The 144,179-nt window shown below is 39.5% G+C and overlaps 3 protein-coding genes, 1 non-coding gene and 1 pseudogene across 17 annotated transcripts; 2 read left to right on the top strand and 3 right to left on the bottom strand.

Annotated features, from left to right (window-relative positions):
- Positions 1 to 23,886: 23,886 nt before the first annotated feature.
- LOC141414938 (heterogeneous nuclear ribonucleoproteins C1/C2 pseudogene) lies at positions 23,887 to 45,385 on the bottom strand (annotated as a pseudogene).
- A 668-nt stretch (positions 45,386 to 46,053) lies between these two features.
- Positions 46,054 to 68,081, bottom strand: Dram2 (DNA damage regulated autophagy modulator 2). Of its 8 annotated transcripts, none has more exons than XM_074050778.1 (10): positions 67,935 to 68,081; positions 66,781 to 66,904; positions 65,624 to 65,686; positions 58,816 to 58,960; positions 54,368 to 54,435; positions 53,020 to 53,159; positions 48,880 to 49,057; positions 48,288 to 48,370; positions 47,347 to 47,439; positions 46,054 to 46,630 (listed from the first exon to the last, which is right to left on the bottom strand). In XM_074050778.1, the coding sequence occupies exons 4-10, from the start codon at positions 58,944 to 58,946 to the stop codon at positions 46,523 to 46,525; spliced, it is 801 nt and encodes a 266-aa protein (XP_073906879.1). In that variant the 5' UTR covers positions 58,947 to 58,960; positions 65,624 to 65,686; positions 66,781 to 66,904; positions 67,935 to 68,081; the 3' UTR covers positions 46,054 to 46,522. The 8 variants fall into 8 exon arrangements, with proteins under 8 accessions (XP_073906879.1, XP_073906885.1, XP_073906880.1 ...); XM_074050784.1 differs by having other exon boundaries at positions 58,816 to 58,957; XM_074050779.1 differs by having other exon boundaries at positions 67,930 to 68,076.
- On the top strand, positions 68,029 to 107,596 carry Cept1 (choline/ethanolamine phosphotransferase 1). Of its 3 annotated transcripts, none has more exons than XM_020184375.2 (9): positions 68,029 to 68,170; positions 74,859 to 75,266; positions 80,248 to 80,395; positions 82,295 to 82,436; positions 96,736 to 96,820; positions 104,691 to 104,822; positions 105,484 to 105,642; positions 106,121 to 106,246; positions 106,709 to 107,596. In XM_020184375.2, exons 2-9 carry the CDS (start codon positions 74,928 to 74,930, stop codon positions 106,826 to 106,828), a joined length of 1,251 nt encoding a protein of 416 aa, XP_020039964.1. In that variant the 5' UTR covers positions 68,029 to 68,170; positions 74,859 to 74,927; the 3' UTR covers positions 106,829 to 107,596. The 3 variants fall into 3 exon arrangements, with proteins under 3 accessions (XP_020039964.1, XP_020039965.1, XP_073906878.1); XM_020184376.2 differs by lacking the exon at positions 96,736 to 96,820 and adding an exon at positions 89,316 to 89,400; XM_074050777.1 differs by having other exon boundaries at positions 68,089 to 68,150.
- Dennd2d (DENN domain containing 2D) lies at positions 104,690 to 127,117 on the bottom strand. Of its 5 annotated transcripts, none has more exons than XM_074050776.1 (12): positions 126,872 to 127,117; positions 122,650 to 122,825; positions 121,710 to 121,822; positions 120,983 to 121,052; positions 120,040 to 120,117; positions 118,832 to 118,972; positions 117,320 to 117,468; positions 114,984 to 115,161; positions 112,099 to 112,140; positions 111,246 to 111,330; positions 110,735 to 110,974; positions 104,690 to 110,306 (listed from the first exon to the last, which is right to left on the bottom strand). In XM_074050776.1, exons 1-12 carry the CDS (start codon positions 126,891 to 126,893, stop codon positions 110,230 to 110,232), a joined length of 1,371 nt encoding a protein of 456 aa, XP_073906877.1. In that variant the 5' UTR covers positions 126,894 to 127,117; the 3' UTR covers positions 104,690 to 110,229. The 5 variants fall into 5 exon arrangements, with proteins under 5 accessions (XP_073906877.1, XP_020039960.1, XP_020039959.1 ...); XM_020184371.2 differs by having other exon boundaries at positions 126,888 to 127,117; XM_020184370.2 differs by lacking the exon at positions 126,872 to 127,117 and adding an exon at positions 123,341 to 126,687.
- LOC141415337 (small nucleolar RNA U13) lies at positions 120,457 to 120,558 on the top strand. The gene has a single exon (XR_012440311.1). It is a non-coding gene; the product is annotated as a small nucleolar RNA U13 (small nucleolar RNA).
- Positions 127,118 to 144,179: the final 17,062 nt, after the last annotated feature.

The raw sequence follows: 144,179 nt of genomic DNA, 5'->3' as shown, positions 1-144,179 counted from the left end.
ATAGATGGAGCAATAAAAGTCTTCCATGATAAGCAGAAACTAAAACAATATATGACCACAAAGCCACCATTACAAAAGATTCTGCAAGGGATCCTGCACACAGAAAGTGACACCCAACTTAACCATGAAAAGGCAGGCAGCACCAAACCACAGGATAAGAAAAAGCAAGACAGTAGAGAGTAACATAAAGTTAGGTACACACAATCAAACCTTCAAACAACTAAGACAACTAAATGGCAGGAATCACCACATACCTATCAGTACTAACACTTAATGTTAATGGACTCAATTCACCCATCTAAAGACACCGTTTGACAAAATGGATTAAAAAAGAAGATCCAACAATTTGTTGCTTACAGGAGACTCATCTCACTGACAGAAATAAGCATATGCTTAGGATGAAAGGCTGGAAGAAGATTTACCAAGCCAATGGCCCCCGAAAACAAGCAGGAGTAGCAATACTTATCTCTGACAAAGTAGACTTCAAACCTACATTGATCAAACGAGATAAAGAAGGACATTCCATACTAATAAAAGGGGAAATAGACCAAAAGGAAATAATAATCATCAATCTGTATGCACCCAATGTCAACACACCCAATTTCATCAAACATACCCTGAAAGACCTAAAAGCATATATAAATGCCAACACAATGGTTGTGGGAGACTTTAACACTCCATTATCATCAATAGATAGGTCATCCAAACAAAAACTCAATAAAGAAATCCAAGATCTAAAATATGCAATAGATCAAGTGGACCTAGTAGATGTCTACAGAACATTTCATCCAACCTCTACACAATATACATTCTTCTCAGCAGCCCATGGAACCTTCTCCAAAATAGATCATATACTAGGGCACAAAGCAAGCCTCAGCAAATATAAGAAAATAGAAATAATACTGTGCATCATATCTGATCACAATGCAGAAAAAATAGAACTCAACAACAAAAGTAAAGACAAAAAACATGCAAACAGCTGGAAACTAAATAACTCATTACTGAATGAAGAGTGGATCATCGATGCAATAAAAGAGGAAATTAAAAAGTTCCTGGAAGTCAATGAAAATGAAAATACAACCTACCGGAACCTATGGGACACAGCTAAGGCAGTCTTGAGAGGAAAGTTTATAGTCATGAGTGCATATATTAAAAAGATTGAAAGATCCCAAATCAATGACCTAATGATACATCTCAAACTCCTAGAAAAACAAGAACAAGCAAATCTCAAAACAAGTAGAAGGAGAGAAATAATAAAAATAAGAGCTGAAATCAATGAAATAGAAACCAAAAAAACCATACAAAGAATTAATGAAACAAAAAGTTGATTCTTTGAAAAAATAAACAAGATCGATAGACCCCTGGCAAACCTAACTAAAATGAGGAGAGAAAAAACCCAAATTAGTAGAATTAGGAATGCAAAAGGGGAGATAATAACAAACACCATGGAAGTCCAGGAAATCATCAGAGACTACTTTGAGAACCTATATTCAAATAAATTTGAAAATCTAAAAGAAATGGACAGATTTCTAGATACATATGATCATCCAAAACTGAACCAAGAGGAAATTAATCACCTGAATAGATCTATAACACAAAATGAAATTGAAGCAGCAATCAAGAGTCTCCCCAAAAAGAAAAGTCCAGGACCTGATGGATTCTCTGCTGAATTCTATCAGACCTTTAAAGAAGAACTGATACCAACCCTCCTTAAACTGTTCCATGAAATAGAAAGGGAAGGAAAACTGCCAAACACATTTTATGAAGCCAGTATTACACTTATCCCAAAACCAGGCAAAGACACCTCCAAAAAGGAGAACTATAGGCTAATATCCTTAATGAACTTTGATGCAAAAATCCTCAACAAAATAATGGCAAACCGAATTCAGCAACACATCAAAAAGATTATTCACCACGACCAAGTAGGCTTCATCCAAGGGATGCAGGGGTGGTTCAACATACGAAAATCAATAAACGTAATAAACCACATTAACAGAAGCAAAGACAAAAACCACTTGATCATCTCAATAGATGCAGAAAAAGCCTTTGATAAGATCCAACATCATTTCATGATAAAAGCTCTAAGAAAACTAGGAATAGAAGGAAAGTACCTCAACATTATAAAAGCTATATATGACAAACCTACAGCCAGCATTATACTTAACGGAGAAATACTAAAACCATTCCCTCTAAAATCAGGAACCAGACAAGGATGCCCACTATCTCCACTCCTATTCAACATAGTACTGGAATTCCTAGACAGAGCAATTAGGCAAGAAGAAGGAATAAAAGGAATAAAAATAGGTAAAGAAACTGTCAAAATATCCCTATTTGCAGACGACATGATCCTATACCCTAAAGACCCAAAAAACTCTACTCAGAAGCTTCTAGACATCATCAATAGCTATAGCAAGGTAGCAGGATATAAAATCAACATAGAAAAATCATTAGCATTTCTATACACTAACAATGAGCAAATGGAAAAAGAATGTATGAAAACAATTCCATTTACAATAGCCTCAAACAAAATCAAATACCTACGTGTAAACCTAACAAAAGATGTGAAAGACCTCTACGAGGAAAACTATACACTTCTGAAGAAAGAGATTGAGGAAGACTATAGAAAGTGGAGAGATCTCCCATGCTCATGGATTGGTAGAATCAACATAGTAAAAATGTCGATACTCCCAAAAGTAATCTACATGTTTAATGCAATTCCCATCAAAATTCCAATGACATTCATTAAAGAGATTGAAAAATCTACTGCTAAATTTATATGGAAACACAAGAGGCCACGAATAGCCAAGGCAATACTCAGTCAAAAGAACAATGCAGGAGGTATCACAATACCTGACTTCAAACTATATTACAAAACAATAACAATAAAAACAGCATGGTACTGGCACAAAAACAGACATGAAGACCAGTGGAACAGAATAGAGGATCCAGATATGAAGCCACACAACTATGAGCAACTTATCTTTGACAAAGGAGCTAAAAATATACGATGGAGAAATAGCAGCCTCTTCAACAAAAACTGCTGGGAAAACTGGTTAGCAGTCTGCAAAAAACTGAAACTAGATCCATGTATATCACCCTATACCAAGATTAACTCAAAATGGATCAAGGATCTTAATATCAGACCCCAAACTCTTAAGTTGATACAAGAAAGAGTAGGAAATACTCTGGAGTTAGTAGGTATAGGTACGAACTTTCTCAATGAAACCCCAGCAGCACAGCAACTAAGAGATAGCATAGATAAATGGGACCTCATAAAACTAAAAAGCTTCTGTTCATCAAAAGAAATGGTCTCTAAACTGAAGAGAACACCCACAGAGTGGGAGAAAATATTTGCCAACTATACATCAGACAAAGGACTGATAACCAGAATATACAGGGAACTTAAAAAACTAAATTCTCCCAAAACTAATGAACCAATAAAGAAATGGGCACGTGAACTAAACAGAACTTTCTCAAAAGAAGAAATTCAAATGGCCAGAAAACACATGAAAAAATGCTCACCATCTCTAGCAATAAAGGAAATGCAAATTAAAACCACACTAAGATTCCACCTCACCCCTGTTAGAATAGCCATCATCAGCAACACCACAAACAACAGGTGTTGGCGAGGATGCGGGGAAAAAGGAACCCTCTTACACTGTTGGTGGGAATGTACACTAGTACAACCACTCTGGAAAAAAATTTGGAGGCTACTTAAAAAGCTGGACATTGATCTACCATTTGATCCAGCAATACCACTCTTGGGGATATACCCAAAAGACTGTTACTCCAGAGGCACCTGCACATCCATGTTTATTGAGGCACTATTCACAATAGCCAAGTTATGGAAACAGCCAAGATGCCCCAGCACTGACGAATGGATCAAGAAAATGTGGTATCTATACACAATGGAATTTTATGCAACCATGAAGAAGAACGAAATGTTGTCATTTGCTGGTAAATGGATGGGATTGGAGAACATCATTCTGAGTGAGGTTAGCCTGGCTCAAAAAACCAAAAATTGTATGTTCTCCCTCATATGTGGACATTAGATCAAGGGCAAACACAACAAGGGGATTGGACTTTGATCACATGATAAAAGCGAGAGCACACAAGGGAGGGGTGAGGATAGGTAAGACACCTAAAAAACTAGCTAGCATTTGTTGCCCTTAACTCAGAGAAACTAAAACAGATACCTTAAAGCAACTGAGGCCAATAGGAAAAGGGGACCAGGAAGTAGAGAAAAGGTTAGATCAAAAAGAATTAACCTAGAGGGTAACACCCACGCACAGGAAATCAATGTGAGCCAACTCCCTGTATAGCTATCCTTATCTCAACCAGCAAAACCCCTTGTTCCTTCCTATTATTGCTTATACTCTCTCTCCAACAAAATTAGAGATAAGGGCAAAATAGTTTCTGCTGGGTATTGAGGGCGGGGAGAGGGAGGGGACGGAGTGGGTGGTAAGGGAGGGGGTGGGGGCAGGGGGGAGAAATGAACCAAGCCTTGTATGCACATATGTATAATAAAAGAAAAATGAAAAAAAAAGATATAAATTACTCATATTAGGAATAAGACATGAGATGTCACTACAGATCTAATCAACATTTAAAATATAAAAAAGGAACAGACTAAGCAACACACACCCACAAATTTCATAGCCTAGAAGAAACAGACCACTGCCTTGAAATATACTATGACAATGAATGCAAACAAAAGACAGGAAATCAGGTCTGTGTCTAATAATGAAATTAAACCAATAATTAAAGACCACTAAAAACAGAAAGTACAATACCAAGTCGGATTCCCTGGTGAATTCTCCCTAACATTAAAAAAAATCATATCCTCTCTCCATAATATTTTCAAGATGGTAAAAGCAAAGGGAATACTTCCTAGTTCATTCTATATGGCTAGCATTAGCTTAATACCACAGGCAGACAGACTTTGCAAGAAAACTACACATCAACAATCCTCATGGACATGGATGTAAAACTCAGCAAAATGTTAGCAAACCTAATCCAACTATATAAAAAAGAATTACAATCCACAGTCCAGTAGAATGTATCCAAACTACACAAAGTGACTTTAACTTTTGAAAATCAGTTACTGTGATCCATCACATAAACAGGCAAGCAAAAAGTCACATGATGCAAAAAAAGTATTTGACAAAATCCAATATCCAATACACATTGATGATATTTTTAGGTTTCTGAAAACTAAGAGGAAAAGGTAATTTTCTCAACTTGATAATGAATGTCTACAAAAAAAAACACAGTTAGCATGCTACTTAACACTGAGAAAACAGAGACATTCCCCTGAGACGAGGGGCAATGCGTGCATCACTCCTTCCACCAGTTCTTTCCAACATCACACTAAAAGTCCAATTTAACGCAGTAAGAAAAGAAATGGTATACAAATTGGTAAGAAATAAGATATTTTCACAGATGGCATGATTGTCTCTGTAGAAAATCTGAAAGACTGATAATTGATCAACTAGACCACAATAAAATAAAATACTTACGCTTGATGAAAGACCACGAAAATGAAAAGACAAGCCAGAAACTGGGAGAAAATATTTATGTTATTTACTGTTACTAGAAGCCTCCAAAGAATGCCTACAACACAAGACTTAACAGCAACATGGTTTAAAAATGGAGAAAAATATGTGGACAGGCAGTATGCCAAAAAAGACATGGCCACAGCACATAACTACGGGGAAAGATGCTCAACACCATATGACGTTAGGGAATTGCAAATTAAAATGACGATAACAGCCCATGGTGCAACTATTAAAATGGCCAAAATCCAAAAACAGTGACATCACTAAATACAAGTAAGGACATGAAACGGGGAGCTCTCATTTGTAGCTAATAAGGATGGAAAATGGCACAGCCAATTTGGAAGAGTTCGGGATTTTCTTACAAAAGTAAACACATTTTTACCATGTGAATCCGCAATTACACTCCTTTGCATTTACCCAAAGCTGTTGAAAATTTATGTCACACAAAAACTACATAGCCACTTTAGAGCGGCTTTCTTTATAATTGCCAAAACGTGGAAGCTGTCAAGATGAACTTCAGTAAGTGGAAAGGTAAATTACCTGTGGTATATTCAGACAATGGAATGTTATTTATTTCTAAAAGAAGTAAGCTATGAAGCCAAGGGAAAAAAATGGGCTAGCCTCAAGTGAGAGAAGCAAATCTGAAAAGGGAACGCATGACGTTCTGGAAAAAGGCAAAATTATGAAGACAGAAGATCAGTGGCTGCAGGGGAGAGAGGGGAGGGAAGGACGAATAGGCAGCATAGGGAGGATTTTGGGGGCAGGACAACTTATCTATTGTATGTAATTGTGATATATGTTATGAATTTGTAAAAAAATGTAGCATTCATAACATCAAATATGAATTTTGATGTAAACTAAGGACTTTGCGTAATGATGATTTGTCAACGAAGTCTCATTAATTGTGATATCCATGACATCTGTGTTAGTCTGGGAAGCTATGGAGGTTCAGAGATAGGGAGCATGACTTAGTCTGTTATCTGTTGCTCTAAATCTAGAATGGGTAAGTTATAAATACTAAGTTTATTTGGCTCACGTTCTGAAAAGTAAAGTGATCCACCTGCCCAGGAAAACAGTCAGGCATTTCACCAAATGATTCACAGAGTTTCAAGAAAACAGACAAACATATATCCACACAGAAAGTTGTACATGAGTGTTTATTGTGATATTATTCATAATATCCAAAAGGCAGAAATAATCCAAATGTCCATGAATGGATTCACGGACTTTTAAAAAATGATATTATATATACCATTTTATGGCTGGAATATTACTCAGCCATAAAAAGAAATTAAAGACTTGATGTATGCTGCAACGAACATGAAATTTGAGGCATTGCACTAAGTGAAAGAACCCTGTCTCAAAAGACTGCACAGTGTTATGATTTACCTCAAATAAAAGCCAGAATATGAAAATCTATAAAGACAGAAGGTAAATTTAGATTTGCTGAAGACTGGGGTAAAGGTAAATGGAAGTGAGAAGTAACCGTTAAAAGATAGTCCCTGCTATTTCAGGAATGGGGGAGGAGGGATAAAGAAGAATGATGGAGGGGGTAAATTCAACTATGATATATTGTAATTACTTTTGTAAATGTCACCGTGTACCCACAATATCACAATAATATATGAAAAAAAAGGGAGAAAAGTTTCTGATTGAGGTGATCAAATGTCCTAAACTGTGTTGTTGGTGGTCATATACATCAGTACACTAAAAACCACTGAACTGTGTAACTGGGTGACTTTTAGAGTATAAAAGTCAACAAGACTATTTAAAGCTGGACATAATGGAGTGACGTCGCGAGGGTGGCAGCGGTGGCCGCGGAGTGGGTGGCCTGTGTCTGTGTCAGGTGTGGCGATTTGGCCCCTCAGGATCCTGGTGGCACCCGAGCCTTTCCCGGCCGGGACCTGTCCTGCGTCCCAGCGTGTGTGAGGAGGACGGCGCTGCTCGTCTCGGGCTTTGCACAGGTTGAGGTCCCCTCACCTCGCCGCGTGCGGATGAGTGCGGTGCCCCATGGACCCCCGAGCCCGTCGTTTTGGCACCATCAGAGCCAAAACCGCCCGGGAACTGGGAATCCCTGGTGTGCGGGTGCAGCGAGGCCCGAGCAGCCGCTTAAATGGGGCAAACACGTTTTCAGGTACACAGCTTAAAAAAAAAAAAAAAAAGCAGGGAGCCGGGCAGGGGTGGTTCATGCCTGTAATCCGAGCTCCTTGAAAGGCTGAGGTCGGAGGATCGCGGTTGGAGGCCAACTTGGGCAAATAGTTCACGTGATCCTAGCTCCAAAATAACCAGAGCAAATTGGACTGAAGGTGTGGCTCAAGTGGTAGAGTGCCTGCTTTGCAAGTGCAAAGCCCTGAGTTCAAACCCCAGTACCAAAATAAATAAGAAAATAAATAAGAAAATGCAGAGCCTGAGAGAAATGCTTGGTGAAAACTTAAAAATGTTCCTGCTGCTGACGCCCCCTCGCCCCCAGTACTCTTCTGGGGAGGATAAATCAGTGTCTTCTGTGCCATCAAAGAAAGGCCATGCAACATCTACTGGTGATTCTGCAAAAGGCCGCTCACTTTGCTGGAGGCTCTTTTACAAAAGCGTGCAGTGTTCTGCGTTTTGGACAAAGAGATTGGACTCATTTCATATTAATGGCTGCACAGGATTTTAACACTGTAACGCATTTGTCTTTCTACATTGTAGATACAAATGTAGGCTCTTTGCAGTCTTTCAAAAGCAGCAGCAATGCTAGGCTGACTGTTGGTTTTCCTTTTTCTTACTTCTATTTGTATATTTTTGTGGTGCTGGGGTGGAATCCAGGGCCTCCAGCATGCCCAGCACATGCTGTACCACTGAGCCCAAGGCGACTTATTCTTGTTGGTTTATCCTAGTAGGAATATTTCTTTAAGTGAAATTCCTTGGTGCAGAATTGTTCAGATCTCCATATCAACTCATTGCCTCCAACATAGGTGAGGGCTAGTGGCCACCATTGCCAAAACTTGACTTCGCAGATAGAGTTAGTAGGAATAAAAGTGGTATTTCACTGTAGCTGTATTTGAGTTTCCTGTAAATACAGTCAACTTTTTATTTATTTTATTTTATTTAGTGACACTGGGCTTTGAACTCAAGGCCTCAAGCTTGCTAGGCAGGTTCTCTTAACCACTTGAACCACTCTGCCAGCCCCTGTAGTCAACTTCTAAATGCTTCTATCAGATTTCATTTGTGTTAATCATTTTCACCACTAATAACAAATTATTTAAAATTGGAAAGTTCATACTGTAAATATATATTTAAAAGCCATTATTTTTCATATTCTTTCTCTATTTTTCTGTTTATTGTTGGTTCTTATAGTTTAGTGTGAGCACTTTACATTTTAAGAGAATTAGTCTTTTGTCAGTTAAATGTGTCATTCCCCCCACTCTTTCATTTGTCTTTGACTTTGAGGTCTTTTTTTAAGCCAGGCATTTAAAGTCATTATTAGTCCTTTTAAAAAAAAGAAATTACAGCAAAAACCCTTGTTCCTTCCTGTTATTGCTTATATTCTCTCTACAACAAAATTAGAAATAAGGGCAAAATAGTTTCTGCTGGGTATTGAGGGGGTGGGGGGGAGCGGGAGGGGGTGGAGTGGGTGGTAAGGGAGGGGGTGGGGGCAGGGGGAGAAATGAACCAAGCCTTGTATGCACATATGATTAATAAAAGAAAAATAAAAAAATAAAAATAAAAAAAGACATTATATAAGCTTTATTTTTATGATTCTTTATACCATCTCCAATATAAACATTAGCATTCCAAGATATATTAAGAAGAAAGAAAATGTGACTGATAAGAGAAAGATAGACAATATAAATAGATGTATAGGACCATATGCTGGAAATAACAAGGACTATGAAATAAAAGTTATAAATATTAAACTTACTGAAATAATACAATCCAACTAGAAAATAGGGAAAAGATGTGAACAATTATCACCAGGGAAGGGACACAGGTAGAAAACGACCACTTGAGAAGATGTTCAAGGGTTGGGGGCATGGCTCCAATGGTAAAGCGCCTGCCTAGCAAGCACAAAGCCCTGAGTTCAAACACCACCACCAAAACAAACAAACAAACAAATAAAAAAAATCTTCAACATCATTAGCCATCAGGAAAATGCCAGCTTAAGCCAAAATGAATTATACAAGTATTTAGAATATCTAGAATTAAAAGTAGCAATGTCACTAAAGGCTTTTGAGGATGTAGAGAAACTTGGTATCTTGCATACTGCTTGTGGGAATATAAAAAAGTATGGCCACATTTCTCTGGAAGATTCTTTGGAAAATTCTAATAAATGTTGTGCTTATATGACTCAGTAATCACAACCTTGTGCATTTGTCCCAGGAAAATGAAAATTTACATTCACGTGAAAACCTGTACCAAGGTTAACAATAGCTTTATTTGTAACAGCAACAAATTGAAAACAACCCAAATATCCTTCCATGGATGACTGCTTAAATAAAGTAAATATTTGATACATGAACAATTGGATGGATTAAAAGGCTTTATGTGTTTTTTAAAAGTCAATGTCAAAAGATTATACAATGTATGATTCTATTTATATTACATTCCTGAAATGACAAAATTATGGGGATGGAGAAAAGATTAGCATTTTCCAAGGGAGAGGGATGAGACCTTATGAACAAACATGAAGGGTTAGTATGAGGGATTTCCTTTGCGACTATGTAACAGTTTTGTGTCTTAATCATGGCAGTCATTCAATTGTATACAAGATAAAATGACACAGAATTATAAACACACACAAATCAAGGCATGTGAAATGCTAAGAAAGAAAAGAGTAATGTGTAGCCTGGATAACAGTATTGTACCATTGACAATTTCCAAATTCCAATATTTTACCATTGTGAAAAACAGAACGAAGGGTAAATGGGATTTTGTACTATTTTGGCAACTTCCTGTCATATATTATTATCTGAAAACAGAATGTTAAAAAGTAAAAGGTGAGAGAACAAAATGAAAGCCAGTATCACCTTTTAATTACAGGAATCCCGCCCCCCATCATTGGGGGATATAGTCTAAGATCTCCAGAAATTACTGAGCCCTTTAAATATTATGTTTTAGCCTGTGCACACATACATAAATTCAAAACCTTTTCTGTCTTTAGCACATTTGTCACTCAGATTGGCTCTAACTTTTACCTTTTCACTTACAGGAAACACTTGATGGCAATTCTCTGGCATATCTAAATTTCCAGTGTCTCTGCTCTTGTTCTTTGGAACCTTACATTACAATTCCTCGGTAATGTAAGGGTTAGATAAACATGCACTGCAGTACTGCAGTCATCAGTCTGATAAAGAAAGAGCTGTTAAGTGACTATTGGGAGGGTGGCATATGTGCATCGTGACAACTGGACAAAGGAATGATTCACGTGGCAGATGAAACACGCAAGATATCATCATGCTACTCAAAACAGTACACACTTTAAAACCTTCAAGTTGTTTATTTCTGAAAATTTTCATTTAACAAAAATTTTCAGACCACATTGCCGTGGATTACTGAAATTGTGGAAAGCAAAATGGCAGATATAGGATGCTACTGCATTTATTCTATAGTGTTTATTTTATTTCACATATCCTCAGCCCTTTTCTAAGGTGACAAGATAAATAAAGGTAACTTGGAATCTTAGATTAGACTTTTATTATTGTTTTTTTTTTGGTTGTACATGAGTTTGAACTCAGGGCCTCATGCTTGCTAGGCAAGCACTATACCACTTGAGCCAAGTCTTCAGTCCCTCAGATTAGATTTTAAAACAAAAAAAGGACATTAGTCTATGGCCATATCACCCTGAATATGCCTGATCTCAGAAGCTAAGCAGGGTTGGGCCTGGTTAGTACTTGGATGGGAGAAAAAGGACATTAGTGAAAAAATTAGTGAAATCTGAGTGTATTTTGTACTGAAACATTATTATTCCAAGGTTAATTTCTTAAATTTGATCACTTTCTTTTAATTATGTAAAATGTTAATTGTAAGTTTTTGATATCCACAGAAAATGATCTATAGATAAATATCAATGATGTCAGAAATGCTAAGCAGCTGAAGCATTCATACATTGCTGGTGAGAGGTTAAAATGATGTGATCACTTTGGAAGCTGGTCTCCTAGTTTACCAGAAAGTCATCACTTAGCAGCCATACAATTCAGCAATTGTCTAAGATAGTTTCCCAAGATAAAGGAAAACACGTTAGCACAGAATGTTTAGTGTAAGAATTTCTATAGCATCTTTGTTCATATAGATCAATATGCAAAGAACCCAAATTTATGGTGAATCCATAAATAAATTATAAGACACAAAATGTGAAAAACACTCAAAAAGAGACAACTGACACATGCAACAGCGTGATTAAATCTCTATAACATTATACTGAGAATCAAGCCTGACAGGCAATCAGACATATCATGATTGTATTTCTCTGAATCTCCAAAACAAGCAAAATTAATCAGTGGTCAAGTCAATTGCCCATGGGGAAAGAACAGGAACTAGAAAACAACATAAAGAACGTTCCTGGAATAATGGAAATGGTCTTTCATGGGATTGTATTTCATGAATATATATATTTTACAAAACCCATCAAATTATAGGTGTAAGATCTGTACATTTCAATGTAAGCTAGTTTTAAAAGACAGTTATGCCAGTATTTGACTTTCATTCATTCCACTGAAATCAGCTGAAAAATTTTTATGTTATTCCTTTAAAAAAATGTGCCTTTTATCCATCTGCTTTTAAATTTTCTCTCTTATTACTTGGTTTTCGGCAAGTAGACTACATTGTTCATACATAGAGATCTTATCTCTTGGAGCCACAAATTCTTACATTTATCTTGTTTGATTTTGTCATTGTTTGAAAATCTTTGATCTTGTGAAATGCTGCTTCCATCTACCTCACTACCTTCTCCTTCTGGGATACCAATTATGCACATATTAGACCGCTTGACTATTGTTCACATCGCGCTCTGTCCATTTTCTCTGTGTGTTTTAGTTTGCATATTTTCTGCTGCCTTGTCTTAACACTCTTTGGTCATTTATTATGCTGCAAAACCCATATAATGAGTTAATTGTACATGTTATATTGCCAGTTCTGTTTAACAGGCCCTACACTTATCTCGCTCAGTCTGGTCTTGCAGATTCAGAATTCACGCAGTCTTAGGAGAAAATCATGAAGTTTGCTTTTTTGACTCAACATAATCTCTATTGATAAGTTTTCCATATGCACATGAAATGAATTTATTCAAGTTATTGGTACAAGTTCTATATATGTTAATTATATTGTTTTTAGGAAATACGTTCTTCAGACTGGTCATGTGATGCATGCCTGTGATCCCAACACTCAGAAGTCTGAGTCAGGATGATTTCAAGTTCAAGGTCAGTCTGGGTGACATCAATCAATAATTTTGGTCTTCTTGTCATACCAGCAATTGTTACAAAATGTATGTAGATGCCTCCGTTTTGCAACCTGTTATGTGAAAAGCCAGCTTGTGCCCCATTTTCTCATTACAATCTCTTTGTGGGAGACAAGTCCCATTGTCCATGACTAGAATCAGTGAGCAAAGTAGCATGGCAATGGCACGATCATCCTGCCTCTGGAATTCCACTTGTTCTGATACATTGTTTTCACAGTCTCTCCATTAGCCTTAAAATATAATTTGTGAAAAGTTGTCAAGGTGGAATCATTGGGCTTCCAAGACCTGACATTCTACCCAGAAGCATAAGTCTATGACGATGACATTTCAAAGAGACCTCCCAGGTATTCTGTTTAATATTCCACATTGAGACTATCTCAGTGTTACTATATTATTTCATTTAACTTTTTTTGCCATCTTCAATAATTCTGATAAAATGAAGTTTGGTCTAATGAGTTCATTTCATGCAAGTAAAATTACATTTGATAAGAATGTTCCATAGGTGATGCTGTGCCTCCCTTTAGGAGGAACACATTGTCTGGTTAGCCCAATATTAGTGAGATTCAGTTTTGTCTCTTGGTACAATATTTGGAATATGGTGCTGGAAATTTGGCTCACCAATGTGCCAGTGTGGGGGCAGTGGGACCTTTAAGAGGTGGAGCTTAGTGGAAATGGGCTAGGTCATTGAAGGCACAGCCCTTGGGAGGGACTTATGTAGTTGTTGTGCAGATGGTTATAAAACAAAGCCACTTCATCATACAGCCAGTTTCTCTTCTGTTTCTCTACCATGTTCTAATGTACACAAGGGCCAGAAACTGAACAGAGAGCCACCTAACCCTGGTCTCCAAATTTGTGAGTTAAATAAACCTCTTCTTTCTAAAATACTCAGCATTAAATATCTTGTTGTAGCAACAATGACAAATAAAACCCCAGACTCATAGACTTGACTGATGTGATGACTACAGATTAACTGGAAACCAATCTTCCAGAACATGAACCTCTTTGGGACCACCAATCTTCAACCAATAAAAAGGCACGCTTTCCATTTGAGATACACAGTCTCTCTTTTATTAGCATAAATTAATTGTACAAAGGGATTTCATCATGATGTTTACAAACATGCATAGAATGTACTTTGATCAAATTTACCCCACCACTCTCAACTGGTTCCCCTCAAATGGTATCTGTTTTTCAATCACATTATATTGGGGTTTTTTTTAGGATTAGATTTCACATGAGTGAAAACATACAATACTCGTCTTTCTGAGTTTGAATTATCTTGTTCAACCTGATTTCCAGTTTCATTCATTTTCTTTCAAATGACATCATTTCATTCTTCTGTAATGCCAACTAATCCTCCATTGTATATATGTACTACATTTTCTGGACTACACTTTAAACAGTGAACATAACATTTAAAGTTACTCACTAACTTACCCATCCTTTTATTTGTTCTTTAATTTCAAATTTTGCTTCTGAAATCCTTTTTCCACTGCCTGAAGAACTTCCTTTTGAGCAGGGCTGGGTGGTGCACACTTATGATCCCAGAACTTGGAAGGCTGAGGCAGGAGTTGAGTTTCCAACCAGACTGGGCTACACAGCATGAGATCCTATCACACATACACACGCACCACAGAAAACAAAAACCCTACCATTCCAGAACCTCCCTTAATGTCTTCTTTTTGAGGGTCTAATGGCAAAAAATTCAATTCTTGGCCCTTATAGTCTAAAACTGTCAGTTTTATTCATTTTAGTGGATATTTTTTCTTGATGTATGTATAGGTTGGATTTTTCTCTTTGAACATACTCCATTGTCTTCTAATTTCCATGTTTCTGTTAGGAAGTCATTTGTAAGCCTTGTAATCCTCCTTTAAAGATGATGTGTGTCTTCTTTATCTACTTTAATTGATTTTTAGCAATTTTATTACAATGAACCTAGGAATGGTGACTTGCCTTAATTTTCCTTGAGGTTTATAACACTTTTTAAAAAAATTCTGGGAACTGGTGTTTCTTTGGTCGCCTATCATTCTTTAGTCAGTACCTCACTCTTCAGCCCCATTCTCTCTCTACCATTCTTCTTCACTCCAATGACACATTAATCAATTTCTCTATACTTAACACATCTCTTATGGTCCTTCCTCTAATATTGAATTATTTGCCTCTATGTGACTCCACTTAAATGTTTTCCCCTAACCAATCTCCCAGTTTGCTAATTCTGTTATTAAGTGGACCCACTAATTTCTTAATTCTTGTTATTACACATTTTAATCCTAGAATATATATTTTACTTCTTTTCATAGTTTCCAGTTCTCTGCCCAATGTTCCCATCTTGTTGTATAATTTTAGTTATCTTCAAGTCCATCTGTTAATTCCATTATTTGGGTTCCCTTATGGCTAAAATGTTTTTCTTAATATTTGGCCAATTCTTGTTTTCCCAGATACTTTCATGGTATTGCTACATGTTTTAATGTGAAAATTATAGAAATAATTTGCAACTCTAGATGTTAGTATCTTCCCCCATAAAAAAATTTAGTCATGCTTCTGTTAGACAGAGAGGCTGGGGGAACTAAAAGTTCCAGAGAACATTGATCTGTTCAAGAGACAATAAGATCTGAATCTGGGATCCACACACTCCAACTTGCTATCTATATATACTTCAGCCTCTCACCTGTCAAGAATCCCAACTAAAAGCTGGCTTGTTTCCTTCCTAATTATGCTCAAATTTATAATTAAAATAATTTTAATATGCTGAAAGTGATGCTTGATTTTGTATCATCTCAGCATATACTTTTAAAATTGGTGGGTCGTCACTTCAGATGCTGAGAGAAGCCTTGAAGCTCAGCATATGCATGCTGTGACCTGTTGTAACTTCAGGAGCCATTGGAGGACACCAGGATGCACAAAAAGTTGGAAATGGAGTCAGTGACTTTGAGGATGTGACTCTAAACTTCACCGTAGAAGAGTGGGTTCTGCTGGATCCTTCCCAAAAGAAGTGCTACAAAGATACCATACAGGAAACCTGCAGGAACCTGGCTGCTGTAGGAAAAAATTGGAAGAACCTAACATTGAAGGGAACTGCAAAAGTTCCAGGAGAGGCTTAAAACGTGAAGTCATTGGGAGACTCTGTGAACAAGAAGGTATTCAATGTGGAGAAATCATCAAGAGTTTCCAGGTACTATTGTGAGCAAGAAAACTCCTTCTGGAGTAAAATCAAAAGTTGTGTGTGTAGAGAGGTCCTCACAGGTCATGCATCCCTCAGTGTGCCCATTGGTGTTCAGACTGGAACCAAAACTTAATATTATCTAGAATATGGAGATAATCAGTATAAATGTAGGCAATATGGAAAAGCCTTCATTAATCCAAAATGCTTTGTGAAGCATGAACAGTCACACTCAAGAGAAACCCAACATACATAAGCAGTGTGGAAAAGCCTTCACCTTCCCTAGTGAGTTTCTGTGTCATGAAAAGACTCACACTGGAGAAAAGCCCTGTTTATGTGAGCAATGTGGAAAAGACTTTTCCTGTTTGAGTAAGCTTCAAATACATGAACGAACTCCCAATGGAGAGAAAACCTGTGCTTATAAACAATGTGGGAAAGCTTTCATTTGATCCAGTCAGCTTCACTAACATGATATAATTCACACAGTAGAGAACCCTGTGTATTTAAGAAATGTGGGAAAGCTTTCTCCTCTTTCCCTTCCCTTCACTATCATGAAATGGTACACACTGAAGAAACACTGTGTATGTAAGAAATGTGGGAAAGCCTTGTCCTCTCGTACTTCACTTGCATTTCATGAAAGGATACACAGTGGAAAGAAACCCTATGTATGTCAGCACTGTGGCACAGCTTTCATTCATTCTAGTTGGCATCACCAGCATGAAAGAATTACACTGGGGAGAAACCCTATACATGTAAGAAATGTGGGAAAGCCTTCACCTCTCTCCCTTCCCTTCACTGTCATGAAATGGTCCACCCTGAAGAAATCCTGTGTGTGTAAGAAATGTGGGAAAGCCTTCACCTCTCTCCCTTCCCTTCACTGTCATGAAATGGTTCACACTGAAGAAATCCTGTGTGTGTAAGAAATGTGGGAAAGGCTTCTTTTATTTCACTTGCATTTCATGAAAGGTTACACAGTGAAGAGAAACCCTGTGTGTGAAAACACTGTGGGAGAGCCTGCATTGGATCCAGTCAACCTCATGAACATGAAAGAATTCACACTGGGGAGAAACCCTATGTAGGTAAGAAATGTGGGGAAGTCTCTTTCCCTTCCTTTTGCTATCACAAAAGGATTTGCAGTGGACAGAAATCCCTGTGTATATAAGCTGTGTGATAAGGCCTTCCCTAACAAGAGTTCTCTTAGGAGTCATGAAGTGGTTCACACTGGGGAGAAATGCTATGTATGTAAAGTATGTGGGAAAGCCTTTTATTATTCTAGTATTCTTGAAAATTATGAAAGAACTCATTAGAGAGAATCTCTATGTATGTGAGCAATGTGGGAAAGGATTCACTTGTTCTAGGTACCTTCGATTACATGACCAAACTCACACTTGAAAGAAAACCTATGTTTATAAGCAATGGGGAAAAGCCTGTAATAGTTGTAATCATCTTCAACAAATGAAGTCTCTAACACTGGGGAGAAACCCTATATATGAAGCTATGCAATAAAACCTTCAGTGATCACAGATTCCCTTGATGTCACGAAAAGATTCACAGTGGAAAGAAGGCATCTGTGTAAGTGTTGTGGGAAAGCCTTCACTCATTCCAGTCACCTTCAAAGACATGAAAGAACTGACCCTGGAGAGAAACCTTAAATAGTTTCTGCCGGGTAGCGAGGGGTAAGGGGAGGCAAGGGAGGGAGTGGGGGGAAAGGGGGAGAAATGACCCAAACATTGTATGCACATATGAATAAAATAAAAATTAAAAAAAAGACCCTATCTCAAAAACACCCTTCACAAAAAAGGGCTGGAAGAGTGGCTCAAGGTGTAGGCCCTGAGTTCAAGGTCCAGTACTGCAACAAATAAATAAATAAATAAAATTAAGTTTCTTTCAAAAAAAAAAATAAGATGTGAGCAATGTGGAAAACCTTTTCTTCTGTAAGATTTGTAGACACGAATAAATTCAAACTGGAGATAAGCAGTATATTTGTTAGCAATGTGGGAAAGCCTTCATTTGTCTTCAAAAATATGAAAGAGCTCACTTTGAGAATTCCTAAATATAGAATGTGGGAAGTCCTCATTATCACATGACCTTTCAAGGGAACATGACAATAAAAAGTGAGAATAATATCGATGTAAAATTTGTGGGAACTCCTGCAATTTTATTGGTTGACTCTTTGATAACTCCTAAATAGATTTTTACATTTTAATATAAACCTTGTTGAGATGTAACTTACACAATAAATGCATCCATTACAAATGTAGAATTAGGTAAATATTCATAAATTCATAAATATGTACAGCACTAGCAGAATCAAGAAGTTAAAGTATGCCATAATTCCCTAAATTCCTTTTTCAGTCAATTTTCCCATTCCTGGGCCCAAAGACTGATTTGTCTAGTAAAATTAAAATTACAGATATTTTTTCATTTTGTAAAATTTCACATGAATGGAATTTTATCTTGTATGTCTAACTGCATTTACTAAGTTTGTTTTTAAATTTCTCATCTATGTTTATCAGCAAGCATCAGTAATGAGGATGCTTTATTGATTAGCAGTTGATTCTGTGGATGTAGCTTATCATGCTTATCCATTTACCTATTGATGGACATTTTTGTTTATACATTGGAGTTATTATGAATAAAGCTGCTATGAGATTTCAGGTAAAACTACATGCAGATGTATGTTTTCATTTCTCTTGGGTAAATACCCACCTGTGGAATTGTTGATTCATTCGGTAATGTAAATTTATGTTTATAAAAACAGTCAATTTTTCCAGGTGGTTGTATGATTTTACCCTAACTAGCAGGAAAACTCCAAGTCATTTTAGAAAAAGAAAACCAACTGAATATGTATTTTTCATCTATTTCAGGTTCTATTATTCCATTGATCTATGTGTGCATCCTCTATTAACATTGTATTGTATTGCTTAATATAACATATCCAACTTTTGATATTTTTGATACTGACTTTCCAGGTTTTAGAACCAGCTTGCTAACTTCTTAAAAATTTACTGCTGGAGTTACTAAATTAATAAACCATCCAGTGGAGATTGAGCTTGTGAACAATATTGTCTTCCAATTCAAGTATGTGATAGAACTTTCCATTTATTTGGGTACTTTACATTTCTTCTCAGCATTGTAAAGTAGCTTTCAGTATAAAAGTCTTGCATAAATGTCATTAGAATTATTCTTAGGTATGTGATTATTTTATGTTACTGCGGATAGTATTTTATGTTTCATTTACCAATTACTAATATAGAAATGGGGTTTGCTATCAAAAGTTTGTGAAGTTATTTTCTTGTATTTGTTGATTAATCCAATAGTTTTTCTTATTTACTAATATGGTGAGTTATATTGCTAGGCTAAACTCCACTTAGTCATATCATTCTTTTTTACATTGCTGAAAATTATTTCCTTTTAGTATAAGTGTTTTACATAAATATTCATAAGGGATACTAATTTTTAATTTTCTTTCACTGTAATTGTTTTGTTGCCAGATTTATAATGGTCTTATAAAACAAGTTGAAAGTTGTTGTCACATTTACCTTTTTTAAAAAAATAAAAAGAAATAAACAAATTTTTAAAAATAAAAGAATTTGTGTAGAGTTTAGCATTACTTCTACCCTAAATATTTGACAGAATTCTCCTGTTCCTGTGTAGCACTGAAGAGTTTTCATTTTGGCAAGGCTAGTGATTATCAATTGAAACATTTTTCAATAAATATGGAATGGTTTTTAGATTTTTCTATTTTTTTCTTGCATCATTTCTGACAAGTTATGCTTCAAAAGCCATTTGTCTAGTTCATCTAAGTTATTGACTCTATTGACATAAAGTTGTTCATAAAAGCCCATCTCATCTTTAATTTCAACAGGCTATATAGTTATGTCTTCTTCTTCACTCTTTTTATTTATTTCTCTTTACTATTCATCCTAGCAGTCCTGCTAGGTGCTCAAATCAATTTTTTTTCTGGTACTGGGATTATAAGCAAGCTTTCTATGACTTACCTTCAGTCCTCAAATCTTATATTCATTCTTGTATAGAAATTATATCACCCATATTCACCTTCTTTACTTCCTTTTTTATCCTCCCCCTCTGGTTAATGCCCTCCCCTTAGAGTGACCTGCTTTTCATTCTTGTCCTTCATTGTTTAGGTGCTCATTCATTGGTCAGTGGGATTTTTGTGTTGGTATTATACCTGTGCATGCATTGTGCTTAAGTCAATGTAACTCCCCTCCGTGTCACTTCCTCATCCTTTTTCTCTTATCCTGTGTTGTTGAACAACTTTCAGCATCAGGATATCTGGAGCATTCTTCTTGCTGTCTATTTGTGTCTTGACTTTTTGTACCTCTGGGGAATTCTCTCAGTCAAATTACCATGACCTTTGGAAGGTACAGTTGCTTATACTATTAAGGCCTTTGTTTTAGGTCTATTCTATATTCTTTCTTTCTTAGTAATTGAGTATACCCTTTATAAAACCAGCAGTTTGGCTGATTGAAAAGAGGAAAGATATACATCATGAGACTTACATGGTACCAAGAAGATAGTATTTACTGAGCTTTCAATTTTCAGTGAGTCTGTACCAAACACTGCAGGACAGCTAAGGAAAGTTACCTTTCTCTTCATAAATTTATTGAGTACCCACAATATATCACATCATTCCTGAAACATACAATCTTACTAACCCAGATGAATAGATACTAAGTTCTTAAATTATATTAGATCTCAAATTTTATTTCCTAAGCTTTGATAAAAAGAAGACTACTTTAGGCTCCTTTTATCTTGTGATTCTGCTATCTTTTAAAATCTCATTGTCAAGGGGGGATAAAGGAGAATGATGGAGGGGGTGAACTCAAGTATATTTGATTATATTGTAAGAACTTTTGTAAATACCACAATGTACCCCCAGCACAACAATAAAAACAATCTCATTGTCATCAATATCCAATGGGTACAAAGATGAAAAACTTGGATGGAACATTCTTGTTACTCAAAACCTGAACATAAAGATAACAAACATATCCAGTCTACTTTTTATAATTCAGTCTCATGATTGCATCTATTTGTAGAAAAGGTTAGGAAATGTACCTAAGCTGTATATGCAAGACAAAAAATTTTCATTACCAGTTCACAGTACCTGCCAGTTTTATTACCCTAAGACTTCACATTCTTTTGCCAGGTGCTGTGGCTCATGCCTGTAATACTAGCTACTTGTGAGGCTCATATCAGGAGGATCCACGTTCAAGGCCCACTCAAGCAAATAGTTCATAAGACTCCATCTCCAAAAGGACCAGACCAAAATAGACTGGAGGTGTGGCTCAAGCAGTAGAGCAAATGTGAAGCTCTGAGTTCAACCCCCAGTACCAACAACAACAGAAAAAAAGACCTCATATTCTGAGACCTAAACATTTGACACAAAAATGTTGATTGAATTAAACCATTCATTAGCTGCTTGTCTGAACTTATTTGGCAGTAGAAGCAAGATTTGTTTTGAGGGAAAGCATGGTTATTGTCCATTAACTTAGCCTTAAGGTTAGTGGTAAACCCACATTCCAAACTCCTCTTGACTTAGAATCCCTTTTATATACTTTAGCATATATTAGTTGTACAGAGGGGTTTCATTGTGACATTTCATACATGCATACACTGTGCTTTGATAAAATTCACCCTAGTAATCTTTCTCTTCCCTCTTGCCCTTCTAAAACTCACTTTAATAGATTTCATTGTTCTATTTTTATACATATGAATAAAGTACTTTGGCCATATTTAACCCCCCCTTCACCCTCTAAGACCCCCAACTCAAATTAGCTTAACCTACTCCATTTTGCAAAGGACTCCATATTGTCTGACAGGAAGGCTACTTTACTTTGTTTTGCAGAAACAGTTTTTCAGAACTCAAGCAGAACCCCACTTGCATCTTGTTAACAAAATATTCCAACCACATGATGTCTCAGAAAAAATTGTATGAGCTGATAAGCATCCACCTTGACAAAACATGAGAAACTGACCACCCCAACTGCTTCTTAGAACAGCAAGCTGATTACAAAAAATGAGATATCAAGATGTCTACACCTTAAATGCTTATAAATCCCAACCCTAAGCTCATTCTGGACTGATGCTTCTAGTATTCCAAGGGGGACCCTTGGAAAGTGAATAAAACTGTTCCTGCCTCAAATCCTGTTTTTCTGTAAAATCTTTCACTTCCTGCACATCAGGCTCACAAAACTGAAACTTAACACTCTCCTTTTGCCATCCACCTCCTGTTGGCACTCACCCCTAAACAGAACATGTTTTACTTTCCTCTCATTTATTTCTAAGGTCTAGACTCCACTTATGAAAGAGAACATATGCTGTCTTTATCAGTTTTGCTAATTTGACTTAACATAATGATCTTTAGTTCCATCCATTTCCCGGCAAATGACATAATTTCATCCTTTTTTATGACTCAATAATACTCCATAGTACACATGTTCCCCAATTTCTTCATCCATTCATTGGTTGGTGGGCACCTATACTGATTCCATATTCTGACTACTGTTTAATATACTTTGACATTTATCACTCCCTAGTACCTTCCTTTCCACTCCATGTTCCCACTGATCCCAAGAGTCCCCCTTTTCCACTCATGTCCTATAATATCATCATCATCATTATTCACATAACCATCATCTTAGGTCTAGATTAAACATATCAGTGAAAAATGTGATCTTTGGCTTTTGGAGGTTGGCTTATTTCACTCAACATGATGAACTCTATCTCCATTCATTTTCCTGCAAATGACATAATTTCATTCTTCTTTAAGGGTGAATAATACTCTATTCTTTATCCATTCGTTGGTTGTTGGGCACCTAGACCAGGTGATTCCTGGCTATTGTGAATAGTGTGGCAATAAACATGCATATGCAGGGGTCTCTCTTGCATGTTGATTTACACACCTTCAGATAGATACCAAGAGTGCAATATCAGGATAATAAGGTAAGTCTATTTTTAGTTTTACTCTTCTACATGTACATAACCAGTTTTATCTGCAGCACTGCAGAAGAGACTGTCTTTTCTCCAATGTAAGTTTTTGGGTGTAAGCTAAGTGGGTGTATTTGGATCTTCTGTTCTTGTGGTCTTTGTGTCTACTTTTGTGGAAGTAGCATGCTGCTTTTGTTACTACAGCTCTGTAATATAATTTGAAGAGAGCACCATGATATCTCCAGTGTTCGTCCTGTTTTTTTTATTCCTGGTTTAATAAGGGCTTGTTTATTTTGAGAAAAAAGGTTCCAAACATGAAACTATTCACAAAAATAACCTGCAGCATCAACTTTAGAAAACAAATATTAAGACTATAACACTACTTATTTTTCTGAAGGATGCATTTGACATGCCAACTCTCATTCACAAAAATACATTGTTACATTTGTGTTGAATGGGCCCACACAGTCCTCATGTGGGATAAAACACACATACCTCCAACTCAAAGCAGCTCTCAGGTGCTATGACTACATGAGATTGCCTTTGCATTTAGGGAAGCAACTACTGAAGTCTTGAATGGAAAGAGCTGTATTTACTCCTTGCATAACAAAAGATTATTTTGGAGACAGTTGATAAAAATCATACATCTTTTTCATTGTTAAGTCATAAACAGGTATCAAAATTAAAAGCAAAAATTACAGGGAGAGACTTAACAAACTACTAGGAGCATCAAAAGAAGTGAAAATGGAACCAGTTGCAGAGCAATATGAATGAATGACATGGGAAGGGTAGGGAAAACAGTGAGCACATGCTGAAGATACTAGGGGAGAGGATCTGGTGAAATTTTGATCTTAGACAAGCGCCTAGGTAAAGAAAAAATGGGGTAAGATTTCTAAACCCCACAATGTGCTTAAGAGTCACCCTCACCATGGACACTATCTCTGTCATTCTCTCCTTCCTCAACCTCATTTTCATCATCCTTGATCAACTCCAGCTGGTCTTCACCCTGATCTTCATTATCACCATCATCCAGTAAGTTCCCCTCCTCAGCAGAGTCATCTGCACCCCCCTCAGATTCCATTTTTACATTAGTCTCATCTTTCTTCTGGGAGCTGCTGCTGGATCAGTTCCTTCTTAATGGCTTGAAGGTCGTCTCCTTTCAACTTTCCAGACTTGGAAGACAATCCCTGCTGAGCACTCTCAGAATTGAAGCCATTTTTGCCCCTTTGTGAGGTGTTTCCTGATACACGCTGGCATTTAGAGGGCACTACAGCCCAAGCAATAGGAGGTGGAGGTGGTACAGGTGCTGGGTAACATCCTTTCATAATAATCCTGTTGAAAGTCATCAACCAAGTCAAACGAGAAGCCATACATCTCCACTGCAGATTGTTTCACATCTGCTTTTCCTTGGTTCACTTTTGTCTCTGCAACCAGATTAATATCTAAAACCTGGCCAGCAATCATTCTGCCATCTTCTCCTGCTACAGCAGCCCAGGCATTTCTCTCATTAACATTCTGGATGAAGGCAAAGCCCTTATGAACAGAGCAACCCACAATTTTGCCATATTTCAAGAAGATTGCTTCTACATCAGATTTTTTGACTACAAGAGTGTTGAGATTCCCAGTGAATACATGGGAGTTCATGGAGCGAGGGTCTGTCTTGTTGGTGACATTGTTTGCCATCGTGTTTGATGATAGGTTTCTCGCAAAGCTGAAAAGTGTAGGTGAAGATCAAAAATATCTCACAGGAGCGGGGAAGGAGCAGAGATTCAATCCTGAATCTCCAACCCCCAGGCTCTATGCAGAGAAGCTTATTGTTGCTCAAAGTCAACAACACGGACACAACCATTCAGTGATCATCTCTCCACAAAAATCCAGTGTTGCTCCTTTTGTCAGAATTAACTTTGCTGTCTTTTATGTATGCATATGAACTTTAGAATTGACTTTTTATTTCTGTGAAGAATGACATCAGAATTTTGAAGGGTATGACATTAAGTGTGTAGAGTACTTTTGGCAACAAAGACATTTTCACAACATTAATTCTGTAAATACTAACATGGGAGGACTTTCTATTTTCTGGGATCTTCAATTTCTTTCAAGTCTTTATAGATTTCATTGCACAGGTCTTTCATCTCCTTGCTTAAATTTATTACTAGATATTTATTTTATTTTTTGAGGCTATGGTGAGTGGAATTGTTTTCATGATTTCTTTCTGAGTCTGGTCATTATTTGTACATGGAAAAGCCACTGATTTTTGCATTAATTTTATAATATGCTAGATCCAAAAGTGTTTATCAGATCTAGGAGGTTTTTTTGGGGGGGGTGTGATCTTTAGGATCTTTTAATAGATAATATTTGCTCATAGGGAGAATTTAACTACTTCCATCCTTATTTGAATCTTATTTTTTCTCGTATCTAATTTCTCTGACTAGTAATTCCACTAGTAGATTGAGTGAACACCATTTTCACATTCCTCACTTTAGATAAAATGATTTCAGTTTTTCCTCACTCAGTATGATGTTGGCTGTTGGTTTCCCTTAACCTTTATTCTCACGTCCCACAAAAGCTCATCCTAGAAACCTAACTGGGGGTGACTGAAGATGCAGAAAGGACAAAAGACAGAAGACCAAACATGCACAAAGCTAGGACCAGGTGGGCTGAGTGCTCAGATGGAGACACACAACAGCCCCCTCCACCTCCAGCGAGTTTATTATATACAGTGGCAAAACAAGGTGGAGCAGCAGTTCTCAGCAGAGGGGGCTGACATTGTAATTCTTGGGAACAGGAGGAACCTGCGACTTCTCTCTGAACATAAACATCTTAGGAAAACCAGCTGTACTGCATCTTGCCCACTTCTGCAACTGGAGCTGTGCCAAACTCAGCTTGCAGATTATTTGACACAGCTGTGCTTATGTACTCCGCTCTCTACATCTCCCCCTTTCTTATTTCTTGAATGTTCCCGATAAAGCCCATTCCCCTAATCCAAAGAGTTGTCTTTGCACTGTGCAACATCCAACAGAAAAAACAAGAAAACAGGTGAACAATGCCAGAAGGAGTACTTCAGCAACTTAAATGGATTGAAACCCTTGACTTTTGCAATATTAGCTGGAGAAACATCATCATCATAAGCCTTTTGCATGTCCAATATTTGTTGCCTTAGTAGCCATAAATCTACAGTATCGTTTGTTTCATTCTCATGTGCCCATAAGATGAGCTTTACCTATAAAGTTTTAGTCACTATTGAGGCACCAAATATGCTTGAGGAAAGGCCTCCCATGTGCACTGTATCATCGGTTAAGATAGATACAGGGTGGCTCTATCAAGTGATAGGATGCACCATAGGCAAGTTGGGCATGGAAGTCCAGTATGCATCGCCCTGGACAACACCCACCTGTATTGTAACCATGAGCAATGCAGCCAGCAATGTGGCTGTGGGATTCCCAGCCATACCCAGGCTACCAGTTACCATCACCACCATGTCCATCAGTTTCTTAATTTGACCCCAGGTGGGTGGCTCACTGTCCCACGTCTGTCTCACCAGCAGCCATTTCCTTAGCCACCCTCTGTTTGGTGGAGGAGTCAGCCTCAGTGGCTCCCTGTCCTGGGGTGAGTCTTCCAGTCTCAGCCTCCTCATGTTTGGAACCAGGGGATCCATGAGGCTTGACAAACCATGATGGTATCCACACTGGGTGCTCTGCACCTTCAGGAAAAACAGAAGCATGCCCTCAACCCCACATCAGGACAGGACTAGGACTGTGCCATTTGCCAGTCAACACATTTTTCAAAGAACCCGAGGCCTGACAGTCGGCTCTTGAGGCTGCCAATGCCTTTCAGCCAGTGTTAAACTCTGTTCTGGGCAGTTAAAAAAATTAAGTGTATATAATGCAATTGGCTATCTGGGGGAAGTACTCATCTCCCTTTTTTAATTTTTTAAATTGCATTTTGACAGTGGCATGTGTGTGTTTCACTATGGCTTGCCCTTGAGGATTATAAGGAATACTGGTAGTGTGATGTATCCGATAGGCCTCACAGAAATGCTGCAAAGCAGTTGAATTATATGCAGAGCCATTGTTGGTCTTGAGCTGTTGGGGTTTACCCATGGCAGCAAAGGCAGCCAAACAATGAGTGATGACATGCTTAGTGGCCTCACCTGCATGTGTGGAGGCATAGATATAACCTGAATAAGTGCCCACTGAGACATGAACATAGCACTGCTGGCCAAAGAAGGGAATGTGAGTGACATCCATCTGCCACAAGATTCCAGGCCAAAGGCCCTGGGGGTTAACGTCCTCAGGTGCTTGTGGCAAACATGACACACTGTTGACATGATTTAATGATTTGTCGAGCCTGCTCCCTTGTAAGATGAAATTACCTATGTAAGGCTGAAGCATTTTGATGGTACACAGCATGACTTAGTCGGGCACCTTCTATGAATATGGCAATTTGTGTGGGCAAACCCAGAGACTAATTTATCTGCCTGGGCATTACTGTCAGTGAGTGGGATGAGGAGATTAGAATGTGAGCACAAATGGCTCACAAAACAAGGATAGAGGCAGGTTATCACCAGACTATGCAACTGAAAGAAAAGACTGAATATCTCTTCACTACTAGTATGGCTGACATAAGGAGTTTCAATGTGGCATAAATCACCTACCATATAGTGACTGTCATGGTATAGATTGATAGGTTGTTGTGGAAAGTCCCTGAGGACCATGACAATAGCATACAGCTCCATCCTTTGAGCTGGAGGCAAAAACAGTATGTTCAACCTTACGGCAATCTTTGGAATAATAGGCAGCAGTACCATGCCCCTAAGCATCAGTGAAAATTCTGACAGCCTCCAATAGAGAGGAGGATAGAATAATTTTTGGAAAGACAAACACATGAAAGGAGGCAAACTGTAAATTTTTGAATGCAGGAGATGATCCCTGACCTGTCCTGGAAAATTAGCCAGTGCAGACTGCCATAAGTCTTAAAATTGCCATAGCCAATGCGCTGATCTTTTGAAAATGGGACAATAATATTACTGGGCTCATGCCCCAGCAATTCACAACAATGAGTGTGTCCCTTAGCCATCAGCCTAGCTACCAGCTCATGATATGGTGTGAGAAACTTAGCAGGAGAGTGACCTAAGTGTAACCATTCCAACACCCCCTGCAACAGCCACAGTGCTCCTCTTGGCATTGATGGGGAGCATAAAATCAATAATTGAACAGGCTGCTGTGGATCCTAGTGCTGAAACTGAGCTGTAGTAATTGCTCTCACTACCTTAACCAATGCCTGCCGGGTGTCCTCCACAAGTTCTCAAAGCAAGGAAGGATTAGGGTCACCCTTGAACAGTTGAAAAAGAGGAGATAAGGTGTCAGTTGTAAGTTTTATAGAGGGTCTGAACCAATTGATATCTCCCAGCAGTTTTTGTAAATCATTTAAAGTTTTAAAATTATCCTTCCTGATCTCTACTTTTTGAGGACAGATCAAGCATTGTCAATAACTTGCCCTAAATATTGAAAATGAAGCGCTTTTTGTAACTTTCCGGGGCAATGCACAATCCCCAGGCCCTTTGTAAGATCTGCCAAGATTAGTAGAAGTGTAGACTCACTGGGATGACTTATCAAAATATCATCCATGTAATGAAGGACATAAGCTTCTGGATACTTATGGTGTATAGGTTCTATTTCTGCAGCAACAAATTCCTCACTCATAGTGGGACTGTTAGCCATGCCTTGGGGCAGCACTGTCCAATGAAATTGGCACCCAGGGCCTTGATGATTTGGTGATGATAAAATGAAAGCAAAATTTTCTGTCTTTTGGATGGAGAAGAATGGCAAAAAAAAAAAGCATCTTTAAGATCAAGAATGCAGGATGTGAGGGCAATCTGGCTGCGACATCTGTCACCCTATTGATAGCCAGGGTTGATTCAGCTGATATGGCTGGCTAGACAGGTGTCCTCTTCCTCCCTTACCACTCCATGTGCATCCCTCCTGAAGCTGTGCACTTGGTTGAAGAGGATGACCACCCCCAATAGAGGAGTACCCTTCTTTGATCAAGGGTATATAAGTAGCTGTGCTCCCCTGCTAGAGCCTCCAAACAAGCTCTCAAGATCAAGAATGGAAAGACAATAGTCTAATGGAATATCTGTGGGTGAGGGAAGGTTAGGCTGGAGCACTCCCACTGGCTGCATTACTCTATTGACAGCTCTTAAATCCTGTAAAATCCTCCATCTTCCTGACTTTTTTTTAATCACAAAAATTGGAGTATTCCAAGGGATATGGGTAGGGCCAATATGCCCTACCTTTAATGTTTCCTCCAACAGAGCTGTGGCTGCAGCCAATTTCTCCCCTGTCAAAGGCCACTGGTCCACCCAGACTGGATCTGTTAAGAGCCAAGTGATCTGGGCTGCATGTTTGAAAGAGGAGTGTTTAACTTGTTGGACTAGGGCTTCTACTGAAAATTCAGCCTGACAACCTAGCCCTGTCCTTCCTAGATTCCCTAAAGGTGGTACAAGATGTAACCTGCCTTGTTGGTATTTTCCCAGTCCCCTAAGGGGATTATAGCCTTGTTGAAACATTTGGTGAGAGACTTCAGGGTGTAGCTCCCATACCCTCTAATACATCTCTTCCCCACAGATTGACCAGAAGATTGTCCAAGACATAAGGAGCAAAAAGCCCTGAGTGTCCCTCTTCATCCCTCCAATGAATCTGCTAAGCACTCTGGAGGGGGCAATGAATAGCACCTACCCCCTGCAGATAAGCAGCAGAGGGTTGGCAAGGCCAACTTTTTGGCCAATGTCTAGCAGCAACTACAGAGACATTAGCACCAGTATCCAAAAGTCCCCCAAAACATTTTTCATTTAAGAACAGTCATTTCCAGCCTATCTTTTGTTACTTGTATCCAGCAAGCATAATTAGAGGAACCAAATCCTCCATCTCTCCATGGGGTGTGAGTTAACACCTTGCCTTTCTTCACATTTGGAAAAATAACCAGCTGAGTTATTTTTATCTCTGGGGTTACTGCTACAAAGGCAACTAGTACCTGGGTCATTATCTTAATTTCCCCCATATAGTCTTCATTAATCACACTTGGATAAACTTGTAATCCTCTTATGGTTGCACTACTTTTCCCTAATATTAAACCCACTTCGCCCTGGGGCAGAGGGCCATAGACCCCCATGGGGATAATTTGCACTTCCAAATCAGGTGTTAACACATATCAGGAAGTGGGACTGAACTGAGGTCCAATCCTGCGCTTCCTGGGGTGGTGCAAACAAGGTTTTCAATGCTGAGTATTGGTGGGGAGCCTGCATAGTAATTGCCCCCACTGTTTGATGGGTCCAGGGCTGGCCCCATTGGAAGCTTCCCTGTCCTATAAGAGGTTGCTCATCTATATCTGTTTTTGGAGTGACATTCATTTGTCCAATGTTTTCCCCTCCAACACCAGGGACATATCGCAGGGGGTTGAGCCCTGGGCCCATTGGCACAAGTTGGTGGCCTGGTGACAGGCCCTGAGATAGCTAGCTGTAGTTGGGGCTTATTCTGACACTCCCTAGCAAAGTGTCCCTCTTCCACAGGAAAAGCACGCTCCTTTTTTTTCTTCCCCCAGGGCAGAACACTTCCTTTAAGGCAGAAACTAAAGCTATACCCTAGATGTGACTTGGCCCAACATCAGCACAAATTCTAATCATTTCCTGCAGAGTAGCTCTTTTTCTATATGGCTGAAGGACTGTCTTACAAGACTTGTTAACATTTTCAAATGTCAGCTGCTTTACCAGTATGTTTCCGGATTTGGCATCCACCACTATCCTGCCTACGTTTTGCAGCAGGCATGCCACAAACTCCTGATATGGCTCATCAGGACCTTGAAGAATGCTAGTTAATGCCAAAGTCTTTTCTCCTTTTGTCGGTGGTTCTCACCATGCCCTTGTGCCTGCAATGGCAATCTGCTGATAAGCTTGACAGGGATACTGTAATAGATTATTTACACCTTCAAAAGGTCCTCTTCCCATGAGCACATCTGCAGTGATATGCAGTCCATGGGCCAAATTACGGTTTGCCTGCTTCTGACATAACTCTATAAAACCTGTCTTCCACAGCAAATAATCACCCGGAGAGAGGCATGCTTTAGCCAGCCCTGTCCAGTCATCTGGAAGCATAGCAGTATCTCCTACTACAGTCTGTAATAGCCCCAGCATAAATGGCACTGTACAGTAATACATTGTACAGGTTTGTTTTACCTCCTTTAAAATTTTAAATGGAATCTTTTCATGAAATTTCTGTTTCCTGCCAGGGTTGTTAGGGTCTAGTTTCTCAAGCACAGGGTAAAATTTAAAACCAGTTGTATCCTCTCCTTGGCTACCAGCTGCCTACAAGGCAGGCTGCAGGGGACTCTTAGCAAGAGTAGGAAGTATCTTGGCCCATGGAGGTAACCCCAAATGCATAGTTCCCAGTGCTTGATGGGCCAGAGCGTCCTCCTGACCCTCCTCATCTCACACTAAATCAGAATCCGAATCATCTTTGGACTGAATTTTAATTCTGTGTGAAAACTTATCCTCATAAGGTGGGGTTGAGGGTTCAGCAGCTCCACCACCTGCAGCATTTTGTTCTCTCAAGGGATACTGTTTCTTACACTCCTGGATGCCTAACTGAAGGGGTGAGTCCAACATCCTGGCTTGAATACCAAGGAGGAAAATCTTTCTTTGTGTGAGGGAGTAGGCCCCACACAACTTTTAATCATGGACCACAAACCAAAGTAAAAATGGGCATGCATTCCATCCCCTCAGCCATATATCATGCCCTCAGCCTGTCTCCTACCTTGTTCCATGTTTCTAAATTTACAGTGCCCTTCTCAGGGAACCATGGGCAAGTATCCTGTACAAAATCTAAAAACTGCATAAACTGTGACCTGATTCTGCTTCTGCTAATCTTTAGCATAGATTTTAAAGCCTATATATAGAGCTCTCAGTCCTTAGACTCACCATGTCCATGTTTTTACACCTGGCTATATTCAATTCACTCCCCCCCTCACCTTACCTCTTTTCTATTACATCTTATGTGTGTACTTCTCGGAGAGTGTCTCCTAATCTCAGGCTTCAAGTTCCCCATAGTTAGCTCCCTGTCCAGGCATCACCTCTCACTTGGTTCCCACACGAGCTCATCCTAGAAATCTAACTGGGGGTGACCAGAAATGCAGAAAGAACAAAAGACAGAAGACCAAACATGCACAAAGCTGGGATCAGGTGGGCTGGGCGCTCAGATGGAGACACACAACAGCCCCCTCCACCTCCAGTGAGTTTATTATATACAGTGGCAAAACAAGGTGGAGCAGCAGTTCTCAGGGGAGGGGGCTGACAATGTAATTCTCAGGAACAGGAGGATCCTGTAACCACTTCTCTCTGCACATGAACATCTTAGGAAAAACAGCTGTGCTGCATCTTGCCCACTTCTGTGGGTGGGGCTGTGCCAAACTCAGCCTGCAGTTTATTGGGCATAATTGCACTTGCTCCCTTCTGTTGATGGAGCTGTGTCAAACTCAGCCTGCAGTTTGACACAGCTGTGCTTATGTACTCTGCTCTTCACACTTTATTATGTTGAGGTAAATTCCTTCTATTCCTAGTTTCTTCAGAACATTTATCATGAAAAAATGCTAAATTTTGTCAAAGGCTTTTTCTGCATCTCTTGAGATGATTGTGGAATTTTTCTCCTTGAGTTTGTTTATGTGTTGTACTACATTTATCAATTGCTACATGTTGAACAAAACTTGCATACCTGGAATGAAAACATCATTATAATGGTTTATGATCTTTTAAATGTGCTTTTAAATTCAGCTTGAAAGCATTTTATGAAAATTTTTACATTTATGTTCTTAAAGAGAAACTAGTTTATATTTTTCTTTTTTTCTGTGTCTTCTTATATAATTTGGGTATCTGGAAAATAACAGGCTTCATAGAATGAGCTTGGTAGCATTCCTTCCCTTTCTATTTTAGTTTGAGGAGCATTGTTGTTGATTCTCTTTTAAAGGTCTGGTAGATAGGTGTAAACTTAACAAAGGCTGTGAATGACCTCTACAAGGAAAACTATAAACTTCTGAAGAAAGAGATTGAGGAAGACTATAGAAAGTGGAGAGATCTCCCATGGTCATGGATTGGTAGAGTCAACATAGTAAAAATGTCTATACTCCCAAAAGCAATCTACATGTTTAATGCAGTTCCCATCAAAATCCCAATGACATTCATCAAAAAGATTGAAAAATCTACCATTAAATTTATATGGAAACACAAGAGGCCACAAATAGCCAAGGCGATATTCAGTAAAAAGAACAATGCTGGAGGTATCACGATACCTGACTTCAAACTATATTACAAAGCAATAACAATAAAAGCAGCATGGTACTGGCACAAAAACAGACATGAAGACCAGTGGAACAGCATAGAGGACCCAGATATGAAGCCACACAACTATAACCAACTTATCTTTGATAAAGGTGCTAAAAATATACAATGGAGAAAAGATAGCCTCCAACAAAAACTGCTGGGAAAACTGGTTAGCAGTCTGCAAAAAACTGAAACTAGATCCATATTTATCACCCTATACCAATATTAACTCAAAATGAATCAAGGATCTTAATATCAGACCCCAACCTCTAAAGTTGGTACAGGAAAGAGTAGGAAATACTTTGGAACTAATAGGTATGGGCAAAGAGTTTCTCAGTGGAACCCCAGCAGCGCAGCAACTAAGAGATAGCATAGATAAATGGGACTTCATAAAATAAAAAGCTTCTGCTAAACAAAAGAAATGGTCTCTAAACTGAAGAGACTACCCACAGAGTGGTAGAAAATACTTGCCAGCTACACATCAGACAAAGGACTGATAACCAGAATATATAGGGAACTTAAAAAACTAAATTCTCCCAAAACTAATGAACCAATAAAGAAATGGGCAAATGAACTAAACAGAATTTTCTCAAAAGAAGAAATTCAAATGGCCAAAAAACACATGAAAAAATGCTCACCATCTCTAGCAATAAAGGAAATGCAAATTAAAACCACACTAAGATTCCACCTCACCCCTGTTAGAATAGCCATCATTAGCAACACCACTAACAAGAGGTGTTAGAGAGGATTCAGGGGAAAAGGAACCCTTTTACACTGCTGGTGGGAATGTAAACTAGTACAACCACTCTGGAAAAAATATTTGGAGACTTCTTAAAAATCTAAACATAGATCTGCCATGAGCCAGCAATACCACTCTTGGGGATATACCCAAAAGAATGTGACACAGGGTGCTCCAGAGGCACTTGCACACCCATGTTTATTGCAGCAGTATTCACAATAGCCAAATTATGGAAACAGCCAAGATGCCCCACTACTGACGAATGGATTAAGAAAATGTGGTATTTATATACAATGGAATTTTGTGCAGCCATGAAGAAGAATGAAATGTTATCATTCACAGGTAAATGGATGGAACTGGAGAACATAATGCTGAGTGAGGTTAGCCTGGCCCCAAAGACCAAAAATCATATGTTCTCCCTCATATGCGGACATTAGATCAAGGGCAAACAAGACAAGGGATTGGACTTCGGTCACGATAAAAGTGAGAGCACACTTGGGAGGTATGAGGATAGGTAACACACCCAAAAAACTAGATAGCATTTATTGCCCTCAATGCAGAGAAACTATGCAGAAATATTAAAGCAACAGAGGCCAATAGGAGAAGGGAACCAGGAACTAGAGAAAAGGTTAGTTCAAGAAGAATTAATTTAGAAGGTAACACACATGCACAGGAAAGCAATGCCAGTCAACTCCCTGTATAGCTATCCTTATCTCAACTAGCAAAAAGCCTCGTTCCTTCCTATTATTGCTTACACTCTCTCTTCAACAAAATTAGAGATAAGGGCAAAATAGTTTCTGCCTGGTAGTGAGGGGGTAGGGGGGAGAGAGAGGGGGCGGGAGGTAAGGGAGGGGGCTGGAGGAAGGGGGGAGAAATGACCCAAACATTGTATGCACATGTAAATAAAAGAAAAAAAAAGAAAGGTCTGGTAGAATTCAGGTCCTGAGCTCTTCTCTGTAGGTTACTTGCTATTACTACTTCAACCTCATTTTGTTATAGATCTGTTTAGATGGCATATATACTTTTAGTTCAATTTTGGTTAAGTCAAACACAGCTAGAAACTCATTACAGATTTTCAGTTTATTAGAATATAAGTTTTCAAAGTATTCCCTAATAATCCTCTGGATTCCATTAGTATTTGTTGTGATATCCACTTTTTCATCTATCAATTTATTAATTTTTGCCTTTTCCCTCTGTGATTGGTCAGTTTGGCTAACAGTTTACCAATCTTATTTATTTTCTCAAATAACGTTTTTGTTTCATTGACTTTTTGATACTTTTTTCACCACCATTTCATTAATTTTTGCTCTCATCTTTATTTCTTTTGTCCTACTGATTTTGGATTTGGCTTGTCCTTGTTTTTCTATGAGCTAGAGGCACATCAATACAGTATTATTTTTTAATTTCTTTTGTTTTGATGTGGGTGATAACAGCTATAAACTTTCCTCTTAGCACTGCCTTTTCTGTATCCCAGAGGTTCTCGCAAGTTATGTTTTCATTTTCATTAGATTTTAGGAATTTTTTATTTTCTCCTTATTTCTTTGAAGACTCATTGTTCAGCAGCGTGTTGTTCATTCTCCATGTGTTTGAATACTTTCTGTAATTTCTGTAGTTGTTGACTCCAAGTTTTGTTCCACTGTTGTCTGATAGAATACAAGGGCTATTTCAATTGTCTTGAATTTGTTAAGACTTGGCTTATGTCCTAAAATATTATCTATTTTGGAGAACGTTCCATGGGCTGCTGAGAAGAATGTGCATTGTGAAACTGCTCGTTGAAATATCCTGTAGATGTTTCTTAAGTCCATTTGGCTTATGGTGCTGTTTAATTCTGAAGTTTCTTTTATTATTGGTTAGGATCACCTCTCTATTGGTGAGAAAGGATATTGAAGTCTCCCACTTTTACTGAGTTGGGGTTTATCTGTGCTTCTAAGTTTGATGAAAATGCATTCACAATATATGTCAACAATTGTTATCTCCTCTTGATCCATTGTTCCCTTTATTAATATGAAGTGACCTTCTCTATCTATTCTGACTTATTTTGGTTTGAAGTCTGCTTAATCAGATATGAATATAGCTACCTTTCCCTGCTTTCAGGGTTCAGTTGCTTAGAAAAATATTTTTCCATCCTTTGACAGCTAGGCCAATGTTTGGCTTTGTCATTAAGATGTGCTGTTTGTAGGTGACAAATGGTCAGGTCTTATTTTATGATCCAATCCACCATTCTATGTCTTTTGATTGGAGAATTTAAATCATTAATAATCAGTGTTATTGTTGAAAGGCATGTAGTATTTCCTGCATTTTAAAAATTTTGTGATGTTTGTTTTTTTCCTAATCCTCATTTGGTAATCTGCTAATCTAATGGGATTTATTATTTGCTGTATTTTCCTGGTTGCCTTTATCTTCCTCTGTGTGTAGGATTCCTTTACGTAACTTTTTTAGTGCTTGGTTAGTGGCCATGAATCTCTTTTGCTTTTGCTTATCATGGAAGGTTTTTATTTCTCCTTCAGTTATGAAGGATAGCCTTTCTGGATATAGTGGGTTGATAATTATTTTACTTGGAAGCCTCAAATATATCATTCCATGCTCTCCTTGCTTTTAGAGTTTCTGTTGAAAATATGCTATTATTCTAATGGGTTTGCCTTTATGTGTTTTGTCACCTCTCTCCTACAGCCTTCAATGTTCCTTCTTTATTCTGTATATTTAGTGTTTTAACTACAGTATTTCTGGTGTTTCATGATTTTGCCTACCTAGTTCCCTGTATCTAGATGACTCTCTTTCTCAGCAGTGGGGAAGTTTTCTGCTACTATTTTGTTGAGTATATTTTCTATACCTTTAGCTTGTAACTCTTCTTCTTCTATACCTATGATGTAGGTTTGGTCTTTGATGGTGCCATAGAGGCCTTGTATGTTCCATTTGTATTTTCTTAGTAACTTTTCTTTGCCTTTGATCTAATTCCTCTACTTTATCTTCAGGCACTGACAGTCTATTTTCCACTTGTTCCATTTTGTTAGCAATGTTTTCACCTGAATTTTTTTATTCGGTTATTGAGCTTTTCATTTCCAGGATTTCAATTTGACTTTTTAAATTTTTATTTTTGATTAGCATACATTAATAATAAGAGGAGATTCATTTTGAGAATTCCATACATGCATACAGTGTACTCTGAACAAGTTCCCACCTTACATTAATTATATTTTCATTCCTTTCACCTCCTCCCCTTTTCAGTGGTTGGTGGGTTTCACTATGCTGTTTTCATATGGATACATAATGTGTACTTCAATCCTCTTCACCCTCAGTATTCTTTCCCCATCCTACCAATTTGATTTTTTTTCAGGATTTCTGTATCTTCCTCAAATTCTTCTTTCATATTTTGTATTTTCTTCCTTACTTCACTCAGCTGTGTATTTGAATTCTCTTGGCCTTCATTCAGCTATTTATTTTCATCCACTTTGAATTCATTCAAGTGCTTGCATATATCCTTTTTAATTTCAGTAATCATCCTTATACATTGTTTTTTTGAGTTCATTGTTTGAAATTTCACCTGCCTCAGTATGGTTCAAGACCTTTATTATAGAATTGTTGACTTTTGGAAGAAACGTGTTGCCTAGTTTTTTTCATATTATTTGTATTTCTACATTGGGATTTATGCATCTGAGGTCAAGTTGATACTTAGACATTTTAACCACCTGGAGTCTTTCAGGTGAACTAGTCTCAATGTTCAGGCAGTGCAATATGGTGACCAGGTTAAGGTGCTATTTCTCAGCACTGGGCTGGGGAGTATGGTTCAGTAGCCAAGCATTTGCCCCAGAGGTCAGGGACTGGGCTTGAGTCCCAGGACTGCTTGCATTGAGGTAGACTAGCTGGAGTTTCTTGTAAAAGCATCAGTTGTCTAGGCTGTTCTTCCTATAAAAGCTTCCTTTCTTTGTGCAGTGGGAGCTGCTGTTGGCTGCAGGTAGCTTTACACCCTGAGGGCTGGGCAAGTTTCCACTTATTCCACACACATCCACTTGTGTCCAAGTCCATAAGTAACTCCCCAAATGTATCAGTGAGGGAAGTAAACAGAGCACTAAGTTCAGTACTTGCTGGGCAAGAACTGAAGGATCTAGTCTCTGCCTGCTAGTTTTAATGCCTACAGACCTTGCCTAGCAGTTCACCTCCCTGTGGAGAGAAGGCTGTGGAAGTTTTGTGATTCAGAGGGTCTGGCCTTTGGGCCATCAATCTTGACTATAAGCAAACACATATTAGGATCCACCCAGAGGTGGATCTCAGCACTTTCTGGATCTGTCTGAAAATACACCTCCATGTGGGCCTGTGGAAGCTGTGGATATCACATGATTTGGAAGGCCTACGTGCTGGATTCTGACCCACCTAGCAGTCAGAGGCAGGAGGCAGGAAGAATATTAAGCCAGCAACAAAATCAGTGCTTTGTTCCCATTCAAGCCTCAGTGGTGAGACTTGATCCTGGCCAGGGAGGGAGAGACCTCTGACTTTGTGGCCACCAGAGTTTGTGCTGCTTGAAGTTCTCTGTGGCATCACACCAGATCCTCTCTCTCTCTTCAATTATATCTCACTGCCACCTCCCATCCAAACTCTGTGGCAGGATGCCTCAAGTCTCCCTGAGCTGAGTGCTATTTTCAGGACCCCAGATTATCTCAATGTCAAACAATAGAACCTTTCTCAAGATAGTGCCTTTCTATTGCCCTTTGAGGTAAGGGGAGGGACAGAATGTCTTTCTTCACTGGGGCTAAATTTCCACATTGAAGCAGTCAATCTCAGAAATTCCCACTGGCATTAACTTGCAGCTAGAATTGCCAATCTGTCACCAGGGCCATCTGCCCTATCTTGTGATGGTGCCTTCAGCTTTCCCTCCCACTTCTGTGAAGCCAGGGATGGGCTTGGAATTGTTTGCTGCTTTTCTCTGTTGCCTGGATTTCTCTATGTTTTTCTGCTTTCCTGATTCCCAATGCTCTTCCTCTCTTTTCCTCTTCAGAATGTAATCTCTACTGCTACCTGACTGTTTTCATTCGTGGAGTGAAAACAATGGAAACTTCTGATCTGTCATCTTACCCTGCTTCCTATTTTCAGTTTTTTAAGGAAGGTTGGTCTGATAAAATAGGTTTTTAGTCTTTTTTCGAAAAGGCTCCATACTGATTTTCATAGTGGCTGTACTAATTTATACTGTTGCCAACAGTGTGTAAGAGTCACTGCCTCCCCACCCACATCTTTTGTTTGTTGTCTTAATGATTGCCTTTTTGACTGGGGTGAGATGGAATCTCAGTAAAGTTTTGATTTGCATTTGCTTTATGGCTAAGGATGACAAACATTTCTTCACATAATTTTTTTGGCAATTTGTACTTCTGAGAACCATCTGTTGAATTTATTTGGCCATTTATTAGTTGGATTATTTATTCTCTTGATGTTTCATTATTTGAGCTCCTTATATATTCTGGACATTTATTCTTCATCCAACAAATAACTGGGAAACATCTTACCCATTCTGTAGGTTTTCTTTTGATTCTGATAGTTGTTTCCTTTGCTGTGCAGAGCATTTTAATTTGATGCAATTCCATTTTTCAATTCTGTTCTTATTTACTGATCAATTGTGCTTCTATTCAGAAAAGTGTTACTTATGCCTATTTACATCAAGGGGTTTTCCTATGATTTTCCTGATTTTCTCAAGCAGTTATAAAGTTCCTGGTCTATTTTGAATTAGTTTTTGTACAGGGTGATAAGGATCTAGTTTTCAGTCTTCTACATGTGAATATCAATTGTTCCCAACATTTGTTGAAGAGACTGTCTTCTACACCATAGGTTTTTGGTACCTTTGTCAAAAATAGATGGTTGTAGCTCTGTGACCTTATTTCTGAATCTTTTGTTTTATACTATTGATTTATTTTCACTTTTTGTACCAGTACTATACTTTTTTTGTCAATATTGCTCTGTAGTATAATTTGAAGTCAGCTATTAATATGCCTCTAGCATTGGTCTTTTTATTCAGGATTGCTTTGGGTATTTGGGGGGGTCTTTCATGCTTCCAAATGAATTTTAGTATTTACTTTTTATTTGTGTGAAGAATGTCACTAGATTTGGATGGGAGATTGCATTGAATATGTAGGTTTCTTTTGGCAGTATAGCAATTTTCACAACATTGATTCTGCCAATTAATAAATATGGGAGGTCTTTCTACTAGTGTCTTGTTCAATGTTTCATAGTTTTAATTTTAGAGGATTTACCCCAACTAACTAGTTAGGTTTATCCCAGGTACTTAATTTTTGAAGCTATTGTAGATGGGATTATTTTCCTGATTTCTTTCTCAGCCTGGTCATTATTGGTAAATAGAAAAGCCACTGTTTTATTTATGTGGATTTTATATACTGCTAATTTGCTGAAAGTGTTTATCAGATCTAAAAGTTTCGGGGGAGTCTTTAGGGACCTTTAAGTAGATGGTCATATCATCTGCAAATAGGGATAATTTGACATCTTCCTTTCCTATTTGTATCTGTCATATTCCTTTCTCTTACCTTTTGTTCCACCTAAGAATTCTAGCACTAGTGGAGAGAGTGGACATTTTTGTCTCATTTCTGACTACAGGAAATGGTTTGGTTTTCTCCATTTAGTATGATGTTCACTATAGGTTCAGTGTGAATCACTTTTATTATGTTGAGGTACGTTCCTTCTATTCTTAGTTTCTTCAAGGCTTTTATCATGAAGGGATGTTGAGTATTGTCGGGAGCTTTTCTGCATCTATTAAGATGATAGTGTGATTTTGTTAACACACTGTATTATTTTAAAAGATCTGCATATGTTGAACCACTTTTGCATCCCTGAAATGTGACTAATTTGATCATGGCTGATGATGTTTCAATGTGTTATTAAATTGGGTTGGCAAGTATAACACTGAGAATTTTTGCATCTACGTTCATCAGTGAAATTAGTCTGTTAATTTTCTTTTTTTGTTGTTGCTGTACCCTAATCTGGTCTGAGCATCTGAGTAATCCAGCTTCACAGAATGAGTTTGGAAACATTCCTTTCCTTCTTATTTTACGAAATAGAAGCATTGGTGTTAGTTCTTCTTTAATGGTCTGGCAGAATTCAGCAGAGAATCCATTGGGACTCAATGCTTCACTCTCATTGCTTAATATAGATTTATTTAGTTGATTTCTATTCTCTTGGCTCAAATGCATCTAGAAATGTATTCATTTCTTCTAGAATTTTCAGTCTATTTGAGTATAAGTTTTGACATATTCCCTAATGATTCACTGGATTTCATTGATGTTTGTTTTGACATCCCCTTTTTTGTGTGTCTAGCTAGCTCTATTAATGTGGGTCTTCTCCCTCCTTTGTTGGTTGTTTTGGCTACAGGTTTGTCAATCTTGTGTATCTTTTCATAGAGCCAATTTTTGTTCCATTGATTCTTTGTGTTGTTCTCTTTAATCTCAGTTTTTCTAATTTCTACTCAGATATTTATTATTTCTTTCCATCTATGGCTTTAGATTTGGTTTGTTTTTTCCTAAGAGCTTGAGATGTGATGAAGTTATTTATTTGAAACTTCTCTGATTTTTTAAATGTGTGCATTTATAAATTTTGTTGACAGTGCTTTTGCTGTGTCCTAAAGCTTCTGGGTTTTTTTTCCATTTTCCTTTGGTTCTAGAAATAGGTTTTAGTTCCTCCTTTATTTCTTCAATGACCCACTGGTTGCTTAAATGTTGCTCAGTCCCCATGTGTTTGAATATTTTCTGTAGGTTCTATTGGCATTGGTTTCTAGTTTTATTCCACTGTGGTATGATAGAATAGAAAGACTTACTTTTAAGTTTTTTGCATTTTTAAGACTTCCTTTGTATCTTAAAACATGATCTATTTTATTTATATTTTGCCATACTGGTGTTTGAACTCGGGGCCTCATGCTTGCTGGGCAGGTGCTCTTCCACTTGAGTCACTCTGCCAGCTCAAGATGATCTATTTTGGAAAAAAATCCAGACTGTTGAGGTGTCTTTTGTGGCTGTGGGGTAGAATATTCTGCAGATGTCTGTTAAGTCCATTTGATCTTATCAATTAATTCTGAAGTTTTCTGGTTGATTTTTTTTGAGGGGGATGTCTGGATGACCTGTATGTTGGTGAGATTAGGGTATTAAAATCACCCACTACTATTGCACTGGGGTCTGTCTGAGCTTTATGTCTAGTGTGTTTATGAAATTGGGTGTGCTGATATTTGGCCTAATTATGTTTACAAGCAGTTAAATTCTCATGATGGATTGTTCTCTTTATCAGTATGTAGTGTCCTTCTTTGTCTCTCCTGACTAATTTTGGTTTGAAGTGTGGTTTGTCAGATGAGTATGGCTTTCTTTCAAGCTTCATTTATTTAGAATATCTTTTTCCCCAGCCTTTCACTTAAGTTTGTGTTTGTCTTTTTCAGTGAGTTCGTCTCTTTGCATTTCTGTAGCTAATAAATGGTTGGGTATTGTTTTCACCAGTTTGTGCTTTTCTTTTTGGTGGCACTAGGGTTTGAATTCAGAGTCTCACACTTGCTAGGCAGACACTCATCATTTGAGCCACTCCACCAGCCCAGTTTGTATCCCTTGCTTGGAGAAGTGAGACAATATTCAGTTGTCACTGAAAGGTATGTAGTGATTCCTGCCATTTTTTTGTTGTTACTTTTGATGGTACTGGGGATTGAACTCAGGGCCTCATACTTTCTAGGAAGGCATTCTACCATTTGAGTCACTCCACCAATCCTTTTTTTGCATTGGGTATTTTTGAGATAGGATCTCACAAACTATTTGCCCAGACTGGTTTTCAAACCATGATCCTCCTGATCTTAGCTTCCTGAGTAGGCAGGATTACAGGCATGAGCCACTGACTCCATTTAGTTATTTTTGTAGTGTTTGATTCTTCTCTACTCATTTGTGTATCTAATCATTTATTTTGCCATATTTCCATGGTTACATTTATCTTCCTTTTCTGTGAATAGGATTCATTTAAGTATATTTTGTAGTGCTCATTTACTGGTCTTACATTGCTTTAGTTTTTGTTTACCATGTAAGGTTCTTATTTCTTCTTCAATTATGAGTGATGGCTTTCTTGGGTAATCTATGTTGGCAGTTATTTTCTTTTAGAGCTTGAAATACATCATTCCATATGCTCTTTGGTTTTAAAGTCTCTGTTAATCTGCTATTATTCTGATGGGCTTAGCTTTATTAGGTGATTTGGCATTCTACCTGTAGTTTTCAATTATCTTTCCTAATTCAGTAAACTTAATGTTTTAACTATTATATAAAGTAGCAAGGCTCTATTCTGATCTTGTCTGGCCTCCTGTACCTGGATAGTCATTTCTTTCTCAAAATTTGGGAAGGTTTTCCTATTACTTTATTGAATATATTTCCTATGCCTTTAACTTGAACTTCTTCTCATTCTTCTATGCTCAGGTTTGTAAGTTTGGTCTTTTCATGGAGTTCCAGAGTTCTTGCATGTTCTGCTCATAATTCTTCATTCTTTTTTCATCTTCATTGATTTTTCTACTACATCTGCCTTTGTCTACAAGCCCTGATATTCTGGCTTCCATTTGATCCAATCTACTGCAAAGGCTTTCAACTGAGTTTTTTGTTGACTTACAGAGCTTTTTACTTCCAGAATTTAAACTTGAGTTTTTTTTTTCAGGATTTCTATATCTTTATTAAATTTCTCTTTTTTGTCTTGCATTGTCTTGTTTCTGTTAGCTGTTTGCCAGAAACAACAACAACAACAAAAATGAAAACACTGGGCTGGAATGATTGAGGGAAGGTGCAGTCAGTCCTACTTCTGCAGGGTGGCTCTAGGCTCCATTCAAGCAAAGTTTTCTATTTCTTTTATAAATTTAAAGTTCAGTACGTTAAACTTCTTTTCTCTAGCAATCATCTGTCTAGTTTTTTACTGGTGCCCTCCCCTGGTTTACTAACTTATCCACCTTTCTTTAAAGCCACATAACTGAGGTTTTATTTCTAGTTTGTGGAAACACAGGGATGTATACTTGTCTACAATTTGCCACCTTTCCCTTTTTATAATCCCTTCTTTAAACCTATTAATATTTTCAGTCTATGCTATTTCTAATGGTAAAAGTTAACTATTGAGATTTAAGTACTATCAAAATGATATTTTTTGTCTTAAGACAATTTCTTTGGGGGCTGTACACAGTACCTCATGTTTGTAATCCTAGCCATTCAAGAGGCAGACATATCTAAAAGATCATAGTTTGAAGCCACCTTGGCAAAAGGTTAGCGAGACTCCATCTCAATCAATAAGCTGATTATGGTGGCGTGCCTGTGATCCCGGCTACATATGAAGCTATGGGAAGGAGGATCATGGTCTCTACCTGAAAAACAACTAAATCCCAAAAGGGCTGGGGACATGAATCAAATGGTAGAGTGTTTGCCTAGCAAGTCCAAGGCCCTAAATCCAAAACCCAGTACTACCCAAAACAATTTCTTTAATGTATAGTATATGCCTAATATTCTAGGAATTAACAATTCTTATAACTCCATGTTTTTCCCTGAGCCACTTTCCCCAGACATGATTTACAGCTGTTTTTTGCAGTATTGGGGTTTGAACTCAGGGCCTACACCTTAAACCACTCCACTGGCCCTTTTTTGTAAAGTTTTTTTGTTTTTTGTTCTTTTGAGATAGGATTTTGTGAACTATTTGCCTGGGTTGGCTTTGAATTGCAGTATTCCTGATCTCTGCCTTCTGAGTAGCAAGGATTACAGGTGTGAGCCACCAGTGCTCAGCATGATTTACAGTTTTATGAACATTGATTCTACCAATTTCCTTTTCACCATACTATGGATGCTTCATAATTTCAATTAGTTTCCTTGATACATAGCAATCAGGAGTGGGTGATACTTCTAGGAATGACTGCACTCTGATTTTCAAAGGCATGGTACTTTTTGTTATTCTATATCCAACTGTTTTTTCTAGTGATGCCAGCATTCAATCAATGTTTACTGAAATGTCTCCCTTGTTCACTGCTGCTTGGTATAGGTAAACAGTATTCTCCATTTTCTGTCTTATTAGTCCAGAATATTTCTTCAGAAGCATTATTTACTGATTCTTATATCTAGCAACCTATTTGTAATCAATGTCTCTGACTCTGTAATATAAGCATTTTCCTGAAATTGCTCCTTCTTACATTTTAAACTTTATCCTTATTAATCTTCTTCAAAGATTCTTTTCCCAGGTGAACATCTTCTTCCTTTTAATCTTATCATTCTTTATCTACATGGACAGATATCCAAGTAGAAACTATATAATTATTTGCATTAACAGAGAAAACACAAACAAACAAGTTTTGATATATGAATGTAAATTATTTTGGACCTACATTGTTATTTTTGTTTTTTGATTTCTGGTTTTGTTCCTCAGAATCTGGGTTCTAAAAAGATCACACTCCATTCAAGAAGGCTCAAATTTATCTGATCAAGACAACTTTTACTAGTAATTATGATATAAATGAAAATCTAAGAAACTCTTGCCGCAGGTTGGGGTAACTTTTGTTTGATATTAACCATTTATGCTTTATTCAGAAACTTCTTATCCTTATTTATGAATATTAGCCTTTGTTTTATGTAAAACATGACAGGAGTAAATTTACTACTGAAAACGTCTCACTAGTAATTAAAAATCTCTTAACAGACTAGACTTCATGAAATCTACTAAAAGCAAATATGATCTATCAGTTGGCATAGTACCTGGCTTGTGGCCAGAATCAAATCAGTATCTACTGAATCTTCCATGCAAAGTTTAAGCCATAAAAAACTCACATGAATTCAGGTCTTCTCCCATTTAAAAGTGGATTCCAGAACAACAACAACAAAATGTTTTAACACTATAAGAAATGTATTAACATGTTAAGATTCTAATTTCAAAATCCAGTTCTAAATGATTTCCTGACCAATGTTGGTTACATGAGTCAGGGAAAAGTATTTCTCATAAAAATGCCCCTCACAAAAGATGCTTTTACTTACAAAATACATATACATGAGGCTGAGTTGTACATACTGCTTGGTCTCTTAAAAAAAGTAGAAAAAAACCCTTCAATGTCGTAGTTCTTTGGTTTTATTTTCTGAGATAAAAAAAAAAAGTAAATGTTTTTTAAGTAGTCCTCTTGATGATATCCTTTAAGATAACTTATCAAATGGCTTATTCATGTCTCCTGATTATCAGCATTCATGTCACTGTCAGTCTTGATTAACTGGTTGAAAATTTCAGGTATAATACAGAACTTTGTGAACCTTCTTCCAATCCCTGAGAATCATAATCATCACAGAAATATTTTATCCTTTCATTAAAAATCTCTGGAAAGTAGTCGTGTTCGTTCACTGACCACAGGACAAGGAACAGTGTCATAGAGGGTTAATCCATGTAAATTGGCTTCTACCCGTAAAGAAATTTTCTGGAACAGAAAAGAAAATTATACAGGGAAGTTTGCTCTTTAAAGAGAGATTACTTATCCAATATGTTCTATAGAGTATCTTATGTGATTGGAGATATAAATCAATCTAATAGGTAACAAGAGTGAGAAAGCTGTTCTACTGCCAAAGGTATCATCCTTAGCACCAAGTGATAAGGGAAAACCAACCCTCTGTATTCAGAAAGTTCCCTGTTTACACTGATCTAAGTAAATGTTCACAGATTTATATAAATTCTATGAAAGAAGTTCTTCAAATATGTTTTGCAACTCCAGTTTCAAGGCTGAATCTTGCTATCAATAGACTACTTCCCCAACAGAAACAATTTTACTGGAGAAGTTACTCTCTTTGTATCACTATTTCTGGAGCCAGATTTTAAACACTAATTTTTTAAAAGACTAGACACTTGACAATGGAATGTTCTGTGATTCCACCAGAAGGAAGTTTGGCTGCATAAGTCTAATAGGGTCTTTTCTTGCTGGGTACCACTGGTTCATGCCTGTAATCCTTGCTTCTCAGGAGGCAGAGATCATGAGGATTGTAATTTGAAGCCATCCCAGGCAAATAGCTTGCAAGACTCTATCTCAAAAAAACCCATCATTAAAAACAAAGGCTGGTGGAGTGGCTCAAGGTGTAAGCAACTGAGTTCAAACCCCAGTACCAAAAAAAAGTCTAATACTATCTTTTTTTTTTTTTTTACCTGAAAATCACGAATGTAAGTCAGGAAAAAACCAAAGAAGGAAAATGACATAGACCATTCTGCTGCAGTAGTGACCGTGTGAAGCACATAACCCTTGAGTGACAGGGAGAAAAGAAGTTTTGTGAAATTTTATTCAAATAATGTATAGTATTTCTCCACTGAAAATCCTGAATTTTCATAGGCCAGTCTGCCTTTCAACTTTTGAACAAATTTTAGTTTCACCTGGAACAAATAAAATTTCCACCTAGGTAATTAAGACAAAATAGAATTTCCATTCTGCAAACAAGAACTTACTACTGTTCCCAGAGGTGTGATATTCATAAAATACACCCCCCAAAAAGTTTGTGACTGTTCATCACAAACTTTAATAAGGGCTATTTTTAGAATATTAAGTATAATTTGGATTGTAATTTGGAGACTCTAATAAATTATTTCATTAATTCTCAAAAACATCAAAATACATAAACTCATTTCAGACTTAGTTTATGCCCCTCCCCTATTCTCAGGATCAAAGATGTTATCTACATTCCCATATCTACTATACTGAAACCCACAAATTTAGAACCCATAATAAGGTTCTAGATAACAAAAAGTGGGAGAAGACATCTTTTCAATTCAGAAAATAAGTATTCTAATGATAACAAAAATTCTCAGTGGGCATATTGTATACCATGTACACGTTTAGGGGAGTCAATGTCTAGGGAAACTCTTGTCATCACAATTCTACCCATGTCTTAAAAATATCTACTATCATAGGTAACAGGAAAATATGGTTCTACATAAACTTCATCATATCTAGAAAAAAATCTAATATGTAGTTCATTACTCTATCATAGAACTTTCATTGTTAGTGATAAAATGAAAAACACATCAAAACCAACCAAAATAGTCATCTTTTTAAAAAAAACAAACCTAAGTTTTATAAACTCTTAAGTTCTTACTTTGTCTTCAGGATTCCAGTGGAGTTTCTGTACTACATCAGTGCCAAAATTGCCACTGTACAAAATTGATGAGCAAGTCAGCACTATAAAAAAATAAGTCAAGGAAGAATCTTAGAGAAGACCTGTGAATTTAAACTTTTAGATCCAAAATCACTTTAAAAGTCCAAAACAGTAACTCATACATTTGTTGCCAAGGTCCAAACTCATTTTCTTGAACAATATCACAAGGCAGTAGTAAAACTAAAACTACATCCAGGGGATCACCAAATGGTTCTCATAGTCAATCCCTTCCCTCTTTGCTTGGATAATTGGCAATCCTATCATAAACCTGTCAGATAATTGTTGTTAGGAGGGAGGAAGGGTGTTATTGCATCTTTCATTTCATTTGAATTATGATTTGGCTAACCATTATCTTTGTTTCTGGTTTAGTTATTAAATTTCAAACTGAATTTCATCGTTCAAATCCTTCAGTTTAGCGTTACCTAAGACTCTCTCCCACAAAAAAACTGCTTATACTGTGCCAATAGTGTTGTCTTAAATTTTGTTATTCAATTCCCTTCCAACTGTAGCCTCAGATTACAGCAAAGGATACTGCTAAACGCACTTACTCCACACCAGATAACCAACAGTAGTCTGATCCAGAAGACTTGTTTGCCATGAACTTTGGGCTGCATTTGGTAGGAAAGGATGGTCTGAACAAACATATATAAAGAGCCCATACCAAAGGTGAGCACACCTCCACTTACATGTGCAACAAAAAGAGTTGTTTTCTAAGAGGCAGAAAAAGAAGTATGTCAAGGAGAGAAACTCAGAACACACTGCCAATATAACATTTAAACACATAAGCCAGAGATTTCAACAGGACATTCACCGGGTGAAGAAGCTCTGCAGATTCTACAAACAAATTATTTCCTGAAGCAATTTAATCTCACATTACGCAACATGAACATAGAGATTACAGTAAAACCAAATGATTTCATATGGTATCGCTGAAAATGACAATCATTCATTTATTCTTTTACTCATTTAATAATATGTCTTTTGGGTGCTTCCTAGGTGCCAGGCCCTGAGCAAAATGGATAAAAACTCTGCCCTCACAGAATTTACATTCTAGCAAAGGTATGCAAATAATAAGTAAGGAAATTTCTCTGTAAACTACATGTTGATAAGGGTAACAGAAAAGGGTATTATAAGGGAAGGAAGATTAGGATGGCTGGGAATGAGAGGAGGAGGGAGTTTCAATTTAAATCCAATTTAAATTTCAATGCAATTTAAGACCTTGGCATCGGTTTGATTGATTTTGATTATGCATCAGGGATTACAAAAAATGATAATTTTTTTCTCCTTTACCTTATTTTTCTTATAGATATCCACTTACATTTACTTTTTAACATATATACCATCTGCTTAAAAGTGACAGGAGCTAGATTACAGAAGACCTTTGAGTTAGATCACTTTGGCTGCAAAATGAAGAACTGATGAAAGGAAAATAAGAGTGGACACAGGAACTACTAAGGAGGTTGTGGCAGAGGTCCAGGTGAGAGATGATGAAATCAAGTTGGCTCACAAGGAGATGGTGTGCAGGGAAATAGAAGGAAGAGAAGGGATGGAGGTGGTTCAAGTAGTAAAATACCTGGTACAAAACTGAGTTCAAATCCCAGTACTGCTCAAGGAAAAAAGAAAGTAAGGAGAGATATTTGATATTTGGGTAATGCTACAGGATTGGCTGATAAACAGGGCCCAGCAAAGAAACCATCAGTGAAAGATGAAGTGGACATTCAACAGGGCCAATGTTGCACAGGAGATACAATCAACAGAGAAAGAGTAATTTGATCCAAAATTAAAAGAACATAAGGACTCCTGTGATGAAAGTATTTTAGAATGAAAGTTGAAAATAAAACACCAAAAAAGTATACAAACTGTTTTAGTAGGCAAATGAGATAAAGGCAGAAAGGCAGCTTGTGCGCTTGCTACCAGGAACTGCTACTGGAATTTACTGGGTGGTGCATATAGCTGGGATTCATTTTTCCTACACAGGTGATGAGATATTGTTACCAGAAGGGCCACAACACTACAACTGCTACATCACTATCCACGGTCTAAAAATTACCCAAAACATTTTTTAACATTTAGTTACAGGAACTGATAAGGGAAAGCAGAACTCTATAACAGCTAGTTAACTGTCCACCAAAATTCCCCTTCCACAGTACAGAGTTGCTCCCGGAAACTATGGTCTAGTAAAACTCCATTTTTTTCAGGTCAGGCCCATTGTCCACTCTACTTCTTGCAAATGAAAGTCAATGGAATGATGTGAATCACTGCCAGATGACAAGGAATCTCTTTCACCAAATTCTACTCAGATTCTTCTGAACAATCTTTCAACTAGGCCTGACTTCTGCGGTTCCACATGCATCTCTGCATTGTCCAATTTTGGCAAGGCCTCTCCCTCGATCGATTTAGCTAGGATACACCATCCTTAATATCTGATCACCCTGATCTTGTTCCTCAAGCTCCACCGCCACCCTGGCAATGTCCCTGCCTTCAGCAAGAATCCCACTAGGTGGGTTTAGCCAGAATCCCTTCTTACCTAACCTCATGTTTCCTCTTAGTAATTTCCAACCACCAACCCCAACTCTACTTGTTGGCTATAAATTCCTCTTTTTCTTTGAATTCAAAATTAAGTCCAATCTCTCTCCCCTACTGCAAAACCCCACAGAAGTCAGGGATTCCTTCACCTATAGAGATGGTCCTAAAGAAATTCAGCCTGCACCATTCTTTAATAAGTGTCACTGATTTATTTTTTTAAAAAACATAGGTTGAAGCTTTTAAGAAGCAGGTGTGATTTTTGCATCTCTTTTACTATTTCAGCAAGATAGATGCAGAAAACAGTTAGGTCCTAGGGCATGATAGATTCTAAAGATGGATAGACGCTGTGAGAAAAGATACCTGTCAACCAAAAAACACAAAGCAAAAAACTTAGATGCATGTATGTAAGAAATAAATTTCTGGGTTGGGGATGTAACTTACAAGGCCCTGGGTTCGACCCACAACACCAAAACAAACAACAACAAAACTTTAATTGTGATAAACCACTGAAAATTTGGCATTGCTCCAACAACTATACACTAATTATTATTCACTTGGAGTATATTTTTGGAGATTGCTACAGGTTGAGGATCCCTAATTCAAAAATTGGAAACTTAAAAATGCTCCAAAATCCAAAACTTTTTGAGCACCCACAAAACTCCAAAAATCTGAAACGCCTCTCATCCCAAGCATTTCAGATAAGGGATACTCACCTGTAGTGTTAACTATTACTAAAAAAACTGAAGGCCAGGCATGGTCACATAAGTCTACAATCCCGGCAACTCGGGATACAGAGGCTGGAGGATCCTGAGTTTGAGACCAGCCCAGGGAACTCTGGTAAGAGCCTATCTTGGAAACAAAAGGGCTGTGGGCATAGCTCAAAGTGGTAGGGTGCTTCCTTAGGTAACCTGAACCCCTGATTCAATCCCCAGTAGCCCATAAAAAACAAAAAACAAAACAAAACAAAAAACCCAGGAGACCAATCAGAAGCAGGTAAAATTAGAAGACATTAAATAAGAGACACAGAATATGACCACGTGTGTGTGTGTGTATTTGTATGAGTATTTATAGACTTAAATAACCATTGGATGCTAAACAAATTGTCAAATGTATAAATTGAAACTTTAAAGACTGCAGAGAGATTAATCAAAAAAATACCACATATCCAGGATGTAAGACTCCTCTGAAAGAATGCCAATAGACAGGAAAGAGGAGAGTCTTCAGAATAGTCACGACCAAACAGTGACATCCCATCAACGATGGACAGCATTTACAATGGTGGTCCCACTAGATTAAATTGCCTAGTGACGTCATAGCTGCCTTGTATATGTGCCATGCATGGCGTTTGCAGAACAAAAGTGCCAACAATGCATTTCTCAGAAGGCATCCCTATCATTAAGTGTCACGTGACTGTATTTGGTGAAGGGTGAATGCTACTTTAAAGAATTCCTGAAGAAAAAGATGGAAAAGCTACACATCCTCCCTTGCTTCCTCATGTACAGAGCCAAGCACTTAGGAAACATCCACACAAGAATAAAAAGTAGGTAAAGGATTGTGACTTGTTAGGCATATTAAAAACAAAACAAAATAACCAATGTTTAAAATTAACTGTACCACTTATTTAAATCAGTTCTGTTTGGTCTTGAAGTAACCTCCAATTAAGTAGTAATGAAGTCTAATAACTGTCTTGTGGATCCTGAAAAAATATTACAATAATTTGTTTGTTTAGATTATTGAACATGATTTTTTTAATTGCAAAAGTAGCTGTTTCTAAGAAGATCCAATAATATAAAGATGGTAGATACATTGTGTTAAGATAAAGAAAGAGTAACAGCTGAATGCTGGTGGCTCACTCCTGTAATCTAACCTACTTGGGAGGCTGAGATCTGGAGGCTCTTGTTTAGAGACCAGTGCAGGTAAGGAGTTCACAAGACCCCATAGCCAAAATAACCAGAGCAAAATGGACTGGAGGTGTGGCTCAAGTAGTAGAGCATCTGCTTTGCAACCATGAGGCCCTGAGTTCAAACTCCAATCCCACAAAAAAAAGAAAGAGTAACAGCATGTAACTGAATGTTTCAGGTTTCCTTTTTAACATGTAATATGATACACTTCAGGAAAATACCTACGGCTGGGCTAAAACACAAACCTGGAAATTTGCCACAAGACAAAGTCCTAAACAACTCAGTATTCCAAGTACAAGACCAGCCTTGTTTAATTTGATGATAAGGTTCTCTTCAGGACTCAGGGCATGAACTTGCTTATAACGAACATAAATGGTAGCAATGCCTGGAAAGAGATAATCCAAAAAAAACAAAGTAATAAATGACCATAGAAAATACAGTTGCCAGTGAAGACTTCACAACAGTCACTGCTATCCACACGGAAAGATTTCCCTTTCAAAGTTAATCTGAGAAGAGCAGAAAAAAAAAAAAAAAAAGTTACAGATTTTTAAGAAATTTTAAGGTTGTATCATAGAACTACTGGTAGTTCTGTGTGCCTGAATAAGTTGTTTGACTTCTGTGAGTCTCATATCTACAAATATTTAGTATAAAACTTAAGTCAAGTTTGATATCTTTTAAAAATCACAAATATTTTTATATAAAAATCTATTTTTATGATTAGTATCAAAATCAAAATAAGCAGTTCTAGAATTTGGATGAAATGAGCATAGGCAAAAAAATCAAAAGCTGATTTACCTCACTCTCATGTCATTTTATTTCAAATTACTCCAACTTGGCTCAATCAGATATTACAGTCAATTACGCAGGAAAATAAAGCCCATTTTACCATACTCATTTTTAAAGGGCCAAATCAAACTTCCTACTGCAGAAATAGTGCTGAAGAACTCAGGACTATAGAAACGTAGCAGAGAAATACTTTTGCAGATGTATTTCTGAAGACCTTAGGTATAAATCAAATTTCCTTGTTTTCCTGACTTCTGGTTTTTATACAAGCAAATAATAAATATTTTATGGACAAATAGAATATTTAAAATGATTATATTTGTTGAAAAATGTTTTAGTAAATCAGTAAAAGTTTTGGTTCACAGACAAATGAATGGGAATAGGAAGCACTACAGTATGTTCCTCTGGCATTTGAATATCATTCAAAAATCAGCTCATACTTCCTTCTCCATTCTTAAGTGTCTAAACTGTTTAACCCGAAGGAATTCAGTTGTGGTCAACTGTAGCTACATTTCTTGTTGCCTACTGGTTGCTTAAGTTCACCTAAGGCTTCAAGAATATTTGGATGTACTTGCAACTCCTATTTGGATGAGCAGTCAAACAGCCCTAGAGATATTTCTTCAAGGTTTATTTACATACTTTGGCATTTCTACAAAAGCTTTTTCTTTAAAAGGAGCATAACTGTAATGAATAATTTAGTGATAATATTTTTCAAGTATAACTAGAAAATAAGCAACACAATAGTGCTTAAAGAACAAAATAGCAATTTAGCTAATAATTTTGAGCATTAAAACAAGTCTCATTACTTACATAAAACGGCAGCAATATTTAGCATTGCCCCAAACAAGCATTTTTCTGGAGCTAATGTACCAGTGTCACTAAAAGAAAAAAAGAAAATTTGTGGTTTTTTCACACTACACAGATATCCATGCATATTTCTTCTAAGGCATGAGTAATAACGGAGTTACTTCAAGCTCTTTGTCATTTAAAAGCCCCTGAGCTCAACTCTCACATCATTTTATAAAGAGAACACATGATAACTTGAGTTTATTTGCCTACTTCACTTTTTTCTATCATTTAAGATTACACCCTTTCACATAATAGAAATAAACATAAACTTATTTAAAAAAAAAGTTATCCTTGATGTGTTCCTGGCTTACCATCAACTAAGCATATGCATTTATCTTACCAGGATTCCCTAACCGCAGGCCCTTTCACAGCTCTCACACTTTTACACCTCTTGTTGACTCAGCCTACAATTCAATAAACACCTGTTTATCTACTGATCAATTAAAAAATATTTATCAAGCACTTATGTGCCAGGCATCACTTTCGGGACAAGAATACAAAGTGAAACAGACTAACCTCCTGCCCTCATGGAGCTTACATTCAAGACTAATTTTGAGCACCCTCTTTACTATAGCTTTGGACCTCTCCTCTAGCAGATAGTGATGCTTGGCATTCTGACCAGGCTTCTGTCAAAATAAGCACAGTGCATCACAATGCGTATGTCTTCAGGATACTGTGGGATTAAAAACCCAGATAGAAAATCCACCATTTACCAACTGGGGAAGCTAGGGCATATTCTCTTATCTCCCTGAGACTACTCTTTGATCTGCAAAATAGAGCTATTCACTCATTTCCAACCTCATCAGATCAATGTAAGGATAGAGTAAGATGTGTGGTGATGCGTGTGCAGACACCCACTGAATATTAGTTACTTTCCTTCACTTCAAACTACTAAAGGATTAAAAAAGACAAAGTCTTTGGTCTTGAATTAAAGTAATATAGGAAAGAGATAATCAGCATCTCACCTAAGACAACGTACTAAGGATAAAAAGACACAGAAAGTCGTGTCTGGCAAAAATCAGTAATTGGGTGAACATCTGGATTAAGGGTTTAAGAAAAGGAAAGTATCAAACATGAATTCTAAGAAATGTTCTTTCCAACTCTACAACTCTGTGAGTCTTTCTCTTTAAAAAAGAAAAAAAGTCTACAGTGAAAATGGAAAAACAGGAATAATGTATTTACAAAGGAATAAATAAAAAAGAATAAAACATATCTTTCACATGCAGAAGATTTTGTTACCCTTTGACCATCTCTGGGAATGGGAACTATGGGGTCTTTTTGTTCCTTCTACTTTTCAAGTTTTCTACAATGTGTGTGTATTATTGTTATAATCAGAGAAAAAAATCCGAATAGTTTTAGTAGTTGTAATTCAAATGATGTCCCTGCTTTGGATTACCCCAAAAAGAAAGTAATAGCATGCATTTTCAAGATGGTTGGCTTAGCCAGATATATGGCTGTAAAACAAAATGACATCAACTAGCCTAAAATGAAAACAAGCATGTGTATCACCTCATTAACATAGAACTTCAACACAGTGGTCACCAAACTATTTAGATTACACACCATCCCTCACTCACACAAAAAAATCTGACCATGTAACTTCAAAATAGATATGTTTACACTATTATTATTATATATATTAAATATCTATAAAGTTCAAGCATCTTTCTATTAAGAGATATACAAAGACGTTCTGGTATTTTCTTCTTGTGCTCCAGTAGCTTGTCTTATGCAACCCACTTCGGCATCAAACTTGGAACGGACAAAGAGAACACCTGAAGTGCACTTGCACCAAAATTTGCCTTTGCAGTAACATTTACATTTGGTTATGTCCTTTGGGGCTGTAACAACTAAACCTTTTCAATAGGGCCTAGAAACTGAAAGGAATTTTGTAGAATATCTATAGTTTAACTTAATTATTTTGTAGATTGAGGAAATGAGCCTAAGAGAAGAATAAGTACTAAAGTTTAAATATCTTAAAATACTGGAGAAAGATCCCAGTTTATTAGCTGAAAAATAAAAAAGCAGAAGGAGAAGGAGAGAAAAGGAAGTGTCCAGAGTACAATTAGAAAATCACATGTAGTACTGTCAGAGAACTGAAACTCCCAAAAAGAACGCAGTGGCTTCTCATTATTTAAAGTTCTTTAGAATGAAAGAAGACAAGTTCTCAAAGGGTAAATAAAATACTGATGGGCCCTCATGAATCTTAAGCATGTGTCTTCTCTTGAAGTCACTAAAGAATGGTCTGGCTTCTTAGAGTCTGATCAACACAGTGGTAATCATTACCAAATCATTCAAATTAGAACCTTAAATTATAAAAATTTGGGGATTTTGTGAACATTCTTAAGTGCACCTGATGTCCCTTGTCCTTTGCGTGGTACCATTTCACTGCAGAAACAACAAATGTAGATAGATGGCAATGCCTAGATCTTTACTTGACATTTTAAAAAGCCAAACTGAACATTCTGGTTAAGTTTGCTATTTCCATATTGGAAAGGTTATTCTCAGAATGTAAACAAATGAAAGAATTACAAAACAAAGAACACTATTTAATTTTTTTTAAGGCAACTCATTCAGCATCTTTCTGGAGCTGTGTTGTTTCAAAGGCGTCATATAGAAGCTGAATTCTTCTTTTGTTAGACCTAGCTATATTCCAGGTAGGATCATTTCCATTAAAACATTGAGTTGTTTAATAATATTTAGCAATGGTATTTTTGTAACTGTTTTTCTCATCTCCCTCCCTGTTTAATTCACTTCACTTTTATGTAAAAGTTTAAGCCTTAATAGCTCAGAAACCATTCATAATGATTATGACTTTTCTCATATCCTCTTTGTGAATGCACGAATTGAGGAAACACTTTCAGAGAGACATTTGGTCGAGTCAAACTAAACTACCCTACTACCTATCCAGCAATCTCATGTCTATGAATCTACCTAAATATCAGCACATGTGTATTAAATTATGTTACAGGATCTTTATTCTACTATTGTTTTCTAAAAGCCATAAAAAGGGGGGCAGAATAATGAAGCAATTTATATATCAACATGTTATCACTTTTTATAAATGAAAATTAAAAACCAAAAAAGTGTTAAAAGTAGTAAGAAAGGAAAGTTTTGTATAAACATAGACAACAGGACAAAGCAAACTGGAAAGAATGCTACCAAACTATCAATGACTGCTGGGGAACTTTAGGGTCAGAAAGAGATTTTTATTTTTTGTTTTTTAATCACTGTGGTATTTCTTAAAATCTGTTGCACTAATTACTCACTGCTTTTATAATTTAAGAAAAGGTTATGAACATAGCACATACAGATGAATACCCATAATTAAGCTACAGATAATTCTGAGATTTCGACGATATTACTGAGGATGGGTGATGGTAGGTAGCTCGTGTAGCAGAGTGCTTACCTAGCGAGAGTGTGTGTATAATAAACTGGTAACTGTTGATACTTACTGCTTTGAAATTTCTAATGGGCATATCATTAACGAGTGAGAGCACAGCCCCTAGAGTCAAACACAACAGGTTTGCATCTTGGTTCCAACACTTACTGAGTTGATGCCATTCTGCATTTCACTTAACCTCCCTGGACCCCATTTCTTCTGCCACAGTTTATATCTTAAATGCCCCACAAAGGCCCATGTGTTAGAGGTTTGGTCCCCAGGAAGGCACTATTGGGAGGTGGTAGAGCCTAGTGGGTATTCTTTAGGTCACTGGGGGCATGCTCTTGAAGAAGATTAAAGGACCCTGTCCCCCTTCTTATTCTCGTTTGCTTCCAGGTCATAAGGTGAATGGTTTTGCTCCCCCATGTGCTACTGCTATGATGTGCTGCCTTGTCACAGGCCAAAAGCAATTGGGCCAATTAATTGATCAGGGATAGACACCTAAGACTGTGAGCCAAAATAAAGTTTTCTCTTTATAATCATCTCAGATATCTGTTACAGTAACAGAAAGCTGACTAACACATCCTCCTCTCCTCATATGGGTGTTGTAAGGATTCAATTATACAACACATGAAGAATTAGAACACTTCCTTGAACATAGTAAGTAGATCGATAAGCCTGTGTCAGTACTGCTATCTTTTCCTATTATCACTCTTGTTTGTTTACAGCATTTCTGAATTTTAAGGGGAAAATAATTCCCACTCTATGTCCCAAGGCAACCTCAAACACTTACTGGAAAGACAAAGCTCTAAGGGGTCACAGTCTATTAACCGATTCTTTAACTGTCTCCACATTTCTCTATTATACATAGAAAGAGTCGAATATAAGTTCCTTTTATGTTTCCTTGTTGTTGTAATACTGACATAAAAACCCAAACTTTAAAATGTTGACATGAAATGTTAGCTTCAATGTAAATAATGAATGAGTCATAAAAAGTCTCCTATACAAATAAAAATATTTCACTGACCTGATATAAGGCAAAGCAGGGTCAACATGGTGGAGTGTTACTGCAGTAATGTATGAAAGTGTGAAAGCAGCAGCTGTCCAAATTACAAGAGCTGAAGGAAGAAAACTGAGGCCTTGCTGAAACCACCACATTTCAAACAAGTCTTCTGTAGGAGAAAAAACAAATTAGAAACAATAATCCAAAGTCTTCCCCATTCCACATCCCCACAACTCCCACAACCTTGTACCTATCACCTACAGCTGTTCCCCTTCTGAAAGCATCCCTCATGCCAACCCTACATCTGCTTTTCAGTAAATAAACCAAGATTCACCCTCTGGCCATAGCCTCAAACTCTCTGCCCATCTTCCCACACATAACCAAGTATTAACACTGCTGATTCTCCTAACTTTTGTTCCAATCTCCCCCTTCTCTCCATCTTCACTCAACCTAAACCACCACCATCACTGGTCAGATTATTATCATAACTTCCTAAATGGTCTCTGTGCTATTGTTAATATGTACTTGTCCATCCATATCCTCGGGAGAACTGGTTCTAGGACACCTCACTGAGACCAAAACCACAAAATACTTAAGTCCCTCGTGTAAAATGGCATGGTATTTGCATATAATCTATGCCTATCTTCCCATGTTCTTTAAATCATTTCAATTACTTATAGTGCCAAACACAGTGTAAATGTTATGTAACTAGCTGTGCTATGCAACTAGCTTTTACACTATTGTTTAGGGAATAAGAGCAGGAAAAAACTTTGTACATGTTCAATACCAATGAATTTTTTCTAATACTTTCAATCCATAGTTGGTTAAACCAGCAGATGTGGAACCCCGCAGCCTCTAGGTAGCTTCGGGATGGGGGACTGATCACAGGAAAGACCAAGGCATGATTAGGTTGGGACTTTTATAGTCCCTTCCTCCCAACCCCTGATCTCCCAAGAAGGGGGGTGGGGGCTGAAGATTAATAATCAATGGTCAATAGCTTCATCAGTCTATGTAATGGAATTTCCTTAACAAATCAAAAGGGGCACACCAGGAAGCACCCCACACATGTCAGAATGAACATCAGGAACCTGGAGGAAGATCTGCAACCTGCAGGGTCAGGGTAAGGATCACTACAGGGGCCTCCAGGAGTTGGGCACCAGGGAGCCTCTGACACTGTGTGACTGGCAAGGGCTCTGCCAGGGTGGGTTGGAGCTGAAGTGGGGGCCAGTGCAGCTCCAGCAGGGCTGCATCGCCCCCAACCCCTCTACGGTGGACTCTGGCAAGTTAGGTCTCCCATTCCCAGAAGCTTTTTCCACCTAGACAGCAGTGAGGGTGTCCCACTGGCTGGCCTCTTGGAAATGCATCCCTCTCAACCAGGCCCTCATGGTGAACAAGAAAGTGGTGGTAGATTCTGAAGCCATAGACAGGTTCTCACTATGTTGCCCAACTAGCCTTGAATTCAAGTGACCCTCCCACTTCAGCCTCTTGAGTAGCTTGGACAACAAGAGCACACCACCATGCCCAGTTCTAAAAATTTAAAAATAGTGGTCCACATGTTCCTGGAAGATGGGATATTCAGGGTTCAAGTGGTGATCCAGGATCTTAGGCAGAGGGCAACAAAGGAGTTAGTGCTAAAAGGTGTGGAAGTAATGCTGGCAGACCAGGTTGATGACACCAGCATGAAGCTGGCCATCACTGAGGCTCATACCACCTTCATCATGACTGGGTGAACTTCAGCCAGGAGTATCAGGTCAAGCAGGTCAAACTGCTGGCAATTCTAACTAAGCACCTGGGCCTTCGCTTAGAGAACAATAGGAAGCTGATGCTGAGAGATTGGGAGTAGGTCACTGTGATGGCAAAAGGGAGGAAGAGGAGTATTTCCAAGACATCAGCATTGCCATGACCAGCCTGCAGCTCCCCTATTTCAACAGCCTCCTCCTACTTCCTGCCCCACAGAACCCCAGATGGAAAGAGCTACTTGTTGGATTTGCTCACGGGTGACATCCCCATGGATGGCATGGCCAGGATTGACCCAGATCCTATAGTGCTGAGCCTGCCAAACATACCAGAAGAGTATAGTCAGTCAGAACATCAAGCTCACTGCCTTCAAGTACACTGCAGAGGAATACAGCACTCTGCTCACCAGGCACGCTGGCAAGGCTATGTGCCACAGCAAGACAACTCCTCAGGCATGTGAGAAGCTTGGCTTCCCCAGGGCCCACAACCTGGCCAACACATTCAATTTTTATGCCCTAAAACCCAACCACAACATCAAGCTGAACCTGTGACTCTGGACCTCCAGGCTCAGACAGCTGAACCAGTGACTGGAGCAGCACAAAGGAGACTGTCAGCTATAACCTGCCCACCTGAAGCCCCAAGCTGGGAAGGCCCAGAGGTACAAATCCGTCCATGTGTACAAAAAGTTTTCTCAAATAAAGCCATTGTTTTCACAAGAATGAATGAATGAATTAGCAAATAAAAATAAAACCTCAAAAGGCCTGGGTATGGATAGCTTCCAGGTAGCTAGCTGAACATGTGGAGATTCCTGATCCCTCCCAACATGCCTTTCCCTATGCAGATCTTTCTTGTATCCTTTTTAACTGAACAATGTGTTTCCTAATTCCTTAATAACTGGTAAATGTGTTCCCTTAAGTTCTGTGAACCACTCTAGCAAACCCAAAGAAGGGATCATGGGTGTCCCCATTTATAGCTGGTCTGTCAGAAGCACAGGGAAACAACCTGGGGCTTGTGAGCAGCATGGGAAGTAGGGACAGACTTGTGGGTTCAGCCCTCAATCTGTGGAATCTGATGCTATTTCTGGGTATATATTGTCAGGACCAAATCAGAGGATATTCTGCTGACGTCTGACACAGAACTGATGGATTAGTTGATTGGTTATCCACTTATTGGTGTCCAGAGTATGTATGTTGACTACTGAGCAAGAGTTTTTCCTACATGTTACTCAGTCTTCCTCTAGTCTTGAGCACAATCAATCTAAGACTATCCTGAAACCAGAGTGATCCTCCTAATTCTAAAATACTAATCTGACTATCTTATTCTCCTACAAAGACTCTTTTCCCCTAAATTCATAGAAATTGTCTTTCCTTGTTAACACAGTCCAGAAGGTCCTTACATCATTTGATCTCCACTTACCTTTCTACATTCACCTCTAGCTATTCTTTGTTCCCAATTCCTTGCTTTAGCCATCATCATCTTCATCATTATTACAAAAACAGTGTTTACTATACACTAGCAATATTACTAAGCACCTTAAATACATGCTCTCATTTATACCCCTCAACAAAATTACAGAGGTTAAGAGAAATGCCCAAGGTCATAGGGCTCATAGGTCATAGAATTCAAACTCCAGTAATTTAATTCTTGAGTTTGTAGTACTACTATGCTACAATGCCATAGCAAACTTCTCACAGCTCTTAAAAGGTACCCTGCTCTATTATGTACCTTTGGCTCTTCATGTACATTGCTGTCTGTTTGGATGATTTACCTCACCTATTCTCCACAATCCATTGTGCTCAACATCCTTATCTCAGGCTGACTTTCCAAATAATGAAAACAGCCATGTTTTTACTGGTATTTATCATCTGCTCTGATCACAATGCTGTCACCATCCATCCTACTACCTACCCAGTTAACTTCTATACATTTTTCAAGTCCTTCTGGCTCCAGCTGGCTGTCCCTGCTGTTTCCAGTAATACTGTGTAACTTCCCCAACCAGGAAACTGATCACGCTAAATGGTTACTCGTTTGTTTGCTTTATCTTCCTCACTAAACTTTCAAGTTCTGCAAGAGCAGGAAACAACTATTTTGTCCATTGTATTTCCAACTCCTACGGAGGGAGGAAAAAAAAGGCCTAAATATATACATTCCATATATCACTGTCACCCTTAAATTCCAAACTGAAGATATTATATAATAATAAGTTGAAAATGTGAATTAGAGGGTGGGATGTGGTTCAATGGTTGAGCAGCCTGGCATGTATCAGGTCCTGGGTTTAATTTCCAACAACAAAGACCAAATAATAATAATAATGTGCATTAGAAAACATTACATGTTCATATACTTATTTTTAAATTTAAAAAAATATAGAAATACTTTTAAATTACAAGAAATTCCTCCTGTGTTTTTTGTGTATGTACAAATAATTTGGAGGAACAGCCTTCGTAGATTGATTACCTAAAAAAATTAAGTATCTCCCATGAACTTTTAAAATATCCTAATCTCTCCTATTCTCCACAATCCACTGTGCTCAACTTCCTTATCTCAGACTGACTTTCCAAATAATGAAATCTCAGCCATTTTTTACGGGCATTGTGATCTGCTCTGATCATCTGACTTGTTGCTAAATAAGTACATTTACATCTTGCTAAACAAGTTTCTTCTCCTTTGACACTAAAGTCACCATTATAGGCTTGGTTTGAGTAATTTCCTGCCTAAAATATCATAATCTCCTCTTTCCAACTCTTTTTTTACCCTATCACCTTAATATCTCATCAACAGTTTCTTTTCTTCATTTTAGTTAATTGAAACCAAGTACCTACAGGTGCTTTCTCCAGCAGAGGTTACTAAGAGAATAATTCTCAATTTGTGTAAATTTTGAATCACTTCTAAACTCTCTAGGTTTTCTTCTTTCATCTCTGTAAGTGCTATTTTAACTTCTGTTTCCAACAATTCCTACCTCAAGTCCTTAGGAATACAGCTCCATTATCGTTGGTTCAGTACATCTCACATTTTATGGTTTTCAATTGTGAGCTCATATTTAGATGATCTTAACCTTAGAGTATTCTAAAAGAATACTCTTTTAGGAGCATATTCTTTCAAATGCGCTTTAAATTGAGGATGAATTATTTCAGGGAGGATCTATATTTGTTTTTGGTAAACATTTTGGCATATTACAAAACTGACTAATTTCTTGGCTTCCAGTTTTTCAGAACATGTAAAATGTAAACTTCAACCTTGAACCAGAATGATGGCAGACTTTATAGTTTCAAATGCTCAGATGGAATCTTTATTCCCCCACCTCGACTTATATGAAAATTGATAAATTTCTGTGAACTTCCTTTGCCAGGAAGAAGATATTTTTCTGGTCTTCCTTTCACTGAATGTGCAGATTTCTGAGATCCTGGCTGAATTTGAGGAGAGGTAGTTCTCCAACGCTTTGAGTTGTGCAATTTCAAGTGGAAATATTTACATTTTATGTTTAGAAAATGTCAGCTACTGAAACATAGGCACCATTTGCACAAACTGCCATATGAATGGGGCCTGTTGGAATTGTATATTTGAGACATCACAGAGTTATGAATTCTATCTCGCAACCCTGGTAGGAAGCAAGGGAAGCTGTCTCTTCTTCTTCATTGTGCTTTATTCCACTACCAGCCAAATGCCCCTAAAAAGAACATACTATTAGCTTCAGCACTGGCTTCAGGCCTTTGTTTGACTTTTTACCCTTGAGAATAAGATCTGTGCTACACTTAAAAGGTTAATCTAATCTAATTAAGGAGTTTCTGTTGTTTTTGAAATTGACCTCATGATTTTATTTTCTTCATAAAAAAACAAAAGACAGAACTTAGAACTGGTTCACCTGTCCCTTTCTCTTCTTATCTCCTCCCTGTTCAAAATGTTTGCATCTCTTAATAGCCAGCATTCTCTTAGATCTGTAGTTGGGCTCAACACACTCAAGCCTCGGCACAATTTTCTTTGTACTTTTAGCTTTTTCCCAGAAAATGGGCTTGGTCTGCCCACCATAGCCACTCTGCATCCTGTCATAATGCCCTTTGCCCTGGGCACACAGAGAATCTTTGCTCTTCTTGTCTAGTATAACTTTGTGAGGTTGGTACTTGCCACACTTGTTACAGAAAGTCCAGTGGATTTTGGGAACATAAACTGTGATTACAGGAAGGCTACTGGCACCAAAAAAAAAAAAAGGCATTTAAGAGTTCCAGTAGAAAGGATTTTCAAAACATTTTGTCCACACCACTCACGCCCCATTTTATCTTTTTACATGCATAGATTCTTCCTTTTCTTCAAAATAGAGCTCAACTGCTATCTTCCATATACAACCCTCACCAATCCCTTTTTATCTGGATGTAAACACCCCTTCTTCTGAGAACACTTGACTTGCACATCTGTTACAGCTCTTTTCTTCTACAGTGTGAAAATTTAGGAGGACATCTAGATGACAGGCTTCACTCCTCCATGTAAGCACAGCAGAGGGCCTCAACCACAGTCATCACTCAATATTTGTGGAATGAACAACGAATCCAAATCAAATCCTCTTAACTCCCCTAACTGGTGTTGGGTTTTCTATTTCAGCAAAGCAGCATTATCACTTTTTTCTGGATTACCCAGATTCTAAGACTATGGAGTAACCACAGGTCCTCTCCAAAGCCCTCACTGGCACTATGAAATGGCAATTCTGTTCTACTCTCAAGTCATTTACAACCGTCCTTCCTCCCAGGGTGCACTGTAACCACGGAATTCAAATTCTCAATTCTCTTGCCCTGTTTTTCTTCTCCTCCATCCATCCTATCTTTATTCTAAAGTATTCCTCTGCTCAAAAACCTTATTTTCATAAGATTGTGTAAACTTGTATGAACCATAACTTCTCCAAACCAGTTTCTCCTTTGAAAAATGGGAATATTATCAGCATAGAGTGCATGGCCCATAAGTAGTTAATAGGCACATGTTTCTATTTAGATTAAAATTTCAATTGGTTAAAATTAAATAAATTAAAATTTTCAGTTTCTTTGTTGCACTCGCCACATTTCAAATGCTCAATGCCACATGCTATTTTAGAATATGAAAGACAAATTACCTGTTTTATCAATTTGCAAAATTTCAGTCTTCAGAACTGCCCAAACCTGTGCCTTTTACGATCCTGAAATCCACATACAATGAAAATCAGAAATTGTTGTTTCAATCCATATAATTTTAAACAGTGTAATTTTTAACCAATGCACCAATACTACTCATGGACTGAACGATAAGCTACAGTGGTTTTTTTGTTTTTTGGGTTTTTTTTTTGAGCATGAAAGTATGCAATTTATTAAAGCAAGCGAGAAGAAAATAGAACTCTCACAGAGCAAGCGGGGTCCCAACAGAGGATTGCTGATAAAGTGGCAGAGTCTAGGGATTTTTATCACTACGGCATTAGTTTTCTCAAAAAGTTGATATCTGAATTTTCTATAATGGTGATGCATCATCTGGAATGAAAATTTTAATTCTAGGATTTCAACTTCCTTATCCTCTGTCACACCAGACACCTTTTCCTGATCTCAACAAGAATATCAGAAAAAGAAGTTTCCTCTCATATAGATAAAAATCAGGGAAGAACAACAGCTTACTTGTAAGCAAAATATAGCATTAACTAGTCCATAAGATGAATGTAAGGAACACAGCTGGGAGACTGGATTTATCTCAATGCAAACTCCACCGTTACAAATTTCCACCTATAGGATTGCAGGCAAGTTAACTTATGGGTTACAGTATTCTTATTTGTAAAATAGACAAACCCTCCAAGGGTTGTGCCTTAGACTGGAGCAGAGTTATCATAAAATGTAGTGACAGCTGATTTATTAATTTGGTACAGTCACAACTAGCCACTCATCCCGGATACAACTTCTATGAATAAATTCTTTCAGTTATGAATCATCTTGCTTGCGTATCTCCTTTTCTGTGAAAATTCTAGTTGTTTTAACCGACAATTTAGAGGAGGCAGGGCTTGGATGTTTTAACAGTTTCCAGTGACAACTGAGAAGGTACACAGAGAAGGTTAGGAGATTACTAATCGCCTAGGTATTATCACCTTGGAAAGCTCACTCAAAATATGGCAGGGTAATTCTCAACCAAGCAAAATTAGAATTATAATGCTTTACAATTGAAGAAACCTTTAAAAATACTTGAAGATATGCAGGAATAAACTTTACAAAGCAGTAAAAATGTTTAACAAATTTTTTTTTTTGCATCTCTCACCTATCTTTTCTGCTTTCTTTGAAGCTCCATGAAGCAGAACTCCAGCTACAATTTTTTTCACAAATATTTTAAAGCCACTGGGATAAGACGATTTTCTTATGCTGTCTCCTCTAAGTGGTGACTGCTAAGGAGTAATAAGAAAGATTCTGGATGACAGAAAGCCTGAGCTTCTTTCAGAGGCACATCGGACCACCAGGCCCAAAACAAAGCATAAAAGAAAATTGTTATTTTTCTAATTCCAATACAGGCTCTTGACAAATGTAAATTTCCTTGAAGTTAAATTCTAGAGTCTAGAAGATTAAGTAACGTTTTTATAAGTTACATGAAAGAGAAATGAAAATTTGTTAATGCAAAGACAATTTAAGAATTGCAGTTGGGTACTGATTTACAAATTAAAATTATTTCTAGGCCGTGCTTTCTGAGTTTTCCAAAGGCATCCTACTGTAAAGCAGGCTTGGGAGGACGCACAGGATTAGCGATTTCCTTTATGCATCTGGACCACTCCCTGTAATACAATTGTAGGTAGTAGACAGAGCTCCTGTAAACACAAGGTCACCAAGGATCTCAATTTCAAACTTCCCCCGCCCCCACCACCAAGGAATCTGAGTCCTGAAGTGACAACAAGAACTCAGTTTTTCTGGGACTGGGGCAAAGGTTCTCATTCACCACTTAAACAAAACCAGAGTCATTATTTAGACTGCTGCTTTTTCACAAAGCCCAGTAACACTAGAGCAAAGATCTCATTTCCGTTGTCTGGAGCTAGAAAAAGATGCGGGAGACGGACCTTGGCACTAAGCACCATTTAGGGCACGCGGACAGTGGGAAGGACCAAGAAAGGAGACAGAAAAGTGGGGCGCGGAGACCTGAGCCCAGCTTGCACTCACCCTCTCCTCTTGGGTGCTCCCTGGAGCTCGCCCATGGCCCAGGTCACCCTTTTCTGGTTTGTCGCACAGACACGGTGTAGCCCGTGGAAGTAAGTCACCTTGCCCGCGGAGGCTCGCGCGCCTTGCCACCCGGGGTGATGGAGAGGACCCTGGGGTGCGCCCAGGGCGCGATCCCACTCTCTGACGCACTCTCCAGACCAAGAGTTGGGCTTCAGACGTCCCAGTCAGCCCTTCAGCTCCAACCCTACCTTTCTTCCCGACCTACCTTACCTGGCTGACCCCGCCAGCGCCAGCCGCTGGCTCGGGAACCTCTTGGCAGCAGGAGACAGGGCGGGACCCTAGAGCGCGCTCCCGAGCAGCCCGGCCAGCTCGACGCGCGCCGCCGCTCCTTCTGACTCCTCTTTACGGCAATCGCGAAAGTGTCGTAAACGTGCTGCCGCCGATCAGAGTCGGCCAGTCCGCTGGAGTCGGAGTTGTTATTGCTAGGTGTGCTGGCTGGGGTCTGGGTAAGGCTATGGGAATCAGTCTTGGGAAAGCGGCCGGGATGGGAAGGACGTGGTGGAAGGGGGTGGGAGGGCCTTTTCTCCCAGGAGTTGTGGAGAGAAGGTTGGGAGGCTCCGGGGTGGGCATTCCGGTGTTGCTGGGTGTGGGCTGGCTGAAGCGAACGCCGTCCTTCCTCCCGCAGGGTGGCCTCGCGCGCCGGGTTGTGGGGAGCACGAGGGGTTGACTGTCCCCTCCACCCCGTCTCCAGTGTGTGTGGTGGGAGGTGAGGGGGGCTGTGGGATGGAGGTGGGGAGGCGCCTGCGCGGGAGCCGGGACGCCGGATGCAAGTCGAGGGTCGGTAGCTGGGACCTCGGCTGGCCGGCGTCGGGAGGGTGGAGGGCTGGGGCGCTGCGGAGCGGAACCTACCTGGCCTGTCAGCTCCACACCCTCCTGCCCCGGTGCTGCCTAGTCCATAAACCGTGTAGCATCGTGGGCCAGCTTCGCCTTGTGGTGCTGATTCGTGGCTGGGCCTCGCTTCTTGCTCAGCAACTTTTCTAGAAATTTCAGCCCATCTTGACAAGCTTGTGCGGTGCCAGCTAGGGTTTCTTTCAGCAGTGTTCTTGGAGAAAGGACGTGATCCCAGGAACACATGGATGATTGGGATCTTTGCATTTAGCCGGGTCTGTTTTGTCCAACTCGGTGCTTAGCATTTTTGTGTCATTTTTTTTTTTTTTGCCATTTTGCATCGTTGTATTGAATGTGTGGTTTTGGTTGAAATCTTTTAGTTCATCGGTGAGCATGTAGAGGCAAATTCATAGCTGGCTTTTCTACAAGTATGTTTTTGCCTGTACGTAGTCAGAATATTCAGTTCTTACTCTCGAACTAGCAGGGATGTGTTCCAATTCCTGTGTATTCAGTTGACTGACTCAAAACGCAAACTAAACTGTGATAAGACATTGGGAGTGTTACTAATTTACAACTATGGGCGTTCCCATAGAAATCCAGAGGTTGAAATTCTGAAAGTATTTTGCTGCATATTCGTTCTGTGCTGAGGAAAAACTAGTTAAAGCTCCTTATACAGTTTGTCATTGCAACATATAAATGGATAAATCTGCCTCATATTAATGCCATTTACATTTTATTGTATAGCAGTTTGTAAGCTGCATATTCGTTCTTTAAGCTGGCCGAAGGTGCTGGTGATGTTCTTTTCGAGGGTCACCCTGTGCTGTTCTTTTTAAGAGAATAAAAAGTAATGTATAAAATGCTAGGCTTTGCATCGCCCCTCCTCAGGAGAAAGTTACTTCCTTTTTTAAGAAGTGCAAGATTTCAGTTCAGCAAAACACTAGATATAAGTTGTATTACACAGCACTCTTTTTGCTTCCAAGTCTTTTGTTTTTGTCACTTGTGTTGTGTATCGTTTGTTAAATAATGCTGAGCTTACTCCTGTTAGTTTTCTTTTGCTCCCTTTTTCTTTTCCTTCCTTGTTCTTTATAATCCCACCTCCAATAGTGTCAGCCATTAGTATTTTACTTTAGCAGTGCTATAGAGGTGGGAAAGAGCTGTGTAGTATCTAGTCCCTGTGAATCAGTGCAGATAAAAACTTGGCACCCTTAGACATGGGGAGGGGAGTGGGAATGGATTCTGGAATTTCACATAGCAGGTTGGATATTGTGTAGGTTTACCTTTTGCTCCACTCAACAGTTGGGACTTTTTGGGTTTTTTTTTTTTTTTTTAATGTGATATTTGTCAAATGTTCCCCATACTGAAGTCCAGACAGAAATAAGGTAGGCAGGAGGCTGTTATCCTCAGCTGCTGTAAGCACGAATGTTCTACATGATAGATATGAAGGCCCAAAAATTGCGTGTAATTTTAACAAGTGTAGTCATTAAATAGCTTGTTGGACTTTTTACATACATATGAAAATGCAAAGAAAATGCTTTTTCAGGCTTTGGTTGACACCATATTATAACTTAGCAGCTTACAAAACTAGCCCCAGCCCTTGGAGCTTCTAAGAGGGTATGGAATGGCATACTTCAATCTTTCTGTTTCCATGGGGTCTGGAACAACTGAGTGCACATTAAATACTAAATGAATCACATTTGTTCATCATTCAATAAGTACTGATTACCTGCTTAGTGCTAAGTATGGTATGAGACTGTGGGAAAAGAATGTTAACCGAACAGATAAGATCTGTGTACTCATGGAACTTAGAGGGCAGTGTAAGGAAAAGACCAAAAGAAAAAAAAAAAAAAGACTACAAGCAGCAAACATTCAAGTGTGATAAGTGCTAGGAAGGTAGGGAGCTGATTACTAGAGCCAGGTTATAATAGAAGAGTGGTGTTTATTGATTCTGTGTGGAAAAATTGCAGTAGCTATAACATTGCAACCAGTATTATCATAAACTGAATTTCAGTAGGCTATGAGCATTTTTTATGGTTTAAAATATTCACTTTTGGGGTGGTGGAGTTTCTCAAGTGGTAGAGTGCCTACCTAACAAACAAACGCAAGGCCATGAGTTCAAACCCCAGTACCATCAAAAAATATATATATTCACTTTTACTCTTATGGTTTATGAAAACCTGTCGTCAGTTAACAATTAGGATCTGCTCCAAAATTGTAAGTTTCTTATAAGCTCATTGGTCGTTTCCATTATAGCAAAATAAAATCTCAACTCTTAGCCATAGTCTTTAAAACCTCTGAATTGTCTGACTTTTCAGACTTCATTTTATCCCACTCTTCCATCAGGTTTATTCCTGGCCTGTCATTGTGCTCTCTTAATTACTTGAACAAGACAAAGGCTTTACTGCTTCAGGGCCTGTTTCTTTTTCTTGGACTGTTCTTCCTCCTGCTCTTAATAGCTCCTTTTGAGTTTGGGGTAAAAGCTTCTTCTTCAGAGACTTCAGCCACTCTGCCAGGATGTGGCTCGGCTATGTGCCTAGCAAGTGTGAAGCCCTGAGTTCAAAGCTCCCAGTATTGCCAAAAAAATAAAAAATAAAATGTGTACTCCTGAGTCCTAGTTTATTTTCCTTATAGTGCCCATCACATGATATGATGTTATTGCATGTTTGCTAATTTTTAGTTATTTTTCACTGGATGTGTGTGCAAGCTGAGACCTGATCTGTTTCATTCATTGCATTCAGATATTCGCTGAATGCATTTGGAACTTGGACTCCATTTTCTCATTAAAAACTATTTTGCGTGGTAGGTAAGTTTCTAGGCTAGTCAATAATAATTTTACTTTTTTACTTTGTTGGATTTTTTTTTTTTGGTGTTTTATTTTTAGTTCTTTATACTGTTGTAAGAAAGGACATTTTCTGCTTACCCTTCTTGGCCATGGGCCTGACTGCATATAAAAATCTATAACAGTTAAATTATTTTTATAACATTTGTACTGCCTTTCCATATTTCCATTCCAACATCCCTTTTTCCTTTCTTTCTTGATGTTCCTGTTGTAGCCACCTGTTCTGAAATGGTTTTCATGGTAACAGCCCCTCTCAGGTATGATGAAAGGAAGGAGAATAGAGATGGACCTGTGGCAATGTCAGCACCTTCTGTGACTCTTTATTTGCACCTGTTAAAAGTAAAGCCTCTATGTATATATGTCTGGGGCTACATGTCTCTGAATTTATACTTGGAATGTTACTGCTAATAACTCATAGAGACAATGTTGCCAAATTCAAATGTTGTCAAGGAAAACCTTAAAAAACTAATAGCCACTTTTTATGTATGATGTATAATGGCTAGATCTTTCCAGGTTTGTCAAAATGTATATTTTTATAAATGAGAAATAAAAGGTTAAAAGAAATCTAGGTCATGAGGGGAAAAACTCAGAAGGAAAGTATCAGTTTGTCAACTAGTCCTGCCAAATGTTCAAACTTAAAACCATTAGGATCAGTTGCTTATAACTGTTCGGTGCCAAAAGCAGGCTAGTGTCCTTACTGTATCACCTTTTTTTTTTTTTTTTTTTTTTTTTTTTTTAGTAAGGATGGAACACTGCAACAATAAAATACAAATGGAGTTGACTAAACTTTTTATTCCTCTCCCAAGTGAAATTCTGTAAGAGTTGATTATAGCATACCAAATATGAAAATGCATCATTTGACTAGAAAATTTGGTTACTATGAACCTAAGTGTTTTGGTGAATATCAGTCCTGACTTTTGATGTAAAAATGATAACTATTCACCATTTGTTTAACATTATATAAACATTGTTTAAAAACAGCAATGTTTTTAAGGTTGAGAATATAGCTCAAGGCTAGTGCAGGCACCAAGGCCCCAGTACCAACCAAAAAACAAAGAAATAAAAAGATTCAATCAATAGCTTTGTGATAGAGTTGTGAGGCAGAATTCTTTGAAATAGTAAGAAGGTAGCTTCGATTTACCTTCATGGTTTGAAATACTGATTTTTTTTTTTTTCAGAGCACCTCTGTGGCTTAAATTGTGGCCCTGATTATTTTGAGTTTTTTGAAATTTTACTTAAAGACGTTAGCTTGACTGCAGTGACTATTTTCTGAACCAAATGTTGAGATACATGATGGACAGGGGTCATTAGTGACATTAAAATTTTGGAATTGGTATTTATTGGGATAGAGGAAAGAAGCCATCATCTGTATGTGACACCAACATTGTATCCTATGTCCAGTCCAGCTGTGCCACCTCCCCACACACACACAAAACTTCTCCCATTACTTTCCTTCACTAACCTGGGTCCCTCCGTCCACCCAGAATAAGGTAGAACCTGCTAGTCTCAGAACCTCCCTGCCAAGACAGAATAAACTGGATCTTGGCACAAAAAAGAAAAGGGAATAACTGGATGTGTTTTGATACCAGGCCCACTGTTAAGATATCATAGACCCTGTATCATATTCTTTATTCCCACAGTACACCATTTCTGGGAACTTTGTATTGCTTTCTGGATAGTTTTCAACCAGAAGATCAAAGTATACCTCTTTGGTTCAGTGCCACTATCCTTTTAGTTTTATTAACTTATTCCTTTTGTTTGCTGTTTTCAGTCTTCTTAGTATTTCTGTTCTTCCTTCTACTCTGTGGATTTCCCACAAGGTTGATTATTCTTATACTTTTCTCTCTATACTTAATCCCTTCAAGAATTTTTTTACTTTCTAATCTTTAAATAGACTTCAACTTTAAATGGCGATTTGAAATTTCATCTCACCCAAACTCCAGCCAGTCTTTTGATTTTACCTAAAATATTTCTACTTTAAAGTTAACATGCATTGACTGGGCATAGTGGTATATGCCTGTAGTCCCAGCTACTGAGAGGCTGAGGCAGGACGGTTGCTTGAATTTAAGTGGTCTAGCTCTAGGCCACCCTGGACAACATAACAAAACATCACCTCAAAGAAACAAAAAGAGTTGTTGGTAGACTAAGGGAGTAGCTCAGTGGTGGAGTGCTTGTGTTGCATTTGGCTAGCCCTGGATTTGATTCCTCGCATTAGAGAAAGAGAAAGAAAGGAAGCATTCCTGAGTTAGGTGTGTGTCTTCCCTCCCTCCCTTTCCCCAGTTTGCCTTTCACTCCTCACCCCGAAATAACAGACTCCCAACTTCCCCTTTTGATGAACCTGTAGCCATTGGGTCACTTTTCTTCTCCTTCTTATATTGAATCTCTAAGACTTTCTCCTGCTTCTTCCTTCTGTGGAGAGATTGCCTGTAGCAAGTCTATAGGCAGATGACAGTTACTGTCATACTTCCACTTCATCACCCTATTCTAGTCCTTCACAGCTTAAAACCATTGAGATCATGTGCTAATTTTCAATTGTTCTCATTGCTTTCTCCATTTTAAATAATATATATAGCTTCTCTATTAATCCTGAAAATATTCTTGTAATTACTTTCTCATGCTGCTTAGTTACTTATGTTATCTAATTTTTTCTAAATCAAGTGCAAGCACTTCATGGATTAAACTCAAATTCTTTTAGCAAAATCCCTCACTTAATTCATTTATCCTTGTTTTCTTATTACTGTTTTAATTCATCAGGTCACTGTTTTGACATATACAGATAGTACTGCCTGAAAGTTAATTTTTTCTTGTTGCTGTTTACCCCTACCTAGAATACCACCTACATAAAGATTTTTTATCTTTTCATTTAACTCAAAGAGAAACTATGTTTGTTTGAACATCACTTACCAGCTGTGTGATTTGGACAATTTAATTAGCCTTAATGTGTCTTAGTTTCTTTTTCTATAAAAATGAGGATAATTAATAGCATTTCCTTCTAGAGTTGTGAGGCTTGGGTTAGTTAACATATAAAAAGTGCTTAGTTTTGGGATATGATGTAAGTTACCAAAAAATGTTACTTATTACCATTAAATAAGAATGTATTTTAAAGCCCATTTCAACCATGTCATTCCTCTAATATTAATATTCACTTACTAGCTTTGGGACCTCAGTTTGCATACATATGAATTGATTAGATTATTCCTGACACTTGTTAGACTACTACCAGAAGCAGTGTGAGATAAAAAACATGACAGACAAATGATAACATGGAGCTATAACAGGAAGCTTTTGACTATTAAAGGCCCCTGGTAATTTTTACGTACAGGTTAAATGCTTTTAATAAGAACTAGAGCCAAAATCAGCTTCCTAGATTTCTGATTCCTGTTTGATATTATTATATTAGGTTGATTTTTTTTAAATTTAGTGATACTGACATAAGTAGTGGTTGACAAATGTATCTTTTTTTTTTCCAGATAAATAGACACAAGAAGTTAGTTACAAAATAAAACAAATTGCTGTCTCCAAATACTAAACCAAGATCCATGAGTGGGCACCGGTCAGCAAGGAAACGATGTGGAGATCCTCACCCAGAGTCCCCTATGGGCTTCGGGCATATGACTACTACAGGGTGCGTATTAAATAAATTGTTTCAGTTACCTACACCACCACTGTCAAGACATCAGCTAAAGCGGCTAGAAGAGCACAGATACCAGAGTGCCGGACGCTCCCTGCTTGAGCCCTTCATGCAAGGGTATTGGGAATGGCTAGTTAGAAGAGTTCCCTCGTGGATTGCTCCAAATCTCATCACCATCATTGGACTATCAATAAACATCTGTACAACTGTATTGTTAGTCTTCTACTGCCCTACAGCTACTGAGCAGGTAAGAGGAATTTCTTATTAAGAGATAACACTTTTGTTGTATACCAGAAATACTGTCATTGGGATTCTTTGGTCATTTTAACTAAAGGTAAAATAATCTGACAGTTATTTGCCAACAGTTTTTAAATACCTATTACACACAACATAATCGCATAAATAAAACCTATCTTATACACTATTGCCTATTAGAAACCAGAAGCAAAGGATATACTGTATCCCGGTAGATAAATTACTGTTAGCAGCAATTAACATGTAAAATCTCAATGCTTTTGTAAAAGAGTTTTATTCCATTGTTTTAAAGTGACCGAATAAAGTTTAAAATGATTAGAGAGGGCTGGAGGAGAGGCTCAAGTGATAGAGCACCTAGCCTAGCAAGTATGATGCCCTGAGTTCAAACCCTAGTACTTCGAAAAAATATAAGTAAGTAAAATGATCAGAGAAAAGTCTCTGATATTTGAGATAACATGACTATAAACCAGGCTTATCAAAAACTGTTTTGCTCAGCTCGGTTTTGTGCCATGTACCTGTAATCCTTGTCTGTAGGCTGAGGCAGGAGGATCACAAATCCCAGGCCAGCCTGCCTACCTATTTTAGCACTGTCTCAAAAGGAAAAACAGAAGGGGGGGTGGAGAGTATTCTCTCCATTTCAGCGAGAATTGTTGAATATCCTTTTTTCTTTTTGTAAATGTGTACCTGATAGACTTCAGATATATCACTATTATTCTAAAAAGACAAAGTAAAAGAAAAAGTCAATATATTTTCTGTTCCATGTCCTGTTCTGGCTTCCAGTAAGAAGGGAAGTGTGGTATTACTTACAAAGACTCTTCCTAGATCTTCTCAAATCCATGCCTCACTTTTGCTTTTATTGCGTGTTTTGTCTGTACCACCACTTGAAACCAAATCTAGAACTCTTCATGTGAAAGGGTAAATTGATGTGTAGTTCTTTGGTTTTAAATTTCCTTGCCAAATGATGAACCAGGGCAGGCATGGTGGTGCACACTAGCAATCCCAGCACACAGAAGGTAGAAGCAGGAGAATCATGAGTTGGAAATCACTCTGGTTTGCCTAGCAAGGCCCAGGTAAGCCTGGGCTACACAACCAGACCCTGTCTTAAAAAAAGAAAAAAAACAATAAACTTTGATGGAAGAGTCATTCCTTATCTCATTTTAAGCTTGAATTGATATTTTTAAAAAGTAGTCTTCTGATGATTTGTCCTTTGAAACATAGTTACCACCATCCAACCCTCTACCCTTTGTTTTCATCAATTCATTTGTTTCCACATGTATCTCTTAAAGTGTGGCTGTTGAAGGTCATGGTTACCTAGAAGATTTTTGTCTTCCAGATGCTTATTCCCTCCACCTTGAATACCTTTATTTTAATTCCTCTTACACTATGCAAATACAGATTAGATTAATATATTTCTGGATTCCCTCATTTTCTTCTTTTCTTTTTCATTCATTTATTCATTCATTGAAGATAGGGTATTGCTGTGTATCCCAGTCTCTCCTAAAACTCTAGATCCTCTCTCTTGCCTGTCTTTTGAGTGCTGGGGTTATAAGCATGTACCACCATGCCACACTGTTTTCTAAAGTATCTTGCTAAACCTCAGTCAAGACACTTAAAGAACAAAGCAAGAGCCAGATACAGCAATCCCAGCTCCTGGGAGGATGAAGCAAGACAATCAGGAGTTCAAGGCCAGCCTGGACTACATGATGAGACACTGCCTCAAAAAAATTTTTTTGTTTATTCATATCACATGCCCTTTGAGCTGTTTCACGTGGGGTTGCCTGAGGCCCTGACCACTACTTCAGATGAGTTTGGCCCACATCTGATCTCATCATAGATGTAGTAGAACAACAGGGAGCTAGGCTAATTCCAGTGAAGCCCTACATTAGTCCTAAGCTAGGTCTAGCACAGATTCAGGGAGTGAGAACTGGTTCGACAGTAGCTCAGTCACTGATCACCATCTATTGAACACCCCAGGGTGTTGACCAAGTGACTGTTCCTCTATAATATTTTTCCTTGGCCACTCTTCTTAAGCGATTTTTGAATACAGTAACCCTAAAATTAGTTAAACCTTTGGAGAAACTTCTAGCATGGAAAATATTGTGATCACAAGGAACTTTTCATAATTGCTGCTGGGAAGAATCAAGGTAGAAAATGAGCTCCTGTTTGGTGCTCTGCAAGGGAGATTAATGTCCTACAAAGGATATGCCTGGATACATTCATAGCTGTGTGGTAGAAATACTTATTAGGCTTAGATTAGAATGCAGTAAAATAGGTCCTGGCAGGCTGCAGGTATGGCTTAGCTAGTATCTTAGATTTCAGTACCATAGGTTAATTTGGAATATGTCTAGCAGCTTGATGTGTGTTAGTGTTATCTATTTTATACATATGAAAACCAGAATTGAGCTATGCCATTACCGGTAAGAACTTCATTGATTATGTGTTGTAATATTAGAGGTTTTTGTTTAAATGCTCATTTGTTTTTGTTTTTATATTGCTTTAATGCTTTTGGTTGAACTCACTAAAAAGTAACTTGTTAGACTTTTTTTTATCCATAGAAAAATGTAAAGAAAATTAAAATGTCATTGGATATATAGGTCAGAGGTTGAGTGTTTGCCTAGCATGCACAAGGCTCTGGGTTTCTGGTTTCAACCCCCAGTACCACGAAAAAAAAAAAGAAGAAAGGAAGAAAAAGAAAATTAAAATGCCATGTTGGCTATAATCTGTGTGCACAATTTCTATTGACATTCAAAAGGAAGAGGAAAATGACATAGAAGAATTCAAACAAAAAGTAGTATCTTCCTCTTTTTGCCTGTCTTCCTACCCTTACCCCCAGTCCCTCTCCTCAAACATAATAATGTTTAACATTTTTTAATATATCCTGGTCAGGAGGGGCACAAAACTCTCCTACCTGCATATGTGCACATTTGTATGTATGTGAATCCTAAAATTGTGTTCCAAAAGTTCAGTGAAACCATCTGTTTCTGATTTTTCATCTGAGGTGACTCACATAAGAACATCTCTGCAAGATTTCACAAACTGATTTTCTTCCACACCTACCTATCTGGGTTAGTGATATCCTGATCCATGTGTTCCTTGGTTCAGTGTCTGTCAGGCTCTTAAGTGAGACCATATATCTTGAATTAGAGGTCTTTCTTTTTAACATACCTATAAGAGTTGCAAGATAATGGGAACCAGATGAAGTATGTAAATACTGAATTAATATTCTATAGACTTACAGGAAGAAAGGAAAACACAAAGGTGAAAACTTAAGGCTTTTTTATGTGTATAATTGTATTTTTGCTTTATTTGAAGTCATGGATATTTTCATAGTAACACTTTGCCCATTAAAATCTTAAGTTTAGGGCCTAAGAAGACCCTAGCTTTTTCCTTCTCTAAACAGAGCTATCCAATAGAACTTTCTGTGATGATGAGAGCGTTCTGTATCTGTATGGTCCAGTGTGATAGCCATAACCACATGTGACTGTTGAACATTTGAAAGGTGCCTAATATAGCTAAATAACTGAATTTTTAATTTTATTTCATTTTAAATAATTTAAAATAATTACACATGGCTAATGGCTACTGCATAGGGCAGTACAACCCTAGAGAGTTACTAGATTCCTTTAGGAACAAGAAGTAGTCCAGAAAAGGGGATCTTAGTCATGTAGGATTCATTAACCTTTTCAGTGTGTGATTGAATATAAAACATGATTACATAACCACCATGATTGCTTTCAAGGTTTGTAACTCTGGCTTTAAGGGTCATTTTGATAGCATCAATATCCTAAAATATAGAACACCAAGAAAAAGTTTAAGAGAAACTGCCGTTTAATAACTAAGTTCTAAACAGATCTTTAGCAGAAAAAACTCCCTTTCCAATACAGAAAATGCTGAATGTTATTGGCAGCTCTGTGTATTAGTACACTGTAACTTGACAACCAATGTCTGAGAAAATACCTTGTGGTTATAAGTTTTTTTCATGGTCTAGGCAGGGAAAATTGTGAAAAGTGATAAAAAAACAATCTTCTACATTCTTACCGATGATAAACCAAATAGAAGCTCTCTTTTTAAATGCTTAACATTTAAATTCGATACCAGCAGTTCATTTTTTATCTGAGAAAAGACAAACTATTCCTTAAAATGAAACAATGCTTATTTGAAAAATAGTGTTAGAAGTCTCTGTGTACTAAATCATCATTTCCCTAGTGTTGTTCCATGAGCCCTTGAAGTTACCTGTGCAAATAAATGTGGAAAATGGTATATTGTTTCTGTTTCTTGAAAATTCACAGTATGCACGAGCAATGTTAAGGGCTGGAAGAAGTCTTGTGTAACCCAGAACTTCCCACATGAAGTTAGCATGACATTTTCTTTTCATATAATACCTATAAACATCTTAAAAGATACAATTTGGGGAGAACTATACTAGGTTATTTGTTAGTTGGCTCTTAGGATCTAAATATTGGGAAGAATCTTATAGAAGGTAATCTGTTCTCTCACGGGATTTTCATAAAATTTCTGTACAGTTTGCCCTTGGTACTGTAGAGAATTGGTTCCGGGACCTCCCTCCAGTATCTCGGTATGCTTAAGTCCCTTATGTAAAATGGTGCCGTGTTTAATATCCTTCCATATACAGAATGCTGTGTGAATGGTTGTCGTACTGCATTTAAGGAAATGACGAGAAAAAAGTCTGTATTTGTTTGGTACAGATGTGGTTTTTTTATACTAAATAGTTTAGAACTTCATTGGAAGTTCTAATGTGGAACCCAAGTATCTGCTTGAGCTCACTAAAAGCAGGGGATTTAATTTCTAACAATTCTAATTAAGTCATTAAGGTCTTCATTATGTAACACTTCAGTCTCTTCCAGGAGTACTTCTCTAGAGAATGAAGATAAAATACCTGAAGGTGAAAAAATGTGTTAGCTAAACACAGTAACTGATATATCTGAATAGTCTTGCCTTTTTTTGTTTCACAGGCACCTCTGTGGGCATATATTGCTTGTGCATGTGGCCTTTTCATTTACCAGTCTTTGGATGCTATAGATGGGAAACAGGCAAGAAGAACCAATAGTAGTTCTCCTTTGGGAGAACTTTTTGATCATGGTTGTGATTCACTATCAACAGGTATTGTTGGTTTTTTTTTTAAGGTTAATGGCTATTAACTAATAAAAACAATAAGGTAAAGGGCATTAGGATAAATAAGAGGTTTATTTAGTTATTAAATTTTAATTTTTTCAGGATTATGAATTTATTTTCAGTATTGGAAAATTTAGAGATTACGTTCATTTATATTTATTTTTAACCCTAAGTATTTTTTTTTGGTGTCTTTTCATTTTAAAATCTTAGTGCATAATTGTCATCAAAATCTCATGAATTATAGATAGGAGTGCAGTAGTGGGAGACTAGTTTGGTAATCTGTGGTCTTTATATTTAAATGAATCTTAATGTAGACTGAAAAATATGTTGTAGACTTGGGTTATAAGTATGCAATAGGGATTTAGATAAAAAAGACTAGGATTATTGAGTCTGGAGTTAATATCCAGAATAAGAGCCGTAGTTAATAGTAATGTACTGTACATTGAAAGTTTGCTAAGAATAGATTTTAGGTGTTATTACCATGATAGAGACAGGTAACTGTGGAAGGTGCTGAGTAAGTTAATGTGCTTAACTGTAGTAATCATTCATTCACTCTATATATGTATATCAAAACTGAGTTGTGTACCTTAAATATTTATAATTCTTTTTTAAAGAACGATTAGAAAAAAACCCACTAAACTGCTAGCAATAGCTGCATTACTACAGTTGGATATACTGTGTGATACATTTATTTGCACAATGTTGCTAATTTTTCAAATAATATTTTAGTATATTTTTAGAGGGGAAAAAGAGAATTAGAAACTAAATGAATTTGTAGAGCTAGGAGCATGGCTCAGGTGGTAGAGTGTGTGCCTAGCAAGCATGAGGCCCTGAGTTCTAACCCCAGTACTGCCAACAACTACAGAAAAAAGCGAAAAGAAAGAAAGAAATTAAATGAATTTCTAACCAGTCCTCCTGACAGTAATGTTCCCCCTTAATTTAATCTAGCCCCTCAGTTTTATTATTTGGTATGGCATTTAAATAAATGTGTGTGCGTGCGTGTGTGTGTGTGTGTATTGAAAGAAAGAAAGAGCCTTGATGGTTTTACCTCCTGCATCCAGATTTGCAGATACAGATGCATGATAAAATCATGGCTTCTGATGTCCTGACAGCAGCTTATTTGTTAGCAGGACAATTAAGCTCTTACAGCTTTTAAAAGTCAAGAAATACTCAAAACTTCCACTGAATAAAAGTTAGTTTTTGAGAGGCTGTCATAATTTAACTGGGTGACTAGAATGCTGAGTATCTTATTTTTTTATTGCAAGTGACAGTCATTTTGCATTATAGTTCAAGTTCCAGACTTTTATAGGCAGTCTTTTTCTACAGAGAAATGGTATCTGCTAGGTAAGAAAAAGTTACAATCTGAAGGAAATAGGTTCCTTTGAGGATTATTTAGACTCTTTGGTTTTTATTTTTGTTTTGCTTTCTTTTTGGCTCTCTACCCTGTAACTTTTTGGTTTGAGACAGAGTCAACCCACGTTGGCCCGGAACTTGCTCTGTAGCTCAGACTGACCTCAAACTCATAATCTTCCTGCTTCTGGAGTATGGAATCGCCGAGCTGCACTGGCACACTTGGCCCACCTGTAACTTCTTATTGCTTATTAGAACCACTATCACTAAGTTAGGGAAATACTCCAAAAATGCCTAAGTATTTCACTTGTTCTCAAGAACTTTGGTTCTACTAAGTGAGTTAATGTAAAAAGAGATAAGAGTTGTGGAATAAGTGGTACTATAAACGATTATTTCCCACTTTCCTGTTATACATAACTGAGAGTAGATTGTACATTCACAATATACTATCTTTTTATCTCATCTAAAATCATCTCTAGCTCAGTTAATGTTTGTTATTCACACTGTTTAGCTTTCATTGTGATTTTTCTTCTGCAGTTTTTGTGGTTCTTGGAACGTGTATTGCAGTGCAACTTGGGACAAATCCCGATTGGATGTTCTTTTGTTGTTTTGCTGGGACATTCATGTTCTATTGTGCACATTGGCAAACATACGTTTCTGGAACATTGCGATTTGGAATGTAAGTAACACTTAAATAGTGATTTTGGTTTTGCTTTCAACTATGGAGAATGTTGTTTATAGGTATTTTGAGTATCAAAAATCAAACAAGTAACTAAGTTGGTTTAATAATTTTTTTAAAAAATTTATTACTTAAAACTATTTGCTAATGGTCTGTCATATGTCCCTCTGTTAGGGTTTTTTTTTTTTTTAAAGAAACTATCAGAGCCTCCCAACCACCACTTTTAAAGCAATATGAAAAGCAATAGCTCCTTGTCACTCATTTCCATTTGTCTTACCAGAAAAATCACTTTTTTCCCCTACCATTCTTTATCTTAGCATCATGTTTTATTCTGACATATAAAAATGCATTTTCAGGAAACATAACATAGTTTCTGAAAGCAAAAGACAAACTCTCATCTCTTAAATATAGCTTCTTTAGGTTTTATTTTTTCACATTGTTTTATGAATCTATAGCTCTTAATAATTTAGTTGACATGAGCACACCATATAATTTATTACTGCCAACAAAATGCCCAAGAATTTAAAAATGAAATAGTTTTTTTTAATTTGCATACATTGCACAAAGAGGTTTCACTGTGATATTTCCATATAAACATACAGTGTACTTTAATCATATTCAGCCCCTTAATTAGTTTCTTATCTTCCTTTTACCACTTTTTAAAAACAATTTTTAATATACTTCATTATTTTCATACATGCATATAAAGTGCTTTGATCATACTTACCTCCTTTCTCCCTCCTCACTCCTGCTGGTTCTCACCCCCAAATGGTCCCCCAAAGTATCTTATAAACTCCTAAATAAAGGCTTCTTATCTGTTGATCAGTACTTTTCCTTAAAGATAAATAAGTAAACTCATCTTGGAATGCCATTAAGCATGATAGTCACTAACTAGTTTAGATCCCTGGTAAACTTAATACATAGAAATTCAGTCATCAGTCATCATTCATCATTCAAACAATTTTTGCTGAATTTATTTGACTGAATAACTTACTTTACTTTGGGTGTTTACTTTTTAAATTTCTTGGAATAAGTTCAAAATAAAGGATTTAGACAATATGTTTAAAGCCCATCTAACAGTGATGTCACTATTGTTAGAGACATGACCGTCTGTGTGAAAATTACATACCTGTGTATTCATCAGCAGGTTTAAAATGAATGCTCAAAAGACATCAAAACATTCTCATATAAAAGAAAACTGTAATTGAATTTGTATACATTTGTTTTGTTCTCAGGATTGTTTTCATAGTCTGTTTAAATAGTATTTTCATAGTCTTTCTAAGATTATTTGGTTTTTCTTAATTCCATTTTAATTTTTAGTGATGCTACTGTTTTCAGAAATGGCAGAGTTAAATGAAAGCAAAAAAAAAAAACAAGAAAGAAAAAAAATGACAGATATATCTGGATTTCATATAGTTTATATTTCATTGCTTGTTATCTCACAGATAACTCTGTTTCTTGTTTTGATTTGGTTTAGTTTGGTTTCTTGGGTCCTGGGGATTGAATCTCAGTTAATTTTCAAGCCTTTCTTTAGAAAGCCTATTTACCATTCAGTCCTAATGTATTCTCTTTCTCTTTCAAATAATGCAGCACCATCCATATGGTATGGGAACTGAAGGAAGGAAAGAGAATTAACCATGGAAGTAAGGGAAAAGTAAATAGACAGTAGTTTTAGGAGTGATTTGATATCATAGTCTTCTATCTTCTGGTCTTAGAATTTCCCTCGTGGTGTTTTCCCATGATGAAGTATGTATTTGGAGAACTGCAAGCAGACCCCTATGGTTGGATCATAAGATGCCTATAGGGGAGTAGCAGGAGATAAGGCTGGTGAAGATCCAGAAAATCAAGGGCCTTCTATGCTCTGCCAAGATTCTCCTGAATCTACAGAGAACTTTTGCAAGACCCAAAGCCGGGAAATGACAAAAGTACCTATTAGAAAAAAAAATCAATCTTGCAACGTGGCAGAGGGTAAACTGGAGTAGGCTGTGACAGAAGCAAGGAGACCAGTTAGAAAGGCTCAGCATAATTAAGGTGAGGAGTGATGAAGCCTGAACTAACACTGTGGCAGTGCCCATGCAGAAAAAGGAATAGGTCAGAGAGACTTGATAGAAACTGAAGGACATAGTCTCTGGGAGTAGAGAATGAATGAGAGGGCAGAGACTGGTTGACTCCCATAGTTCCCTTCCTTGGGTAGTTGGATGGAAGGTGGGGAAAGGTACTACAGGAAAGGAACCTACCTAAAGGAAAGTTCTCCTAGAAAAAGTGTGGGAGGGATGTTAGACATCCAAATTGAATGAGAATGGCAGAAAACTTAAGCTTAGAGAGAAGCTCATGAAAATTACTGAACAGTCAGAGTAGGAGGAGCCCATACTGCGATGAAAAGCCTGAAGAGGGATCAATTTCAAAAACAAGTACTAAATGTTGCCAAGACTCAAGATGAGGACAGAAAAGTGTACATTGAATTTGGCAATATGAGCCATCTGTAGTACCTATGAAATGTCAAGGTAGAAGCCATGTTGTAGTGAGTAGAATAAATAAACTACTTTTTTGTTGTTACTGTTTGTTTGTTGTTTTTGAGACAGGGTCTGGCTGTGTAGTCCAGGCTGACCTGCAAATAACTATATAGGCCACGCTGTCTTCTAACTCACAGTCCTACCTCTACCTCCCAAGTGTTTTTGCCACTGCACCTGGCTCTAAGTTACTTACATAATGCTGCTTATAAAATCCATTGTTAACAGAGAGAATATAGGCTGAAGGAGGGTTTTGTATTTGTAATTAAAACTTTTTGAGCATACAAAAGACATCTACTAGAAATGAAATTGAAGATCCTGAAAAAGGGGAGTCATAAAGAGAGGCAGAGAGACAGATTTATGGAGCAAGATAACTGAAGATACAAGACCACAGGAGTTTTAGATTAGCAGATAGAGGCTAGATAAGAGGAAACTGCCAGTGAGACTAACATGCTCCCTTATAATACCATTTAAAAAATCCAAAATTCCAGAAATATTGAAGCCAGTTTAAACTTAACATCTAAGGGATTGGTTTTGATTTGAGAAATTGTATCCAGTTTTTAGAAATCTGACAGTTGCATTAAAGCAACACTGAATTACTTTTTAAAAATTAAAATCAGGCTACAAAAGTCATAGAAATACACTGTAAGTACTTTACATTTAATTAAATATCAAAATACCAATAAAATGGAGGTATGGCATACATAAATATATTCCTAAAGAAATCTTTAAAATGCAGTTACACTTGAGTAAAGAAATTTTTAAACATCACTAACTTCTTCTTAGAGGAAAGTGAAAACAGCCTTAAACATTTAAAAGCATTTTTACGAGGGAAAAGAATGTGATCAAAATATACCATATGAAGGTATGGAAATATCACAATAAAAACCACATGTTGTACAATTAACATGAGCTAATAAATGTGGGGGGAAGCTTTTTTCTAGTTTTTTTTTTCTTTTTTATGAGGAAAAAAAATTACGTGAATTGTTTTAGCTTGATATTTACACACATAAATGAAAAGAAAATCCAGATGAGAATTTGTGTTCTAATGTCAGGTGGTTATACTTTTAATGATCTTACAAAATAGAATGCTTGCCAAATAAATTTTTGGAGCCTGGTACAGTGACGCATGCCTATACCCCCAGTGCTCATGAGGCTGAGGCAGTTCCAGGTCAACCTGAGCTATGTAGTGAGACCCTGGCTCAAAAAAATAAAAAACTACAAGAGAGACAAAGAAAAAAAATTGTTCTCCTTAGTGGCTTTAAAGTTAGTGTTTTGAACTCCTCTTTTAAATTTGCTTACAGTACAGTACCTTGAACAAAAATAAGCATGAGACTTTAACTTACTCATAACTAAATAATTTTCATTGAGTGTTTAGCATTATGAGAAAGCAAATATGTTTTGGATGTGTCTTTCCTAAAATTCTGAGCTGTATCTTCTAGCACTATGCTAAAAGCTACCTTCTCACAGAGAATTGTAGTGCCTATCACATTGAGACAGACCCACATCCTCACAGCGCTCCTGGATTGAGCAAGTAGAGACCTGACAGAGCTTTTAGTGCTGTTCACTGGGACTCTTCCATACCTAGCTTAGCCCTTTAGGATTTTCACTAGCCTAGATATGAAGATTGGAGAGGGAAATGAAGTTACAGAACTTCATGCAAGGATTGGGTTGATGGAAAAGGTAAGTATTGTGAGTCACAGCTCACTTGTAAATATTTATGAAACATATTTTACAATGATTATAGACTGAACCACATGGAAGAGTTCACATTTCTACTCTTAAGTTTTAAACGCTCTCTATATAAGTATTTTAAAATTCATAACAGCTGTATGTATAGAATCATTTTTATAAAATCAGTGCTTAGAAATTCTAAGCAGTCTTTAATGAAACTATACTTAAGCAAAGCAGGGACCTTAAACAAATCTTCCACACTATTAAGGCAGAATGTTGTTTAAGATACTATTTTAGGCTGGGCATGGTGATACACACCTGTAATCCTAGCACTTCAGAGGCTGAGGCAAGAGGATCCTGAGTTTGAGGCCAACCAGTGCTACATAGCAAGACCCTGTCTCAAAATATTCAAAAAAGAAAATATAAAGTTATTTAGGGGAAACTCTTAAATATTTTTCAAGAGAAATTGAGCTCAGACCAGTATATCTTGACTCAAATGTCATCGCCAAGTTATCTATGTCACCTTGAACAAGCTATGTAACTTTCAATGAGCCTCATTTCCTAATTTGTAAAAATAGAAGTTTTGTAATAGATGATCTCTAAGATTCTTGCTACCTATAAGGTCTAAGTCTATTTATTTTGCACATATTATTTCTCTTGTGCTTGTTTATAATAGGCAAAGTAGTGATCTTCACAATACGTTTATTACAGTTCTTGCTTCTAAGGTTTCATATTTACATTAACTAAAAATCAGACCACAACAACTGGGTGCTGGTGGCTCACACCTGTAATCCTAGCCAGTTGGGAGGCTGAGATTGGGAGGATGGCAGTTCAAGGCCAACCCAGGCAGATAGTTCACAAGACCCCATCTCCAAAGTAACCAGAGCAAAATGGACTGGAGGTGTGGCTTAAGTGGTAGAGCACCTGATTTGTAAACTCAAAGCCCTGAGTTTGAACCCCAGTCCCACAACAAAAAAAAATAGGCCACCAAACATTTATTTTTATTTAAGCAAATTTCCATTTTTTCTATAGTTAAGAAAGTAAATAGGCCATGGAGTCCACTGATAGTCGACAAACCTAGTTCATCTTCTTAATCAACTAGTTTCCAAAGAATAATATTTGAAGACTTCCTTGTAATAAGAGACTGGTGTGTATTAGTATATAATCCACTTTCTGTTTAAGAATTAGGAAGTGTTCTGTCAAATACCTATGTAGAATCTGCATCTCTGTGTTTTAAGACATCACATGAATTATTAAATACTAGAAAATTTCCTTTTGGTTTCTAGTTTCCCTGTGTTCTCTCATTCTCCCCTCTTTCTCTCCCCCTACCCCCATGCAGTGATTCATTCATTGCAGCTCTGTCCACCTAACTTTATAAATTGTTACAGATAATATTCTAAATCACCATTTGTGTTCATGTAAAACATGTATTGCAGTTTGGGTTTCCTTGTCAAGTAAAATTGTGAACATTTTCCTCAGTTCTTAATTATGACTGATGTATTTTTTTTTTAATTGTATACTGCTACTCTTTATCTGTCACTATTTGTGTTCCAAAACTTCTTGAGTGGTTGAAGTGAATGTTTTACTTCATTTTTAACCAATCCAATCTAATCTAATAAACTAATCCAATGTAGTAGAAAGTTATAATGCTGATGTGAAATTAGGGAGAGAAGGAGGAGAAAGGAAAAGATTCTGGAATAGAGATAATCAGACACAGATAAGGAGATAACCAATCTGATTTTGTTCTACCTGTATCCAAAGAGAAGTCACTCTTAATTAGATTCTTTCCTATTTAGCCTTTCCACATGCATTTACTCATTTTTGAGATAGCAGGAGTGTGATGAGGTTTGACACAGTGAAGGAGTACAGGATTACTAAGGGCTTCCGAAATGAAAAATAAATTATCTTCTGATTTTTAGAGGGGAAAGATGGATTTAAAATTCTGGGAAAGGGACTAGGATATAGACCTGTGGTAGAATGCTGCTTTAGTATGTGTAAGGCCCTGGGTTAACTGGTAGAGTGGCTTAAGTGGTAGAGCATCTGCCTAGCAAGTATGAATCCCTGAGTCCAAACCCCAGTTATACTAACAACAACCAAAACAGAGGCCCTGGGTCTGATGCCCAAAATAGGCAAGGGGGAAAATCTGTGAAAAGACAATGCTTATCAGCTTTCACAGAATGACATTTAAGTCCCTCCTATCCCTTGTTAAGTACTGAATTAGAATTCCAACAAAATGCATTTGTGGATTTATTAGGTATCTCTGTGAACACTGAGAAATAAAAATGAAACTTGGAAACTAGTTGGGGACTAGACATAACTCCCATCCACAGGGAAGTCTGGATAGGTTCCAACACTGAGGGACTGGTGTCACAGACCTGTGGCAAGGAGTGTTGGCCACTCTTAGGTGACTGAGAGTTGATTTTTAGTACTGCTGTTTCCAACTGCCCACTTGTGCAAGTTTTTTGGTGTGTTATGGTTTTAATTTGTTAAACTTTTCTACTAATTTGACTTGAATAAGAAATATTTGTTTATGCATAAGGATAGTTCAGTAGTACATAAATTGTGTCATTTAATTTAGGTGTCTTCATAAAGAGAATGCTATCTTTAAATCTGTTTTTGCTACCTGTTTTAGCAGGACTCTATAGCAAAAGCTCTGAGTAAAGTTATTTTGAAATGTCTGTTTCCTTACACATAGATTCGATGTTACAGAGTCCCAGATCATAATTATATTATGCCAGCTTCTCACAGGAACCCTGGGGCCTTGGTTCTGGAACTTTACGGTAACTGCTAGAATATTCATGCTGTCTAATGAACAATGGTGTGAACTCAATAAAGACAGCACCTTTGTCATGCACAGAGTAATTTAAAAAATGAAAAATCAAAACTTTCTGCTATTTTATAGATAAGCAGGTTATTAGAAAATAATTTTAGTATGTTATACGGCAATAAAAATCCACCCTATTAAAATTTCTTGAAAAGTGGTATTTCTGATAATTTGATGTTAATGCCAGTTCTTTCTTTCATTTACCTAATATTATTTGTACTCCATCTAGTATTTTTTAAACAAATACCTTTCCACCATTTGATTTTTTTTTTAATTTTTCTATTTTGAAAACAGTAAAGCAAGCAGAGTTGGATTTTTTTTTAAGTAAGTTGAAGATACTCTTTATATTAATATGGAAAAGATCCTTTTCTTAACTCCTTTGTATATCCTTTAAGCACTCTAATTCTGGGTGGATTAACAGTGTTCTTGGTGCTGTGAGGAATTCTATGCTAGAATTTTATGCTGTTATTCTGTGTGTTTCATTTAATGTCTTCTTCCCTTTGCTGTGCTTTTAAAACTGAATGTCCTAGCCTTATGTGTTCTATAGTCATCCCTTGAATATCTTCCTTTTTCAGCTTTTTTTTTTTTGAGGGGGGTGTGTAAATGTATATTTTGCTAATGAAGTGCTAAGAATCATATCCTTCTCCTGTCATACTAGAATTAGAAATTTGACCTTAGCACTTTTCTTAGAAATTCAAAAATACTTGTTTTCCCAGTAAGGTATTCCAGAATCTTTCAAACTATTATATGAACGTTTATTTAGAAGGAAAAATAAAGCTTAGATTCATTCTACTTTGCAGATCAGGGACTGTTGGGAAAACCTTACAGATTCTTCTAACAATACAAGGCTGTATTTTGCTACATTGTCAGTTCCTCTACCTCCCTAAAAAATTTTTTAACATTTTAATATTGCTTTAGTGATATAATTGACATAGATAATCCCTTGTTGCTTTCTGAAAGGTATATTGCAGCATTGTGAATCTAGTTACTCGGTGACAGTAGTGGTGACTTTGGAGACATGCTTATACTGAAGCGTATTCTCTATCTTTTTTCGAAATAACCTTGGAATGTGGAGAATACTGAAAAGTACTAAGAACTTGTTTAGGAGTAAAAGGCATTTTCAATTGAATTTATAATGTATTTCATAATTGTGGGATTCACTTTACCTCTCTTCATCCTCTGCCTCTGGTACTTTCTCCAAATGTCTGTAGCGTTATGCTCACTTTAATTACAATTTTTGATAGCCCGTTTTATTCTTTATTGTTGATTATGCTGACCACACATCTTCACCAGTTCTCTTAATGAAATTAGCAGCCGGAATGTTGACTGTGTTATTTACCTTTTTGGTTTGTAATAATGAAGTACCCTATATTTTGCCTGGGGATATAGCTCCATGGTAGAGCACTTGCCTAGCATGCACCAGACCCTGGCACTGCAAAAAAAAAAAAAAAAAAAAAAAAAAAATTGTACTTTGTATTAACAGAGTCCCTTCCATTAAAATGTTTCTGGAAACTAAGCATTTTAACATCATAAAAATGTTTTTAAAATATGTTCAATATACTGTCTTCACTTTTGCCAGATGCTAACTTGCAGAAATTATCTTTTGCTTCTGATATTTGTTGCTTTCACCTATCTGATCATTGGTTCAGTGATAATGATGTTGATTATTGGAATTAGGTAATCATATACATATTTCTTTTTTATGAAGTTCTAGAAAAAAGCATTAGAAAGATTGAATCTCAATAATTTGTTTCTATTGAATTTAATTTATTAGAATTTAACCTCTTTCTATCAACTATTACCTGTTGTGTTCTAGCATTTTTGGTAAAATTGCGTTAGAATCCAGAACCATCATCCTGAAATGTATAGCTGTCTTCGCAATAGAAAGTAAGAACTTAAGACAAATGCCCACATCTAAGAATTAACAGTTTTAGCAGTGCACTGGAACAGCGTTCCCAGTATCTGTCACGGTTCTGCCTCTTGTTCTCTCTGTAACTTTGGAGGAGCCACTTAACCTTTCTGATTAAGTTTCCTCAAGTATAAAATGGTGATAGTGGACTGGAGGTGTGGCTCAAGCTGTAGAGTTCCTGCTTTATGAGCTCAAAACCCTGAGTTCAAACCCCAGTCCCACCAAAAAAAAAAAAAAAAAAAAAAGAAATTGGTGATGGTATTACCTACCTCCTAGGGTAGTTGTAAAGATGAAGAGGGTTAAAAATGTAATGTGCTAATGACTACTGTGATTGTCATGTGGTGAATCTTCATTATCATTCATTAAAAATTCATTACATGAATTTTAAGACCTGTGTTAGTAACGCCTAGTAGTTTGAAAATTTCTTCTGAAACTGATTTGATAGAAAGGAAGAATAAGTCACTGGTTCCTTTAACTCCAGGATCATTACTAAGTGAAAAGGACTCTCATTCAGTTCATCTGTTTCCAAAAGTGTAAGGATAGGCTTTTCCTTAAATTTGAGGCCTATATTCTAGTTCCTCTTCATTAGAGGACATTTTCTGCTCTAGTTTTTTACTGTATTTTTTTTCTCTACTTAAAGTTATTCAATAGACTTTATCTTTTTAATCTTCTCAGAAAACCTGAGGATCCTTGTAGTCATTCATGTGATAGATAACACCATTTTTCAAAATTCAGTTTATTTCAAAAACAGACACTTAAAAAAGAAAAAGAAAAAAAAAAACAAAAACCCAGACACTTAGATTTGTCTGTTTTCCCTGTACATAACATTTGCATGAGAGATATTCAAAGTTATCTTCACCTGTACCATTAATGTTATTCAGAATTAACCAAAATTTGTCATACTCTGTTTGCCCCTTATCAAGAATAGAAATTAAATTATTGGGGTTGGTGGAGTGGCGCCAGCCTATCAAGTGTGAGCCCCGAGTTCAAACCTCAGTACTGCAAGAAAAAAAAAGAAAGCAAATATTAGAATATAATATGTTGAGATTCTAGGCTAATATTCACTTCAGTCCTTTACCACCACCCCACCCACAGAATTTCTGGTTGAAATATTATAATGATTGCCATGCTGTGGTTATGCATAAGTTCCATAGAAATTCAGATCTATTTATTAAAAAACAAATCTATAGTTAATAGCAATCTAATTAGTCCTTGAATATAATTCCTGATATCTTCAAATTGATGACTTTTAAGTGAAATGTTTCTTTTTAAGTAAGCTCACAAGTAAAATGATACAAACCATGGTTTCTTTGACATTATGAATTTATTCCTACTACATATTCTATCTTAACCAAACTAATAGCCACCCAAATTACAACACAATTATATTTACTATTTATGGTTTAACAGAAATGCTTATGCTTACAAATTAAATGCAAGTGTATCTTTAGAACAAATGTCACATGTAGAAGAATAATAGCTTATCTTCTCACTTTAGAGGGGAAAGACACTAAAATTCTCAGAAAATATTAACATGCTTATCAATTCTCGCAGAGTGTCATTTAAACCTCTTCATATGCCTCATTAAATATAGAATTATAAGTCAAATCAAATGCACTTGTTCATTTGTTAAATATCTCTCTAAATGCTGAGAAATAAAAATGAAACTTGCAAAATAGTCAGGGCTAGGGGATGTAGCTCAGTGGTAGGGAGTACTTATCTCACATGTGTGAGGCCCTGGGTTCATCCACAGCACTTTGCAGGGATGTTAGCTAACTTTGATAGTTTGGAAATGTTACACCACCCTTATGACTTTCAAGGACTATATTGTACTTCTGATTAGGATTTCTCTAGTCAGTGAATTTTCTAAGCTTCCTGTCTGTGGAAATGAAGGCCGCTGAGATCCTCACTTCAACTAAAGTGATTCCATATTTCCTTTTTTTGAAGCTAAAATTACTCATATTCATTTAAGGCTATTGTGTTCTCTTACATTTTTCCACAATGAGACAGGGTCTTGCAGTATAGTCCAGGCTGACCTTGAACTGTGCTCCTCTTCCTCACCCTTTGTATCATGTTGAGATTACAGGTGTGCACCTCTAGACCCACCTTGTTCCCTGCATCTTAATCAGTAGACCCTTAGACTGGTGCTGTCAGGAATGATTGATCCAAAGGCATTTAATATGGATGTTGAAGATTATTTTGACCTTGGACTGCCACTTACAGCTTAGGCTCCAAAACTTGTTTGCTTTTTTCCCCCCATCTTTCTTTTGTGACAGGGATCAGAACAATGTTTGTTTCTGGCTTGTAGTAATTTAAATGTGTTCTGACTAGAGTTTTCATTTTGGTGTGGAGCCACTGGGATACTTGTCCTTTGATAACTTGTTTTTTAAAAAGTAAAACTAGGAGGTCTTTTTTTCTTTTGTTGGTGGTACTGGAGTTTGAACTCAAGGGCCTTGCACTTGCTAGGCAACTCTACCACTTGAGCCACACTCCCACCCCAAGGAAATTATTTTAAAGCAGTATTACTTGAGATGTTTAGATGCCCTCGTGGCTACTGAAAATTGTTTTCTCCCTTTGAAACTTTAGGCTTTAGAAATCTAATCTAATGCTACAGATAAGACATTTGTTTTTCCACATTTTTTTAAAACCAATTGGTTTTCTGGGTGCTAGTATACCATCACATGCCTGTAGGGCTTTTTTTTTTTTTTTTTTTTTTTTTTTTTTGGTGTGCTAGTGGTGGTCAGTTTCCTTTTGTTTTTAAAGAATAATCCCAACACTTGGGAATATTATCACCCATTGTTTTCCATTTTTAAAGTAGTAGAATAATGAAAAGGAAGTGATTACAGAGATGCCACACTCCTTCCCATAATATCCTTCCTTCTAAACAACTATAATTTTCTGTGTGACCAAAAATACTGAAATGAGCCTCCCCATAAGTGTTATAGTAATTTGAGCCCAGACTGAGAGAGTTTTTAATGGGAAGATGTCAGAAGGGACTGTTATGTGACTAGCTATCTTCTAAACAAAATCAACAACTCTTTTATTTATTATTAATCATTTCTGCCACCTGTCTCTCTTTACTTCTTTTATTTCCCATCTTTGGGGATAGCTTCACACTATACCCTTTTTATTCTTAGTAAAGATTAGAGCCACACTTCAGGAATACTGATAGGCAGTTCTCATGATTCAGAGCAGAAGAGCATCATCCTGGAGTTTAGAGGATTACTCTAAATCAGATAAACAAACAGGAGAAATATCTCTCCCTACCTACTGGTAAGTAAGTTTTCCCTAGCCCTCTCTCCTAATATTAAAGCACTAAATACAATGCTCTAAATACAATGACAGTATCTGAATATGTTAGAAAATTCTGTCTTCATAATTTCAAACAGGCTATTCTTTAAAACTTTCCTTAAGAATCCCGATTTGAGACTTTATAAATATCTTTCATGTTTCCTCTTCTCCTTTATGTGCATCCACAGTACGATTAATTGCATGAGGTTCCCTCCATTTTTATTTTGTAATTCTATACTTCTGGCCCTTCCCCCTTCTAAAAGGCTACTTCATATGTCCAGCAAAATGTAAGATGTCTGCCCTCCTCCACCCAAGACAGAGTCGAACATCTTTGACACCTACCTGCTTAGTCTCCTGAGTCTGCTACTGAGTGTAATTCCCCTTATTGGCAACATCACTCACAGGTCAGCTCTACAGATTCTTTTTAGCCTAATTCAGACCATTTTTTTTTCCAAGAAATGTGTATATCAAGATAACTACATCACTATTTGCAGCTAAATAAACATCTATTTAAAAAACATTCTTGAGCAAATAAAGATCTTTTTTTGTTGTTGTTTTTAGTTGGAAGACACTGGTTTCAACCCAGTTATGTATCATAAGCATGAGCTACACATCTTAAGCTCACATTATCGATTGTCTGCTTTAAGTATCAATTTTAGAAATGGGGGTTCTGTTCTGACCCCCCCCTTGCTGTGGTTGATACCTATTTTTCTTATACCGGTTGTTGTTAATAGATAATTATTCACTTTGTTGAAAAACCAGTGCTATATAAATGTGAAACAGTGAAAAGTCTCCTTGTCCTCATGTCTCAGATGCCCAGTTCCCACAGTATCCTCCCCAAGTAGGTAGCTGCTTTTCTTAGCTTGTAATGTATCCTTCTAGAACTGTGTTATGCCATTATTAATAAAAAATTAAAGATCAATGTTATGTTTCTTCTTTTTTTAACACATACACATTCTGCAATTACATACACTTAGATAGATAGATAGATAATGTATAGCTACAAATATATTGCTTTTCCATATCATTATTTAGGAAGCTGTACTTCCCCACTCTTTAAAGCTGCAGAATATTCCATTATATAGATATACCATAATTTATATGATGACTCCCTCATTGCAAGATTTTAAACTTTTTACTATTACAAGTAATTATACTGAAAGCCTTGGATAAACAAATTCCATGTAGGATAAATTTTAAACATTGAAAATCATTCGTATCCAGTAATCTGCTAAGGAGAATGTCAAGATTACATGAAGTGGTAGTTTACAGAAGGGATATGCCAGCGTATGCTTCACTCAGTCTCTTTGCCTATATATATATTTTTTTTTCTTCCGACTTTCAGGCTACTAATTCCTGCTACCTTGTCTTTTGCATCATGTTTGCCTCTTGTCTATAAAATCATTTTCAGTAATTCCAAAGCTAATCCCTTGCTGCTTTCAGTATATTCTTTCCAGAAATGTGAAGGTAGTTAAGAATAAGAATTTGATGAAATATCTTGTTACATAAATAATAAATATGGCAGGTATTAAATGACATATCTAAAGGGCAGTAAATTTTACAAGGTCTTAATGATTTGTTTTACTTTAGTTAAAGTTCACCATTTCATTTGATACTACAAAGTACTTACTTCAGGATTTCATATTACATAACAATGCAATGTAATTCTCTGCTTGATATTCAAAATTTTCCACACACCTTTTTTGCTGTTATTTTGGGGTGTTTTTTTTTTTTTTTTTTTTTTTTTGGTTTGGGGGGAGAGTTGGGGTTTTTTGTTTGTTTGCTTTTGCTTTTTAGTTCTTTTTGGTGGGAAAGGTTAAGCTGTAGTTACAGCCTAGTTTCAATAAATCAGAAATTTCCTTTGAAAAGGAGGGGTTTTTATTGCTCTGAAATTTATCAAATTAAATTTGAAAGGCTCTGGGTTTTATGATTTTGTTCATATAAACTTTTGATACCTCCTTTTCCCCTTTGCTCAATATTTGAGATGTTTTTTCTATTGTGCATGATAGAGGAATGCTGCTTTGCTTGCAAGTAATTAACTTGAAATTGTTTTGAGTAATTCTGCTTTTTTGGCTTTTTGTACCTAATCAGAATTGATGTGACTGAAGTGCAAATCTTCATAATAATCATGCATTTGCTGGCAGTGATTGGAGGACCACCTTTTTGGCAATCTATGGTAACTTTGTTCACATTGTGTATCCCATGTAATGCATGTTGTCTTTTGCTTGTGTTTTCTAATATAGGATAATCCAGTTTAAGGGTAATATGTAAATTTTTTTTTTCCTGAAAACAGAAAGTCACAGCAAACAGGACACAAAGTTCTCTTTAGAGCATGGTGAATTTTACTGTTTGGAATTATATATAGGTTAGGTCCATTCCAGGGCTCTGTTCTTGAAGGCCATTGAGAATCTGAGTCATTATCATCATCCTGTTTTTACAAATGAAACAGCAGGTAATGTAACAAGTTAACCAGTAACAAGGTTGAATTAGAGTTTTTATTCTCTTCCTGAGATTTCAGTCTTCCAGTTTAGCTGTCATATGCTTAAAGCCGAGTAACAAATTTGGGGTTGTGAAATTAACTCTGGCACACACACAAAAAAAAAAGCAGCATAAATGCTTCTTGAATGAAGTCAGTGCCACAGGATTGATTACTAAGCCAGGAACGTGATTTTCGACCTGACCTGAAATATACAAACAGATTCTTTCCCACAAACTTGAGAGAGGAATGCATCATTGGGATCAAGAGCACAAGCTCTAGAACCAAGCCACCTTCATTTGATCCAGGCTCCACTGCCTACTGTTTGAACTTAACCTGTTAATGTAACTCAGTCTGGCTGAGTTTACTGCTCGTAAAGTAAAGGACCCATCTCATAAGGTTATTTTGTGGATTAAGTCAGTTAATATGTGTAAAACACTTAGAATTGTGTCTATCAAAATAATAAGCACTCAGGAAAGCTGATGCTGCTCTTAATTTTTTTTTTTTTTGAGACAGGGAGGGTCTTGTTATGTAGCCCAGACTATCCTCAAAAACACAATTCTCTTGCTTTAGCCTCCAAGTGCTGGGATTATAGGTGTGTGCCACCATGCCCAGTTTATAATTTGAATGTATTCTTTGAGATTAGGGTCTAAGTAGTTTAGACTCCCTGGTCATTAGTTAAATACTGTTCACCACCACCAGCCTTTGGAAATAGTTTCATTTATTTGCTGTGATTTTACTTAACATTTACTAAGCCTAAATGAAGATAATTCTTAAAGCTCAGATTAGTTTGAAAGTATAAGGGAAATTTACTGGGCAAGACTTTTCCCTTACATAATTTGCTTTCTGAAGCCACATGGTGAATCTCACTTCGGGGAGTGCAGTGATACTCTGCCCTAAGTGTTTGTTGCCAGTCGTTAATCCTTTACCTTTTGTTGAGAGGATGGGCTGTGAAGAGGGAAGAGATGAGGGAATAGAAACATTTCAGTAAGCCAGAAAAATTCTGAAACCATTCATGTAGGTAATATCATTCATATATCTTAGACTGTCACTTAGAGACCATACTGGCTTTTGAGACTAATGTGCAGAGAGATATGGATTTTAGCTTTGCTCTTTAATAGATTAGTTGGGTTTTTATGTGTGTGGTTTTTTGTTGTTGTTGTTATTGTTTTTGTTTTTTACAATTTAACCTTCTAGGAAGGTAAGAATGGATTCCTTTTCCATATCAGAAAGCCTAAATTCTACCCCTACATCATTAATTATTGTTTTCATAGGCTTTCTGTTTTATACCAAAATTCCCCCCCAAAAAAATCAATTTGAATGTCTTGAACTTATATAGATTGCCTATAGAGTTTCATTATAGGAATAGCAAAAAATGAGAATTCTGGGTCTGGGGGAATGGCTCAAAGTGCTAGAACACTTCCCTAACAAGTACTAGTCCCTGAATTCAATCGATCCAGTACTGCCCAAAACTAAACACAAAAAATAAAACAAAAGAAAAATGGTTTCTGGTTTGATCTTTGGAAAACAAGGCAGCACCTGATTTATATACCTAATTATCCTTAAGTATGGGAATGCATGGAACACAGAAGAAATTCTCTGTACATGTGTTATATGCATATCCCTATCTTTTAGGGGGTACCTGGCAGCAAATTGCTTCAGGTATGCAAAAGCATATCTTTCTCAGCAGGATTTGTACGTATAACCTGTACATGTGCACAGTTGATAAAATTTTCTTAAGGTCAACTACTTTTTTCCTATCTTTACATGTAATTGAGATAATATAATCACTTATTTCTATTTTATTTGGGAGTGTTTTTTCTGATTCAAGATTTTTTATTCTTGTTGGGTTTTTTTCCTTTTCTTTTTTTTTTTTTTTTTTTTTGCTTTGTATTGTTTCGTTCAAAGCAGACTCACCTTGTTAGCCCTAGCCCAGACTGACCTAGAACTTTTTTTTTGGCAGTTCTAGGGTTTGAACTCAAGTCCTAAAACTTGCTAGGCAGGTGCTCTCCACTTAACCTGTACCTCCATCTCACAATATATTTTTTCAAGTTACCTGTGAAACTCAGATTTACTGAAATGAAGTTCCCAGACCAACCAAGTTCAGAATTAGTGAGGAAATTACAGCAAGAAAACATTTCCCAACCCCCAGTTCTTATTTATGATGCTATTTAATGATGCCATCATTAAACTAAAAGGGAAGGACTTGACTTCCCTGGTAACATTTGGAGACCTAGTGAAATATTGAGTGTTCCTTTAAGCCTCTCCCAGCACAGATTCCCATAATTGACCTCAGGCCGCAGGTTCAATATCACTCATCTAAAATGCTTCCGACTGAGCCAGGTACCAGTGGCTCACACCTGTAATCCTAGCTACTTAGGAGGCTGAGATAGGGGGGATCAGCCCAGGCAAGTAGTTCTAGAGACCCCATCTCCAAAATAACCAGAGGTGTGGCTCAAACGGGAGAGCATCTGCTTTATAAGTAAAGACTCCTGAGTTCACACTCTAGCCCCACCAAATAAATAAGTTAATTGTTTAATTAAATTGAATAAATGCTCAAGACCAGAAGTGTTTCAGATTCTGGATCATTTTGCGGTATTGATGTAGACTTACCAGTGGTGCATCCCTAATCTGAAAGTCTGATATCTGAAATGTTCCAAAATTCAAAACTTTATGACTCTCAAGTTGGATTTGGAGCATTTCTGGTTTTACTTTGCTTACATCCATTACTAATATACTGGAGAGGAAGTAGGAGAGGGTTGGCAGTACAGGGTTTTGAACTCAGGACTTCTCACTTGCTGTGCAGACGCTCTACCACTTTGGGCCACATCCCTAGGCACTTTTGTGAGGCTAGGGCCTCACATTTTTGGACTTTGATTCTCCTATGTACACTTCCCGTGTAGGTGGGGTGACAGGCGTGTACCACCATACCCAGCTTTTATTGATCAAGATGGGGTCTTTGAACTTTGAACTTTTTGCTAAATCTCAATCTTCTTGATCTTTGCCTCCCACATAGCTGGGGTTACAGGTGTGAGCCATCACACCTGGCTCTGAATATACTGTTTTGAATTACATTATGTTAGTTCAGGAACAGTTACTACATATAGTGCTTCCATTTGTTTGTATGCCAGAACAGAACGGAGAGCAGATATTTAGGGCTCACATGTGAAGTTTTCTTACCTTTTGACATAGAGGCCATAAAGTAGACATTGCTTTCCAAATCTTCATGAAATTAAAAGACTTCTACTGATATTTAGAAAGCAAATTTATGGTAAAAGCAAAAACAGTGAAAATGTCTTCATAAGGTTGATTCCAGAAGATCAGCCATTTTTCAAAGGTAAGTGATTTATATCTACTGTATTTGGATTACCCATTCCTTGCTATTTTTGTTCCCCAAAGAGATAGGTTTCTACTACAGGCTGTTTTCCAGGGAGAGGGACTCATTTTTGTTTTTCTAAGGAAAATTAATTTTAGGTGTAGTGTGCTTTATACATCACAAGAAACAAAGAATGTTTTTCTGTGTGTTGAATATTTCCTTTTGAAATGTCTTGGAACTCTCTTCTATCATCTCATTCTTAAAAAAAGAAGGGTGGGAGGAGACTGGAGGCATGGCTCAAGTGGTAGAGCACCTGCCTAGCAAGCTTGAAGTCCTGAGTTCAAACCTCAGTGATGCCGAGAGAAAGAGAGAATGTTCTCCTTTTGGAAGAAACCCACATAATCCACTCATGGTTCCTTTCACTGACATTTGATTCTTTTAAGTGTAATAGTTGATTGAATATGCATTAAATCATGAGACACCTTTTAGAATTCCCTTAAAGCAGATGGATGTGTGCTATGACAGTTGCAGTTTCAGGATCATTTGATAGGACTGAAAAATTTATGTAGCAAATTGCCTGTCATTCTTGAACTAAAAGACTTCTTTTTGCTGTACTGAGGATCAAAGCCAGTTCCTCATACATGCTAGGTAGGCTGTCTACTGAGCTATACCCCAGTCCTTGAATATGACATTTAAAAAGTGATCTTACACTGAAATAATTCAGACATAGTGATTTTCCTTAAATACTTGGTGGACACTGTATAATTGTGTTGACATTTACGATTGTCAACATTAAATTGATTTACAAAGAGGCATTCCCACATTCTTTGAAGAAAGTACCTAATCTTAAAATGATGTCTTTTCCTATAAACCCTATTAATTTACATATTAATGTTCAAAGTCTGCATTAATGCAAACTATTGAACCAAAACTTGCCTATTGTAATATGCCTATTGTAATATGGTAGAGGTGCTAAGAATTTAAAATGTTTTTCAAGCTTTTTATTTTGGGGATCTTTTGGTGGTACTAGGGGTTGAACTCAGAGAGCCCTGCACTTGCTAGGCAGGCACGCTACCACTTAAACCAAACTGCCAGCCCTTATCTCTTAACATTCTTAAAAATGAATTAAATTGATAATACTTGGATGCTTACATTCATGTCACAAATCCAGAGGATTTTCCCCTGGCCGTTTGTGAAGATACCACAACCCAAAGGAGTTAATTTCAGTAGTCTTCTCAAACTCTAGGCAAGCCTAGAGTGTTCTGAAAACACCTTTATTTATAGAATAGCTCTTTGTCTATTTCTATAAAGTAAACGCACTTTAGCCACCTTTTTCTGATGACAGAAAAATTAGGAAAGAGAAAACATGCCCCACCCTCCTCGATCTTGATTCTGGGGTAAAAATGACAACACTTCTAGTGCTTTTTGTAAGTGGTTCCATTGGTGCCAGTTGTTAAGGAATCACCTGATAAGACCTAGGATTCCTCTGAATCCAGCTTTCCCTTCACTTTGCCTCACATTTTGTCATAGCATCTTTTTCAATGTTAATGTGGGAACAAGATATTTCTTCTTACTCTCCCCAAACAGGAATTCTGCATACACAGTAAGAGAAAGGGGGAAGATCTTAATCTTCATTCAACAAATCTGTATTGAGCACCTACAATAGCCAGGACCCTAGGAAAGAATACAAAAATCAATTCAAACATGTTACACTCAGGAGATTATATTTTATGTACATAGCTAACATGTATAACAGAGTGATAAGAACCCTAGAAAGCTTTTTAATGCTTTGCTCTTAGGTCTTAGCTTGCTTACTTTGTGATCCAAGCCATATACTACTTTCCTTGGCTTTTGTTTGTTTGTTTGTTTGTTTACAGTACTGGGGTTTGAACTCAGGGCCTCATGCTTGCTAGGTAGGTGCTCTACTCACTAGAGCCACTCCCCTAGGCCTTGCTTGGCTTTTTTAATGTTGTGTTTATTCTTCTTTCAAAGGATCACCATTTCCTTGATCCTAAAACATAACTATAGTTATATGCATATATAGTTATAACATAACGTATAGTTATGATGTCAGTCAGTTCAGTTGTGACACAAATGGCTCTAATACACAGTTGGCACTAATATGGGGATGCCCTTTGAGTGGAGTAAGGTCCTGCTTCACTTGGAATCTAGGCAGGTGTAGTATTGGCCCTCTTTGCCAGAGACAGAGATGTCCTTTGTCTCTATGGAGGGAAAAGTAAGAAGAGATGGCAGGAGACACTGGAAGTAGAGAAATAGCCAGAATATTGAGGTCCAGTCAGGTGTATCAGAGTTAGATTGTAATGTCTCTAGTTTTCTGAACTAGAGCAGAAAACAGTATCTTGAATTTCATAGTGTTGGTTTTTCTCCTTTCTTGGAAACAAGTTTTGAAATTGAGCTTTAGGAATTAGATATCATTGGGGAAGGAAGAGGACCATTTAGGATGCTCTGTAAAGTTCTCGACTTGACTTTAGGTTGACCTGTTTTATTTTAGAAAACTAAAGACTGCTGTAGTACATCTTGAAATTTGAACAGTTGATTTCTTTTTTTTTTGGTACAATTTTGCAAGAGGTCAGTTGTGTAAACAAAGTGAGTTCTTGAGAGTTTTGGAGAAATGGAGTATCTAAACATTAAGATTTATTTCTGCCAATCTTCTAGGTTTTTGTTTTAGTTTTTTGTTTTTCTGTTTTGTTTGGGGGGGGAGAATTTTGGGGTGTTTCTGGGGCATTTTTTAAATTATTTTTTTGTTGTTGTTTTGGAACAGGATCTCACTACATAGCCCAAGCTGGTCTGGAACTCTCTGGGTAGCCCAGGCTGGCCTGGAACTCAATATGTAGCCCAGGATCCTCTCAAACTTGCCATCTTTCTGCCTCAGCTTCCTAAATGCTGGCACCACTACATCAGGCTACTGGGGTTTTGTATGCACTAAACAAAGAGCAAATGTCCTGTTTTTCTATTTGATTTTAAAAGTGTAGGCAAGGAATAGCCCTGAAAAGTATAGATACCCCCAATTAAAATGTTTTCATTGTAAGCAGTCATTGCCTGTCAAACTGCTGTGGGCTTTTGTAACCTTGTTCCTATAATCATTTGTTTATACTACTAGAATGTAGCATTTATCTTATTGTGGGTTTCTTTCAATGCATGTTGGACAAATTTTGTAACCAGAGTAGCAAAGGGAGGGGTACAACAAAGAGAATTTTAAATGGTCTTAAAAGTTTGGTGCAGGCTGGAGGAGTAGCTCAAGTGGAAGAGCACCTGCATAGCCCTGACCTCAAACCCCAATACTGCCAAAAAAAAAAAAATAGTTGGTGCAAGTTCTTTTATTTTCAATGATGGGTATTGTGCTTGCAAGGTTAAATGCATGTTACCAAACTCAGCTCCCTGCCCCTTACTTTAGGTAGATAGTCCACATTCTCAGTATACAGCCCTATATCAGTAATAATATTTACTTTTCTGAAAAGTTAGTATGTTAAATTTAGAGTTACAGTATTGTAGGGCTATGCCTATTTGGGTGTGCTTGATGTATTCTTTCTCTGGGATATGAATACCATCTCAGTTGCTCTCAGCTTACTAGTTGTCTATATCCTAACAATTGGGAACTCTTCTGAATAGAACTTTCCCTTCCATTCTCTATGTTGCAGGGGGTTTGTTTTGTTTTTCTTGTTGTTTTTGTTTGGGGGGAGGGAGGAACAGGGTTTTTCTGTGTAGCAGAGCCTGGCCTAGAGCTTGTCTCAGCCTCTGGGGGTGCTGGGATTATGGGCATACACCACCAGGCCTGGCTTACTTTGCAGATGTTAAAATCTGTTCTTTTATGTTCCATACTTCCTTATAACAATTAGGAGTGTACCATAGACCTAGAGGTAAAATTCAACAAATACACAAAGTTAGAGACAAGGTAGCCACTTTTACGAAAATGCCAGAAGACAGCATAATTCACTGTTGCCAGATTTCTGGGGTATGTTAGAAAAACTTTACTTAGCTTATAACACAAATTAATAAAGTCAGATTTTTTTTTAAGGTAGGTGTCAGAAGTGAGATGTTTATAAAGCCTCGTCTCTTGAGACTTATTACATTGCTTACAAAAAGAAGAGAAGGAACCTTCTATTACTTTTAAATATTAACTAAATTGGAAGGAATGGAGAGCTTTTGGGACTATGAATCAAATATTTGACTGTACTGCTCTCTTATTTTGGTTTATATATATATTAATTGTTTTTTTCTCTGTATCTATTAAAGATTCCAGTGCTGAATATTCAAATGAAAATTTTTCCTGCACTTTGTACTGTGGCAGGGACCATATTTTCCTGTACAAATTACTTCCGTGTAATCTTCACAGGTGGTGTTGGCAAAAATGGATCAACGATAGCAGTGAGTATATCTCAAGATTATCAGTAATTTCCAAACTAGGGCATGATTTTGTAGTTACTTTGTCTTTCATTTGAGAGGTACAAAATCGTTTATTAATTTAGAATTTCTACTTATCCTTCAAAAATTGTCTAAAACTGCTCAGTTTTATATACAGACATACTTTTCTATGCTTATATACCCAAATTTTTGTGCATGCACACATGTATATATGCATCTATTTTAGAAAGTATGACCTGCTATGTAAAAATAAGCCTGACCTGCCAGGTAAAATCCTCATCTTCTGCCTAACAGTCCACGCTGGTTAGCTGTTCTGGGGTTCAGTTTGTAGGAATTGTTGGTGGACAGGCACCATGAAGTTCTAGAAATTTGGGATTGTAGCTGGTTGTGCTGGTGCATGCCCGTAATACCAGCTACTCAGGAGTCTCAGTCCAAGGCTGGCCCCAGGCAAAAAGCAAGAGACCCTACCTGAAAAATTTAAGGCCAGCCTGGGCTACATAATAAGCCCCAGTCTCAAAAAAAAGAGAAGAGAAAAAGAAAGGGAGAGAGGGAGAAAGGGGAAGGGAAGGAGGAGAGAGAGAAAAGCTTGTGTTGAAGTATTTTATGGTAGAGCCATGTAGCATCTGGTGCATATTGAATGCTGTTAACTCTTCATTCTGTGCAGGGGACAAGTGTCCTTTCTCCTTTTCTCCATATTGGATCAGTGATTACATTAGCTGTAATGATCTACAAGAAATCAGCAGTTCAGCTTTTTGAAAAACATCCCTGTCTTTATATACTGACATTTGGTTTTGTATCAGCTAAAATCACTAATAAGCTTGTGGTAAGCACCTCAATTTTCACTTGTTTTAATGTTCATCTTACTTTGGTTTTATGGACTTACTTTTCATTCTGTCCATTCTCTAGCAGTCTTAGAGTTTGCAGTAAAAATCTCTTGACATCTTTATGGGAGCTCTTTTTACTCTTGTGAAGCTACAATTTGAGTTTGCCTGAAGTTCTTTGAACTTCTACAACTTTTCACCATTCTGTCCACTGCTTAACTTGACTGTTCACTTTATCTGCACTCTTCCATCTTTGCCTGGACACATATTAAGTCTCCTGGTAAAAAGCATTTTTTTGTAGACTTTGTTGATGTGGTATATGCCTTTCTTTCTCACAGTTTCATGTTGTTGGGTTTTTAGTTTTGGAAATTCAACAGCCATTGCTACATAATTTTTGAAACTTAATATTTGATTTACTATGTTGTTTGCAGTTGCTCTAATATGAAAATGCCCACCTCATTGCTATTATTCTACTCATAGGTTGCACACATGACGAAAAGTGAAATGCATTTACATGACACAGCATTCATAGGTCCAGCACTTTTGTTTCTGGACCAGTATTTTAACAGCTTCATTGATGAATATATTGTCCTTTGGATTGCCCTGGTATGTATTGCACTGTCTTCTTGTCTTCTTTCATGATTTGGAAGCTACTTCTTTTCTTGTTTCAGTGGGCCAGCTCTGAGAGAAAGATCACACATATGAGGGGTTGTGAGCATTCCTTATGACTTCATATTTTAGCCTTTTCTTATTGTTTTTCTTACTAGTCTTGCCTACGTTGGTGCTCATAAATTCCAAATTTCTGATTGTGTAAAACAGAAATTTCAAACTGCATCCTGTGGCTGCACAGCCTGTTTACCCAGCAGCCATTTCTTTATGTGTTGTCTTTGGCTGTAGTGGCAGAGTTGAGCAGTTACTTCAGACAATATGTCCCACAGAACTTAAACTCTTTCCTGTCTGAGAGTGTGGTGATTAATCATCAGGAAAGGCCACCTTCTGTCCTTCCAGGAAGCTTAGGAAGAGCCTGAGCAGGTGCTGAGAATCTAACAGTCTCTTTTTTTTCTCCAGGTCTTCTCTTTCTTTGATTTGATCCGCTACTGTGTCAGTGTCTGCAATCAGATCGCGTCTCATCTGCACATACATGTCTTCAGAATCAAGGTCTCTACAGCTCATTCTAATCATCATTAATGATGCAGTTGGTGTTACATAGGAAACTTATGTTTTCCACAGGAGAGAATCTGAACATACTAAGGAGAATGGGGGTGGATAAGAACAAATATAATTTATAATAATCAATGTTGTATAACTTTCATTCTTTGTTGTTGGTAACACTCCCTAACTATCCTGTGTGAGAATGGGAATTTCAGGTCTCATCCTATAAATTGTACATGTTGTCAAACAGAGTTTGGCCCAAGAAAGCATGCAGGAAAAAAATGCCATGTGTTTGTGATTATCCTGGAAAAATACCGTCATGAGGAGCAGATCCCCAGTGGTGGAAATTTCTAATGTAGAATATTTTCAGGTCAAAAGATGGTTGCTTTTAATTTTAACACATTATCATCTTTTAGTAACATCCTTGTTCAGTGTCTTCTCAAGCTTTCTTTAGTAAGGAGCTCAGCTGTGGAACAGATTCATGCTATTAGGTTATGAGGTAAAACGAGTGATTAAAAACCTTGAATTTGGATTGAAAGGTTTCCTATCTTTACATTGTTGAGGAAATAATTTTTTTATTGCTCAAGAAATGGCATCTCTCATGGGCTTGGGAAGTCCTGTTAGCATGCAGAATAATGTGGTAACTTTATCAATCTGTTTTATTTTTTTAAATAAATATATGATCTGCAAGCCAGCTTTTTTCTCAGTTTTGTTCAGTAAAAAGATAAGCAAAGTTTAATGTCATTTTTTTAAATTTTAAGCAAAATTTATTTCTGTTCTTTAATAAATAAGGAAGTTTGGTCAGCTGTGTTGTCCTGATGTGTCATGTGACCTTCCTATCTTACAGAAACAGTTTAACTCTAAAAAGGGAAACTAGTCCATTTAGGAATTTAGGAATCTCACACCTTTCCCCCACATTTTCAGTAATTGTCTGGGAGTCCATGGGGGTCCCTTTGCACTCCTTTTCTGGCATTCTGCTTTTCTGTATTTTATAGTTTGAAATAGGAACATGTCCTCTGTGAACCAGATCTGCTTCAGTTATCCATGATGTCCCATTGCTTGAATGAAGAGGGAGACAGGAAAAAGTTTAGAGTTAAAATAAGGTACTTTATTATCGACTTCTATTTATACCTTGTTCTGTTATCAGGAATAAAAACAGTAGCTGCATTGCCTTACCTACCAGCCACAATTGTGCTTTCTTGCACCTTTAAGGTCCCATCAATTTATTATAGATCTGGATTACCAGTGAAAGGTAGATATTTAATTTCTTTGCTAGACTGTAGCAGGAAAGGAAATCTTTCACTGACTTTGCTAGCAATGTCTTCAACATCTAGGAAGCTAATTCTTGTGTGGCATGGTTAATTGCACCTATTGTCTTACTCAAGTTATTTCAACAGACAGAATAGGTGTTCATTATCTCCTGTGGAAATTGAGGCCTGGAGAAGATGACGATGTACCACTGTCACACAGTATTGATATTTTTCAGAATGTAGTCTAGAAGGCAGATCTGAATTCTGGTCCAGTACCACACCTTACTGGGCTTTTGTGAAGTAAAGCTGCAAACCAAGATGTTATGGCTAATTGAAGTATGTGTAGGCTAGATTCTTTCAGCATAAAGGGAGTCTGAGAAACACTGAAATATTCATTGTGTGCTTCCTTTAGCCCTAGATATCTGCGTCAGATCAAAGGCACATTTGTAAAAACCTCAACTGGCCTTGATTCTTGTGTTCATTTACCTAGCCAAGTACCAAAATCACCAAAAAGACAATTTTAGAAAACGTAGGTTTCCAGGGTAGGCATGGTGGTCCATGCCCACTATCCTTGGCAAGACCGGTAGTACCGTGGTCTGTGGCTAGCCCTGGTCTGAAACTCGAGACCCTACCTAAAATATTAAGCAGACGGGCTGGAGGAGTGACCAAGTGCCTAGCAAGCACAAGGCCTTAAATTCAAACCACACAATACCATCAAAAAAGAAAAAGGAGTTCCAGGTCCTGTCTTTTTTTTTTGAGATAGCGATCACTGTATAGCCCAAGCTGACCTGGGACTCCTCCCAATGCTGTGGTTGCCTGCCTCTTCCAGTCAGATCTCTACAGATGATTTGGTAGATTAAGGACAGAGCCCCCCATATATTCATAAGCTTCATCAGATTCTGGTTCTTGTACTGAAACCTTTCAAGGTGCAACTATGTTTAGGGGCCTCTGCAATAAACTACCTCAAAAAGATATGATTCTTTCTAGCTGTAGAAGACATTAAGGACATTTGCCACCTGCAGTAGGTCTCTGTGCTCCCCAGATCAAATTACACTGGCTTAACTTGAGTTCAGTATTCCAAAACCATTTGTATTCTTTGTGTAGAATTCAGAGACCTCTGTGGGTCACACTTGAATAAAAACATTTTTAAAAAGGTGGAAGTTTTGAAAGACAATGTTTGCTTCTCTTGTGGTTTTCAAATAAGCCATCTGGTACAGAGGGAGGAGGGACAAAGTGACCATTAAAATCCTTTGGGTTCTTAAAATTGTGATTCTGTGATCTCAAAGAAAAAAATGTCAATTCAGGGATCCTCCCTTTAGCTAAAGAGTTGAGCTGGGCTTCTCAAAATAACAAGCAGTTGGAGGTGGGAGCTCTAAGACTGAAGGAAAAGGACACGTCCAGACGGGTTATGGCAAAAGGCCTCTTTATGGAAGCCATGTAGTGTTCTTTACTAGCTTCTGTGGCCTGAGATTCTTCTCTAGCTACCCTCGGCTGCAGCTGCCTCCTTCTAGCTGGCAGCCTGTCCTCCCTGGATTCTGGAAGCCCACCTGACTAGAACCAGACTGTTGCCTTTGTCTAGTGCGCGGCTTCTCTTACAGTATCTGCGCTTATCGCTCCTCCAAGTGGAACTGCTGGCCCCTATGATTCTGTGACCCCAAAAACTGCTCACATGACCAGGTCCTCCACTTGCACTTCAGTTTATTCCCCTCTGTATGTCCTCATATGGCCATACGACACACATGTTAGCAACAAGATTTTCATCTTTATTCTCATTCTCCTCACATGTCCATATACCTCTTTTTTATAAAAAAGTGGGGAGCAATGCCTTTGGGTCACAACGGTTTTCTCTGTTGAAAATCTAGTAAAAGTGGCTCCCAGCAGATGGCAGTTGCAGCAACTTCTAACCAAGCACCTACAACACCGGTACTACAGTTTCCCACTGTGTTACCTCTGCCAAAATAAATGCAGCTTAGTACAGTTCTGTGAGCTTCGGTTAAAGCCCTCAAAGTCCTTCAAAAGCAGGTGCTGGGGATCCCAAACTCACACCAGTATGGAGTAAGACCTGGTTACCAGGACTCAGAAGGAGGCTGTGGATTCTGGGGGCTCAGCTTCACCGGTCCTGCCACACTGGCAGGGCCAAAGTCCAGAACTGGCCTGTAGTCTAATCACTCCTGCTCACCACATCTCTTATCTCACAGTCTTTTCCTTTGATTTCTTCTGTTTCTTCTGTTCCTCATATTCAAGTATTTTCTGTTGGAAATAGCCTGTGGGTTCAAATACAGGTTTAGAAGCACCTAATCTAGTCAGATAGACTGTGATGAACCTAAGGATCAAAAAATACACTGCACATACCCCTTCAATGCCCATGTGTGTGCACACACATGCACACAGTCCTAACCCTACCAGGGTTCTCAAGTCTTCACTGGATATCCAGTATTCAGTTTGGCCCAAAAAGGAGCTTAACAAATAGGGTAACTAACAGGAATTAACTCTAGAATAAAACAGACAAAGGGGCCCATTCCTGCTGGCTGATGAAGACTGACTTTCACAAAACATCAGCCAACGAGGCATTTTCTCAGGTTTCAGGTAACTTCCTTCCAAACCCACTGATAAAATTTGCAGCTGTTCTGTGGGTCTCCTCTCATCCTAGAGGGGACCCTCTGGGATGAGATATTTGGGACTGTCACAGTACCTGCAGGAGAATTCTTGCTCTTCTCAGCTTCCTGGATGAAAAGGGAAAAGAGCTGGGTCTTCACAAACTTCTTCACAAATCGGCGGTTTGTCTTGGAGGTCAGAGCCTTGCAGAAGGACCGTTCTTGGAAGCGACCTTGCCCATTGGCCTCCCACTTGATGTAGGAAGCATAGTGACCCACAGTCTTGACAAAGAACTTCACAAAGGGGCCTGAAACATGCTCGTTGATTTGTTCTGCAGCTGCAGGGGGCAAATAAAAGCCATCTTATAGCAGAAGGATAAAATTACCCAAAGTCACCTCTAAGTACAACTTCCAGTGCAGACCAAAAGCTCCCAGAAAAACAGGTGGGGAAGGGTTCATAATGACTGACAGATTGAAATGGGAGCCTAAGTGTGGGTTCTCTGCGACTGCTTTAGTTAAAACCTCATTTTCAGGATCTAGGCGTCTAGAAGGGAATCATGTCCTCAGGCTCCCTGCAGAAATCCAAAATAAGAGGGGTCTAGGACTTACTCTTTAACTCATTGATCCCCTGACCAAGAGAGCTTAAGATGTCATCCTGAAGCTTGGGTGGTAGGATGTCTTTTTCATCACCAACCTAGGAGGGAACAGAGTCAGTTCAGGTCAAGCTCTGGAAAGGAGGTGCAAAGTAAGGGGTGTCAGAAGAGCCATAAGGAAGACATGAGTGCCACACTCATATTACACCCAGTCACCACCTGCAGGGAAACCACAGAAGCTATTTCATTTCCCCCATTTTAACACTAAACATTAGAAGGGATCCTCTCAGTCCTCTGGACTTGATTTATTTCCCTTGCTGAAAAGACACTGGTTACCTTATGGTGATGGCATCTAGATCTGTGCCTGTGGCCACCTTGATTTTGAACTGGGTGCTGGTGATTTATGTCTGTGATCATAGCTACTTGGGAGGCTGAGATCAGAAGGATTGTGGTTCAAGGCCAACCTGGACAGGGAGTTATGAGACCCCCATCTCAACTAATAGCTAGGCACAGTGCATGCGTACGTCATCTGAAGCTACATGGGAGGCTGAGATCAGGAAGATCGAAGTTCCAAGCCAGCCAGGGCAAAGAAGATGGGTGTGGTTGGCACTTGCCTGTCATCCCAGCAAGATCAAAAAGCATACAATAGGAAGATCGAGATCCAGGTCGGTCTGGGCAAAAAGACCCCATCTCCAAAATAACCAGAGCAAAGAGGGCTTGGAGGTATGGCTCAAGCAGTAGAGCACCTGCCTAGCAAACACAAAGCCCTGAGTTCAAACCCCAGCACCTCGGGCAAAAAAAAATGTATGGTGAGACTAGAGTGGTGAGTTTGTGGTGGGTGTGCAGGGGATTTGAACCCAGATACTTACTGACAGTAAGAAGGTTCCTTTACAAAGATCCACCAGCAGGACCTGAAGTGAACACAGAATGGTTTTATCTCTTCATAGACCTCAGGATTTACCATCCATTTCTTCCCATGGCTGTTCCTTTTGTGCCCAGGTAACAACCTCAGTATCTTCAATTCTCATTTCCTTTCTGGCCTTCTCACCATTTTTCTCTAGATATCTGAGTTTCCTTTCTGGGGAAAGAGTTTTTGTGTGTGTCTGTGTGTAGAAAGGGGACCTGGGAAAGAGCCAGGGTAGAAGGGGAGCACAACATGGGGAAATCATAACCAGCCCCTCCCTTAATAAAATGATCACAGGAATTGTTTCTATATAGGGAGCATCTGGTATGAGGTGCACACACGATAAACACTTGGCATACTTGATTTCATTTAATCCTGGCAACAGTTCTGTGAGTCAGGGACTACCAACCTTAGGAAACAAGCCTAAAGAAGTTAAGTTACCAGAGGTCATAGTACTGACAAAGAGAACCAGTTTTCAAGCTCAGATAGTGCAGAGAGTTCTGCTCTCTACAACTCCCAGTCAGCTCCCTGTCCTCTGGGTCAGCTCAAGGATGGAGGCAGACACATTTTGATATTCAGAGCTTACAACAACTTTATGTACAATTGTCTGGGGTTCTATTACAAACTCCTTCATAGAAGATAGGGCTGGAGGTTATTGGTAGGGCATGCATTGAGCATGCAGGAGGGCCTGGGTTCAGTTCCCAGCTCCAAAAAATAATTGATTTCCTTTCATTTAATAAACTCCCTCAGAGTCGTGAACATTTCAGCAGAAAACTCACCAAGGGAAGGAAATGGGCCCACGGTCAAGAAGAGGAAAGGAAAGGACGTAAGGAGAACCTACCTATAGCCTGCAAGCAAGACAAGCACAGAGCTGGAACCCCAGGGACCCAATTTCTAGTACCAGCTCTATTGTAGTGACCTCAGGGACCTGTAGTCCAGACCAGAAACTGCAAACAGGCATGCTGCTGTCTGATTCCAACCAGTAAATCTGTTTCTTTGGTCCTCAAGAGTATTTTTCAGTAGTTGGATTAATTCCCAATATTGAAATTGGAAATCTTTTATATAAAATTTGAATTGGGGACTTCTCCCAAAAAGTCATGAGCTCTAACGCTATTCCACTTTTAAAAAGCAACATTCAGCTGCCCCACTGTAGACAGGGTATATGGTCACCAGTGTACACTGTCTTGGTCCCCTTTGCAGTTTGTAACCTGAGTCTTTAAAGAATCCCTACACACTCCCTTCCTTCAAATATAATGAAAGAGAGAGACTGAAATGTATGCCAAAAAAACAGCTTGCACTGTAATTATCCATCATCAGGGGAGAAAAGTTGACTAGTTCAGGCCTGAAACCACTTGTATATATAGGCCCAGATGCCTTCATGTAGGGAGGCTGTTCACTTTGGGGGTTGGAAGGAAAGTGTGCATGAAGATTTCTTTTGAAGTCATTCCCAGAAGTCTTGTCAGTATTTGTGCATATTATTGTCTATGGAGTAATCTCTTTCAGAGAGTTCATGCAGGAAGTCAGAGGGTCTACTGTATAACCACACCTACTTGGGCTACACAGCCGCCCTCACTCTCTGCCCATTTCTCAAAACAGCTGCTGAAATAAAGTAAGCCAAGTATCTTGGGTAGCAGGAAGCAGAGTCTCACTGGCCTTCCGCTGTCTTCCCGCCATCAGGGGAGGAGCCCCAGCTTCTGAAAAGCTGGAGCTACTCAGGAAGTTTCATAACTTCTGGGGTTGGGACACTTCAAGTTTTATTGCTAAACACGGGACTAATACTCTGTCCTAGTTAGTCACATTGTAAGGGCGGTTCAAAGGGCATGTGTACTCAGCCAGCAGCTCTTGGGAAGGGTGAGAGCTTGGGGAGCAAAGGGAAATGGAGCCTGCTTCTCTCCATCCCAGCAATACCTTCTACAGCAGAACTTTGGACTCAATTTGTGCTAGGTTCCACTGTGGCCTCTGTGGCCTGGGCTAAGGCAACTGGGTTCTCTGGACCTCAGCTATCTCTTATGTGAAATGGGGAAACCCTCCCACTAGGGCTGGCCCCAGGCCTTTTTAGTATCTTGCTTCTACACCTTTCTGTTCTTGGTGGCCCTCTCTGCACAGAGTGAGTAAATGGTTAGCCAGGGCAGACAGTCCCAAGTAGCTCTCCGGCCTTCAGACCAAGTAACATGCTGTACTGAATGTTCCTACTGACAGTCCAAAGCACAGCCCATGTTTTGAGTTGTGTTCTCACATTGGGGATAGACTTATATGAGTAATACCCATTTTCACAACTGAGCCCTGTGCTGTGTCAAGGGCACTGCCAAGAAATTAGAAATTAAAGAAATCAAAGAGGATTTGAACCTATATCCCTATTAGCCATCTGAGCTCTGAGCTACTCAGAAAGATGGCGCTTGGTGCAAAACCCTGCATTTTCAAGTCTCAACAGTTTACAAGAGGGCTTGCTTCCAAGGAATCGGAATGAATTCCAATGGGGTGTGTGTTGTATAGACCAGCTGTGATCATCCAGTCAGCTAAGAGGATAGTCTCCAGTCAATAGAGGACAGTCTCATGACGCCCCGAATGAGTTATATGCTGCCTCCTATGCCCACAGAGAAGTCCTTCAGGAGAACAGGAAGAGAGGCAACACTTACTGAGTATCAACTATGTGTCAGGGGCTTACGTGGGCTATTTCCCCCAGAGTCCCTAGGCACTACACACTGTTGTATCCCCATTTTGCAGATGAGGAAGCTCAAGTGTAGAGATTAAGTAACTTGCCCCAAATCACACAGCTGTTAGTAGCAGAGCTGGGATCCCAATCCAAGTCTGCCTGGTTCCAAAGCACGCACTCTTCTTGCTGCGGCATACCTCTTCCATGGGGCTGTCCATAACCTCCTGCCGGAAGCGCATTTGTACTCCAACCATGAAGGGGGTGGGGCAGCAGACGGTGGCCAGAAGACTCTCGGGAACAACAGGAATGTAGGTGTGTGCCCAGCTGAAGGGGTAGAGCAACGCAGCAGCAGCGTGGATGCACTGAGACAGGGTACTGGGACAGAGCACAGAGAATGAGTCTCACCCTACACGCCTCCGCCCATAGTCCAGCTGCTGCCAGTACAGCCTGTGGCAGTGCAAAAAGGCAAGTCTGGGAGCCACACTGGTCACAGAGCTTGTTGCTACTTGATGCTAGTAGGAGGAGGGCAGGCCAGGGTGGGACCGCCTTTGACCTCTTTTCCCAGTTACTCTTCTTATTACTGGCCAAAAATAAAAGTGGCTCAGAAGAGGGGAAGAAGAGATGTCTTCCTTCAAACAGAGAAGTGACTGAACCTCTGCTATGTGCTCACAACTGTGCAAAGGGTACAGACACCAGGAAGGGTAGTACTGTAGCCCACTTTTAAGGAACTCATAAGTGTAGAAGTCAACACAGGGCCTCAGCAGAGAGGCAAAGTCTGCTCTCCTTATGTCTACCCACCCTCAGCCCCAGCCTTGACCTCGAATGGCTCTCTGAGGCTGCTTGAGGTTACTGGAAGCTACCAGGTTGATGCCTGAGTTAGCTTGGGAAATTCCTAGGTTCCAGGAACCTCTGCCTCCATGGAAAGTCCCACAGAGGTGGCTCTTCTAGGCTTTGCAATAAAACATTCCTCAGGTCATTACTGCCCAAGTCACCAGTCAGTTGCCCTCTTCTCTCCACTTTTTCCAACCCCCCCACCACACACACATACACACAGCCCTACTCTGGCTTCTCTATTTATTAGCTTTCATGGCTCTTCATTTCTCCAGCCAAATTGCCCCAAATTGCCAATAAAAACACAGACTCGGAAACCTTGATCCAATTCTTGGTATCAAGTTGGCACTTCCTGAATTAGGAAGACTAAGTCTCTGAGCATCTAGCTAAGGCTCCAGCTAACTGGAAGTCCCCTCCCAGCCCGAGCTTCAGGGACCTGAAGTGGGAAGGAAGTGGGGAGTGGAGATATTTCCCTAGAGAAAGTCTGCTCCTGAAAGGTATAGCCCCCAGTCTTCTCTTCCCTAGCACTGATTTGAGGGAAAAGGCTGGAACCTGATCCCCAGCCATCAAGGAAACTTCACATTTCCACCCAGAGCAAAGCAAAAAACAATGTTCCTCCTCACAGGAATGAGCCTCTAATTGGTTCCTTTTTGGTTATTACTGATTTTGTTAAGAATTTTCAACAAACACACAGTCCCCAATCCCTGCCCAAGCTTCCCTTCCTCTGAAACTCATGACATTCACCTGACCTCTGACCTCTGGTATTTCCCTAACTTCCTTTTCTTCTTCTTCTTCTCTAAAGGTTAGAACCAGGGTTGTTAGCGCAATATTATTGGCTCTCCCCCTTCCCAGACACAAAAAGGTCAATCCTCTACTATTTTTTTTCTTTTCCATTCTGTCATATGTTTCCTCTTTTCAGACTTGAAGTCCCTCAAAAGTAAAAACCAATACATGATAGTGCCCTGCTTTGACTACACACAGTGACATACTCAGCTGTGAACTTAGAGTAACAGCTAGTCTTTACCAATATGCACCCGACACAGTGCTAGGGACCTAATGTGCACTATTTCCTGTAATCCTCTCCATAACCTTACAAGGTAGGTACAATCCTTTCCATTCCACAGATAAGGAGATCATGACTTCAAGAAGTTAAGAAACTTACCTGAGGAAAACTTCATAGCTAAAAGTGGAAGACTAGGATTTGAAATTCATCCTGCTGATTTCAATACCTGTGCCTGCAACCTCCCTCAGGTCAAAGACCTTGTTGGTATCTTCCTAATGCTTTGCATCTGGCAAACAGTTGACACACACCACATGTTTGTTGAATGAGTGAATAAATGGATAGATGGTCTTATCCTCCATATCATTACATCACTTTCTGTCCTGTTCTCCACCCTCTTTCCTGCTTGTGTCCTTGCCAGGGCAGAAGCATGTCTGCATTAACCCTATCTGGCTGCCGCAGGAAACTTCATGTCCTTCCCAGAGCTAAATTAGGGACATTCTTCAGCCTAGGCAGCAATCAAGTTCGAAGACAGGGGAAGGGAGTTGCAACAGCTGTTTCCCAGGCCTAAAGTCTAGATCCAGGAGTAAAAAGATGGACACCAGACCTCTAATCTGACTCCCATTGACAACCTCCAGTCTGTCAAACTGTCTCTTAAACCAGAGATGCAGACCTGTCTGGCCAGTCAGTAGCTGGGCCCACCTGAGACCATCTGCCAGAAAGATGATTTTTCTCTCCAGCACTGCAGAAGCAAAGATCTGAATAATCTGTTCAAAATGAAGACAATGTAACAGGGAGCTAAAATCCACGTGTTCAAGGTGGGAGTCCAGGGGCCGTGTCAGTGAAATGAACTGTGGGAAAACCAGAAAGGGACGTATCACCATGATGAAAATCACACAAACCCCAGAACAATGGGCCTGTACCAGTTCTACTCCACTCTTCTCACAAGAGAGATCCTGTGCCCCCTGCTAAAAACCCACCAGTTGGCTTTCCTCTGTTCTGAGGATGACATGTAATCTTCACTGTGAGATCCTATCTTGAGCACACTCCACTTCTGCTTCCAGAGCAAAGGGTGCTCACCTAAAGCTGTTCACAGGTTGGAACTCTCCATGAACTGCTCTCCTTCCTTAATTCTTATCTTCTTTTAGGTAGGCCTTTCTTGGCCACCTAATACTTCATCTTTTCCTCATGTAGCATCCTGGTTTTTCTTTCATTTCAATTACATCCATTGGCATGTTTATGTCTTCCCCTCCATTAGGTCAGGGACCATGTTCACCTGGTCACCACTGTGTACCCAGAAAATAATTTAGCTTGGCACACAGCAAACCATTCAGTACTTATTTTTTGAGTAAATGAAAAATCCTAGCCATTCCCCTATTTTTCTAGGGGGAAGCCAAGGTTCAGAGTGGCACATGAATGCCCCAGAGTTCTGGAGGTCAGGACTAAATTCTTAGAACAGATACACTTTTTTTGGCAGTACTGGGGTTTGAACTCAGGGTCTTGTGCTTGCTAAGCAGGTGCAATACCACTTGAACCATGCCCCAACCCTGGAATCTTTAGAACAATGTTTTCCTTGGTACCTCAATCTATTTAGTGACTTAGAACAATACCATCCCCATGTGACATGGGCGGGGATGGACGATAAGAATTAGACAGATGGGGGACGTAAGGTAGAGATATAAGACAGACACACAGAATGAAGTATGGGGACAAGTGGCAGTTTGAGGGCTGGAAGCAAAGTCATTTCTAGCATCAAAACCTTAATTTACAGATGGGTGCCAGTGGCTCATGCCTGTAATGCTAGCTACTCGGGAGGCAGAAATCAGGAGGATCTCAGTTTGAAGCCAGCCCAGGCAAATAGTTCTTGAGAACCTATCCTGAAAAAAAAAATCACAAAAAAGGGCTGATGGAGTGGCTCAAGGTGTAGGCCCTGAGTTCAAGCTCCAGTACTGAAGAAGAAAAAATGACCTCAACTTACATAGTGTATTGATCACAAACAGTGATTAAAGAATGGATTAAAGAGTAACTAGGTGCTTATGGGCATCAGGTCAGAAGGTTCAACAAATTTAGGGCTGATTTTCTCCTCTGTCAATAATGCTAACCAAATCCCAGTTCCCACCTGGCTTAGTTTCTCTATGCTTTAACCTAGTGAATGGAAAACCATTTCACAGAGATGCTGTGGAAGCTGGGGGTTTCACCCATTTGCTAACCCACCTCTGTGCCCGAGTCGGGAATGAAGCTCTTGAGGGTGACCGTCTTTCCAGGTGCAGGGAAGGCTGCCTCTCGAAGACCCTGCATGAATGGGTAGATGACAGCCATAGAGATCTGATGCCTCTTCTCTACTTCATCCAGGATCTGCAGGAAAGGACCACAGGAGGCATGGTTCAGGAGAAGGCTCTCATGCTGGCCTGGCTTTTTTCATTTATCTTCTAGGCTGCTCCACCAACGAGCTCTCTCTCCATCCCTGTCAGAAATAAGTCTCACGCTAAATAAAATACTCTTTGTCTCCTGAACAAGACCTGCTTTTTCCTAGCTTTCTTTTCATTCTCCCTCTACTAATCCATACTCCTCCCTTCTAGTAACACCATCATAAAACTACTGTCCCCAGGAAGTCATCCACAATTAAAGTCATCTTTGATAATGGCACTGGCTGAAGTGGGAGCCTAGAAGCTTGACCTCCTGGGAGTCACTCTGAACTCCAGCTTCCACTGGAGTCTCTCCAGCATCAGGGATTCCTCCACCCCTCAGAATACCACACAGATGGGAGCAACATCTAAGCAAAGACTGACAGAGATATTCCCCTCCTCCAAGGGTCCTGCCAGGACCAGAGCACATTGAAGCCCTTTCTAGCCACCAATACAGGCCTTGTCCATTCTGAAGGACTCTGTTCTGATCCTTACTCAGTGTGCTGGCAATCCAGTTAGTCCCAGCAAGTCCTAGTGACCTCACCTTATCTTCCCTGGAAGGATTCAGGCCAAGTCTCTAGGCCCTTACTGTGTAATGATTGTCTTCAGACTCCTTTGTTGCTCTACATTTTATAACGAGACTTCTCATATGTCACCTCACACCAGCCCGGGAGACAAGAAGGTGAGTGGTCATTAGGTCCACTTGACAGATGAGAAAACTGGAACTCAGGGCAGAAGACTCCTGAGGCTCTGTCCTGCTTCAATTGCTTTCTTACTTGACCCAAGTGGGAACAGTGCCTCTCTCTGCAGGGGAAACAGTTCTCTAGAGTCCCTTGAAATCAAATAGAACCCAAACACCTCTCTGCCTCAGTTTTCCCAAGTGCCTTCAATCCTGGCTAGGCTATCAGGAAGCAGCTCCACTAAAGGCTCAGGTTGCACAGGCAGGGCCAGCAGCCAGGCAGAGCCTAGAAGCTGAACAGGCCCAACAGGATAGGAGGAATCCTGCTCCACCCCTACCTTGGAGAACAAGCCGAAGGAACCGATGCAGCTGATGATGCAGTATACTTTGGGAAGGCGAGGGCCAGGGCCGGCAGGCTGGGGAGGGACAAAAGTTTCCTTCAGGGCCACAGCCTCCCCAGGGGCTTCTCCCACTTGGGGCTGGTGGGGCACAGGGGAAGAGCAAAGCATGGGGGTTATGGACCCAATGGAGAAAAGTCTCACTGTACAGAGGTTCCATTCATGGCTCAGACAGCAAGGGGGTCAAAATGGTCCCCCAAGGTCAGAAGAAGATGGCCTTGAGTGGGGGCTGGGGACTCAAAAGCAAACACTGCTGCCTCCAGGCCAACATGATCTGCAGGTCACATAGAGAGGAAAATGTGGGTCTAGAGATGGGGAAATGGCTAGGGAGGAAAGCCCTGTAAAGGTGCCTTCCAAATCCTTTTTTGGTTCAGAAGCATGATGATTGGGTGTTCATGCCTTTGCATGACATGTGCCTCCCTTAAACTTTGTTAAATCTTCCACATAACCCATCTGACATGGAAAAAAATAAGGGTGCCTTGGAGAATTCTCTGGGACCCAAGAATTGAGCTTAGATGTCTAAATCCCAGCCTCTGATTGGAAGGCTCCAGGGGCCAAAGCAAGCAGGCCAAAATAAAGAAGCCAGGGAGAGGAGTCAGCTGGCGCATCTCCCAGTGACTGGACCAGTTGAAAGTTGGAAAGCACAAACCAAAGCCTGGCCTATGGTCCCCTGAAAAGCTCCTCTGGACAAGCAAAGAGGAGTGCCATGTTGTTGCTGCAGGGTTGTAGAGGGAGCTAAACATGGCAGTAGGTGCTGGGCTGTGTTCTCCCTACCACCACCATTGCCAGTGACACTGGGATTTTGCAGCTGAGGCTTGAGCAAGCCCAGCTATAGAGCTGAGCAGTCTGCAGGGAGGAGGAGGCAGTTCTCAGTAGCACAAACCAAGAGGCGCCTGCAATATCCAATCTTCCTGCTCCCATCCACATTGGTCAGAACAAAGGAGAAGGTCTCCCTAAGAAAGAGCAGACAAGGCTTGATGTGCATTTGCTTAGCAGTTTCTAAAATAGGAAGGCAGTAAGTGTCAGAGGAGTGGAGATGAGGACAAAGAGGAGTTACCGATAAATTATAGTAGAAATGACCCCAGTAATTTATTAAGTGCTCATGGATATCAAGTCCCAAATGCATCTCTTCATTTGATTCACCAAACAACATTTCAAGGTAGGTTCAATTATTATCCCCAGGTTAAAGATAAAGGAACTGAGGCTCTGACAGGGTATTTTTTATCCAAAGTCAACCCATAAGTGGTGAAGCCAAAATTCAGACTCAGTCAACTTTCAGGGCTTGTGATGTAAGGGCTCTTGCTACATTGCCTGATTAGAGGACGAAGCTTCCACTGAGTCCAGATTTAACTCAACAGCAGAGTCAAAAGCAGTGACCATTGCTTCTAGGACAGGGGAGAGACTCTTAGGGTTCTTTGGACAGAAGTCAAACCCCAGCTAAGATCTTTGGCATTAAGGACTCCCAGGAAAGATGTTTTTAAATGGATCAACTCCTCCCCTTGACCAGAAATCTGCATGCAGGACAGGTGATGGGGCTACAGGAGCCACATGGCTCACGCTTGCCCCTGTTCTCCCAATCTGATACCTCGTCCCCAGGCTGAGTTATTTACCTGGGATACTCAGTGAGTGATGCCCACTCATTCCCATCTGGGAAGCAGAACAAAGGAATGGCTTTGAGCAGCCGCTCCTCCTCCTCCTGTTGACCACGAAGCAGGTTCTCCCGCTGCAAGGAAAAGAGATGAGTGAGTTGTAGGGTCAGAAGGAGGGGGTCAGAAGGCTGACAGGTTTCTTTTGAAGCCATCTCAGGACAAGCTTTTCGACTACCAATGAGGCCAAAAGGTGCCTTTGCTCACTCTATATAGTCTGCATTCTGGGTCTGTCAGGAACAATCCCTAAGATGACTCCTGGGCCACATCAACATGAACTTGGGTTGGACGTCAGTATGTTGAGGATTTCCAGAGGAAGGAAGGAGGTAAGGGCCACACTGAATACAGAAAGGCCCTGGGAGGGTGACATCAGAGAGATACCACATGAGAAAAGTGAAGCAGCCAGCTCAGTTGCTGCGCCTGCTAAGGAGTGGACTTAATGAGAAGGATGCCCTCTTCTAATCCTTTCACCCCCTGCAGGATCAGACAAGAAAGAGTCTGATGCTTGGGCTATGGTGGAGTCCTGAACCTGTCCACCAGCTGTGGGCTGTCCCATCCTCTCCATCCCACACAGCTTGGGAGGGGTTGCCATCTATGAGGTCCTACAGAAAGTAAGCATTTGTGCAGAGAAAGGTGACTGAAGATGGAACTTGGGAAACCAAGAGGCCCCAAAAGGCGTAAGAGCACTTACCTACTTTCCCTGCTAGGGAGGCTAAGCCAGTCCCTCACAGAGCAGTCAAACCTAGATTCTGTGGGTGATAACAGAAAACTAGGGCTGGGCTAAGAAGGAAACGAGAGCAATGAGCTCAGCTCTAAAACCCTGAAGGGTAGGGGAAAGAAGACAGAACCCCACTACCACCTTTCAAAAACTACTGTGTCCCCTCACCTCCCTCTCAGTCCTTACCTTGGGAAACTGGTAGGTGATCGTGGGCTCATAGTCATCCCCTGATCGCTTTTTTTTCAGAGAAACCACCAAAAGATATTCAAAGAAGTGCTGTCCCCCAGCAAAGACGGGCAGAGAGTGGTCCTGAGTCCTTTCTGGTTCCTTTATAGATTCTCCTGGATTGTCCTGGTGAGATCCTGAAACGGAGATCTCCCTTCAGTATTTCATCAATCCTTTCTGGGGCGTCTGTGACAATCTGGGCAACTTCCACACTTCCAAGCTGCCTTGCCTATGCTGAGATACCCGAAGCCTGACCAGCACCACCAGTCACGGGACAGGATCAGAGCCAAGTGGGCAGTTTCCACACCTGCCCTGGGAGACTTGAAACCACAGGGAGCCGAGAGGAGGAAAGAAACCACAGATGGAGAAGCCCCAGGGAACTGCAGATCTTTGCCTACCTTGGCAGTCCTGGAACAATGTATCAGGAGAGTAAACAGGCCCAGGAACCATGTGGCTGTGATCACACCAACCCCACTAAGAGGGCACAACCAGCTCTGCAAACCAGCAGGGGAAACCTCCTAACCCAGTCACATGGGGAACCATATGGAAATTTGCACATGAAGAAAAAGAGGGAGGAGTAAGTCCAAGAGGAAACAGTCCATTTAAGAGGATCACCCTAAGAAAAAAAGGAAGTAGGCAATCCAGTCCTGACCTGCTCGGAGTCCAGGCAACCAGTTTCTGAAGAGCCTCAGAGCCTGGCCTACCCCTTGTCTTTCCATCTTCCAGCCTTCCAGGCATGGAGGACTCTTCGCCACAGTCTGGCTACAGAAAGCCTGAGAAACAGGCTGCTGCCTCTGTCTCTAGCCACAACTCTGAGAAGGCAGGCCTCACACGATCTTCCAAAGAAGGGGGAGCAGTTTCCATTCTGTGCACCCCGTGGTTGAGAAAGAAGGATATGACGGTTCCTGGAGGCAGCTGAACGTGGGTACCGACAGAAGCAGCATCCTGGCACTGCAGCTCAGATCTTGGCTCCTCCCAAGAGCCCCAGGGTGCGGTGAGACAAAAGGTCATGAGCAAACATCTCTGAGGCCCAGTTGCTTCTGGACTGAGGGCTTTGAATTCTGGGCTGTGGATTGTGTGTGAGAGTATTTACACCAATTGCCTGATAGCATCAGACCTTGGGCACCAGAACCTGGTAGGTCTGAGGACAAAGATCTTGATCCTCACAACTTTGACTGCTAACTTTTTAGTGCTCATCTTGGTCAACAGAGGCTGAAACCCCAACGAGGACACTTGCTACATTTCAGAACTTCAGCACCTCTACAAGAGCACAAGACTGAACACTCTCTGCCACCAAGAAGCCACAGCGTTGCTTTAACTAAGAGAAACAGACTTAGCCTAATAATTATCTAAATGGAGCAAGTCTTCTAAGCAACAGGGAGTCCTTGAAATCTATACAGACCCCAAAGATCCTCTGTAGTGCAGTGGACAGTAAAGCCCATGTCAGAGCTGGGAGCTTCTGATAGTTCTAGAATAATGACAACAGTTGACTCTCTCAGCCCTTGTAACATGTCCTGGCCAAGGCAAAGAGTTCTCTTAACGGGTACTGTTCCAGGACTCCAGCAGATTCCCTCTTCCCAAATAGGAAGCCCTGACTCAGGAAACTAGCTCCAGCCTGGATGAGGGGACTGGTTGCATCAGCAGCCTGAGGTCACTCAGCAGCAGTGGAAAGCATCCGGGTGATCTTCACCCTACCCTCCCTCCTGCTCAGTCTTTCTACCTGTTGGGCCAGGTCAATAAACTGAGCTGCTGGCCCACTGCTGTGTCTGAAGACTGAAGAAGAGAGAAAAGGTAGCAATAAATCACCTAGGATTCTTAAAGAAACTTTTTCTTTCTTTTGACACAGGGTCTCGCCATGTTGCCCATGTAGAACTCATCATCTAAACTAGGCTAACCTCAAACTTGCAATCTTCCTCCCTCTGCTTCCCAGGTGCTGGGATTACAGGTGTGAACCACCACATCCTGCTCATGGAAACTTTTGAATAAGGAAATGCACAAGGTAAGGGGGAAGAACTTTTGCCAGGAAGTTGACTCAGGGGAGGCAAGGCAGCAAAGAGATTTGGCACCAGTGTCTGCCACTCCTGCAAAGAACTAGCAGTCCTCTGGAAGGGACTGAGTTGCTAGAGTAGGGAAAGGAAGCTAGGGTAGGGAAGGCTGCTGCCCTGGTCCTAAAAGCTCTAGATGAGGCATTTGTGACACTAATAAAAGCCAGGGCTCAATTGCCCTTTCATGACTCCTAGGGGAAGCCCCAGTCATAGTAAATAACAGTGGTCTGAATGGTGTACTAGTGAGAACACTCAATGTCAGCATGACTGCCTTGTTGTACCATACTTACTGCCTGTCAGAGTGACCTGCACCTTCCTGATACAGATGAGGGAAAGTGAGGCATGGAGCACCTCAGAGGCTCTTTAAGGGATCTGCTGAGGGTGAGAATTAGGAAAGCCCCGTGTCCAGCAAATATCCCACAGAGGTTTTCTAAGGGCTTTGGGGAGCAGAAGCACCCCCTGATCATTCCACAACCTGAGGAAATCATGCCCTTTCCTAAATCCTTGGACAGCATTTTCAGTCCATTTCCTCCTGCTTTATCAGGAGAAACAAGGGAACAACCAAAGTCAGAAATCCTTGACGAAAAAAAAAAGTAACTAGACTTTTGGGCTGAGGCCCAAGAAATTTTTAACAAAAGACTCCTTTCTCCTCCTTTCAAAAGCCGCTGTCAACAGAAAAGTAGGAGAAACTTAACATCCATCAAACTCTACATTTCATATAAGGCATCTCATTTAACCCCCAATGCCCTGGAAAGGAATTATTTAGTTGAGGGGATAGTCACTCTTTGTAGCGAAGTCAAGAAGTCTGGTTACACTTGTTCCTCGACCAGGAAGGCCCTCCCACAGCCGCCTGACTAAGTCCCAGAATTGTCTGGAATATAGGTAAGGGGATTTTCTACTACCTTGATCTGAAAAGCCAGCCCTTCCTCTTTGAACAGGGCTGCTATCAACTCAGGACCACCACAACACTCCCCCCAAACCAGTGTGATCTATACAAATACATGCGCGCGCGCACACACACACACACACACACACACACGCACAGCATCCTCCTAATATACAACTGCCTAGGTGCCAGAAAGGTAAGAGAAGAGAAAATCCCCCAGGAAGCTGTAGGATGACATGGAAAATGAAGAAGGCACACTCCCCTGGCCTGACAGGTGCTAGAGCAGAAGGAGCTAGACCAGGCCAAGAGTTAAAGACTGCTCATCTTCCGGGTTCCTCAACCACCAGGAAGCTCCTCCAGTGTGTGTGTGTGTGTGTGTGTGTTGGGGCAGGGGACGACTCCAACCAGTCAACAAACTTTCCAGGTCTGGGAAGCCCAAGAAAACCAAGCCGGAGCTCTCAGAGAAGAGAGCTGTCTCCCCTTGCATTTCGTACAGCCACTGCGCAGTTCCAAACCGCTCCCCACCATGCAGGTGGACTTTCCAGGCGCAGGAGAGAGGGGGTGACAAGGTGGCAGAAGGAGAACAGGACGAATAGCAGATCACTCAGAAGTCGTTGAACTTCAGAGAAGTGCGCACTATCCTCACCTCTGGGATCTTCGCGGTTTGGACAAATCAATGAAATCATAATTGCCTTCTTTCCAAAGCCCAGCGCTCTGGCTTAGAAGAAAGGAAGGGAGCTGACACTGGCTGTTAACTGAACCCCGCACCATCCTGACCATCCTGGACAGGAGTTACTCTCATCGCACCGGCGGGGGCTGAGGGGCAGAGTGGACCGCCCCTGTGTGGGTACTCAGGTCGCCATGGAGACGCGATTTCGCGGTTCCCAGAAACCCCACAAAGGCTCCAGGGAGTCCGGGGCGCGAGGTTGAACAGAGGCGGCGCCTCCCGGAGGGCTCCGCAGCCCCGACGCTTCAGGCACACTGCGGTTACACCACAAGTTTCCTGGATGGAAGGACACGTGGCTCCGGGGCCCCACAACGGTTTCCTCCGGCCGGTCACCTCCCACTCGCCCCCGCAGTCCCTGTCACCTTCGCCCCCGCCCCCTCCTGACCCTCTCTCTGCACCTGTACCTGCGCGGTCACCTGCCTTGCGCCCAAACTGCTCTGCGATCTGGACTCCCGCGCCGCCCGACCCAGGTCCCCAACCTCCCCCGCCCTCGCCGCGCGCCCCCCGCAGTCCCCGCGCCCTCACCCCGGCGGACACTGACCCCCATGGCCGCGCTTCAGTCTCAGGCTGGCTCGAAGGCGGCGGCCGAGCCCATCCATGGCCCCTCCAGTGCCCAGCGCCCGTTCCCGGGTCCGCGCCGGCCCCGCCCCCCAATCCTTGACCTCCGCGGGCCCCGAGACTTTCACTTTCACGCGGGGGGCGGCCGTGGGGACCGGCGCGGGGCGGGGCGCGCACCTTCCGGGCGCCCGCCCAACCCCCGGCGCACCTGGGCGGGCCGCTAGTCCTGGGGCCCGGGCGGGGAGGCGTGGGGTGACAAGAGGGCGCCCGACGCGCGTCCGGGAGGGGCGGTGCCACCTCACTCCCACCCTCGGTGCTGCTCCACGTCGGGGCTCCACGTCGGGGCCCCGCAGTCCCCAAGCGCGTGGAGTCGTGGCCGAAGACATCCCTCCTTCCAGGCCCAGAGCTGGGAAGTGAACTTTCCAGGGGTCCCTCCTCTCCGAACTATCCCCAGAAGGGGACAGAATCTTCATTCCCATCCCATCCAGCAGCTGTCCTGACCCTGCCTTCCATTCAACCTTGTTCTTCCGCAGATCAACTAAATGAGGGTAACCCTCGACCCACTACCCCAATTCAGCCTTTCAGCCATTCCTCTCTCTTCTCACCTTCACTGACTTCCAAATATGTCCAGACTTCAAACTTCAGTTATTCACCGTGACATTTTGATGATCGTACCTTGCTTCTGAGTGATCTGTGCTGGCTCCCCTCTGCCTTCACAGGACAAGAGCTTTATAGGAGTGGGATGGGCCGAGTCCACCTGAAGTTTTGTTATTCTCCAAAGTCCTAGCCTCAGTTTCAGGGGTGGACTGCCCTGGGAAGAGGAGACTGTGGAAGAAATATCTCTGGGGCCATGGAAATGACCCCCAGACCCACTCCCCTTTCCTTCTCCCCATGCATGGCTTCTAGGTGACTACAGTCGCAGACTAAGGGTGAGCTGGAGTTGAGAAGCCAGCCCTAGTATTAAACTGTCTACGCTTAGCCCAGAGATTCTAAAAGTTGCCTTTACTCTGGGCGTAGGTGATTCTGCACTTAATTACACAGTCCGTTTCTGTTCCCTGTTCTCTGGATTACTGCTGGCCAAGGACACAGCTCTTCACCAAGTGCTTTCTACTGTTGAGACCCAGGTCTTAAACATCTCTGTGTAAGACCAGGAATTGCTCATGATAAAACTGCCTAATTGACCATTCTTGTGTCACTTCTCCAAACCCGTTTTGTGGTGCTCCCAACTGAACTGCTTTCTTCCTTTATAACAGTGCTGATGGCTCACTCTTGTAATCCTAGTTACTTGGTAGGCTGAGATCAGGAGGGTCGCGCAGCTCAAGGCCAATCCTGGCAAATATTTTCAAAGACCCCATCTCCAAAATTACCAGAGCAAAATGGAATGCAGGCGAGGCTCGAGTGATAGAGCGCCTGCTTTGCAAGTGCGAAGCCCTTACTTGAAACTTCATTCCCATCAAAAATAAATAAATCAGATGAAGAGGGCTGGGGATGTAGTTCAGTGATAGAGTGCTTGCCTCCAATGAACAAGGTCTGGGGATCCCCAGCACCTCAAAAATGCACATGTGCACCAAGGAGACAAGAACAAGGATTTTCATAGAAAGTTTATTTGAAATAGCCTCAACCTGTAAATTACCTGACATATCCATTAATGGAAAAATGGATGAATTGCAGTGTACTTGTATGATGGAATATGATGCAGCAGTAGAGTGAATATGCCACCAGTATATGCAATAGCAAGGCCACACTTTACAAATACGACGTTCAGCAGAAGAAACCAGACACAAAAGCAGTATGTGATATATGGCTCCCTTTTATATAAAGTTTAAAACAGGTAAAAACTAATCTATGATACAAGAAGTTAGGAGGGAGTTACTTTTTAGGGAAGAAGAAGGAGATAACGGTTGGGGGAATACCACAGGGCTTCCGGGGTGCTGGTAGTGTCTGTTTCTAACCTGGTAGTAGACACGTAGGTGCATTGTTATATGATCATTCTTCACAGTGTACCCTTAAGAACTTTTTTTTATAGGTGCATAACACTTTTATTTAAAGAAAAAACTTTTTTGGTGGCACTGGAGTTTGAACTCAGGGCCTGGCACTTGCTAGGTAGGCACTCTACCACTTGAGCCACTCCACCAGCCCTTCTTTGTGTTGGGTATTTTTGGAATAGCATCTCACTTTTTGCCCAGGTAAAAACCGCAATTCTCCTGATCTCTGCCTCCCTGGTAGCTAGGATTGCAGGTATGAGCCACCAGCACGTGACTCATTTAAAGAAGTTTTTTAAAGTAATCATGGGGACTTTAGGGTAACATGAATGACAATAGTGAAATGGGGGTACAACTGGTTGCAAATGAAATGAGAAATTAGGATTTGAGAAAGTGGAGTTAACAAGCAGAATGTACAGTTCTGAGAAACACGGCTAACAATAGGAAAATGCTCACTAGTCTATAGTTAGAGAGCGATTTGGGTTTCAGGCAGTAGATTAGCCAGGCACTGGTGGCTCATGCCTATACTCCTACCTACTTGGGAAGCTGAGATTGGGAGGATCGAGGTGCAAAGTCAACTCAGGGAAATAGTTCACAAGACCCCATCTCTAAAATAACCAAAACAAAAATATACTGGAGGTGTGGCTCAAATGGTAGAACGTCTGCTTTGTAAGCATGAAGTCCGGAGTTCAAACCCCAGTCCTGCCAAAAAGATAAAATAAAGTAGTGGGTTAGATGGGAAGATGAGAGTGTATTTCTGGGCAGAGGGATTAGGAACCAGCAGGGAAAGAGGCTAAGGCACAAGAAAGAGAGTCCAGATGGAACAAGCTGGAGAAGGAGGACATAATCACAGCCTTCTGCAAAAAAGAAGTATGGCTTTAAATAGGAAAAGGGAAATTTAATTGAAGAGGAAAAAGAGATGAACATGGATTCTGATGTGGATAAATTTTTAGGTAAGGAAGTGGGAGACAGCACAGTCTCAGGGAAAAGATTCTTTTTCTTATAGCTGCCATCTTTGACTCTTGTCACTGGGGCTATTCCCCACCCCCAACAGCCTGGCTTGAAGTGGAAGACAGTGACCCTAACCTTCCTTTTCTCGAGCTCTTGTAAAGAAGCCCACAAAAGTTTCACTCAGGGAGGCAGCATGACAGAGTGCTCGGACATCAGAGGCACGTGAACCTGGACTTGAGCCCTACTCTCACTTGCCCTGCATTCTTGGGTAAGGCATTCCCTGAGCCCCACTTCCCTGAGCCCCACTTCCCTGAGCCCCACTTCCCTAAGATGATAAAATCTCCTTGCACAGTAGTTGTGAGGATTATAAAGAATATATTTGAATATATTTGTAACACACATTCCAAAACTCACACATTCATTTTCAAATCGCTATAGTCTCAGCTTGCTCTCTCTTGCTTTTTGTTGTTTTGAGAAAGGGTCTCACCATGTAGGCCAGGCTGTCCTCAAACTCTTGATTTACCTGCCTCAGCCTCCCAAGTGCTGGCATTACAGTCATGTGCCACCACACCCAGCTCAGTTCCATCTCTTTAACTGCAGAAAGTACTTTTACCAGTCTCCTGTTTTCAAGTATTTCTGAGAAATTCCAAGAAGTATATACTCCACAGACCAATTCTGGTACTCGCTTGTCATTAAAGTCCTTAGGAATCTAAACTATTATTTTCTCCTTCTACAGTTATACACATTGTTCTCAAGACAGTCTGCTACTGTTTTCCTTTGTGCCATCTTGTCAAACTTGGACATTGATCCTCCCTTAATTCCACATAGTAATAATTAGATTAAGAATAGGTTTCTTAAAACTTTGCTGAGGATTTAAGTCTTTGTTTTGTGATAAGATAAGTATGTTAGAAAGAAGAATTTAAGCCAGGTGTGGTAATCCCAGCTACTGGAGAGGCTAAGGCAGAAAAATTGAAAGTTCAAAGCCAACCTAAACTAAATAGCAAGTTTGAGGACAGCCTGGACAAGCTAGTGAGACCCTGTCTCAAATTTTAAAGTGTGTTTGAAAGATCTGGGAATATAGCTCAAAAGTAGAGCACTTGCCTAGCATGCTAGAGGCTCTGGGTTCAATTCCAGTACCAGAAAAAATGGAAAAAAAAGAACTTAAAGACAAAATATTACTGTTCTTGGAGGTTGCACAGGGGTCCTCTCCTGGGCAGTCCTCTGCCTTCCCCTCCACCTGCCCCCCTGTGGCAGCAACCAGCCAACCTGACTCCAGTGGGAATGTCCTTGAGCCCAGCCAGCTCTGCCCTCCAGAATGATTGGCAGTGGCAGTGCTTATTATGTTCTCCCATATGTAGATCTGATCTAGTCCCATGGCAAAAATGCCAGAACCACAGCAATGAAAACCACATTCCTTCCCCAACATGAGCCCATCAGTGCACCATGACACCATCAATAGGCTTGTTACTAGTCCCCTTCCTCTTGAATGGAGCAGAGGCTCTAGCTATGCATCCTGATTCAAGCCATCTGACGTCTTGTGAAATACAATTTGAACAATAACCTACACATTGTCAAGAACAAGCAATGACATCCAGGATCAGAAAAGAACATTTGGATGTTGCGAACAAAGATGACCTTTTATATTTTCTCAAAGAGCTCCTGCAGTCATGCTTCAATCTCTCCCTCTCTCTCGGACAAGGATCTATAGCTTGGTTTTTTGTTTTGTTTTATTTTTGGTTTTGTTGTTGTTTTGTTTTTGTTGACACTAGGGTTTGAACTCACACTTGCTAGACAGGTGCTCTACCTCTCCTTCACTTGAGCCATAAACCTCCAGCCCTTTTTTGCTTTGGTTGTTTTTCAGATAGCGTTTTGCTTTGGTTGTTTTTGCCCAGGGCCAGCCTCACACTGTGATTCTCCTACCTATGCCTCTCAAGTTATTGAGATTACATATGTGAGCCACCACACCTGGCTTATTTGTTAAGACACAGGTCTTGCTAACTTTTTGTCTGGGCTGGCCTTGAATCACCATCCTCCCAATCTCAGCCTCCTGAGTAGCCAGGATTATAGGTGTGAGCCACCAAACCTGACCTATTCGTTCTTTATAGCTTACTTAAGTGACTTTCTCTGAAAAGACTTCAACGTCCCTCTACATTTAAATCAGATTCTCCTGTTACAACCTTAAAATCACACCACTTTTAATCAATTTAAGAACATTTATAATTATTGCAATATATGAGTTCATGTATATATACATGTATACATTTCCAAGATCATTTGTCCAACTGCTCTCTCTCTTGAGAAGTTGATCTAGTGAACTTCAGATAGAAACCTTGTTTGCAGACTCTTGGAACACTCTGATGAATCCACCTGGACTCGGCGTGGAGGCTTCCATGGAGCTAACAAGTGGTCCAGTACTCCAAGCTGCCGTGGTGACCTCATAGCAACATCCGGTGTGATTATAGGCAGGCCAATAGTCTCACTGCTTCCAAAAGGCCTTGCCTGTTTGTTTTCTTCCCTGAAGAATTCCCCTAAAAGTGGAGTTTATTTTTATCTGTTTTGTTTTTGATCTCCTAATATGAGGCACAGGTTCATCATACTAGGTATCACAGATGCTGGAAGTCCTCAGAGACATAAATGACACCATAGAAATAAGGTTGACATCTAGTTCCAATAATGCTGGGGAAATAAGCCCACTCTTCACCAAGACGGGAGGGAAGAAGGGGCTGGAAAGATCACTTAGTGCTTTATAATTCATCAAAGATTCTTAGATATTTATACCCACAGTAATGGAACAGGCCATTGGGCACTGGTAGCTCACACCTGTAATCCTAGCTTCTAGGGAGGCAGAGATCAAGAGGATGGAGGTTCAAAGCCAACTGGGGCAAATAGTTCTCAAGACCCTATCTCAAAAATACCCAACACAAAAAAAGGACAGGCAGAGTGGCTCAAGTGGTAGAGCACCTGCCTAGAGAGCTTAGCAAGCTCAAACACCAGAACCACCAAAAAAAAAAAAAAGTAACAGGCTAGGTTTTCTCAACATTTCAAGCTTCTAGCCGAGAAGATTTATGAATATGACAAGTAGTGTGTAAATTGAACAAATACCTGCCAAATGCAGTAAACAGAGAGCATAACCAAAGAGGACAAATTCCTTTACCAGAACAAATACAGTTTACCAAAAGGACTGGTTCTGCATTCATTTCTCACTGTCTCTGTTCATCTGCCCAACTTTCCACAACTGCACATTTCCTGCATGTTTCCTGGAAACAGCCCTCAGAAATTTCAGTCAGGGTTCAGTCTGAGATTCTGCACGGGGAAGCATGGTTTTAGGATTAATTTCACCATTCATTCCAGAATTAATTCTTCATTCAAGATGAGCCATAAACTAAGAAATGAGCTCTTCTTATGCAATAAGACTTCCTAATCCCATACTGTTTCTTTTTCTTTCTTCCTTTCTTTCTTTTTTTTTTTTTTGTGGTATTGGGGTTTGAACTCAGGGCCTCACACTTGCTAGGTAGGCACTCTACCACTTGAGCCACTCTGCCAGCCCTTTTTTTGTATGTTGGGTATTTTTGAGATAGGGTCTTGCAAACTATTTGCCCAGGGCTTAGAACCATGATCCTCCTGATCTCTGCCTCCTGAGTAGCTAGGATTACAAACCTGAGCCACTGGCACCCAACTTTTGTTTTTTTTTAATCTTTAAAAAAAAATTTTTTTTCCTTTTTGAGACAGAATCTTGTGGACTGGGGATGTAGCTCAGTGGTTAAATGTTTGCCTAGCATGCATGAAGCCCTAGGTTTGCTCCCCAGTACTACAAAAAAAAATCTTGCATCTTTCTATGTAGCCCAGGCTGGTCTGGAACTCAGAATCCTCCTGCCTTGGTTTCTCTAGCACTGGGATTATAGGTGTGCACCACCTTACCCAGGAAACTGGAGGTCTCTTCTATGTGAATTGTAATCGACTAATTTGAGTTAAAATTCTCTTCTCTTACCTGAATTGCAATGAAGTGTCTCTATTGCCTGTTTGGGCCTCACATCCTGTTTGTTCCTCTACCTGTTGTGTCTCATTAACCGGCATACTCTGGCCATGTCTTGACAGAATCTAAAATTGTAGACTGTCAAGTTAGAAGGGTTAGTATCAAAGGCGTGTGTCTGCCCCAGGCTGATGGTGCCTGCCAATCTCAGGCCTCCCTGCTGGCTGAAGTCTCATCCTCATACAGCAGTGAGAGACTGTTAGGACTGTAATCCAGCAGAGTTCTCTGTTCAAGTTCTTGTCTTCAGCCTAAGAAAGGAATCTGATGGACAACTATCTTCTATTTTTTTTCTTTTTTCACTTAATGAACAGAGACAGACAGCAGAGAGCAGTGAGCCCTTATCAGTTCTAGAAATCTATAAATACTTATTAGTTGACTGGTTAATACCCAACCCCTATCTCTCCCAGCTCACCCTAATAACAAAGTCCAAGAAGGTATAACACCCATGTCCCCTTTATTGTTTTTCTCTTACCTCACCCTGCCCAACCCAGAAAGGTCATTATATACAAGGACTGTCCATGAAGTGACCACAGCATGTAGGGGAAGCCAAGGAAATGACAAAAGACCTTGACAGATAACCACAGGAAGAAAGAGGGACTGTCACAGTGGGCAGAAGCCTGGAAGGAAGAGAGAGATGGTTGGGTAGAGGGACTGGAACAGGATTGGATCACAACCATGCCACTCACTTGGGGTTCAGAACGTTCTCTCCTCTCTTTCTCTCTCTCTCTCTCTCTCTCTCTCCTCTCTCTCTCTCTCTCTCTCTCTCTCTCTCTCTCTCTCTCGCTCTCTTCCCTTTTGGCTCTTGCAGAGAGTGTCATTCTATCTGGTGTCTCATGTCTTATTAAAAGAGATGGCTACAGCCAGGCACTGGTGGTTCACACTTGTAATCCTCAGCTACTCAGGAGACAGAGATCATGAGGGTCATGGTTTGAAGTCAGCCCTGGGCGAATAGTTCATGAGACCCTATCTCAAAAACACCCAACACAAAACAGGGCTGGTGGAGTGGCTCAACCTGTCAAAGAGCACCTGCCGTTAGTTAGCCCTGAGTCTAAGTTCAAACACCAGTGCCCCAAGAAGAAAAAAACAGAGCAAAAAATGGACTGGAGGTGTGGTTCAAATGCTTGGCAAGCATGAAGCTCTGAGTTCAAATCTCAGTCCCACCAAAAAAAAAAGAGATGAATATATGTGGGGTGCAGTGTGTGCATGTGTGCGCGTGTGTTTATTTATATATACTAATTAACACTTGCCCCAAAACAAAATCCTAGTGAATAGAGACCTTCCAACCGAGTGCCCTCAGGGAGATTGCACTCTTGGAATTAGATAGTCTAGGGGGGTAAGGTCCAGCCTCAGCCTCAAGGCATGCTCTTTTCAGACCTTCCTGAGAGCCAAAAAGAGCAGTGAACTAGACCTTTGCCTGACCCCTTTCTTCACCTTTGTGTCTTACTCTAACAGGTTTTGATGCAGCTGCCATTTCCTGAATGTCACGCTGTGGGGTGTTGGGGACACACAAACCTGCAAGGAGATATAATCCCAGCCCTCCAAAGACCTTTTATATCCAACATAACTTCCAGAGTTCTTGCAAATTTTTGATAGGAACAAGCTTTTAATAATTACAGTATTTGAGTCAAAATTGCCACATACGACAATGGTTTTTATAATGGCACTCAGTGCCCTTGCAACTGAGAGGAAGCAGAATATGGTAATAAACAGCGTCTCATGGACCACAGAAGGGATGTGAGGTCTGAGCAGCAATCACGTTGTAGGTAATCTGAGAAACCCTGAGCACCACGTTCCCAGGGTGAATGAGGCTGTGCAGTTACAAAAACTGGCTCCGCACTCAAAGGAAACTAAATGCAAATTGGTCCCTGGTGTAGAGCCCAGCAGACCTGTCTGGGAGGGACTAAGGTTGTTTATGAGCTTGTTCTGGGGAAGGAGGTGGAACTCTCAGCCACAACCAGAGGAAACTCCCTAAGGCATTGTGGGACTTCCTGCCAGCACATCTGATGGGTAAGGTCATGACAGAGGTGAGTCCTCACCTTGTCTTCCACAGACAGAGGTGGGAAGGTGGGAAGGTATGTGAATGACCAACCCAATGCCTCCAGGGTCAACTCTGAACTGCTTGCTAACTGGGGGAAGCTTCAGGCAGAGGGAACACCAGGCACTAAGTCAGGAATGTCTCCCTTCAAATCCTGGTCCATCATTTGCAAGGTACTCGGGGAACTCCTTCCCTGTGATATGAGGAGAGAGTGTAATGCCCTCTGGAAGTGAAGGTTGCGTAACTTTCTCTCCCACCCATTTGAACTTTTCCCTTTCCTATGAGTTCCCAGGATCCCTTCATTCCTCCTCTTGCCCTGCAGCCAAAACTTAAAATTCTGCTTGTTCTATTTTTCAGAGCAATGTGGTTCTCTCTCTCTCTCCTACCTCTCTTTCTCCTCCCCCCTCTCTTCCTCTCTCAAGACCAATTCCTGGGACTAACTTTTCATAGTTACATGATCGTCCAAATGTTTCTCGAACAACAACAAAACTCTCACAAAGGAATTCTGCCTCTGGCTTTAAAACATCCACATTTTTTTCACTACATTAGTTTTTTTCACCCTTCTCTTGTTTCTCCTGATAACCACGCTGGCCTGCCATGTCTACAGGGGCTCTAGTGCACTGTTCTCTTCACAGGCCATAGTCTGTCCTTTTCCATGGACCGCCTATGTCTTTCAATCAGCCTAGTTATGAAGTCTTCCACAATCACCAGACCATTGTATCAATATCCTATCAACAAATGTTCATTGTATACACCTGCCAAACCCACAGCAAGGAGATACTTTGCAACAAAATTACAAAAAGCAATCTGAGGTAGAAACTGTTCCTTGCCAACCCAACATCCCTCTGTCACATTCCACTTCTTCCTGCTAACTGAACTATTTGCCAGGAACCAAAAATCCTTTGAGGTCTTTTCATTTTATTTTATCTATTTTTTTTTTTAATACAGTAGCCCAGACTGGCCTCAAACTCATGAATGCTGGGATCACAGGCAAGGGCCACCAACACCGAACTGATATCTATTGACTTCAAAGAGGGAAGAATTGTAATTCACTTAAACTGGACTGTCAAAGGACAAAATTACAGCAGTTTAAAGGTGCATGACATCTGTAAAGAAGTCACATCTATATAAAAGAGTCTGCAGACTGCTTGACTTTGGCTAACAAGAACATCGTGATTGTAGAGAGAGATGGAATATTTCAGATCAAGAGCCGAAATTGTCTTGGCCTATCTTTAATATTTTATTGTTACCATTATTATTATTTAGAGTCTGGGGGGGGTTGAACCTAGGACCTCACACTAGCTAAGCAGTCACTCTCTGCCTTGAGTCATACCTCCAACCCTCTTTAGTTCTTTTTAACAGCCACTTGCTAAGAACTTCTGTATGCTACCTGTCATCCTCATGACTACTAAATAAAACATCAGCATGAGAATCCTATAGAAGACATTCCCCAGCATGCTGTAGCCCTTCCACCTGATGATCCTACCAATGTATCTTGTAAATGCCCTGATTCTCGACTTTCTTTTGTTCTGTGGTAAAAAGTCACATAATGACTTCCAGGGTGAACTATGTTGATCAGGGTAACTTGACTCTATTCCCTGGCAATAGGCACTCATATTTGACTCATAATAAACTATTTTCGTATCCTTTTTAAAATCAGAGCTGTTATTTTACATCTGACAGGTCCTAAGTGGCTTTATTTTCAATTCTAGAATGAGCAACACTTCCTTCCACAGAGAAAGGAGAAACGAAAGAACAAAAAGCAGCTTGGGCATTTCAAAATTTATTTCTTTCTAAGGTGGGGACAAGGAGACTGATTAAAAAAAAAAAACTAATTGATTACCTTTCAGTTGCTGCAGCTTACCTGCTTTTTGGTAAGGATTAAGGCAGCCATGACAACTGAAACTAACCTGTTTGGGCATTTTCTTGTTGTTTCTTTCTCTACTGATTTCTTAGAAGGTCAGATAACAAGTTAGTTTCCATTTCACTTTGAGTACAAGTCACTCCTTTTTTGATTTTTAGTCTGTTCTACTGGGGCCTAGTGTAGGAGTTTAGTCCAAAATCATGGGCTCTTATAATTTTTTAATAAAACATGGTAATTTCATCCTCCCGAGGTTGGCCATGTGACCCAATGATATACAAGGAGGTGTTTGCTAGATGTGGCTTTTGTTTCTGGCTGACCCTTTTGTTCCTCTGCCATTTCTTCTATCCTTGAATATTAACATTACACATGGAAGTACATAGCAGCCATTTTGAGACCATTTTAAGACCATTTTGAGACAAGGAAAAGGTAAAGAAACAATCCATTACAGTACAGTTTAGCACAGGTAGCAAGTTTGGGACAGTGATGGTAACCTTGAGTAACTCACCAGTCTTGGTCTAACCAAGTAGGTGAGAAAGATAAGCCCACATTTGTTTATGTCATTGTAGTTAATTTTCAGCTACACATAAGTGCATTCCATCTGATACATAGTTCTTGCCCTTAAGAAATGGTTAGAGCTGGGCTGATGGAGTGGCTCAAGTGGTAGAACACCTACCTAGCAAGCATAAGGCCCTGAATTCAAGCCCCAGCACTGTCAAAAGAAAAGAAAAAAGCACCTGTAAAGTTACTGATTGGTAGAGTAGCTCAAGTGATAGCACCCCGCTAGCAAGTGTAAAGCCCTAAGTTCAAACCTCAGTACCCTCTGCCAAAAGAAATGGTTAAATGGTCAGTGTATATATGCAGCAGTTTTTAAATTAGCATATAATAATTGTACAGGGGGATACATTGTGATATTTACATATGTGCTTATATCTTAGTTAGATTTACCTCCTCCATTGTTCTCCCTCCCCACTTCTCCTCCTTTTTTAGAACAAATTCAACAGGTTTCATTATTCTATTTTCATGTATGAATAGAAAACACATCCACCATATTCACCTTCCTTTGCCCTTTCCTTATGCCCTCTTCCCACCCCCAGAAAAGACCTGTTTTATCCTCCTGTCATTCATTTTATTGAAAGAATATATGTTGATAGTTCAGGGGTTTTTCACCTTTGCATTTCTGACATGTATGTAACATACTTTAATCATTACTTACTCTTTCTTTATCATCCTACCCCCCTATTATTCAACACCTTATAGTGCATTGTATTTTGTTCATGTACAGATGGAATGTTTTAATATTTTTCTTTCTCTTTCCCTCTCTCCTCCCATAGTCCCCTCAGACAGACCCATTAATAAAATCTTGTTTTCTCTCTCCCATTCTTAATTCCAAATTCAGCACATGAACCAGTTCTACTCATTCTTCCAACAAAATGTATCCTGGATTTCAACCACTTCTCATTGCACCACCATCTCTTGTTCATAATAATGTAATATTGTTTTTACTGGGCCACTTATAGCAATTTTTTCTTCTTTTAGTCTATTCTCAATATAGCATCCAGAATTATCCCATTAGAATCTAAGATGGTATTTCTCCTCTTATTAAAAAACAAAACAAAACAAAACACTGCACCATGTTACTCAGATTGGAAGCCGAAAAATTTAAAATAACCTATACACTACCTGCATGGGTTGTTTTTTCTGTTTGGGGTTTTTAAGAAAATTGTTTGCTAGCTGGGCATGGTGGTTAGCTGGGAGTGCTGTAACCCCAGCACTCAGGAGGCCCAGGCAGGAGGATCTTGAGTTCAAGGCCAGACTGGGCTACATAGCCAGAAACTGTCCAAAACAAATAAATAAATAGGCTAGGTTCGGTGCCTCACACCTATAATTGTAGCTACTCAGGAGGCAGAGATTAGGAGGATAGTGCTTTGAGGCCAGCTCAGGCAAAAAGCTTGTGAGACCCCCATCTCAACATCATAGCTGGGTGTAATGGTGAGCAACCGTCATCGTGGCTACTTTGGGAAGCTTTTTTCCCCAGGCAGGCTGGCCTGGGAGAAAAAGCTATTTCAGAAATAACCAGAGCAGCCAGGAGCTGGTGGCTCATGCCTGTAATCTTAGCTGCTTGGGAGGCTGAGATCTGGAGGATCTTGGTTCAAGACCAGCCCAGGCAAATAGTTCTTGAGACTCCCATCTCCAAAGGAATCAGATCAACATGGGCTGGAGGTGGGACTCAAAGCAGCAGAGTTCCTACCTAACAAGTGTAAAGCCCTGAGTTCAAACATCAGTGTCCACCTTAAGTAGTAAATACATAAATAAAATTTATCTGTCTGGGATTTTTATATGTTTGCATGCTTTGGTCTAGGTAGGTTCTATTAACCTGTCAAGTTTACTGATATGTTCTTCCATAGGATCGAATCTATTAAGCCTACATAATCTACTAAACCAATTTTTCATTTTGAACATAGTATTTTTCAGTTCTTTTCCATTATAACTTTTTTTTGGTGGTGTCAGAGTTTGAACTCAGGGCTTTGGGCTTGCTAGGCAAGTGCTCTACCACTTGAGCCATGCCTCCAGCCCTCTTTCCCATATCTTTGGCTACATTTTTTCATAATTTCTATTTCTTTCTTTCTTTTTTTTTTTTTTTTGGCATTACTGGGGTTTGAACTCAGGGCCTCATGCTTACTATGCAGGTGCTCTACCACTTGAGCCACTCCACCAGCCTTATAATTTCTATTTCTTTATTCATTTTACTCACGTTTTCCATTAATCCTTGAACATATCATAACTGTTTTAAAGCTCTTGTATATTACTCTCTGTCATTTGAGGTCTATTTCTACTGATATATTTTTCTCCTGGCTCTGAGTCATATTTCCTGGTATTTATCTTTTTTTTTTTTAATCTTGTAACTTCTTATTGGATGCTGAACTCAGTAAATGATTACAGTAGTCGGGCACTGGAGGCTTGTGCCTATAATCCTATAACTTGAGAGGTTGAGATCAGGACGCTTGAGATTAGAGGCCATACTGGGCAAATGGTTCACAAGACCCCAACACCAAAATAACCACAGCAAAATAGACTGGAGGTGGGTGCAAGCATTAGAGCACCTACTTTGCAAGTATGAAGCCCTGAGTTCAAACCCCAGGTCCACCCCTAACCCCAAAAGAATTTTGTGTAGTTAAATGTTTAGAGTTTGTTGCCAGGCAGTTAATTCACTTGCAGATCAGCTTGGGCAGTTTGAGGCTTGTGTTTAAAGCTTAGGGAGGAGAAGTCTAGAGCCATCTTTACTGTAGGGTTAGCATAGCTCTTACTAAGGTCTGATCCTTCTAAGGTCTCTCTATGAAGTTCCCCTGCTGTCAACAGGACTTTTTATTCTGGGTGGAGTTCCTACTTTTTTTTTCAGTGCTGGAGCTTGAACCCAGGGCCTTAACACATGCTAGGTTAACACTCTATCCCTTAGCTACATTCCCATCTGGCTGGTTTAAAATTGAGTGTCTCCAGCCTTAAGTGAGCACTCATGTTTGTTCAATTCCTAGCTTTCGGTGGTGTTCATTTCCTTGGTGGTTGCTCTCCTGGAGTCTCATGACACATGGGTACAGTTTAGTATTCAACGAAAAATCCAAGGGAAGCCCATGGAGGTTTCTGAAGTTCTGTTTCTGCATGGCTCTTCTCTGTGGTCCTCTGTGGCACAGTTTCCATACTTCTCAGCTTCTTCAAACTCCAGTTTTTGTTGCCTTGGCTCAGTGAGACTGCTGTACTCTTCACAGGTCCACTCACCTTGGGGTGTGTTCTGGACATTGACCCTGGCAGAAAGCTGGAGTGGCAATGGGACTGGCTTCATTTGTCTTCCCTTCTCAGGGACCACACATCTGCCCTGCATATTATCTAATGGTAGAAAACAACAGTTTTGTGTGTTTTCTCTAGTCACTCAGTCGTGACTACCGGTGACCACAAACACTCAGAAAGTGGGTGGAGTATTTCAGCCTTTGTGCTGTGCTCAGAGGACACTGACTGGCGTGTGGTGGAAGAGCTGGAACTCAGGGTGGGGAATAACGAGTAGTCAGAGCTAGAAGTAGAGCCAGGTGTTCTGCATCCCATCTGTTCTTTCCTGCTCAGGCCACACCATCCACTCCCCAGCTTAGCAGCTCTGAGCACACCTCCCTCCACCTCCCCACTGCCCCACCCTGAGTTACCTTCTCCTTAGTTCTAGCATTGCTTGGGATGCTGAATTTCAGCCAGGCTCCCTCCAGTACCTCCCCAGGCTCCCATTTAGATGATCTGGCCAGATCTTTCAGGCCCAAGTGTATCAGAACACTTAGAAAGACTGAGACCTACTCACTCCATCCTGATCCAGTGGAGTGAGTTTCTTCTTTTTTGGTGGGACTGGTGTTCAAACTTAGCTTGCAAAGTGGGTGTTCTATCACTTGAGCCACACCTCCAGTCCATTTTGCTCTGGTTATTTTGGAGATGAGGGTCTTGTGAACTATTTGCTTGGGCTGGCCTCAAACAGTGATTTTCCTAAACACAGCCTCACAAGTAGCCAGGATTTCAGCCATGAGCTCCCAGTGCCTGGTGGGGTGAGCTTTCTGATTCTCCCCACTTCAATATCCAGATTGTCCAAAGACCCCCCCACCTACATGCAATGTAAGAACCCATCTGTGAAAGCATATTGTGAACATGGGCTGTGAACAGCAACGCTTCAGTAAATGAGTGAAAAAATAGGATAATAAACATCGCCTCTGTGTTGTTAGGTCCTGAAGGAGAGGGGATGAAGAGATGTCTGTCTTTAGGGCAACACTTCTGGGGACTTGACGGCCCACTGAGAAACTGCAAGACAGCCTCCTACTGCCAGGTATCAGGGCCTACCTCAGGTGCAGATATCACCCTGGCCTGAGGGCTCTCCTTTACCAGGGTAGCTCATAGGTGGTGAGTGAATGAGGTGGGGGTTTGGAAACCCAGCACTTGTTCTAGAGCTTCTTCTATTACCCTGTCCCAACCCTGTGCTGCCTACTCGGGCAAGGTGACTTTCTACCCCTCCCCCAATCTTGTGTATCTTTGAGAACAGAATGCCTACAGGCCAGAAGTTCCTATTCAGGTGAGCTGGATTTAATAGGCTGCTAGAGTGACTGCTAGTCACCCCCTAACTTCAGTAGAATTCCACCTGCATTCTAAATGACACACCCTCTGCTGCCATGACAGTTGCCATGCCAATGACTGGAAAGAACCATGAAACAAATGAAAAGAGGCAATACCTGAACTCCTGGAAAATTTCCACCCTTTCTCAGAATAAACACAATATCCCTCTTTTTTATGCCTATCCCTCCCACTCATTTCACTTCCCCTAAGGTCAAGAAGTTGATTTACAAGTTTATCGTTCTCCTTATTTATTTATTCTTTGGTGGGATGGGGGTTTGGACTCAGGGCTTCGCGCTTGCAAGGCAGATGCTCTACTGCTTGAACCCACACCCTCCAGTTCATTTTGCTCTGGTTATTTTGGAGATGGGGTCTCAGCAAAATATTTGCCTAGGCTGGCCTCAAACCACGACCCTCCCAATCTCAGCTTCCCCAGTGGCTAGCATTACAGGTGTAAGCCGCCTGCACCTGGCCACATTTCCTATTCTTGGTCTAGGGTAAGACTCCTTCACTGTTCAACTAGGCCTGGGTCTTTTTCTTTTTTTTTTTTTTTTTAAATAAAACCAAAAGCATCTGAAACACAATTTAATCTTTTTGATGCTTCAGAAGGTGACTTAAGATTGTCTTTGTGCTGTTATTCCTTGCGTGTCTGTCACAGAATTCTGGTTAGTGTGAGGTAGGTTAGAGGAGGGAAAATGCAGCATGGGAAACCACAGCAAGAATTCAGAGAGACACTGTATCAAAGAATAACCTGATTAAAGCACACAACGGGGTGGGGTTATACCTCAGTGGTTAAGTGTTCGCCTAGCATGCACAGGGCCCCAGATTCGATCCTCAGTACTACAAAAAAAAAAAAGTGGAAAGTGGACTGGGATGCAGCTTGGTGGTACAGCGCTTGTCTAGTATGCATGAGGCCCTGGGTTCAATCCCAGAACCACCCCCCCCAAAAAAAGCACACAAGCATGATTTTCTTTGCTTTAAGCCTTAACTCTCCCAATAAGCTGTAACATTTAGTAAAAAGAAAAAAGAGAAGTTCCTTCTCCCTTACCTTACCCACTGGCCAAATAACTACTGTGCTCTGGGAACTAAGCAAGGATGTTTTAAAGAAAGACAGTTATGGGGGGGTACTCTTGGGAAAATGACTTTTCTGGACACAAAATGTGTCTTCAAAGAAAAATGTTTATCTCAAGGATAGACACCTGTCCTTTTTTTTTCCTTGGTAGCACTAGGGTTTGAACTCAGGGTCTCAGGCTTGCTAGACAGGTGTTCTACCACTTGAGCCACTC

This window comes from Castor canadensis, chromosome 12 (assembly GCF_047511655.1).
Source record: "Castor canadensis chromosome 12, mCasCan1.hap1v2, whole genome shotgun sequence".
Taxonomy (NCBI): Eukaryota; Metazoa; Chordata; class Mammalia; order Rodentia; family Castoridae; genus Castor; species Castor canadensis.
The sequence above is the reverse complement of the archived record's forward strand: the minus strand, read 5'-3'. Positions and strand labels throughout refer to the sequence as shown.

What these genes read in the sequence shown, in the direction of transcription:
- Dram2 (XM_074050778.1), bottom strand. Translation starts at nt 58,946, where the DNA reads ATGTGGTGGTTTCAGCAAGGCCTCAGTTTTCTTCCTTCAGCTCTTGTA. An exon ending in GTCTTGTGGCAAATTTCCAG is followed by an intron (nt 49,058 to 53,019) that starts GTTTGTGTTTTA and finishes TCTGCCTCTTAG; the next exon opens with AAAACAACTCTTTTTGTTGC. An exon ending in CTTACATTCGTGATTTTCAG is followed by an intron (nt 46,631 to 47,346) that starts GTAAAAAAAAAA and finishes TTTCTGTTCCAG; the next exon opens with AAAATTTCTTTACGGGTAGA.
- Cept1 (XM_020184375.2), top strand. Translation starts at nt 74,928, where the DNA reads ATGAGTGGGCACCGGTCAGCAAGGAAACGATGTGGAGATCCTCACCCA. An exon ending in CACCTTTTTGGCAATCTATG is followed by an intron (nt 96,821 to 104,690) that starts GTAACTTTGTTC and finishes TATCTATTAAAG; the next exon opens with ATTCCAGTGCTGAATATTCA. An exon ending in AAAATGGATCAACGATAGCA is followed by an intron (nt 104,823 to 105,483) that starts GTGAGTATATCT and finishes CATTCTGTGCAG; the next exon opens with GGGACAAGTGTCCTTTCTCC.
- Dennd2d (XM_020184370.2), bottom strand. Translation starts at nt 123,407, where the DNA reads ATGGAAAGACAAGGGGTAGGCCAGGCTCTGAGGCTCTTCAGAAACTGG. An exon ending in GATATTGCAGGCGCCTCTTG is followed by an intron (nt 120,118 to 120,982) that starts GTTTGTGCTACT and finishes GTCCCTCCCCAG; the next exon opens with CCTGCCGGCCCTGGCCCTCG. An exon ending in GAGCAAGAATTCTCCTGCAG is followed by an intron (nt 110,307 to 110,734) that starts GTACTGTGACAG and finishes TTGAACCCACAG; the next exon opens with GCTATTTCCAACAGAAAATA.